The sequence below is a fragment of the Triticum urartu genome, chromosome 5A (assembly GCF_056163025.1).
Source record: "Triticum urartu cultivar PI428250 chromosome 5A, HENAU_Tu73, whole genome shotgun sequence".
In the NCBI taxonomy this organism is placed as follows: domain Eukaryota; kingdom Viridiplantae; phylum Streptophyta; class Magnoliopsida; order Poales; family Poaceae; genus Triticum; species Triticum urartu.
This window is the reverse complement of record NC_141877.1, coordinates 474,473,619-474,617,797: the sequence shown is the minus strand read 5'-3', so window position 1 is coordinate 474,617,797 and position 144,179 is coordinate 474,473,619. Positions and strand designations below refer to the sequence as shown.

Genomic DNA, 144,179 nt, shown 5'->3' with positions numbered 1-144,179 from the left:
GGATAGATAAAGGCCTCATCGCCTCAAAACATCCAGGATACCCACTCTACGTGGTTAACGTGCCGCGGGGATTGTCGTACGTCGACACATTCCCCGTGGAGAAGTTCTTCCTTCGATTCGATTACATCTTCGACATGTTTCACTTGAAGAAGCTCGATTTTGTGTTTGCCCGCCTTTATGCTTTGCACATGAACTACCTCATCGGGGTTGAGAAGATACCTTATATGTGTGTCGCTGACCCGTACTTCATGCATGAGGCCTTCTTGGGAGTCTGCGCAAAGCACTGTGAATACGCGAGGGAATACATCATCAATTTCATGCTCGCCAATAAGGACAAGGAGGCGATTCTCGTGCCTTATCATCCCATCTAAGTCATCCGCGCAGATATCCTTCCTTTGATTTCAATCATTCATTTGCATGGTGGAGGCTAATTAATTTCAGGTGTACTTATTTTGCGCAGCAGCGGGCGCGCCGTCCTCATCATCCTCTACCCCCGATAGTCCCACGCTCTTTACTTGGACTCGTCGAAGAACATTAACAAAAAGGATTACACCCACATCAAGTCTGTTCTCGACAGTGCTATATTTTACTATGGCGCACGGGGTGGAGAGGTCAAGGACAAGAAGAAAAAGGACGACAGGCCCGTCTTCGGCCATAAGACCGACTTCTGCTGCATCCAACAATTGAGTGATTCTCTTAATGATGGATTCTATGTCCTACACCAGATGCTGGAGTACAGACGGGGTCACCAGAACCTTCGCATGTCAGCTACATCCGGCGATACCCATATTCTGCAATGGGCAAAGAACTTAGGAGATATTGAGGATCATCGACTTCGAGCTGAGTTCTATCACATCCAGCGCGAACTTGCCCAAATCATCATGAAGGAGATCATCAAAAAAATATGGATGTTCTACGAAGAAGGACAAATGTCGTGGGAAGACATCCGAACACGCGTAGCCGCTCAGCGTCTCGACCTGAAGCCTTTCACTAAGCTCGGGGACTATCTCCCTGACTTGGATGGATGGCACGACATGGAGTGATTGTCGATATATGACAATGTGTCTGTTTAGTCCATACTATCTGGATGACGAAACTTTGAATTATGCACGACGAAGATTTCTTTGTGTTGTAATTAAACCGTCCTCCTCGACTAGCGAAGATCACTCTAGTTAGGGCATTTTGGGTACGTTCAACTTTGTTATTTATGCTTATCATATGTTGCTTCTATTTTTGCCTAGTCTTTCTCTTTCTGTTGCTCAACTATATATGTTGCATATCATCGACTCATGTGACGATGCAGGTGTATAGATCATTGATGGCGAAGAAGTGTTATGCCAGGAGTATACGACGAGTGGCCGGAATGGTAGGCCCATGTGTACCGGTTTCTGGTTTCCGAGCGACAACCAGTAGTTAGTTTAGGTTCACTGTGTTATTAGATGGGTGAGCCATGTTCATTGTGTCCCTAAGAAAGGAGGTATAACTGTTGTTCCTAATGATAAGAATGAACTTTTTCCACAAAGAACTGTTACAGGTTATAGAATGGTAATTGATTTTAGAAAATTAAACAAAGCAACTAGGAAAGATCATTACCCTCTGCATTTTATTGATCAACTGCTCGAAAGATTATCTAAGCACAGACATTTTTGCTTCCTTGATGGATACTCTGGTTTTTCACAAATACCTGTTTCTCAGTCTGATCAAGAAAATACTACTTTTACTTGTCCCTTTGGAACTTATGCTTATAGACGTATGCCTTTCGGTTTATGTAATGCACCTGCTACCTTTCAAAGATGTATGACTGCTATATTCTCTCGCTTATGTGAAAAGATTGTTGAGGTTTTCATGGATGACTTCTCTGTTCATGGGAAGTCTTTTGATGATTGTTTAAGAAATCTTGATCAAGTTTTGCAGAGATGTGAACAAAAAAATCTTGTGTTGAATTGGGTGAAGTGCCACTTTATGGTTAATGAAGGCATTGTCTTGGGGCATAAAATTTCTGAAAGAGGTATTGAAGTGGACAAGGAAAAGGTTGATGCAATTGAGAAAATGCCATGTCCTAAAGATAAAAAAGGTATTCGTAGTTGAGGGAGACCTGGATTATGGGGTCCTTGGGTGTCCTAGATATGTGACATGGGCCGGACTGATGGGCCGTGAAGATACAAGGTAGCAGGCCTTCCCCCGTGTCCGGATAGGACTCTCCTGTGCATTGATGGCAGGATTGGTGTCCGGATGTATGCTTTCCTTTCTCTGTAAACCAACCTTGTACAACCCTAGGCCCCTCCGGTGTCTATATAAACCGGAAGGTTTAGTCCGTAGAGGCTGTCGGAATTCATATAGGCTAGACATCTATGGTTTAACCACTATGATCTCGAGGTAGATCAACTCTTGTAACCCCTATACTCATCAAGATCAATCAAGCAGGAAGTAGGGTATTACCTCCATTAAGAGGGCCCGAACCTGGGTAAACATCGTGTCCCCTTTGTCTCCTGTTACCTTTGATCCTCACATGCACAGTTCAGGACCCCTACCCGAGATCGGACGGTTTTGACACCGACATTGGTGCTTTCATTGAGAGTTCCACTGTGTCGTCAGCAGAAGGTTCGATGGCTCATTCGATCATCAACAACGATGCTGTTTCTGGGGAAACCTTCCTCCCTGGTCAACTTTTTGTGTTCGGCGGCTTTGCTCTGCGTGCCAATTCGATTGGTTACCTCGAACAGATCAATAGCTACGCCCTGGTCATCAAATCAGATTTGAGAGCCTGAATTACGTCACTGATGTCCAAGGAGACTTGATCTTCGATGGGTTCACGGCCTCGACCATTGTTCCTCTGCTTCAAGAGGGAAACTCATCGGACTCATCATCTGGCACCGTGCGAGGACCAACTATCATCCCTGCCTTGGCCTTAGATCCAGGGCAGACTACTTCGTCCGAAGATGGGCATCTAAAACCACCGGACCCTCTCCTACTATGGAACTTTTCTTCGGAGACCTGGAGGCAGCTATGTCCTCGGCGAGCCTGGAGTCAAACAGGACTCTCCCTATTATCGGATTGCCGAACCCGCCTCAGGATGAAACTTTGAACTCTCGAGGCCCACATCTGGTGAGCATAGCCTGGAATCTGCCGTGCCTGGCCCTGCAGGTCCTTGGTCCCCTGTCCGGCCTTCGCTCTTAAACGAGGCCTTGGCCTTAATGCGATCCCTCTCCATTACGGAAGCGTCACCTCCGAACCATGCCCAGCCCAAACTAGGGGTTGAGTGCGGGGAATTTTACGTCCCACCCACCACCAACTTAATAGCCACTATCGAGGATCTGACCGACATGCTAGATTAGCCTCCGAAGACATCGACGGTATGGACAACGATGTCGGAAACAAACAAAGCCAGGTCCCACCATTTATCGGGCGCTTCCAGAATTTTTAATATTTCCGTTCTTACCACTTCTTTCATCTTCGGGTTTAACCGACATTGGTGATCAACAACAGATTTAGCATCAGGTTCCATATTAATTTTTTGCTGACATAGAGTGGGACTAATGCCCTTTAAATCATCAAGAGTATATCCAATAGCAGCTCGGTGCTTCCTTTGAACTTTTAATAATCTTTCTTCTTCATGTTCTGAAAGGTTAGCACTAATAATAATAGGATATATCTTCTTTTCATCAAGATAAGCATATTTCAAAGTGTCTGGCAATTGTTTTAATTCAAACACAAGATCACCTTTAGGTGGAGGAGGACCTCCTAGAGTTTCAATAGGCAAATTGTTTTTAAGCGGAGGACGTTGTTCAAAGAAAATCTTATCTATTTCATTTCTTTCATGCATATGAAAATCATTTTCATGGTCTAGAAAATATTGTTCTAAGAGATCAGTAGGTGGCACCACTAGGGAAAACCATATACACAGAAATTTAGCAGTAGCGCGTGGCAAAAACGGGCACTAGTGCTAAGTAGTAGTAGCGCGCGTGCGAAAACTGCGCTACAGATACAATAGTAGTAGTAGCGCGTGCACATGAAAAAGCGCTACGACTAATATTCCCATTGCCAAAACGATAGGCTACGCATAGCCGTAGCGGTCTTGAGAGAAGCACGCTACCGCTAGGACATAAGTAGCAGCGTGTTTCGCGCGGAGAGCGCTACTGCTAATAGAAATAAAATTTAATGAAAAACAAATGGAAAAGTAAATGAAAAAGAAAGAAATATAAAAAGGAGAAAGGAAAAAATTAAATATAGAGCAAAATAAATGAAAAGGCGAAAAAAGGAGAAAGGCGTAGCAGTAGCGTTTGTTCGTAAGAGGCGCTATAGCTAACGTAGCTGCAGCGCGTTTACTAGACCCCCGTTGTAGAAACAGAAAAGGAAATAAGAAATATGAAGGGAATTACATAGCTATAGCAGTAGCGCGTTTTGTGAAAACCGCTATAGCTAACTTAGCTATAGCGCGTTTCGCGAAAAGCGCTACCGCTAAGTTTGACTTAACCAAAAAAACGTTTCGCCCCGGCCACCACTTCTCCCTCAAATCCCTCGACCCACCCCGCCGCCGTCTGCCCGATTCGCCGTCGCCCCACTTTGCCGCCATCTCCTGCCGACGTCGACGCCCCCGGAGCCACCAGAGCCGTGCGTCGTCGATGCCACCAGAGCCGCCCCCAACGCCACCGGAGCTGCGCGGCCACATCAACGCCACCGGAGCCGTAGTCGACGCCACCGGATCCTCCCTCGCCACAATTGCCTCCCTCGCCATCACCGGAGACGCCCCTGCCTCCCTCGCCACCACCAGAGCCATCCTTTGTAAGCCCCCACCCCTCCTCTCTCTCTCTCTCTAAATTAGTTAGGTTAATTTAGTTAGGAAAAGAATTTAGTTAGGTTAATTTAGTTAGGAAAAGAATTTAGATAGGGCTTTGACAGAGACGCCCCTGCCTCCCTCGCCGTAGGAAAAAATTGTACTCCCTCCATTCCCGAATATAGGGTGTATAGTTTTTGGCACGGAAATTAAAGAATGCACGTGGAGGAAAAATTTCACAAGTTTTGGGCAAGATTTCACCTGACTAGTTGACATGAGAAAATAGAGGAGCTTGCTTGATATAAGGAACTGTAATCGAATCCCTACAAAAAATTATCCAAACGAGTGATGCAACGCAATACATCTTATATTTTGGTTTTTTTACTCAAAAAACTATACACCTTATATCAAGGAACGGAGGGAGTATATGCTTAACTAGGGCAGTAGGGTTAGGGTTGTAGTGTTTAATTACAAATGTTAGGAAAGTATGGTTTAACTAGATGTTAACTAGGGTGGTAGGATTTAGTTTAGAGAAAAAAATCAATATAAAAATATAAATTTCTATTAGTGTTGCCAGTCTAGTAGGTTCTTAATTTTTAGTGAATTTTTATTAGGACAAAAATTTAGGACATAATTTGAGTTCTAGGTTCATAATTTGAGTTCTAGGGTTCATCCATCTATATTTGGTTTTTGAATTGAGTTTCAGAGAGCATGAGATTTGTGTAGATTTTCTTGAAGTGTCAAACACTAGGAGATGCAAATTTGAAGTGGTCATGTTACATGAAAAATCCTCAGCTGTGTTTGCTCATTGATCATAATCGACATTGAAGTGGTTCGATTGTGCCCAAGTGGCCTTTTGTTGTTTCCAGGGAATGAAGCCGAGTGGCCTATGTTTTGCCAGAATGTTGATTCATTTCCGTTCCGGCAAAATTCAGGTTCTCGATTTGTCCACTTTTTAGCAAAGGTCATGGCAAAATTTTCCATGAATTTCGGCATGACTTGTGCTACAAACTAGGACATATCGAGTGCCCGGGATTTGCCGCACCGGGAAGGAGTCAACATTCCTGCAAAACAATAGGTCTTTTTTATGTCATTATTCATTTTATTAGGTCTAGAATTAATTGACTAGATTTAATCGTAGGAAACATGGCTAGCAACGATGAAGGACATGGTTCTGGTGATTGCGACGAAGTCTACCGGGCGGCAGACGAATTTTTTAGCCTTGCCGACACGCAAACCGATGCTGAGACTGAGACCGGCGCTGAGACTCAGACCGGCATCGAGACTGGCGCTGCCTCGGGGAGCGGAGCCAGTGTAGAACCGAAAGCAAAGAGGCAATGGCCTCCTAACAAACTCAGGACTACTAGACTAGTGGTCTCGGAGGTGGACGACGGCAATTTTGAGCCAAAGGCGCCCGAGGAAGCGCGTCGATGCTATGACAATCAAATAGGCTGCATCGTACGGACAACTGCCACCATCAACGATGAGAAACTACAGAAGATAGAAAATATGAGGAGCTCCCTCCTAAAGAAGTTTCACCAGATATTCTTGTTCCCGGGCCGGAATGAGAAGGATTATGAAGATCCAGATGAGGACCCGGCAATGAAGAAGATAAACAAACACGCCATGACCAAGTTTAGCGACGCGTTGGCCACCTGGAAAAATCGAGTGAAAGCCAAGATCATCGACAAGAAGGAACCCTACTCCGAGATTGTAAAGGATAATCCGACAATCACGGAAGAGCAGTTTCAAATATTCAAGGAGGCTTGTGAGGCCGAAGCTGCCAAAAAAAGTCTCCGTACATGAAGGGGCTTCAAGAGAGGAACATTGGGAGCCACCACCTCGGAAGCCATGATTACGGCAGAAAGAGGTCCAAATGGGCCAAGGAGGACGCGGAAGCCACAAGTCTGGGCATCCCAGACCCCTTGGTGGATTTCACCGTCCCGCGGGAGCGTGACGTCCTCAGGGCCCAGCACCATTGGGACCCAGTGAAGAAGGTTTACGAGAGAAAACTGGTCATTACGGAGTTCATGAGACTGCTGGTAATTTTAGTTTCTGATCAATTTGACTGCACACGTTAGTCATATTTGTAAATGATCCTTGTGCCTTTTGCAGAGAGAGTAGCACCAGATTGCGGCCGAAAGCGACTCGCCGTCCGAGGCATTGGCGAGGCCCAAGTGGGACACTCCATTCAACCGGGCGTTAAACATATTGAAACGACAACCGGTGGATACTCGACCGTCGTATGGATGCGTGCACGGTGTCGGAGATGGCGCCACGTGGAAGAAGTACTACCATGAGACCACGAGGAGAGAAAGGAAAGACGGAGGTTAACTAAAGAAAACATCGACAAGAAGGTTGAGATTGCGGTTGAGAAGAAATCATCTCAGACAGTCGCAACAGCGGTAGCTGCCGCAAAACAGGTGGTTGCAAATTTGTCTACTTCCTTGGTGACGAGCGTTTTCACTTGGACAAGGCAAAATCTAGAAAAAATGCAGAGGACTTTCCCCTTGCTGACTTCTTGGGGAGCAGCTCGACTAGCGTTGCACCAGCACTTGCTCCCGCACCGGCTCCCGCACCGGACGTGCTCGGTGATGCTTCGTCTTTGGCTGAGCTCGACGCCCTCACGGTATCTGTCACACCGGCCCCCCTCAATATAAATGTATAATCTCCCATTTTCGTTGCCTTTCGGATGTCTCACGTCGCAGACTTTTCTTTGCAGGCCGACGAAACCCCGTGCACCATATTGTACACCATCGGCGACCAGAAGGTGGACGTGGGGAAGGCGACAATAATGGAGCCGAAGGAACCATTGTTCCACAGCCGGCCGATCCCCCCGAACATCTTCAAGGTTTCCGTGGCCAGTGTCAAACCGAGCCACGAGAATTTGCCCCCTCCAATACTAGTGGGGGATGACAACAAGACACCACGGCGGCTTGGTGATTGTTGCAATGGGTGGGTCCTGTTGTGGCCAAAGAGTCTGCTTCGTCTGGAGGCGGCCGGGAGCACACCCACGAGCATGCAGCCTCAGCAAGGTATGAACATCAACACCCCACCTACCCAATTAGCGTCGGGTGTCAGGTTGGGTGATAGCGGACGGGGTAAGGAGGAGGCTCCATTAGTCGCTGATGACGTTGCCATGGATGAGGATGAGGATGACGATGGTGCTGAATAGTATGTCTATACTGGCGCCTCCTCAGGGTTTGAGCATCATGAGTTGGTGCCTGAATTGCCATCTCAACGTATTATGGACGACCTTCCGGCAGTAAAGAAGTATATGAAGAGAGCGAGGAAAGGCAAAAAAGCTGATTCTATGATCCAGCCGCCTCAACAGCCTCGGCTTCAGGACCGTATAGATATCCCCGATGCGGATAAATGGCATATCCCCGGTCAACCAATCCTACCTGCAACAGCGCTACGGGTCAGATTCGGCGATCTAAGGAGACTTCATGACGATGTGCTGCGGGTAGAGAAAGGCGTCATCGCCTCAAAAGATCCAGGATACCCACTCTACGTGGTTAACGTTCCGCAGCAAATGTCGTACGTCGACAGCTTCCCCGCGGATAAGTTCTTCCTCTGATTCGATTACATATTTGACATGTTTCATGTGAAGAAGCTGGATTTTACGTTTGTCCGCCTTTATGCCTTGCACATGAACTACATCATCCGGGTTGAGCAGATATCTCATATCTGTGTCGCTGACCCGTACTACATGCACGAGGGCTTCTTGGGAGTCTACGCAAAGCACTGTGAATACGCGAGGGATTACATCGTCAATTTCATGCTCGCCAATAAGGACAAGGAGGCGATTCTCGTGCCTTATCATCCCGTGTAAGTCATCCGCGCTGCTATCCTTCCTTCGATTTCAATCATTCATTTGCATGGTGGAGGCTAATTAATTTGAGGTGTACTTATTTTGCGTAGCGGCGGGCGCGCCGTCCTCATCATCCTCTACCCCCGATTCTCCCACGCTCTTTACTTGGACTCGTCGAAGAACATTCACAAAAAGGATTACACCCACATCAAGGATGTTCTCAACAGTGCTATGTTTTACTACCAAGCATGGGGTGGAGAGGTCAGGGACAAGAAGAGAAGGGGCGGCAGGGCCGCCTTCGGCCATAAGACCGACTTCTGCTGCATCCAGCAACCGAACGATTCTCTTAATTATGGATTCTATGTCCTACACCACATGCTGGAGTACAGACGGGATCACCAGAACCTTCGCATGTCACCTAGATCCGGCAATGCCCATATTCTGCAATGGGCAAAGGACATAGGAGATATCGAGGATCATCGACTTCGAGCTGAGTTCTATAACATCCAGCGCGAACTTGCCCAAATCATCATGAAGGAGGTCGTCGGAAAAACAGGGATGTTCTACGGAGAAGGACAAATGTCGTGGGAAGACGTCCGAACATGGATAGCCTCTCAGCGTCTCGACATGAAGCCTTTCACTAAGCTCGAGGACTATCTCCCTGACTTGGATGGATGGAACGACATGTTGGAGTGATTGTCGACATATGACAATGTGTCCGTTTAGTCCATACTTTCTGTATGACAAAACTTTGAGTTATGCACGGTGAAAATTTATTTGTGATGTAATGAAACCGTCCTCCTCCTCGACTAGTGAAAATCACTCTAGTTAGGGCATTTTGGGGTACGATGAACTTTGTTATTTATGCTTATGATATGTTGTTTCTATTTTTGCCAAGTCTGTCTCTTTCTGTTGCTCAACTATATATGTTGCATATCATCAACTCATGTGACGATGCAGGTGCATAGATCATAGATGGCGAAGAAGTGCTACGCCAGGAGTATATATACGACAAGTGGCCGGAGTGTCAGGCCCAGGTGTACCGGTTTCCGGTTTCCGAGCGACAGGCAGTAGTTAGTTTAGGTTCACGCTAATGCGAGAGAGGGATACGAACTCATGTACTCAAAGTGATAGCTCTTCTCGCGTATATCATTGTTTAGATGGATGATGATGTATTTGCAAGTAATCGAGACTTGTATCGCTATTTTTGAGATGATGACGAGAGACCACTTTGTGTTGGATGATGATTATGATGATGACATGATTTGATGAGACTAATTGTATGTATATGCTATGATTACATTTGTATGTGTATGATACGCTAAAGATTATTGTATAAAGCCTATTCAAATACAAAACAAATACAAAACAAATATGCAGGGAAAAAAACTAATAAAACTAGTAGTAGCGAGGGGGGGATTTAGCAGTAGCGCCGCCTTACCAGTAGCGCTTCCCAGTAAACAGCGCTGCAGATAATATCAGCAGTGCCCTTTTCTAAAGAGTGCTATAGCTATTCATGTATAGCAGTAGCGTGGGACAACAGGCGCTACTGCTATATGTTAGCTGTAGCGCCTTATTAGTAGCGCCGGTCCCCGCGCTACTGAGAGGCCCAAAACCCACGCTGCTGCTAGGATTTTCCCTAGTAGTGTGGTATAGCAATAGAAGCAAGACCAATTAATTCATCCTTACTAGGCAATTCTTTTTCATGAAGCTTTCTACTGAACTTGGAAAAATTAAACTCATGAGACTCATCACCAAAACTAACACCGACAGTTTGTTTCCCACAATCTATCTTAGCATTAACGGTGTTCAAGAAAGGTCTACCAAAGATAATGGGACAAAAATCATCTTGTAGGGAACCAAGAACAAGAATATCAGTAGGCTATTTTATTTTCCCACACAAGACTTCAACATCTCTAACAATCCCAATTGGTGATATAGTGTCTCTATTAGCAAGTATAATGGTAACACCTATGTCTTCTATCTCTGCGGGTGTTATGTCATTCATAATTTATTGATATAAGGTGTAACGAATAGCACTCACACTAGCACCTATGTCACATAAACCATGATAACAATGATCTCCTATTTTAACTGAGATTATGGGCATGCCAACAATAGGTCTATGTTTATCCTTTTTATCAGGTTTGGCAATTCTAGCAGCTTCTTCACAAAAGTAAATAACATGCCCATCCATATCTTCTTCCAAGAGATCTTTAACCATAGCAATACTAGGTTCTACTTTGATTTGTTAATCAGGTTTAGGTGTTCTAATATAGCTTTTGTTAACCACAGTTGAAACTTTAGCATGTTCCTTTATCCTAATAGGGAAAGGTGGTTTCTCAATATAAGAAGTAGGAACAACTGGATCAACATTGTAAAGTATAGTTTCTTCTTTAACTGGTACCGGTTCTTTGATTTCTTATTTAATAGGTGGGTGATATTTAAACCACTTCTCTTTAGGGAGGTCAACATGAGTAGAAAATGATTCACAAAATGAGGCTACTATCTCAGAGTCAAGTCCATATTTAGTGCTAAACTTTTGAAAAGCATCGGTATCCATAAAATATTTAACACAATCATACTTAAGTTTGATACCTAAATCTTTACCTTTGTCGAGTTCCCAATCTTTAGAGTTGCGTTTAATTCTTTCCAAAGGATCCCACCGGAATTCAATAGTCTTCTTCCTAAAAGAACCAGCACAAGAAGTATCAAGCATGGTTTGATCATTACGAGAAAGCCGAACATAAAAGTTCTGGATAATAATTCCTCTTGAGAGATCATGATTGGGGCATGAATATAATATTGACTTAAGCCTACCCCAAGCTAGAGCAATACTTCCTCCTTCACGAGGCCAAAAATTATATATATATATATATTTATAATTCCGATCACGATGAACTAGATGCATAGGATAATTTTTTTGATGGAACTCCAATTTCAAATGATTACAATTCCAAGATCCAATATCATCGCATAGCCTATACCTTGCCAATGCTTTTCCCTTCAAAGATAAAGGGAAAACCTTCTTCATAACTTCATCTTCGGGTAAACCTGCAAGCTTGAACAATCCACAAATTTGTTCTACATATATCAAGTGCATATCAAGATGTTCGGTTCCATCTCCTGCATAAGGATTAGCTAGCAGTTGTTCTATCATACCCGAAGGAATTTCATATTCAATATTTTCAGTAGGTGCAGTAGGTTGAGGGTAGCTAATTATGGTTCTGGTCGAGATGAAGATACCCTAAACAAACCCCTCAAAGGATTGTTTTTCATAGTAACAAGTGACAATAAATTTCAGCACACTATATAAATGTTTCCTTACCAAATTCCACTTACCAAAGGCGCTTCACTCCCCGGCAACGGCGCCAGAAAATAGCCTTGATGACCCACAAGTATAGGGGATCAATTGTAGCTCTTTTTGATAAGTAAGAGTGTCGAACCCAACGAGGAGCAGAAGGAAATGACAAGTAATTTTCAGCAAGGTAATGTCTACAAGTGCTGAAATTGTAAGTAACAGAGTAGTTTGATAGCAAGGTAATTTGTAACAAGCAAGTAATGATAATAGTAGCAAAAGTGCAGCAAGGTAGCCCAATCCTTTTGAGGCAAAGGACATGCCAAAACGGTCTCTGATAATAAGCAAAGCGTTCTTGAGCGTACACGGGATTTTCATCTAGTCACTTTCATCATGTTGGCTTAATTCGCGTTTGGTACTTTGATAATTTGATATGTGGGTGGACTAGTGCTTAGGTGTTGTTCTTACTTAAACAAACCTCCTACTTATGATTAACCCTCCCGCAAGCATCCTCAACTACGATAAAAGTATTAAGAATAAATTCTAACCATAGCATTAAACTTTTGGATCCAATCGGTCCCGTACGGAATAGCGCATAAAGTGGGGTTTAAGCTTCTGTCACTCTCGCAACCCATCATCTAATTGCTACTCCAAAATGCATTCCCCTAGGCCCAAATATGGTAAAGTGTCATGTAGTCGACGTTCACATGACACCACTAAGGGAATCACAACATACATACTATCAAAATATCGAACACATATCAAGTTCACATGATTACTTGCAACATTATTTCTCCCGTGACCTCATGAACAAAAGTAAGTACTCACAAATGATAATCATTCTCAAGATCAGAGGGGTATTAAATAGCATATTGGATCTGAACATATAATCTTCCACCAAATAAACCATATAGGAATCAACTACAAGATGTAATCAACACTACTAGTCACCCACAAGCACCAATCTATAGTTCCGGTAACAAGATTGAACACAAGAGATGAACTAGGGTTTGAGAGGAGATGGTGTTGCTGAAGATGTTGATGGATATATATTGCCCTCCCCAAGATGGGAGATTTGTTGGTGATGATGATGACGATGATTTCCCCCTCCGGGAGGGAAGTTCCCCCGGCGGAATCGCTCCGCAGGAGAGCAAAAGTGCTCCTGCCCAAGTTCCACTTCGAGATGGCGGTGCTCCATCCCAAAAGTCCTCTCCTTATTTTTTTCTAGGTCAAAATGACTTATATACCAGAAGATGGGCACCGGAGGTGGGCCTGGGTGAGCACAACCCACCAGGGTGCGCCTGGGCTCCCTAGCACGCCCAGGTGGGTTGTGCCCACCTGGTGGGCCCCCTCTGGTAGTTATTTGCTCCAATATTCCTAAAATAATCCATAAAAAATCTCCGTGAAGTTTCAGCTTGTTTGGATTTGTGTAGAATAGGTGGCCTGACGTACCTTTTCCAGGTCCAGATTTCCAGCTGCCGAAATTCTCCCTCTTTGTGTATACCTTGCATATTATGGGAGAAAAGGCATTAGAATTACTCCAAAAATCATTATTATGGATAAACATATTATAAATAACAGTAAGAAAACATGATGCAAAATGGACGTATCAGAACATAAGAGGAAATTGTTTGCGGGGTACGAAACCACCTCAAAGCTATACTTTCTGATCAATCTATCCTAGAGTTCGTACTTGCTACCTCTTGAGCTTGCATTGGTTTTTCCTTTGAAGAGGAAAGGGTGATGCAGCAAAGTAGAGTAAGTATTTCCCTCAGTTTTTGATAACCAAGGTATCAAACTAGTAGGAGACAAGGCAAGAAGCCACCGAGTACCTGCAGAAACAAACACCAACTTACACCCAACGCAACAAAGGGGTTGTCAATCCGTTCACGGTTATTTGCAAAGTGAGATCTGATATAGATGGATAAACGGTAAAGTAATATTTTTGGTTTATGGAATGGAAAGTAAAAGATTGCAAAGGAAGTAAATAGGAAACTAGAATTATAGATCGGAAACTTATATGATGGAAAATAGACCCGGGGTCATAGGTTTCACTAGAGGCTTCTCTCAAGATAGAAAATAATACGAGGGTGAACAAATTACTGCCGAGCAATTGATAGAAAAGCGGAAAGTTATGATGATATTTAAGGAAATGATCATGAATATAGGCATCACGTCCGTGTCAAGTAGACCGAAACGATTCTGCATCTACTACTATTACTCCACATATCGACCGACTCCTTCCTGCATCTTAGGTATTAAGTTCATAAGAACAGAGTAACGCATTAAGTAAGATGACATGATGTAGCGGATTTAACTCAAGCAATATGATGAAAACCCCATCTTGTTATCCTCGATGGCAACAATACAATACGTGTCGGTTTCCCTTCTGTCACTAGGATCGAGCACCGCAATATTGAACCCAAAGCTAAGAACTTCTCTCATTGCAAGAAAAACCAATCTAGTTGGGCAAACCAAATTGATAGTTCGAAAAGAATTGCAAAGATATTAAATCATGCATATAAGAATTCAGAGGAGATTCAAATAATATTCATAGATAAGCTGATCATAAATCCACAATTCATCGTATCTCGGCAAACACAATGCAAAAGAGTATTACATCGAATAGATCTCCAAGAACATCGAGGAGAACTTTGTATTCAGAATCAAAGAGAGAGAAGAAGCCATCTTGCTACTAGCTATGGACCCGTAGGTCTGTGGTAAACTACTCATGCTTCATTGGAGAGGCAATGGTGTTGATGTAGAAGCCCTCCATGATCGAATACGCCTCCGGCAGGATGCCGAAAAAGGCCCCTAGATGGGATCTCACGGATGCAGAAGGTTGCGGCGGTGGAAAAGTGGTTTCGTGGCTCCTCTGGAAGTTTTTGGGATATTTGAGAATATATATATATAGGAGGAAGATCTAGGTCAGGGGGGTCACCGAGGGGCCCACAAGGTCGAGGGCGCACCCTACCCCCGTGGGCGCGCACTCCACCCTTGTGGCCGCCTCGTGGCTCTTCTAACTTGCACTCCAAGTCTCCTGGGTGTCTTCTGGTCCAAGAAAAATCATCGCAAAAGTTTCATTCCGTTTGGACTCTGTTTGGTATTCCTTTTCCGCGAAACTCTAAAACAAGGGAAAAAACAGAAACTGGCACTAGGCTCTAGATTAATAAGTTAGTCCAAAAAATCATATAAAGTAGCATCTTAATGCATATAAAACGTCCAAAATAGATAATATAATAGCATGGAACAATCGAAAATTATAGATACGTTGGAGACGTATCGGGCATCCCCAAGCTTAATTCCTGCTCATCCTTAAGTAGGTAAATAATAAAAAAACAATTTTTTTGATGTGGAATGCTACCTAACATATTTATCCATGTAATTATCTTTATTGTGGCATGAATGTTCAGATCCGTATGATTCAAAACAAAAGTTTAATATTGACATAAAAACAATAATACTTCAAGCATATACTATCAAAATAATTATGTCTTCTCAAAATAACATGGCCAAAGAAAGCTTATCCCTACAAAATCATATAGTCTGGCTATGCTCCATCTTCATCACACAAAATATTCAAATCATGCACAACACCGATGACAATCCAAGCAATTGTTTCATACTTTTGATGTTCTCAAACGTTTTCAACTTTCACGCAATACATGAGCGTGAGCCATGGACATAACACTATAGGTGGAATAGATGGTGGTTGTGGAGAAGACAAAAGAAGGAGATGGTCTCGCATCAACTAGGCGTATCAACGGGCTATGGAGATGCCCATCGATAGATATCAATTTGAGTGAGTAGGGATTGTCATGCAATAGATGCACTAGAGATATAAGTTTATGAAAGCTCAAAACGAAAACTAAGTGGGTGTGAATCCAACTTGCTTGCTCATGAAGACCAAGGGCATTTTGAGGAAGCCCATTGTTGGAATATACAAGCCAAGTTATATAATGAAAAATTCCCACTAGTATATGAAAATGACAATATAGGAGACTCTCTATCATGAAGATCATGGTGCTACTTTGAAGCACAAGTGTGGCAAAAAGGATAGTGACATTGTCCCTTCTCTCTTTTTCTCTCATTTTTTTCTTTTTTCTTTTTTCTCTTTTTTGGTCCTTCTCTTTATTTGGCCTATCTCTATTTTTTTATTTCCTCACATGGGACAATGCTCTAATAATGAAGATCATCACACTTCTATTTACTTACAACTCAAAAATTACAACTCGATACTAGAACAAAAATATGACTCTATATGAATGCCTCCGGTGGTGTACCAGCATGTGCAATGAATCAAGAGCGACATGTATAAAAATATATAATGAACGATGACTTTGCCACAAATACGATGTCAACTACATGATCATGCATAGCAATATGACAATGATGATGCATGTCATAATAAACGGAATGGTGGAAAGTTGCATGGCAATATATGTCGGAATGGCTATGGAAATGCCATAATAGGTAGGTATGGTGGCTGTTTTGAGGAAGGTTTATGGTGGGTTTATGGTACCGGTGAAAGTTGCCCAGCACAAGAGAGGCTAGCAATGGTGGAAAGGTGAGAGTGCGTATAATCCATGGACTCAACATTAGTCATAAAGAACTCACATACTTATTGCAAAAATCTATTAGTTATCGAAACAAAGTACTACACGCATGCTCCTAGGGGGATAGATTGGTAGGAAAAGACCATGGCTCGTCCCTGGCCGCCACTCATAAGGAAGACAATCAACAAATAAATCATGGTTCGACTTCATCACATAACGGTTCACCATACGTGCATGCTACGGGAATCACAAACTTTAACACAAGTATTTCTCAAATTCACAACTACTCACTAGCATGAATCTAATATTACCATCCTCATATCTCAAAACAATCATCAAGTATCAAACTTCTCATAGTATTCAATGCACTTTATATGAAAGTTTTTATTATACCCCTCTTGGATGCCCATCATATTAGGACTAAATTCATAACCAAAGCAAACTACCATGCTGTTCTAAAGACTCTCAAAATAATATAAGTGAAGCATGAGAGTTCATCTATTTCTTCAAAATAAAACCATCGCCGTGCTCTAAAAGGATATAAGTGAAGTACTAGAGCAAATGACAAAGTACTCTGAAAGATATAAGTGAAGATCAATGAGTAGTCGAATAATTATGAAACTATGTGAAGACTCTCTAACATTTAAGAATTTCAGATCTTGGTATTTTATTCAAACAGCAAGCAAAACAAAAGACAATCAAAACATATCTCATGCTCCAACTTCGTTAAATAACGGTTCACCATACGTGCATGCTACGGGACTCACAAACCTTAACAGAAGTATTTCTCAAATTCACAACTACTCACTAGCATGACTCTAATATCACCATCTTCATATCTCAAAACAATCATAAGGAATCAAACTTCTCATAGTATTCAATGCACTTTATATGAAAGTTTTTATTATGTCCCTCTTGGATGCCTATCATATTAGGGCTAATTTTATAACCAAAGCAATTACCATGCTATCTTAAAGACTCTCAAAATAATATAAGTGAGGTACGAGAGTTCATCAATTTCTATAAAATAAAACCACTGCCGTGCTCTAAAAGGATATAAGCGAAGCACTAGAGCAAAATTGCCTAGCTCAAAAGATATAAGTGAAGCACATATAGTATTCTAATAAATCACGATTCATGCGTGTCTCTCCCAAAAGGTGTCTACAGCAAGGATGATTGTGGAAAAATAGAAAGCAAAGTCTCAAAATCATACAAGACGCTCCAAGAAAAACACATATCATGTGGTGAATAAAAATATAGCCTCAAGTAAAGTTACCGATAGACAAAGACGAAAGAGGGGATGCCTTCCCAGGGCATCCCCAAGCTTAGGCTCTTGGTTGTCCTTGAATATTACCTTGGGGTGCCTTGGGCATCCCCAATATTAGGCTCTTGCCACTCCTTATTACATAGTGCATCAAATCCTTACCCAAAACTTGAAAACTTCACAACACAAAACTTCAACGGAAAATCTCGTAAGCTCCGTTAGTGTAAGAAAATAAATCACCACTTTTGGTACTGTTGTGAACTCATTCTTTATTTATATTGCTGTAATATATACTGTATTCCAACTTTTCCATGGTTCATACCCCCGGATACTAGCCATAGATTCATCAAAATAAGCAAACAACATGCGAAAAACAAAATTTGTCAAAAACAGAACTGTCTGTAGAAATGTGGATATTTCGAATACTTATGTAACTCCAAAAGTCCTGATAAATTAGGAAGTCCTATAAAATTTGTTTATTAATCCTCTGCAAAAATAATCAGTATTTTATCGCACTTGTGTTAAAAATGAAAACTAATCTTCTGGGCGCAAAAAGTTTCTGTTTTTCAGCAGGATCAAATCAACAATCACCGTAAGCTATCCCAAAGGTCTTACTTGGCACAAACACTAATTAAAACATAAAACCACATCTAACCAGAGGCTTGATGAATTATTTATTGCAAAACAGAACCTAAAAATCAAAAAAAATTGGGTTACCTCCAAACAAGCGCTATTGTTTAACGCCCTTACCTAGGCATAAATCATGAATAGCTCTAGATATTGTCATCTTTGGTATGCAATCCATAAGTGGCTCTCATAATAGATTCATACAGAAATTTAATTTTCTTTCTAGGTAAGTGCTCCATGCCTTTCCTTAACGGAAATTCAAATCCAGTGTTTCCTTCTTTCATATCAATAACTGCACCAATCGTTCTAAGGAAAGGTCTACCAAGAATAATCGGACATGTAGGATTGCAATCTATATCAAGAACAATGAAATATACGGGCACATAATTCCTATTTGCAACAATAAGAACATCGTTAATCCTTCCCATAGGTTCCTTAATAGTGGAATCCGCAAGATGCAAATTTAAGGAACAATCATCAAATTCATGGAAACCTAACACATCTCATAAAGCTTTTGGACTCGTAGAAACACTAGCACCCAAATCACACAAAGCATAGAATTCATAATCTTTAATATTAATCTTAATAGTAGGTTCCCACTCATCATAAAGTTTTCTAGGTATAGAAACTTCCAATTCAAGCTTTTCTTCAAAAGATTGCATCATAGCATCAACGATATGTTTAGTAAAAGCTTTGTTTTGATTATAAGCATGAGGAGAATTCAACATGGATTGCAACAAGGAAATACAATCAATTAAATAACAATTATCATAATTAAAGTCCTTGAAATCCAAAGGAGTGGGTTCATTGCTACCTAAAGTTTTGACCTCTCCAATCCCCCTTTTATCAAATTTTGCATCTTGATCTAAAGACTCTGAATCATTGGAACGCCTTTTAACTAAAGTTTACTCATCTCCAGTCTCATCTTTATCAAGATTCACATTGGAAAACAAAGATTCAATAGGAGTCACATCAATTACTTTAAGATCTTCATCATTATTTTCACGGAAACTAGAAGAACACGCTTTTATAAACCAATCCTTTTAGCACGCATCTTAGCGGTTCTTTCTTTGCACTCATCAATGGAAACTCTCATGGCTTTGGGACTCATTGATATCATACTTAGGTGGAATAGATCTAAGTTTCAAGGAATCAACATCAATAGAAATTCTATCTACGTGCCTAGCCAAATCATCAATCTTAAGCAATTTTCTTCAATCAAAGCACTGAAATTCCTTTGTGAACTCATAAATTCTTCAACACTATTCTCAAAATCACAGGACATCTTATTATAATTTCCATAAGAATTTTTGTAGTAATTACCATAATTATTAGAGGAATTACTAGGAAATGTCGTAGGATTAAAATTACATCTATACACGTTATCTACAATACCTAAATAGTTGATCCCCACTAAACTAATTCTCTTGACAAGCAGCCTAGCCACGTCGTCATCACACTTGCCACATCAGCACTCAGTTCCAAACAACGGCGAGTTTTTTTTATGGTAATCACATACTAATTACTCCATGCTCCACACGTCCCACCCGCAAAGCTGAATGTTTCTGCGACCCTATCTCTCCCCAAGTAACTCCCCTAGTCCCCCATTGATTGATTGACATGGATCCTTCTATATATGGCAGAACATCTCCATCATCGCCCCTATTAACGCCCCCACCAACTAATTTTCCATGCCTCCTTTCGTCTTCTATGGCAGATTATCTTTGTCTTCTATAGCAGATTATCTTCGTCTTCAACACCGAACAAATGCAAACTGGAGATGCGGACCTTCAGTGTGCGCCATGGAGAGGATGGTCATCAACTCATCACAGGTACTTGGCGTCATGGCTCTACAAAAGCTCGAACCTCAATAACCTTCATAGGATGGCCATTGCCATATTCATCTTCAGCTATGTCAAGTCCTTTTCTTAAGCATATTCGTGGCACCGCGTGGAACACCGTGAACTTGAATGGCGACGTGCTACGAAACCTGTCATTTTGTCAATGGTCGATCCACCACTTAGGCCGGAAGCTAGGATGTTGGGGGCCTAATTGTACTCGATCTACCCCCATGGACTAGGGCACATCATTCACCATCCATCGACATGCATTTTGGTGTTGTTCCGGAGTACCGTTCCTTCGATGGCACCAGTGACTTAGCCCCTAAGCCGGTAACTAATCCCTTACCTTAATACCTAATTATATCTCTCAAATTTACCTCGCGGGGATGTTAATTTTGTTGGGGAACGTAGCAGAATTTTAAAATTTTCTACGCATCAGCAAGATCAATCTATGGAGTCATCTAGAAACAAGGGATAGAGGAGTGCATCTACATACCCTTGTAGATCGCGCGCGGAAGCGTTCAAGAGAACGGGGTTGATGGAGTCGTACTCGTCGTGATCCAAATCACCGATGACCTAGCGTCGAACGTACGGCACCTCCGCGTTCAACACACGTATGGTTGGGAAGACGTCTCCTCCAACTTGATCCAGCAAGGGGGAATGAGAGGTTGATGAAGATCCAGCAGCACGACGGCATGGTGGTGGAAACAACGGTGATCTCGGCAGGGCTTCCGCCAAGCTCAGGGAGAGGGAGGAGTGTTACGGGAGGGAGAGGGAGGCGCCAGGGGCTAGGGTGCGGCTGCCCTCCCTCCCCCCCCACTATATATAGGACCCCTAAGGGGGTGCCGGCCCTAGGAGATTGAATCTCCAAGGGGGGTGGCAGCCAAGGGGGGTGGAGTGCCCCCCAAGCCATGTGGGGCGCCCCCACCCCTAGGGTTTCCAACCCTAGGCGCAGGGGAGGCCCATGGGGGGGCGCACCAGCCCACTAGGGACTGGTCCCCCTCCCACTTTAGCCCATGGGGCCCTCCGGGATAGGTGGCCCCACCCGGTGGACCCCCAGGACCCTTCCGGTGGTCCCGGTACAATACCGATAATCCCTGAAACCTTCCCAATGGCCGAAACTTGACTTCCTATATATAAATCTTCACCTCCGGACCATTCCGGAACTCCTCGTGACATCCAGGATCTCATCTGGGACTCCGAACAACTTTAGGATTACCGTATACTAATATCTCAACAACCCTAGCATCACGGAACCTTAAGTGTGTAGACCCTACGGGTTCGGGAGACACGCAGACATGACCGAGACGATTCTTCGGTCAATAACCAATAGCGGGATCTGGATACCCATGTTGGCTCCCACATTCTCCTCGATAATCTCATCGGATGAACCACGATGTCGAGGATTCGATCAATCCTGTATACAATTCCCTTTGTCAATCGGTACGTTACTTGCCCGAGACTCGATCGTCGGTATCCCAATACCTCGTTCAATCTCGTTACCAGCAAGTCACTTTACTCATACCGTAATGCATGATCCCATGATCAACCACTTGGTCACATTGAGCTCATTATGATTATGCATTACCGAGTGGGCCTAGAGATACCTCTCCGTCATACGGAGTGACAAATCCCAGTCTCGATTCGTGCCAACCCAACAGACACTTTCGGAGATACCTGTAGCATACCTTTATAGTCACCCAGTTATGTTGTGACGTTTGGCACACCCAAAGCACTCCTATGGTATCCGGGAGTTGCACAATCTCATGGTCTAAGGAAATGATACTTGACATTCGGAAAATCTATAGCAAACGAACTACACGATCTTTGAGCTATGCTTAGGATTGGGTCTTGTCCATCACATCATTCTCCTAATGATGTGATCTCGTTATCAATGACATCCAATGTCCATAGTCAGGAAACCATGACTATCTTTTGATCAACGAGCTAGTCAACTAGAGGCTCACTAGGGACGTGTTGTGGTCTATGTATTCACACATGTATTACGATTTCCGGATAACACAATTATAGCATGAACAATAGACAATTATCATGAACAAAGAAATATAATAATAACCATTTTATTGTTGCCTCTAGGGCATATTTCCAACAGTCTCCCACTTGCACTGGAGTCAATAGTCTAATTACATTGTGATGAATCAAACACCCATGCAGTTCTGGTGTTGATCATGTTTTGCTCTTGGGAGAGGTTTAGTCAACGGATCTGCCACATGCAGGTCCATATGTACTTTACAAATATCTATGTCTCCATTTTGAACACTTTCACGAATGGAGTTGAAGCAACGCTTGATATGCCTGGTCTTCCTGTGAAACCTGGGCTCCTTGGCAAGGGCAATAGCTCCAGTGTTGTCACGGAAGCGAGTCATCGGGCCCGACGCATTGTGTATGACTCCTAGGTCGGTAATGAACTCCTTCACCCAGATTGCCTCTTGTGTTGCCTCCGAGGCTGCCATGTACTCCGCTTCACATGTAGATCCCGCCACAACGCTTTGCTTGCAACTGCACCAGCTTACTGCCCCACCATTCAAAATATACAAGTATTCGGTTTGTGACTTAGAGTCATCCAGATTTGTGTCGAAGCTAGCATCGACGTAACCCTTTACGACGAGCTCTTCGTCACCTCCATAAACGAGAAACATATCCTTAGTCCTCTTCAGGTACTTCAGGATATTCTTGACCGCTGTCCAGTGTTCCATGCAGGGATTACTTTGGTACCTTCCTACCAAACTTACGGCAAGGTTTACATCAGGTCTGGTACACAACATAGCATACATGATAGACCCTATGGCCGAGGCATAGGGGACGACACTCATCTTTTCTCTATCTTCTGCCGTGGTCAGGCATTGAGCCGTGCTCAATCACGTACCTTGCAATACAGGCAAGAACCCCTTCTTTGACTGATCCATTTTGAACTTCTTCAATATCTTGTCAAGGTACGTACTCTGTGAAAGACCAATGAGGCATCTCGATCTATCTCTATAGATCTTGATGCCTAATATATAAGCAGCTTCTCCAAGATCCTTCATTGAAAAACACTTGTTCAAGTAGGCCTTTATGCTTTCCAAGAATTCTATATCATTTCCCATCAACAGTATGTCATCCACATATAATATGAGAAATGCTACAGAGCTCCCACTCACTTTCTTGTAAATGCAGGCTTCTCCATAAGTCTGCGTAAACCCAAACGCTTTGATCATCTCATCAAAACGAATGTTCCAACTCCGAGATGCTTGCATCAGCCCATAAATCGAGCGTTGGAGCTTGCACACCTTGTCAGCATTCTTAGGATCGACAAAACCTTCCGGCTGAATCATATACAATTCTTCCTTAAGGAAACCATTAAGGAATGCCGTTTTGACGTCCATTTGCCATATCTCATAATCATAGAATGCGGCAATTGCTAACATGATTCGGACGGACTTCAGCTTCGCTACGGGTGAGAAAGTCTCATCGTAGTCAACCCCTTGAACTTGTCGATAACCCTTAGAGACAAGCCGAGGTTTATAGAAGGTTACATTACCATCCGCGTCTGTCTTCTTCTTAAAGATCCATTTATTTTCTATGGCTCGCCGATCATCGGGCAAGTCAGTCAAAGTCCATACTTTGTTTTCATACATGGATCCTATCTCGGATTTCATGGCTTCCAGCCATTTGTCGGAATCTGGGCCCGCCATCGCTTCTCCATAGTTCGAAGGTTCACCGTTGTCTAACAACATGATTTCCAAGACAGGGTTGCCGTACCACTCTGGTGCGGAATGTTTCCTTGTGGACCTACGAAGTTCAGTAGCAACTTGATCTGAAGTTTCATGATCATCATCATTAACTTCCTCTCTAGTCGGTGCAGGCACCTCAGGAACATTTTCTTGAGCTGCGCCACTTACCGGTTCAATAGGTAATACTTCATCGAGTTCTACTTTCCTCCCACTTATTTCTTTCGAGAGAAACTCTTTCTCTAGAAAGGATCCATTCTTGACAACAAAGATCTTGCCTTCGGATCTGAGGTAGAAGGTATACCCAATAGTTTCTTTAGGGTATCCTATGAAGACACATTTTTCCGACTTGGGTTCGAGCTTTTCAGGTTGAAGTTTCTTGACATAAGCATTGCACCCCCAAACTTTTAGAAACGACAGCTTAGGTTTCTTCCCAAACCATAATTCATACGGTGTCGTCTCAACGGATTTCGACGAAGCCCTATTTAAAGTGAATGCGGCAGTCTCTAAAGCATAGCCCCAAAATGACAGTGGTAAATCCGTAAGAGACATCATAGATCGCACCATATCCAATAGAGTGCGATTACGACGTTCGGACACACCATTACGCTGAGGTGTTCCAGGCGGCGTGAGTTGTGAAACTATTCCACATTTCCTTAATTGTGTGCCAAATTCGTGACTCAAGTATTCTCCCCCACGATCTGATCACAAAAACTTGATTTTCCTGTCACGTTGATTCTCAACCTCACTCTGAAATTCCTTGATCTTTTCAAAGGTCTCAGACTTGTGTTTCATTAAGTAGACATACCCATATCTACTCAAGTCATCAGTGAGGGTGAGAACATAACGATAGCCACCGTGAGCCTCAACACTCATTGGACCGCACACATCAGTATGTATGATTTCCAATAAGTTGGTTGCTCGCTCCATTGTTCCTGAGAACGGAGTCTTGGTCATTTTACCCATGAGGCATGGTTCGCACGTGTCAAATGATTCATAATCAAGAGACTCCAAAAGTCCATCTGCATGGAGCTTCTTCATGCGTTTGACACCTATGTGACCAAGGCGGCAGTGCCACAAGTATGTGGGACTATCATTATCAACCTTACATCTTTTGGTATTCACACTATGAATATGTGTAACATTACGCTCAAGATTCATTAAGAATAAACCATTCATCAGCGGAGCATGACCATAAAACATATCTCTCATATAAATAGAACAACCATTATTCTCGGATTTAAATGAGTAGCCATCTCGAATTAAACGAGATCCTGATACAATGTTCATGCTCAAAGCTGGCACTAAATAACAATTATTGAGGTTTAGAACTAATCCCGTAGGTAAATGTAGAGGCAGCATGCCGACGGCGATCACATCGACCTTGGAACCATTCCTGACGCGCATCGTCACCTCGTCCTTCGCCAGTCTCCGCTTATTCTGCAGCTCCTGCTTTGAGTTACAAATGTGAGAAACTGCACCGGTATCGAATACCCAGGAGCTACTACGAGTACTATTAAGGTACACATCAATTACATGTATATCACATATATCTTTAGTGTTGCCAGCCTTCTTGTCCGCTAAGTATTAGGGGCAGTTCCGCTTCCAGTGACCACTTCTCTTGCAATAAAAACACTCAGTCTCAGGCTTGGGTCCATTCTTTGACTTCTTCCTGGCAGCTTGCTTACCGGGCGCGGCAACTCCCTTGCCGTCCTTCTGGAAGTTCTTATGACCCTTGCCTTTCTTGAACTTAGTGGTTTTATTCACCATCAACACTTGATGTTCCTTTTTGATTTCCACCTCTGCTGATTTCAGCATTGAATATACCTCAGGAATGGTCTTTTCCATCCCCTGCATATTGAAGTTCATCACAAAGCTCTTGTAGCTCAGTGGAAGCGACTGAAGGATTCTTTCAATGACCGCGTCATCTGGGAGATTAACTCCCAGCTGAGTCAAGCGGTTATGCACTAGTTCGGCGAAGAGATGGTGATACAAGTGGTATATGGATAGTAGATAATAGTTTTTGTAATCTGAAATAATAAAAACAGCAAGGTAGTAAGTGATAAAAGTGAGCGTAAACGGTATTGCAATGCGTTGAAACAAGGCCTAGGGTTCATACTTTCGCTAGTGTAAGTTCCCTCAACAATACTAACATAATTGGATCACATAACTATCCCTCAACATGCAACAAAGAGTCACTCAAAAGTCACTAATAGCGGAGAACAAATGAAGAGATTATGGTAGGGTACGAAACCACCTCAAAGTTATTCTTTCCAATCAATCCGTTGGGCTATTCCTATAAGTGTCACAAACAGCCCTAGAGTTCGTACTAGAATAACACCTTAAGATACAAATCAACCAAAACCCTAATGTCACCTAGATACTCCAATGTCACCTCAAGTATCCGTGGGTATGATTATACGATATGCATCACACAATCTCAGATTCATCTATTCAACGAACACATAGAACCTCAAAGAGTGCCCCAAAGTTCTACCGGAGAATCACGACGAAAACGTGTGCCAACCCCTATGCATAGGTTCCCAATGTCACGAAACCCACAAGTTGGTCTCCTTAACATACATCAAGTGGCACGTGGTATCCCATTGTCACCACAGATATCCACGGCAAGACATGCATCAAGTGTTCTCAAGTCTTTAAAGACTCAATCTGATAAGATTACTTCAAAGGGGAAACTCGATTCATTACAAGAGAGAAGAAGGGGGAGAAAACATCATAGGATCCAAATATAATAGCAAATCTTGCGATACATCAAGATCGTATCATCTCAAGAACACGAGAGAGAGAGAGAGAGATCAAACACATAGCTACTGGTACATACCCTCAGCCCCGAGGGAGAACTACTCCCTCCTCGTCATGGAGAGCACCGGGATGATGAAGATGGGAACCGGTGAGGGTTCCCCCCTCCGGCAGGGTGCCGAAATAGGGTCTAGATTGGTTTACGGTGGCTATGGAGGCTTCTGGCGGTGGAACTCCCGATCTATCTTGCGTTCTGGAAGTTTTAGGTCACGTAGGTATATATGGGTGCAGGAGGTACGTCAGGGGAGCCACGGGGGCCCCACGAGGCAGGGTGGCATGCCCTAGGGGGGCGCTCCCCCCACCCTCGTAGGCAGCTCCCGTATCTTCTGACATGGGGTCCAAGTCCATCAGGTGTGTTTCCTTCCAAAAATAACTTCTCTAGTTGATTTCGTTCCGTTTCGACTTCGTCTGATATTCCTTTTCTTCAAAACACTGAAATAGGCATAAAACAGCAAATCTGGGCTGGGCCTCCGGTTAATAGGTTAGTCCCAAAACTAATATAGAAGTGGATAATAAAGCCCAATATTGCCCAAAACAGTAGATAATATAGCATGGAGCAATCAAAAATTATAGATACGTTGGAGACGTATCACGGTATACTTTCATTGTCAACATAACAACCAAGAGATGGCGATATCTTCCATGCTACACACATTATAGGCGGTTCCCAAACAGAATGGTAAAGTTTATACTCCCCCTCCACCAACAACCATCAATCCATGGCTTTCTCGAAACAACGAGTGCCTCCAACTAACAAGAGTCCCAGGGGGAGTTTTGTTTGCAATTATTTTGATTTGATTTGCATAAAGCATGGGACTGGTCATCCCAGTGACCAACCACTTTCTCGTGAGTGAGGAGCGGAGTCCACTCCTCTTGAGAATAACCCGCCTAACATGGAAGATACAGACAGCCCTAGTTAATACATGAGCTATTCGAGCATATGATGACCCACAAGTATAGGGGATCTACCGTAGTCCTTTCGATAAGTAAGAGTGTCGAACCCAACGAGGAGCAGAATGAAATGATAAGCGGTTTCAAGCAAGGTGTTCTCTGCAAGTACAGAAATAAGTGGTAACAGATAGTTTTGTGATAGGATAATTTGTAACGAGCAACAAGTAACAAAAGTAAATAAAGTGCAGCAAGGTGGCCCAATCCTTTTTGTAGCAAAGGACAAGCCTGGACAAACTCTTATATATAGAAAAAGCGCTCCCGAGGACACATGGGAATATCATCAAGCTAGTTTTCATCACGCTCATATGATTCGCGTTCGGTACTTTGATAATTTGGTATGTGGGTGGACCGGTGCTTGGGTACTGTCCTTACTTGGACAAGCATCCCACTTATGATTAACCTCTATTGCAAGCATCCGCAACTACAACAAAAGTATTAAGGTAAACCTAACCATAGCATGAAACATATGGATCCAAATCAGCCCCTTACGAAGCAACGCATAAACTAGGGTTTAAGCTTCTGTCACTCTAGCAACCCATCATCTACTTATTACTTCCCAATGCCTTCCTCTAGGCCCAAATAATGGTGAAGTGTCATGTAGTCGACGTTCACATAACACCACTAGAGGAGAGACAACATACATCTCATCAAAATATCGAACGAATACCAAATTCACATGACTACTAATAGCAAGACTTCTCCCATGTCCTCAGGAACACACGTAACTACTCACAAAGCATAAACATGTTCATAATCAGAGGGGTATTAATATGCATATAGGATCTGAACATATGATCTTCCACCAAATAAACCAACTAGCATCAACTACAAGGAGTAATTAACACTACTAGCAACCTACTAGCACCAATCCCGGACTTGGAGACAAGAACTGGATACAAGAGATGAACTAGGGTTTTGAGAGGAGGTGGTGCCGATGAAGATGTTGATGGAGATTGCCCTCTCCCGATGAGGGAGCGTTGGTGATGACGATGGCGATTATTTCCCCCTCCGGGAGGGAAGTTTCCCCGGCAGAAAAGCTCCGCCAGAGCCCTAGATTGGTTCTGCCAAGGTTCCGCCTCGTGGCGGCAGAGTTTCATTCGAGAAGATGGCTTGTTATTTTCTTCCCATCGAAAGACTTCATATAGCAGAAGATGGCCACCGGAGGGCCACCAAGGGGCCCACGAGGTAGGGGGCGCGCCCAGGGGGGTAGGGCGCGGCCCCCACCCTCGTGGGCAGGGTGTGGCCCCCCTGGTGAATCTCTTCCGCTGAGTATTTTTTATATATTCTGAAAACGTCTTCCGTGAAGTTTCAGGACTTTTGGAGCTGTGCAGAATAGGTCTCTAATATTTTCTCCTTTTCCAGCCCAACATCCCAGCTGCCGGCATTCTCCCTCTTTATGTAAACCTTGTAAAATAAGAGAGAATGGGCATAAGTATTGTGACATAATGTGTAATAACAGCCCATAATGCAATAAATACCGATATAAAAGCATGATGCAAAATGGACGTATCAGCATACAAAACAGGATATTTATTTGAAGGTTTAGAGTTTGGCACATACAAATTTACTTGGAACGGCAGGTAGATACCGTATATAGGTAGGTATGGTGGACTCATATGGAACAACTTTGGGGTTTATGGGATTTGGATGCACAAGCAGTATTCCCGCTTAGTACAAGTGAAGGCTAGAAAAAGACTGGGAAGCGACCAGCTAGAGAGTGACAACAGTCATGAACATGCATTAAAATTAATCAACAACGAATGCAAGCATGAGTAGGATATAATGCACCATGAACATAAATATCGTAGAGTCTATGTTGATTTTGTTTCAACTACATGCGTGAACATGTGCCAAGTCAAGTCACTCGAATCGTTCAAAAGAGGATACCACCCTATCATACCACATCACAACCATTTTAGTAGCATGTTGGCACGCAAGGTAAACCATTATAAGCTCCTAGCTAATTAAGCATGGCACAAGAAACTATGATCTCTAGTTGTCATTGCAAACATGTTTATTCATAATAGGCTGAATCAGTAACGATGAACTAATCATATTTACAAAAACAAGAGAGGTCGAGTTTATACCAGCTTTTCTCATCTCAGTCAGTCCATCATATATCGTCATAATTTCCTTTCACTTGCACGACCGAACGATGTGGATAATAATAATAGTGCACATGCATTGGACTAAGCTGGAATCTGCAAGCATTCAATAAACAGGAGAAGACAAGGCAATATGGGCTCTTTTGTTAGATCAACAATAATGCATATAAGATCCACTTCAACAATTTAATTATGGTCTTCTCCTATTGACCCCCAAAGAAAAGAAATAAAACTATTTACACGGGAAAGCTCCCAACAAGCAAAAGAAGAACAGGAAATCTTTTTGGGTTTTCTTTTTAATTACTACTACAAGCATGGAAATTAAAACTAGCTAAAAGCTACAACTAATTTTTTTGGTTTTTCTTAAGGTTTATTAAGCACACAAGAAGAAAGCATAAAAAGCAAATAAACTAGCATGGATATTACAATGAAAAAGTATGAGCACAGACATCTAGCAATGAGTGTGTGAACATGAATGTAATGTCGGTGAGAAATACGTACTCCCCCAAGCTTAGGCTTTTGGCCTAAGTTGGTCTATGTCCACGGTTGGCCTGGCGGATATCCATAGTAATAGTTGGGATTGTACTGCAAAGAAGAAGACTCTGATTGCCACTGATTGGCAATCATCTCCGGATCCCACTGGTAATTAGACTGTCGTGGAGGATCAACTTGTGGTTCCGACTCTGGCTCTGTGGCTGATGTAGGGTTCCGGTAGGCGTGAATAGCCTCCAACGGAACAAGGTACTTGCCTGCAAATAAATCAAACAAGGAAGGAGCAGGCAGGGTAATAGTCTCAGGATGATGTTTATCAAAGAACAATTTGTATTTAAGCTCATTTCCCCTATTCTTAACAATAAAATCGTGTGCTACCATACTCTTATAATCTAAATAAACAGGAGGCAGCAATTTTTCTTCCTTCTCATAATGCCTAATAGGTATGTTAAAATGTGCAGCTAGGCGCGAGGCGAAGATGCCTCCAAAGACGGGGCCCTTAGTACGGTTAAGATTTAACCGCTTTGCAATAATAGCACCCATGCTGAATGTATCATCATGAAATAAGGCGTGGCATAAAATAACAATATCAGGGGCACTCAGCTTTCCACAGTTTCTGTGCCCACTTAAGCATCTACTAGCAAATATAGCAAAGTAACGTAGAACAGGAAATTGTATGCTAGTAGTTCGTGCATCGAAAACCTTCCTCGTTTCCCCTACAGTGATGGTATCAATAAACCCATCCAAATCGCCACGATGTGGTTCCTCTATGATGCCCTCGAAAGGGATCAAACAAACCCGACAAAAATCATGAAGTGACATCTCTTTATGCTCATCATATAAATAAAACTCCACCGTAGGTGGTGAGCTCCTAGCATGGAAATGAAAGTTTTGCACAAAGATATTGGTGAGTAAGAGATACTATTCATGCTGGTCATGGAGGAAGGCGGTGAGGCTTGCATTCTCAGCCAATTCATAGAAATCATCATAAATCCCGGCTGCTCTCAAGAAATCATCACAAGGCCATTCACACAGCCGAACCTCCGTGATGCGAGGCAGATTATATTTGGGCTTCTTTGCTTCTTCATTTTGCTTTTCCTTCGAGCTTCGGCTCGATGAGCCCCTTAAAAATCTCTTCATTATTTTCTGAAAAAATCTGAAATTTTGAGTAACTTCAAATAAAAGTGAACCAAACTCAACAAAGTTGATAGCAACTACTCCTACAAGTGTCTAGAGCCTATATCATGCATCAAAACTACTTGGAACCACATAAATTTGACATGCAAGCTCAAGAACAGGGTCACCTAAGCAGCAAAAATATGCAATGAATAAAGCACTAGAACAAAAACTAATTGGAGTAATGGAGGAGTCACATACCAAGGAACAATCCCCCAAAGCAGTTTTGTGAGAGGTGCTTTGAGCAAGGAGATCGAAAATTGCAGCAAAATGAGCTAGAACTCATGCTTGAGCTGGATAATGGTGTTTGTGGGAGGAAGAAGGAGTGTGTGGGTGCAGGAATAAGTGGAGGAGGGCCACCGTGGGCCCACGAGGCAGGGGCGCGCCAAGGGGGTAGGGCGCGCCCTCCACCCTCGTGGCCAGTTGGATGCCCCCCTGCTATGTTCTCAGTGCCAAATATTCTCAAATATTCTAGAAAAATCATATTTAAATTTCAGGGCATTTGGAGAACTTTTATTTTCGGGGTATTTTTATATTGCATGAATAATTCAGATAACAGACAGAAAATATTATTTTTATTTTATTTAATATAAATAACAGAAAGTAAAAGGAGAGTACAGAGAGTTGTGTTTTCTAACTTCATCCATCTCATGATCATCAAAAGGAATCCATTAACAAGGTTGATCAAGTCTTGTTAACAAACTCATTCCAAATAACATGGAACCGGAGAATTTATGAATAACACTAGGTTACCTCAACGAGGATATGCACATCCCCAACAATAAGAATATCATATTTCTTCTTGACAATAGGAAGAGGAAATTCAAAACCTCCAAAAATAATTGATGGAATTTTTCCAATAGAATTGATACTGTGGACTTGAGGTTGTTTCCTCGGAAAGTGTACCGTATGCTCATTACCATTAACATGAAAAGTGACATTGCCTTTGTTGCAATCAATAACAGCCCCTGCAGTATTCAAAAAGGGTCTTCCAAGAATAATAGACATACTATCGTCCTCGGGAATATCATGAATAACGAAGTCTGTTAAAATAGTAACGTTTGCAACCACAACAGGCACATCCTCACAAATACCGATAGGTATAGCAGTTGATTTATCAGCCATTTGCAAAGATATTTTAGTAGGTGTCAACTTATTCAAATCAAGTCTACGATATAAAGATAGAGGCATAACACTAACACCGGCTCCAAGATCACATAAAGCAGTTTTAACATAGTTTCTTTTAATGGAGCATGGTATAGTGGGTACTCCTGGATCTCCAAGTTTCTTTGGTATTCCACCCTTAAAAGTATAATTAGCAAGCATGGTGGAAATTTCAGCTTCCGTTATCTTTCTTTTATTAGTAACAATATCTTTCATATACTTAGCATAAGGATTCATTGTAAGCATATCAGTTAATCCCATACGCAAAAAGATAGGTCTAATCATTTCAGCAAAGCGCTCAAAATCCTCATCATCCTTTTTCTTGGATTGTTTGGGGTGAAAAGGCATGGGTTTCTGAACCCATGGTTCCCTTTCTTTACCATGTTTCCTAGCAACAAAGTCTTTCTTATCATAACGTTGATTCTTTGATTGTGGGTTATCAAGATCAACAGTAGGTTCAATTTCTATATCATTATCATTGCTAGGTTGAGCATCAACATGAACATTATCATTAACATTATCACTAGTTTTAGGTTCATTACCAGATTGTGTTTCAGCATCAGAAATAGAAATATCATTTGGATTCTCAGGTGTTTCAGTAATAGGTTCACTAGAAGCATGCAAAGTCCTATCATTTTTCTTCTTCTTCCTTTTAGAAGGACTAGGTGCATCTATATTATTTCTCTAAGAATCTTGCTCAATTCTCTTAAGGTGGCCTTCAGGATACAAAGGTTCCTGAGTCATTTTACCAGTTCTAGTAGCCACTCTAACAACAAAATCATTATTCTTACTATTCAATTCATTGAGAAAATCATTTTGAGCTTTAAGTACTTGTTCTACTTGAGTGGTAACCATAGAAGCATGTTTACTAATAAGTTTAAGTTCACCTTTGACATTAGCCATATAATCACCCAAGTGTTCAAGCATATCAGCACTGCGTTTTAATTCTCTACCAAAATAAGCATTGAAGTCTTCTTGCTTAACCATAAATTTATCAAACTCATCTAAGCATGGGCTAGCAAACTTAGTAAATGGGATTTCAGCTTTATCATATATATAGAGAGAATTTACCTTTACTACCTGTGTCGGGTTATCAAAACCATGTGTTTCTTCAATAGGTGATGGATTAAAACCATATATTTCTTCAATATGCGGTAAATTAAGACCATGTATTTCTTCAATAGGAGGTAAATTCTTCACATCTTCAGCTTTAATACCCTTTTCTTTCATGGATTTCTTTGCCTCTTGCATATCTTCAAGACTGAGAAATATAATACCTCTTTTCTTCGGAGTTGGTTTAGGAATAGGCTCAGAAGTTGGCTCAGGAACTGGCTCAGGAAGTGTCCAATTATTTTCATTTTTCAACATATTATTCAATAGAATTTCAGCTTCATCCGGTGTTCTTTCCCTGAAAACAGAACTAGCACAACTATCCAGGTAATCTCTAGAAGCATCGGTTAGTCCATTATAAAAGATATCAAGTATTTCATTTTTCTTAAGAGGATGATTAGGCAAAGCATTAAGTAATTGGAGAAGCCTCCCCCAAGCTTGTGGGAGACTCTATTCTTCAATTTTCAAAAAATTATATATATATATCCCTTAAGGCAGCTTGTTTCTTATGAGCAGGGAAATATTTAGCAGAGAAGTAATAAATCATATCCTGGGGACTACGCACACAACCAGGATCAAGAGAATTAAACCATATCTTAGCATCACCCTTTAATGAGAACGGAAATATTTTAAGGATATAAAAATAACGAGTTCTCTCATCATTAGTGAACAGGGTAGCTATATCATTTAATTTAGTAAGATGTGCCACAACAGTTTCAGATTCATAGCCATAAAAAGGATCAGATTCAACCAAAGTAATTATATCAGGATCAACAGAGAATTCATAATCCTTATCAGTAACACAGATAGGTGAAGTAGCAAAAGCAGGGTCAGGTTTCATTCTAGCATTAAGGGATTGTTGCTTCCATTTAGCTAATAACCTCTTTAGATCATATCTATCATTGCAAGCTAAAATAGCTCTAGTAGCTTCTTCATCCATAACATAACCCTCAGGAACAACAGGCAATTCATATTTATTAGGGGGGAGAGTCTTCATTATCACTTTCTTCAACATTATCAGTTTCAATAATTTCATTCTCTCTAGCCCTAGCAAGTTGTTCATCAAGAAATTCACCAAGTGGCACAGTAGTATCGAGCATAGAAGTAGTTTCATCATAAGTATCATGCATAGCAGAAGTGGCATCATCAATAATATGCGACATATCAGAATCAATAGCAGAAGCAGGTTTAGGTGTCACAAGCTTACTCAAAACAGAAGGTGAATCAAGTGCAGAGCTAGATGGCAGTTCCTTACCTCCCCTCGCAGTTGAGGGATAAATCTTGGTTTTTGGATCTCTCAAGTTCTTCATAATGATAAGCAGATATAAATCCCAAGTGACTCAAAGAATAGAGCTATGATCCCCGGCAATAGCGCCAGAAAATAGTCTTGATAACCCACAAGTATAGGGGATCGCAACAGTTTTCGAGGGTAGAGTATTCAACCCAAATTTATTGATTCGACACAAGGGGAGCCAAAGAATATTCTCAAGTATTAGCAGCTGAGTTATCAATTCAACCACACCTGGAAACTTAATATCTGCAGCAAAGTATTTAGTAGCAAAGTAATATGATAGTTGTGGTAACTGTAGCAAAAGGTAATGATAACAAAAGTAATGTTTTTCGTATTTTGTAGTGATTGTAACAATAGCAACGGAAAAGTAAATAAGCAGAGAACAATATATGGAAAGCTCGTAGGAAATGGATCGGTGATAGAGAATTATGCCGGATGTGGTTCATCATGTAACAGTCATAACCTAGGGTGACTCAAAACTAGCTCCAATTCATCAATGTACTGTAGGCATGTATTCCGAATATAGTCATACATGCTTATGGAAAAGAACTTGCATGACATCTTTTGTCCTACCCTCCCGTGGCAGCGGGGTCCTAGCGAAAACTAAGGGATATTAAGGCCTCCTTTTAATAGAATACCGGACCAAAGCATTAACACATAGTGAATACATGAAATCCTCAAACTACGATCATCACCGGGAGTGGTCCCGATTATTGTCACTTCAGGGTTGCCGGATCATAACACATAGTAGGTGACTATAGACTTGCAAGATAGGATCAAGAACTCTCATATATTGATGAAAACATAATAGGTTCAAATCTTAAATCATGGCACTCGGGCCCTAGTGACAAGCATTAAGCATAGCAAAGTCATAGCAACATCAATCTCAGAACATAGTGGATACTAGGGATCAAACCCTAACAAAACTAACTCGATTACATGATAAATCTCATCCAACCCATCACCGTCCAGCAAGCTTACAATGGAATTACTCACGCACGGCGGTGAGCATCCTGAAATTGATGATGGAGGATGGTTGATGATGACGATGGCGATGGATTCCCCTCTACGGAGCCCCGAACGGACTCCAGATAAGCCCTCCCGAGAGGTTTTAGGGCTCGGCGGCATCTCCGTATCGTAAAACGTGATGAATCTTTCTTCTGGGTTTTTTTCTCCCCAAAAGTGAATATATAGAGTTGGAGTTGAGGTCAGAGGAGCTCCAGGGGGCCCACGAGGTAGGAGGGCACGCCCAGGGGGGCAGGCGCGCTCCCCACCCTCGTGGCTAGGGTGTGGGCCCCCTGGTCTTGATCTTTTGCCAGGATTTTTTATTATTTCCAAAAATAGTCTCCGTGGAGTTTCAGGTCATTCCGAGAACTTTTGTTTCTGCACATAAATAACACCATGGCAATTCTACTGAAAATAACGTCAGTCCAGGTTAGTTCCATTCAAATCCTGCAAGTTAGAGTCCAAAACAAGGGAAAAGTGTTTGGAAAAGTAGATACGACGGAGACATATCAGGCATCACATCCATGTCAAGTAGACCGAAACGATTCTGCATCTACTACTATTACTCCACACATCGACCGACTCCTGCCTGCATCTAGAGTATTAAGTTCATAAGAACAGAGTAATGCATTAAGTAAGATCACATGATGTAGAGGAATTAACTCAAGCAATATGATGAAAACCCCATCTTGTTATCCTCGATGGCAACAATACAATATGTGTCAGTTCCCCTTCTGTCACTTGGATCGAGCACCGCAAGATTGAACCCAAAGCTAAGCACTTCTCTCATTGCAAGAAAAACCAATCTAGTTGGCTAAACCAAATCGATAGTTCGAAGAGACTTGCAAAGATATCAAATCATGCATATGATAATTCAGAGGAGATTCAAATAATATTCATAGATAAGCTGATCATAAATCCACAATTCATCGGATCTCGGCAAACACACCGCAAAAGAGTACTACATCGAAAAGATCTCCAAGAACATCGAGGAGAAATTTGTATTAGATTCAAAGAGAGAGAAGAAGCCATCTAGATACTAGAAATGGACCCGTAGGTCTGTGGTAAACTACTCACGCTTCATCGGAGAGGCAAGGTGTTGATGTAGAAGCCCTCCGTGATCTAGGTTAGGGGGTCACCAAGGGGCCCACAAGGTCGGGGTGCGCCCTCCACCCTTGTGGCCACCTCATGGCTCCTATGACTTGCATTCCAAGTCTCCTGGGTGTCTTCTGGTCCAAGAAAAATCATCAGGAAAGTTCCATTCCATTTGGACTCCGATTGGTATTCCTTTTCTGCGAAACTCTAAAATAAGGGGAAAACAGAAACTGGCACTGGGCTCTAGGTTAATAGGTTAGTCCCAAAAATCATATAAATAGCATATTAATGCATATAAAACATCCAAAATAGATAATATAATAGCATGGAACAATCAAAAATTATAGATACGTTGGAGACGTATCAGTACTAAAATAACACCAAGCTATTCTTTCTGATCGATCTAACCAAGATTTTGTATTAAAATAATGCCATATGATACAGATCAACCAACTCTAATGTCACCTAGATACTCCAATGTCACCGCGAGTATTTGTCAGTTGATTATACGATATGCATCAAACAATTTCATATTGATAATACTCAATCTAACACAAAGAACAGTGCCCCAAGATTTCTACTGGAGAAACAAAAACACGAGAATGTGCATCAACCCCTATGCATAGATTACCCCAATGTCACCTAGGGAATCCGCGAGTTGAGTGCCAAAACATATCTCAAGTGAATCAATATAATACCCCATGCATTGTCACCATGGGTATTCATATGCAAGACATATATCAAGTGCTCTCAAATCCATAAAAGTATTCGATTCGATAAAAACGAAATCTCAACGGGAAAACTCAATTCATCACAACAAGATAGAGAGGGGAAAACACCATATGATCTAACTATATTAAAAAAAGCCCGCGATACATCAAGATCGTGACATCTCTAGAACACGATACAGAGAGAGATTAAATACATAGCTACTAGTACAAACCCTCAACCCCGAGGGTGGACTACTCCCTCCTAATCATGGTGCCCGACGGGATGATGAAGATGGCCACCGGTTATGATTTCCCAGAGGGCCGAAACGGGGTCTATATTGGGGTTTCATGGCTAAATAGGCTTGCGGCGGCAGAACTTCCGATCTAGGATTACCCCGAGGGATTTTGGAATATTTGACAATTTATAGGGCGAAGAGGCAATGCGGGAGGCCACCAAGGTGGGCACAACCCACCAGGGCGTGCCTGGGGGCCCAGGTGCGCCCAGGTGGGTTGTGCCCCCCTCGGGGCACCCCTCTGGTACTTCTCTGGCCCATCATGGGTGTTCTGGTCCAAAAAAATCTCCAAAATTTTTCGCTGCGTTTGAACTCCGTTTGATATTGATTTTCTGCGATGTAAAAAACAAGCAAAAAACAACAACTAGCATTGGGCACTATGTCAATAGGTTAGTCCCAAAAAATGATATAAAGTTGGTATAAAATGATTGTAAAACATCCAAGAATGATAATATAAGAGCATGAATACTTCATAAATTTATATACATTGGAGACGTATGAGTGTGTCGCCGCCTAGCCTTCAATGAGCACTAACACTGGTAGCGGGAAAACGGTGGGAGAAGAGGTGGGAAACTGATGAGAGGAGTGGTGGGAAACGGTAGCCTGTTTAGAAAACTTAGTGGAGAAGGAAGCGTGAGCTAGCACGATGCATGCGCACAGTGCTTATCTGTATACTGCATGTGCTGCTGAAAGGGATGAGGATTGTCGTTTGATCTGGGAGCATCCAATGGTGCAGACGTACGATTTGTGGGGTTTGGGTTCTGGCCAATCAGAACACAAGGCTCAGATCGCACGCGCAACAGGGGGGAGGGGGGCCTCAGCCTCGGTTTGGTAGGCACATGGCTTTCGTGAGTGAACCGTGTGCTATTTGAAAACATTTCGTGAGAAGAATCTCTGTTTTTAAATCCCCATAAATCCAAAACTCACCCAAAAATCGTGAAACTTGGGATCGTGTCACGACACGGCACATATATGTCGAGGAATTGTTTCCGTCCATTTTGGCGCAAGTTTTATTACAAGCCTCTTACAAAACAAAGCTTCTCTCAAAGAAGTCTCATGGTTCCGATAGGGAAACGTGTCCCCTTTCTAGGCGAAATGATAATCACTCTCTCTTTTCGCCTTGTATTTTGTTCTACGAGCAACATGGAACGACATGATATCCATGCTAAAATTTAAACTTATTCAGGGTTCATTTGGCCTTTTTATACACTAATTGAGTTTCCTAGGCATTTAATGTCCATAATTCAAATCTGAACTTTAAATACACGCTCCATTTCACCAAAATGGCTAGAAAAAATTATACATGTGCCCTTGGGGTGCATGTTTAGGTCCCATGACAGGAATGGGAACGAATTACAACCGTACCGGCGTCCTGGCTCATCCTCAAACATTTGGAATCTCGGTTTTTAAATCCCTGTAAATCCTAAACTCACCAGAAAGTCATGAAAGTTGGCATTGTGTCACATCATGGCACATATATGTCGTGGTAAAAACATTGTCCAATTTGGGCCAAGCTTTATTACAAACCGGAGCTTCTCTCCAAGAAGCCTCATGGTTCCGATAGTGAAACATGTTCCCCATGTGGGAGAAACATAATCACTGCATCTTTTCACCTTGTATTTTCTTCTATAGGCAACATGGAACGACAGGATATCTGTGCTGAAATTTAAACTTATTCAGGGTTCGTTTGGCATTTTTATACACTAATTGAGTTTCCTAGGCATTTAATGTCCATAATTCAAATCTAAACTTCAAATACATGCTCCTGTTCACCAAAATGGCTAGAAAAATTATACATGTATCCTTGGGTGCATGTTTAGGTCTCATGCCAGGAATGGGAACGAATTACAACCGTACCGGCATCCTGGTTCGTCCTCAAACATTTGGAATCTCGGTTTTTAAATCCCCGTAAATCCTAAACTCACCAGAAAGTCATGAAGGTTGGCATGGTGTCACATCATGGCACATATATGTCGTGGTTAAAATATTGTACAATTTGGGCCAAGCTTTATTACAAACCTCTTACAAACTGGAGCTTCTCTCAAAGAAGCCTAGTGGTTCCGATAGGGAAATGTGTTCCCCTCGTGGCTAAATGTAATCACTGCCTCTTTTTGCATTGTATTTTCTTCTACGAGCAACATGGAATGACAGGATATCCATGCTGAAATTTAAACATATTCAGGGTTCGTTTGGCCTTTTTATACACTAATTGAGTTTCCTAGGCATTTAATGTCCATAATTCAAATCTAAACTACAAATACATGCTCGAGTTCACCAAAATGGCTAGAAAAATTATACATTGTCCTTCAGTGCATGTTTAGGTCCCATGCCAGGAATGGGAATGAATTACAACCGTACCGGCGTCCTGGTTTGTCCTCAAACATTTAGAATCTCGGTTTTTAAATCCCCATAAATCCAAAACTCACCAGAAAGTCATCAAAGGTGGCATGGTGTCACGTCATGTCACATATATGTCATGGTAAAAACATTGCCAATTTGGGCCAAGCCTTATTACAAACCTCTTACAAACCAGAGCCTGTGGCAATAACCCTCGTGGTTTCGATAGGGAAATGTGTCCCCTTGTGGGCGAAGCGATAGTCGCTCCCTCTTCTAACCTTGTATTTTCTTCTACACGCAACACGGAAAAACGGGAGATTCGTGCTGAACTTTGAAATTATTCAGGGTTCATTTGACCTTTTTATTCATCAATTGAGTTTTCTAGGCATTTAATGTCCATAATTCCAATCCGAACTACAAATACATGCTCTAGTGCACCAAAATGGCTAGAAAAAACATACATGTGTCCTTGGGGTGCATGTTTAGGTCCCATCTAATGAATGGGAATGAATTCAACCGTCTCGACATCCTGGCTAGGCCACAAACATTGTGAAACTCGGTTTTTAAATCTCTGTTAATCCAAAACTCACCAGGAAATCATGAAACTTGGCATGGTGTCACTACATGGTACATATAATTGTCCAATTTGGGCGAAGCTATATCACAAGCCTCTTACAAACCGAAGCTTCTAGCAGCCCTCGTGGTTCTAGTAAGGAAACATGCCCCTCTTGTGGGTGAAACGATAATCGCTGCCTCTTCTTGCCTTGAACTTTGTTTTCTACAGGCAACATAGAATAACAGGAGTGTCGTGCTGAAATTTGAAACTGTTCAGGGTTCGTTTGGCCATTATATATATTAATTAAGTTTTCTAGACATTTAATGTAGTCCGTAATTCAAATTTGAACTACAAGCACATGCTCTAGTGAAGCAAAATGGGTGGGAAAACATACATGTGTCATTGGGTGCATGTTTAGGTCTCATTTAAGTAATGGGAATGAATTACAAACTTCTCGTCGTCCTGAAACATTGAGAATCTCGGGTTTTAAATCCCAGTAAATCGAAAACTCACCCAAAAAACATGAAACTTGGCATGGTTTCATGACATGGCACATATATGCCGTCGTAAAAAAATCGTCCAGTTTGAGACAAGGCGCACACGTTAACAGCCAACGAAGTCCTTTTTGAAACAAATAGCTGACATGTTAATATCACAAACGGTTGTATTATATGAATCGTGTCAAAATTTAACCATAGTGGCCTGTGTGCAGCTGTTTGATTAGACGGGACGAGCACGAGAAGTCCGCCATGCAGACTCGATGGGACGCGTGCGAGCAGTCCGCCGCACAGGCTCGATGGGACATGTGCATCCTGTCCACCTCGCAGGCTTGACGGGACACGTGCGAGCAGCAAGGCCGCCCATGCTCACCGGGAAGCGAGCTCTTTGACCTCCATCCACCAGCCACCGCCTGCCTCACTCACAACTTCTCCATTAATGGGTTAATTAAAGCACTTGGACGGAGGGTGTTTGCTTGTGATTTCATGGCAGCATTTGCTTTGTTCGTGTTTTCAGCTCGTATTCCGGCCTAATTTAAATTGCCACACAGGGCAATGGATAATACGACGACAAATAAAATGGCAATGGGTAATATGATGAAAATTTTACAATGGCACAGATAATAATTGTCTTACATATTTCGGATAATTTAAAATGCCACATGCGGCAAAGCCCGGAAGACACGGGGGCAAGAGAAGAAGGAAATCGCAGACAACAATCTGGGTCGCTACTTGAAAGTGCGTTATATCGACTAGAGGGGGGTGAATAGGCGATTTCTACGAAAGTCTTAAAAACGTGGAAGTTTCGAAGACACACGATAGAATTAAACCTATTACCATGCAGCGGAAGGTAGACTACACTAGGTAAACCATAGTCATGTATTCAATGAAGTGAAAGCACAATGACTAATAGCAGCTAGGTAGTAAGGATCAGGTAGGAAGATATTAAGAAGCCAAACAGATCACACAGTCACTCAGTGAAGACAAAAGATAGTGCAAACATACAATGACTTCACAAGGAGTAACAGTAAGTAAAGAGAGAGGAAGGAAGAAACCAGTGACTCGTTGAAGACAATGATTTGTTGGACCAGTTCCAGTTGCTGTGACAACTGTACGTCTAGTTAGGGCGGCTAGGTATTTAAACCTGAGGACACACAGTCCCGGACACCCAGTCCGGAACACGTAGCTCAGGACACCCAGTCCTCACCGTATTCCCCTTGAGCTAAGGTCACACAGACCTTGCCCAATCACTCTGGTAAGTCTTCAAGGTAGACTCCCAAACCTTCACAGACTTTGTTCACCGGCAATCCACAATGTCTCTTGGATGCTCAGAACGTGACGCCTAACCGGCTGGAGGATGCACAGTCCTCAAGTGTAATAAGTCTTCAGATCACACAGACAAGAAGACTTAAGTGATGCCTAATTCTCTTTGGCTCTGGGTGGTTAGGGATTTATCCTCGCAAGGAATTCTCTCTCAAAGGCTTCGAGGTGGGTTGCTCTCAAACGACAAAAGCCGTACTCTGAATCTGAGCAGCCAACCGTTTATGGTTGTAGGGGGTGGGCTATTTATAGCCACTAGGCAACCCGACCTGATTTGTCCGAAATGACCCTGGATCACTATGGAACTGACATGTGTTCCAACGGTCAGATTTCAAACTCAAACGGCAACTTTACTTGGGCTACAAGCAAAGCTGACTTGTCCGACTCTGGACAAGATTCACTCTCATAGTCTTCACTCGAAGACATAGGTTTTGTTTAAGCATCACTTCAGTCACTCTGACTGGTTCTCTTGGACCCCACTTAACAGTACGGTGGTTCCTATGACTCAACAACGAAGAAAAAGAACTACGAAAGATCTAAGTCTTCGAGCTCCATAGTCTTCATGCGGTGTCTTCTCTTGTCATAGTCTTCAATGTGAATATCTTCATATACCACCTTTGACATCAATGTCTTCATACATTTTTAGGGGTCATCTCTGGTAGGAAAACCGAATCAATGAGGGACTTCTACCTGTGTTATCCTGCAATTCTCACAAACACATTAGTCCCTCAACTAGGTTTGTCGTCAATACTCCAAAACCAACTAGGGGTGGCACTAGATGCACTTACAATCTCCCCCTTTTTGGTGATTGATGACAAACTAGTTGAAGTTTTCAACGGGGAATATAATATGTGAAATTGTAAAGGATAAGGAATTGTCTTCATAAGTTGCAATGGCTCCCCCTGAAGATGTGCATATAAGTAATTTGCTTTTGGAATGCAAATGCACATGGCAGGTTGTGCTTGTGGAGATCCTCTTCAACTTATGATGACAATCCACTACGCATGTGAAGGTATGTGAAGATGATGACATGCGTAATGGAAAATGGACGTCTGCAAAATGATCTAAGTGCAGAATTTATCATCGCATCACAAGGTGGCAAATAAGTAGCAGACGACCATCGAGTTTAAGTGTTACAACTCAAAGAACCAAATGTATCAAAACGAGAGTTGTAAACACGAAGCAAAATATAAAGCACCCGCCCATATGGACCCGTTTGAAGACTATCAAACTCGTATGCTTCTCCCCCTTTTGTCAGTAAGGACCAAAAAGGGTCGAAGACATAGAGCATCTACTCGTTCCCATGAAGAGTAGGTGAAGCAGCAGGGTCGTCGGTGGTGTTCGGCGGTGCAGAAGAACTTGGAGCAGTGTCGAAGCGTGCTGAAGGAGGTGGCGGTGAAGTAGCATCGTCTTCATCCTCGATCACTCTAGCATTCACAATTGCAGCAGAGGAAGAGAACTCAGAGTCTTCAAGAGATGGAGTTCGTCGCAGCACTGCCCTTCGAGGAGGTGTGGAGTCAAACTTGAAGTGCTCAGAGAAGCCATCCTCTTGAAGATCATCTTCAGAACACAGCAGCGTCAGCCCTTTCCATGTGCGTCGAGAGGTTTCATGAGAAACAAAGGCATTCTTTGGTGGCAAGATTGTGAATGCGATTAACATCCACCAAGAGGCTTTGCATTTGACACTTCAGCCAGTCATGATGCTTATCATGTTTCTGATGAAGAGCCACCAGAAGCTCTCGGTCATTGAGAACACAAGTGCGCTTCTTGGGTCGTTGGGCAATGGTGCTATCAGTGGCTTCAGTGAGAGCAGGATGCGGTGCACGTGTAGTGCCAGCCAAAGGATACACACGAGTTACTGCTTCAACGCCTTCAACGTTCTGAGAAAAACTTTGATGCTCTGCATTCTGAAGACTTAGAGGTTCCTTGGCAGGCTCAGGATAGATGGCTTCAATAGACATATCCACATCAGGCAAAAAGATCCGATGATTGCGGGCAGATGGCTGATATGAGATAGCGGAGTGAAGTTTGATCAGTCACATTACCCATGGGGCGTAGAACTTCAAGCCAAACAGATCAGAGCCTGATGCAGCAAGTTGGCGAATGAAGAAGTCCTGCGCATTGAAGCATTTTCCATGAAGAATATAGAAGACCAAAGTCTTCATTGCACCTTCCAGCTTGGCATGTGGAGAATGTCCTTTGATTGGCCAAAGAGTTTGCCTTATGATGTGATAAATAGTCCTTGGCAGATACTCAAGGTCTTCAATGAAGAACTCCGTGGGATAAGAAGCATCTTGGGGCAATGGCTTCATCATACTGAGCATCTGACTCAAGTTAGGTTCAGGCTTCTGGAAGATGCTCTCAACAGCTTCACTATGAAGCTGACAGCCATGTTCGTAGAGATCGCCAGGAGTGGGCAAACCAGTGAGCTCAATGATGTCAAAGGCTTTGGCTTCGTGATGAACGTTTCCTGTCATCCACTCCAGGACCCAAGTCTTTGGATCTCTGTTATACCCGCGGATGTGAAGTGTGGCATAGAATTGGAGCAGCAACTCTTCATTCCAATGCTCTTGGTTAGTGACGAACGGCAGCAATCCAACCTCTTTGAAGCAATCCAGAGCTTCTTCCAGACAGGGCAGACCAGCTATTGCTTCAATGTCAAGACGCTTGTGTGGGAAGATGCGACCTTGATTGTAAAGAATGCAGGAGTAATAGTTTCGCTGCAGATAGCTCCAGAACCGATCAGATGATATTCTTTCCCTTGAGTAGGGGTTCCTGGAGCTATTGAAGAATGTGTTGTTTGCTCTGAAGCCATTGATATTGAAGGAGCCAGGTGCTGATGCAGGACCTGGGAACCTGGGCAATCTTGGGATTGGCTTCAGTACCTGAGGCCTGTGCTCAACATGATAGTCGAACTGGGGACCGGCAGCAGACGCAGGAACAGAAGCAGTGGGATCAGTGGCTTCGCTGACTTCTGGTGCTTTTGGTGGTGAGGGCTCCACATTAGCTTCAACCATGACAGCGTCAATGGCTTCAGTGGTGTTGGTGGTGGCAGCCTCAAGATTTTCAACCTCCACTTGACGAGCTGGAGGGTCGGTCACAACCACGTTCTCCTCGAGAACCGCTTCTTGGTGGGACAGGGGAGTAGCAGCTTGTGGGGCTTCTTCTTCATTGGCTGATGCAGCCGGAATGTCTTCAGCAGTTTTAGCTTCAGACGCAGAGACTGGAGGCCTTGGACCTTTGCGAAGCCTGCGCAACGCGGGCGACGCCTTTGGAGTTGGTGTTGGCTGGGCCTCAAAGTCTTCTTCCTCTTGTGGGCGATCAGCCCATAAAGCATCCTGAGCAATTGGCGTCAGTGGACGACCAATGCTGATGAGTTCGGTGTGCGTTAGCACTGGCGATGATACCTGTTGGTGCTCTAGCTGAGGAAGGACTGCATCATCTTCAACATGGTCATGGTGACCAATGTCTTCAGCAGCGATGGGATCAGCTGCTGGAAAGTCTTCAGCTTCATGAGCCTCTGTGAAAGCAGGCTCATGGACAGTCAGTTGATGTTCTTGTGGTTCAGCGTCAGGTTGAATCATGGAAATGGGTTCAACAATCAAGGGCTCTATGGGAGCAGCCCGTTCCTTCTTGGTCTTTCTTTTCTTCTTGGAGGGGGCAGTAGCAGAGGCTTCAGGATGTTTCCTCTTCCTTGCTTCAGCCTCAGCAGTGCTGGTCTTCTTCAGTTCTGAAGCAGTTGACCTGGCCTTTGGCTTCGAGCCAGGCATGCTAGTTGGGAAGACAATGGGAACTGCTTCCTGCCTTGGTGCATCGGGTTCAGCCATAGCGGGCTTCTTCTTCTTCTTGGCAGCCATCCTGGGGTCGATGCCAGGATGCCCAAGGGCCTTGCGCTTCTCAGCCTCATTGTAGGCTTGCACACACCTGTCAGCCAGGACCTTCATGCGCTCACGAGAACCCTGAGCTTCTGCATGTTTCTTGAGAAAGGCTTCCTTGAGCTCGTGCAGCATAATCTTGAAGTTCTTCACGTCTTGCACGCTGAGCATGGCCATATGCTTCTTGAACTGAGATTTCTCAAAGTCAATCTTCTGCTTCAGTTCAACAATGCGCTGGGCGATGGCTAACTCTGAAGCAATGGCGCCATGGAAGGCGACACTGAGGCCAATGGGTAGTTGCAGATCTTCGAAGCTGATGTTTGGCGTGTCAAACCACTCATCAATGAAGTTGTGGATGATTGTTACATCAAAGAGAGGCAGATCATTGAAGATTTCTGCTTCTTCTTTGCTCTTGATGAGTTGCTCAAGAGCGTCATCTGCAAGATCTTCATCACTTGACAGATCAATGGCATCATTGCGCAGAATGGCAGCAGCTGTTAGCCCTTGGCCGGTGTGTGGCAGAGGCATCTTGACCTTCTGGGGCTTGGAGATGCGTGACAAATCTTCAGACTACACACTGTCTTCAGGAGGTGCAGTTGCCAGTGGCTTCGCCCGTGAGATTTTTGGTGAAGAGGCAGGCTTTGAAGCTTTACGCTGCTTCAACTTCTTTGGCTTCGGTGCTGCAGGCGCTTCATCGGATTCAGCGTCAGCTGCAGGCTCATTCACGGCTGTCCCTTGAACCAAGATATGGGTGATGAGACCTTCAAGGTTGTAGAAATGACCGACGACATTGGGTTCTGCATCTCATGTGCCATCAGCCCTTGGAGCAGAAGGACCAGGGTTGAAGTCTAATCCCAAAGACTTCTTGTTCTGCTTCGCTGAGTTTTTGGCAAACTGGAAGTTGCGCTTGAACAGATTGTCGTCACGACACCATAGTAGTGACGATGGGTGTGCATCTGCAGGCTGTGGCCCACGGACCATGCAGGCATAGAAGCCTTGTTCAATGGCTTCATCCCTGGACCTGGGTTGAAGATTTTTGTATAGGATGTCTCCCCAAGGTCGCTTGATGGCATTTTTCTCAGCATATTCCTTGGTCACAAACCGGTATTTGAACCATTGTTCCGCCCAATATCTTCGAATCCATTGGATTCGGGTCTTGCGCTGATTGTAATCCTCTTCAGGATCTGTCTTGTAAAGCTCTGAGAGGTCATCAGGCAAATCTCTTGATGTTCCCCCATGACACTGTCTGCCACCCTTCCTTACTGATTTCTCTGCAGCCATGAACTTCAAACTGAATGGCTTCAACATGTTCAAAGGCTTCAAAGGTTTTCTCTTGCTAGACAAACAGGAACTGGCTTCGGGAGAATTTATATGATGCTGTAAGAATTCTGCAAATGAATGCAGACTATGAGAACCAAGGGATTCTCCCACGGACATGTACCTGTGACAGCATTAAGGTGCGAGGGAAGGGGAAGAGGTCATATGCATTCTCAGAAGATTTTGAAGATAAATCAATTTAGAAGACATTGACCTCATCGTGCGAAGACATTCACTCATAGATAAGGAGTTGGTTCCAGATTTGTACGAATCCAGAGATCAGTACAAGTGAGGAATCTAACTACTTTGTGAAGCATAAGTGAATATAGTAGGCATGTTATGAGATGCAGTATGAAAGAGATCCAACTTGTGTGAATAGAAACTGCTTGTGGTAGAAAGTGACAAAGCTGTAGGATCAAAGGGGCCGTAAAAAGGAAGTTTTATTTACCACACGAAGAACTGCTAGATGGAGTGGAAGAGGAGGCCGAGCAGTTCGATCTTCCATGCCCTAACTTGGTGACGGAGGACACCTACGGCGATGGCGGAGATGACGATGTCCGCGGTCGGCGTGAAGACGGCGTCGGAGAGGTTGCGGCAGCGAAGCGCTTCGTCGCCAGTGTCATCGAGGGCTAGCAGTGGTGCTAGGGTTCGTGCGAGAGTGGAAGAAGAGATAATGACCGTTGTGAAGTGTGTATTTATAGGTACAGGGGTGGCACTGCGTTATTACACAGGTGCCCCTGGCGATTCACATCTGAGGAACACGTGGCCATCATGCAGCATATTGGGGTTTGTTCCACGTCCCACGCATGCCTGGATTGTCGGGTGGTCATTCCCACTTCTCCGGGTTTCATGTGAAGGAATGAGCATTGAAAACAGACTTAATGCTTGTCATAGCAAGCATAGAGAGAAAGCATAGAGAGGTTAGGGTCCGATCACATTCACTTAGTTCAAAAGATTCAACAAGAAGACATAGCTATAAGTGAATGTTGTAGAGGACAGAACACTAGTATATATATATAGTCAACATAATGAAGGTAATCATGAAGACATGTTGAGATTGAAGCCAAACCAAATGTGAAGACATAGCAAATGTAACGCCATGAGTGAAACACTTCAAACAGAACATTTGGTGGTGGCGTTACCCACCGTATAGGAAGTATTAGACCCAGACACGGCACACAATTATCGTGGCGCTCCGAAGTCAAATTCCACATTAATGTATTCACACTTAGAATGCATGTCTTCATTGATTGAAGATATACTTTACTTCGTGTGTTGCACATCTAAGTCATCAATATGCATAAGTGTTAGGATGTGTGCCTGATCACAAGACATTTGAGGATTCCAGGATATTTAGCTCACACCGTAACTTGCAAAATCTCTTCTCATCCAAGGGCTTGGTGAAGATATCTGCCAATTGCTCTTCAGTGTTGATGTGTATGATATCAATATCTTCCTTCACAACATGATCTCTGAGAAAGTGATGACGAATTTCAATGTGCTTTGTCTTCGAGTGCTGAACTGGGTTGTTGGCAATCTTGATGGTGCTTTCGTTGTCGCAGTAGAGTGGCACTTGCTTTAGATGAATGTCATAGTCCTTGAGTGTTTGCTTCATCCACAGAAGCTGAGCGCAGCAAGATCCAGCAGCAATGTATTCAGATTCAGCAGTGGAGAGAGATACACAATTCTGCTTCTTTGAAGACCAACATACAAGTGATCGTCCCAGAAAATGACATGTGCCTGATGTAGACTTGCGATCCACCTTGTCACCAGCATAATCAGCATCCGAGAATCCAACCAGATCAAACTCTGAGCCCTTTGGATACCATAATCCTAGAGTTGGGGTGTGAGCCAAATATCGAAGAATTCGCTTCACAGCTAAGTGATGCGACTCCTTTGGTGCCGCTTGAAATCAAGCACACATGCAAACACTAAGCATAATATCTGGCCTAGATGCACATAGATAAAGCAAAGAACCAATCATGGAGCGGTATACCTTTTGATCGAACTCTTTACCATTGTCGTCAGGACCCAGATGATGCTTGGCTGGCATTGGCGTCGTGAAGCCTTTGCAGTCCTGCATACCGAACTTCTTCAGGCAATCTTTGAGATACTTCTCTTGAGATATGAAGATGCCGTTGCATTGCTGTCGTATTTGAAGATCGAGAAAGAACTTCATCTCTCCCATCATGGACATCTGATATTGCTCTTGCATCATATATCCAAACTCTTCACTGTACTTCTGATTGGTGCAGCCGAAGATAATGTCATCCACATATATTTTGCACACAAACAGTTCACCATCATATGTCTTCGTGAAGAGAGTGGGGTCGAGGGAACCAGGTATGAAGCCTTTGCTCTTCAGGAAGTATTTGAGTGTGTCATACCAGGCCCGAGGGGCTTGTTTGAGGCCATACAGTGCCTTGTTGAGCTTGTATACCATGTCAGGATGTTTTGGATCTTCAAAGCCAGGTGGTTGTGCAACATACACTTCTTCTTCAATCTTGCCATTGAGAAAGGCACTCTTCACATCCATTTGATATAGAAGTATGTTATGATGATTTGCATAGGCCAGCAGTATGCGTATGGCTTCAAGTCTAGCCACAGGAGCAAATGTTTCATCGAAGTCAATGCCTTCCACTTGAGTATATCCTTGAGCAACGAGACGAGCTTTGTTTCTGACAAATTGACCATGCTCATATTGCTTGTTGTGGTATATCCATTTGGTGCCTATTATGTTGTGCTTCCGAGGATCAGGACGCTTAACCAGTTCACATACATTATTCAGCTCAAACTGTTGAAGCTCTTCTTGCATAGCTTGAATCCATTCAGGTTCCATGAAGGCTTCTTCCACTTTCTTGGGTTCTATTATTGAGACGAATGCAAAGTGCCCATAGAAATTTGCCAGCTGAGTTGCCCTTGATCGAGTGAGCGGACCGGGTGCATTGATGCTGTCAATTATTCTCTCAATCTGCACTTCATTGGCAACATGAGGATGTACAGGGCGAATATTTTGCTCTTGCTGATCATTGTCGTTGTTAGAGGGATTGTCTTCAGGCTGAGCATTGTCTTCAGGTTGGTCCGGTGTGGAGATGATAAGTTCCTCTTCAGGTTGAGCTTCAGAAGGTATGATTTCTCCAGTTCCCATTAGCTTGATTGATTCGCTGGATGGAACTCCATCTAGCACATTTGGGAGGTGCTCTCTTTGTGAACCGTTAGTGTCATCAAACCGCACATCCACTGTTTCAACCACTTTATAATGAAAGAGATTGAAGACTCTGTAGGAGTGCGAATCCTTTCCATATCCAAGCATAAAACCCTCATGTGCTTTTGGTGCAAATTTTGAAGTGTGATGTGGATCCTTGATCCAGCACTTGGCACCAAACACTCTGAAGTAACTGACATTTGGCTTCTTGCCAGTAAGGAGCTCATAAGATGTCTTGTTCAGAAGCTTGTGAAGATAAACACGATTGATTGTATGGCATGCAGTATCAATGGCTTCAGGCCAGAATTTTCTTGGAGTCTTGTATTCATCTAGCATCGTTCTGGCCATCTCAATGAGTGTTCTGTTCTTGCGTTCGACGACGCCATTCTGCTGTGGCATGTATGGGGCTGAGAATTCATGTGTGATGCCCAAGGTATCAAGATATGTATCAAGGCCAGTGTTCTTGAATTTAGTGCCATTGTCACTTCTGATGTGCTTTATCTTGGCGCCATAGTTATTCATTGCTCGATTGGCGAAGCGTCTGAAGACATCCTGCACTTCAGTCTTGTAGAGGATTATGTGCACCCAAGTATATCTAGAATAATCATCAACAATGACAAAGCCATAGAGACAAGCAGTAGTAGTAAGAGTTGAGTAATGAGTGGGACCGAAAAGATCCATGTGGAGCAGTTCGAAGGGTTGAGTAGTTGTCATGATTGTCTTTGAGGGATGTTTGGCCCTCGTCATCTTCCCTGCTTCACAGGCACCGCATAAGTGATCTTTCTTGAACTTGACTCCCTCGATGCCTATGACATGCTTCTTCTTTGCAAGGGTGTGGAGGTTCCTCATGCCAGCATGCTCAAGCCTCCGATGCCAGAGCCAGCATTCTGAAGCTTTTGCTAGAAGACATACGGCAAGCTGTGGTCCTGCGGAGAAATCTACCACGTACAAATCATCTTTCCGATACCCTTCAAACACTAGAGACTTGTCAGATTCCATTAGAACAAGGCAACGATATTTTCCAAATATTACGATCATGTTCAAATCGCAAAGCATTGAGACAGACATTAAGTTGAAGCCAAGGGATTCAACAAGCATGACTTTATCCATGTGTTGATCCTTTGAGATTGCAACTCTACCTAGACCCAATACCTTACTTTTACCAGTGTCAGCAAATGTGATGTGGCTCTTGTCGGATGGACGTAAGGTTGAGTCCATAAGAAGTCTTCTTTTGCCAGTCATGTGGTTGGTACACCCACTATCAATAATCCATTCTGAAGACGCTGGTGTCATACCCTACAGTGCAGTTAGGGGGATAGGCTTCATGAAGAGAATTGTGAAGCAAAATTTGACGAACCAGTGGGTTATGAAAGCTTAGATCCAGATTAGGACTGATAGGGAGAGTAGCAAGTGATTCAGGAACGAAGTACATAGTAAGACCATTCGGGCATTTGATCTTGCGCCCTACAAGATGTTTAAGGTCCCCAACAATAGCGTCAGAAGATTTTGGTTTTCTGCTGGAGACCTTTCCCTGCAAAAGAGAGTTAAGCCTTCTTAGCCACCCACATCTTCAAGGGTGGCTTAGAAGCGATAAGTCTAAGTGCAGCGTCTGAGAACTCTGGCTTTGGAGCCCTAGCAAAAAGTCTTGCAGGCGGACAATAATACTCATAAGAATAAGCAGAATAGTTTTTGGCCTTATGAACATGGCGGTTCGATGAACCGCGCTCATATTCATAGGCCTGAGTATGGTTTCCCTGCATAACATTTGCGTTAGTGCGACTCAGGTGAGTCCTCTGTCTGTATGAAGCCTTTGGACCATATGAAGCCTGTGGTCTGGGGTTTGTCTTCTTCAACTGTGGTGTCATGATGACATTCACAGGAAGATTTTCCAAACACTTTTTCGACACCCAGATCTTCTTCATAGGCGGCCCATTCCTGCAGTTAGTACCAATATACCTGGCAAACACTTCACCATTTTGATTCTTAAATAGTTTATAGTTTGCATCAAAGGATTCATCAATTACAATGGGGTTAGCACAAGTGAAGCCAGATAAATTGGATGGATCTGCTGAAGGTTCCTTTGCAGCAACCCATGTGGTGTTGGGATACTGCTCAGGTTTCCAGTAAGAGCCATCAGCATTCATTTTCCTTATGAACCCAACACCCTCTTTCCTCGGGTTTCGGTTCAGAATCTGCCTTTTGAGGACATCACATAGTGTCTGATGCCCTTTAAGACTTTTGTACATCCCTGTTTCAAGCAATGTCTTCAACCTAGCATTCTCATCAGCAATAGCAGTGGTATCCTCAGCAGAGGGGTTAGTTACCACATCAACAGTTGAAGATATTGCAACAGTAGCAGCAGTAGAACATTCAGCAACAGAAGTAGCATTATCACGCTCAATGCATTTAAGACATGGTGGTTCAAATCCTTCCTGAGCGGAACTGATCTGTTCGGCGCGAAGTGACTCGTTTTCTTTTTGAAGATCTTCATGAGCCGCTCTCAATTTCCCAAGATCTTGCTTCCTTTGAAGATAATCGTAGGAAAGCTTTTCATGAGTTGTTGAGAGCGTTTCATGACGACTTTCAAGTTCCTCATACTTAACATGAAGATTTTTTATGTCTTCAATTAAGGACTCAGATCGAGTCATTTCAGCGCCTAACAGATCATCGCTTTTGTCTAACAGTTTTTGAATATGTTTCATAGTTTTTTGTTGTTCAGTTGCAATTTTAGCAAGTGTTTTGTAGCTGGGTATTGAACCACAATCTGAGTCATCTTCACTAAATGTTTGGCAGTGAGTAGTGTGTGTGTTTACCTTGGCACCGCATGCCATGAAGCAGTAGGTAGGAGCGGAGTAGTCCTTGTCATTTGCATCGGTGTCGGTGATGAATTCATTGTCTTCAGTGTTGAAGATGGACTTGGCAACGTACGCTGTAGCCAAACTTGCAACGCCAGAATCGGACTCCTCCTCAGACTCCACCTCCGCCTCCTCAGAAGCGGACTCCTCCTCTGAATCCATTTCCTTGCCAACAAACGCACGTGCCTTGCCAGATGAGCTCTTCTTGTGTGATGAAGACTTTGAGGAAGACTTGGAAGAAGACTTTGAGTATTTCTTCTTCTTCTTGTCGTCAGAGTCATATTCCTTGCTCTTCTTCTTCTTTCTATTCTCATTGTCCCACTGCGGACACTCAGAGATGAAGTGGCCTGTTTTCTTGCACTTGTGGCATGTTTTCTTCTTGTAGTCATGAGCAGAAGCTTCATCATTCCTTGAGCTTGATCGTGAAGACTTTCTGAAGCCTTTCTTCTTGGTGAATTTTTGGAACTTCTTCACAAGCATAGCAAGTTCCTTTCCAATGTCTTCAGGATCATCAGAACTGCTGTCAGATTCTTCTTCAGATGAGGAGACAGCTTTTGCCTTCAAGGCACGAGTTCTCCCATAGTTAGGACCATAGATATCTCTTTTCTCAGAAAGCTGAAACTCATGTGTGTTGATCCTCTCAAGTATGTCGGACGGATCGAGTGTCTTGAAATTAGGTCGTTCTTGAATCATCAGGGCTAGGGTGTCAAACGAACTGTCAAGTGATCTCAGTAGCGTCTTGACGACTTCATGCTTGGTGATCTTAGTAGCGCCGAGGGCTTGAAGCTCATTTGTGATGTCAGTGAGTCGATCAAATGTGAGCTGGACATTCTCATTGTCATTTCGCTTGAAGCGGTTGAAGAGGTTGCGAAGGACACTGATTCTCTGATCTCTCTGGGTTGAGACGCCTTCGTTGACCTTGGAGAGCCAGTCCCAGACCAGCTTAGATGTTTCCAAAGCACTCACACGGCCATACTGTCCTTTGGTCAGATGACCACAGATGATATTCTTGGCAGTAGAGTCCAGTTGAACGAACTTCTTGACATCAGCAGCAGTGACACCTTCTCCAGCCTTGGGAACGCCATTCTTGACGACATACCATAGGTCGACGTCAATGGCTTCAAGATGCATGCGCATCTTATTCTTCCAGTAGGGATATTCAGTTGCATCGAAGACGGGGCACGCAGCCGAGACTTTAATTATCCCTGCAGTTGACATAGCTAAAACTCCAGATGGTTAAACCGAATCACACAGAACAAGGGAGCACCTCGCTCTGATACCAATTGAAAGTGCGTTATATCGACTAGAGGGGGGTGAATAGGCGATTTTTACGAAAGTCTTCAAAATGTGGAAGTTTCGAAGACACACGATAGAATTAAACCTATTACCATGCAGCGGAAGGTAGACTACACTAGGTAAACCATAGTCATGTATTCAATGAAGTGAAAGCACAATGACTAATAGCAGCTAGGTAGTAAGGATCAGGTAGGAAGATATTAAGAAGCCAAACAGATCACACAGTCACTCAGTGAAGACAAAAGATAGCGCAAACATACAATGACTTCACAAGGAGTAATAGTAAGTAAAGAGAAAGGAAGGAAGAAACCAGTGACTCGTTGAAGACAATGATTTGTTGGACCAGTTCCAGTTGCTGTGACAACTGTATGTCTGGTTAGGGCGGCTAGGTATTTAAACCTGAGGACACACAGTCCCGGACACCCAGTCCTGAACACGCAGCTTAGGACACCCAGTCCTCATCGTATTCCTCTTGAGCTAAGGTCACACAGACCTTGCCCAATCACTCTGGTAAGTCTTCAAGGTAGACTCCAAACCTTCACAGACTTCGTTCACCGGCAATCCACAATGTCTCTTGGATGCTCAGAACGCGACGCCTAACCGGCTCGAGGATGCACAGTCCTCAAGTGTAATAAGTCTTCAGATCACACAGACAAGAAGACTTAAGTGATGCCTAATTCTCTTTGGCTCTGGGTTGTTAGGGCTTTATCCTCGCAAGGAATTCTCTCTCAAAGGATTCGAGGTGGGTTGCTCTCAAACGACAAAAGCCGTACTCTGAATCTGAGCAGCCAACTGTTTATGGTTGTAGGGGGTGGGCTATTTATAGCCACTAGGCAACCCGACCTGATTTGTCTGAAATGACCCTGGGTCACTAAGGAACTGACACGTGTTCCAACGGTTAGATTTCAAACTCACACGGCAACTTTACTTGGGCTACAAGCAAAGATGACTTGTCCGACTCTGGACAAGATTCGCTCTCATAGTCTTCACTCGAAGACATAGGTTTTGTTTAAGCATCACTTCAGTCATTCTGACCGGTTCTCTTGGACCCCACTTAACAGTACGGTGGTTCCTATGACTCAACAACGAAGAAAAAGAACTACGAAAGATCTAAGTCTTTGAGCTCCATAGTCTTCATGCGGTGTCTTCTCTTGTCATAGTCTTCAATGTGAATATCTTCATATACCACCTTTGACATCAATGTCTTCATACATTTTTAGGGGTCATCTCTGGTAGGAAAACCGAATCAATGAGGGACTTCTACCTGTGTTATCCTGCAATTCTCACAAACACATTAGTCCCTCAACTAGGTTTGTCGTCAATACTCCAAAACCAACTAGGGGTGGCACTAGATGCACTTACACTACTGTCTCTACTCGTCGATGGATAACCGGGCGACGACATCCTCCAGCTCCTTCATCAATTCCTCACGACTTTGCTTGAAAGCAACGATGGATTCCTCCACCCCTGCCCGCGCTCAATCTGGAGCTTCCTCAAGTCACCCATCTATTCCTCGACGACCGTTGTCAGCGTCATCCCCAAGGCACTACTCTACTCATGCAGCATCTTCAAGACGGCGGCCTCCTCCTCTTTCTCAGCGAGCGCCTTGAGGAGCTTCGCATTGTCACCCATGAGTTGCTCGACAAGGCCGGTCGCCTTGTCAACTGAGGCATCACTGATCTTGAGGAGCTTCATCAAGCTGTCGACTAGGTCCTGCTGCTTAATGAGGCCAGTGAGAATGTCGTCGTCGCCGGCCAAGGACTTCAGCAATGCCAGCTCGTCACGATCGCCGACGTGACTAGTGCGCTTGTGAGAGCCCTCCCGTGCCCGTGAGAGATCGTTCAAGGGCTCCGCGGTGCGCCTAGACATCTCTGATGCGGCTGCGCTTCGTGGCGGGGCCTCTCTAGTGCTTCCGCGGCCTTGATCTTTGTTGTGTGGTTATATGTCCACCTGAAACTCTTCCTACTGGTCATGGTGGAACGAATTGATAGGAAAGACCAGTTTTGTGGGTGATGAGGACAGGAACTGTGAAGTAATTTTCGAGTGTGTAGTTTTTATAGCCCGGTGCTAATTGTGAACACATATTAGTTTCATAGGTGTGAACACATATTAGTTTGATAGGTGTGAACAGATTTGCAATTACTTATTGCGTCTTAATCTACAATTGACGAGAAACAAGGTCAAAATTTATTGATGGTTCGGATCTCAAAAAAATATATTTATTGATGGTTCTGGGCCACGTGTTATTTATCACACATGTGTTAACATCAGGAAACGTATGTGCAACTTACTAATCGTCGCACATGAGTACTCTCAGACGCATCGTGTGCGAAACTCCTAGCCACCGCAAGCAACTAGTTTGCATTTTTCAAAGTTTTTTGTACGAACAGAATCACATAGGAACTTACTATAGTAACCATTTGTGTTATAATTTCTCATTGCAAACAGTTCATCCGAGTGGGCTGTTTGCTGCGTATCACACACATCTTGTTTACACAAATCGTTTGTGTCGGTGGGAAATGACACCTATGGGGTCACTGGGATCCCTTCTACGGTTGGCGGGTGCGGAGTTGTGCAAAGAGCGGGTCTGGCGGTCAGCACACAAATCGTTTACCCAGGTTCGGGCCGCGGAGACGCGTAAAACCCTAGTCCTGCTTTGATGTATATTTAGGTGTTCTTGTGTTCTTGAACTAGCTGCGGTGGCTCTCTAGTCCAAAAGATCCGAATCCCTCTCCAGTACGCCTCGGGCCTCCTTTTATAGACAAAAGGGGGTTGCCACAGTGGCACACTGGAGGTGGAAAGGTGTACAGGGGCTGAGTCTATCCCCTGGCATCGTCGGACAAACGCATTTAATGCACTGCCAACGTGCCCCTCTTGCTTTATTGGGGACGGCAAAGAAGCTCGTCCCAGCTGTCGTCGCCTCGCCTGGCCCCGACGCGTGTCCAAGCTGACGAGGCATTGTAGCGCCACGTGGGCTGGCTACTGGGCTGGCGCGGTGGTGGAGCCTTCACGAAGATCTGCATGCCACCACATAGGTGCTTGTTGAGTTGGTGTAGAGGCCACGTGCTGCCACGCAGATGCCTGCTCAACTGGTCGAGCTGGTAGCTGTGTGGGAGCGGCGATGGAGTCTTGTCGGACGCGGGCCTGGCTGCGGCCCCGCAGATGTCCTCGGCAAGGGTCTTGCCGAGGGCCCGGCAAGGGTCTTGCTGCGGCACCGCAGTCGTCCCCGGCAAGGATCTTGCCGGGGGTCTCGCGGATCTCCTTGGCAAGGATCTCCCCAAGGATCGCCGTCTTCTGGTTCTCATCTGATCTTGTGTATCTATGACCTCTACAAAGATCTGCATGCCACCACATAGGTGCCTCCCGAGCCTTGGTTCCAATATGGCATGGGAACCCCTTGGGCTCAAGGGTGGCGCGCTCTGTTGGCGTCAGGCAAGTTGCCCCGGCAAGGATCTTGCCGAGGCTGCAGAAGACACCCCGGCAAGAGTCTTTCCGGGGGAGTCCACCTCGCCCTCTTGCCCTCTTTGCGTCTCTGGTCTTGGCATTGCTCTGGTCATCTTGTGCTCCGGTATCCCTCCTCTGCCCTACTTAGTGTGGCCGTGGGCGCGGCTCTGACTGCCCGTGCACAAGTAGAGGGGTGCAAAAGGAGAGCCCCTACTTTTGTACACCGACAGTTTGTGTTCTATTGTCTCATCGCAAATGCCACATATCACACACATCTTGTTAAGTTGAACCATTTCTGTTCTCTTCCCTAATCGAAAACATTTTGTCTGAGTGAACCGTATGCCGTATATCACGCACACTGTCGGTGTACAAAAAGAGGGGTACACTTTTTTGTACCCCTATAACTGTGCATGGGCAGTCTGAGCCACGGGCGCCACCACACCAAGCAAGGCAAGGGAGGTGAGCCAGGGTAAGACCGAATCTCAAGAGAATTACGACGCCAAGGCCAAGACCACGAAGAGCAAAGGGGACGAAGTGGGCTCCCCCGGCAAGATCCTTGCCGGGAGACAGTTCTAGCAGCCCCGGCAAGACCCTTGCCGCGGCGACTCGTCCCGCGCCTACGGAGCGAATCACCCTTGAGTCCACTGCCCCCAAAGGGCAAGGATTTGGGAGACATCCCCGTGGCAGCATCCAGATCTTCGTGAAGACATTCAAGATCAGATACGCACTAAGGAGGCGACAACCCTTGGCGGGATCCCAGCCGAAGAGGACCACAAGGCCCCCGGCAAGCGCCTTGCCGGGGATGACAGCAGGCGCCTCAGCAAGACCCTTGCCGGGGCCCCGGCAAGGCCCTTGCCAAGGACACCCGCAGGGCCACCATCAGGCCCATGCCGACTAAACCTCTACCGCCGTTCGCATGCAGCTGCCAACCCAACCAGCTGGGCAGGCACCTGCGTGGCGGCATGCAGATCTTCGTGAAGACCCACCACTGCGCCACCTCAGCTGCCTGCCTGCCTACGTGGCATCGCAGGCGTCGCTGGCCAGGGCGCTTGTCGACACAAGAAGGAGCAGCGACGACAGACGAAGCAGATCTCTCCCCCGTCCCCGATAAAGCAAGGACACCTGAGCAAGACGCATTAAATGCGCCTTGTCATGTAATGCGAGGGATAACCTCGCATCACTGTACCCTTTCCACCTCCTGTGTGCCACTGTGGCAACCCCTTTTCCTATAAAAGGAGGCCCGAGGCGACCAGGAGAGGGATTCAGCTTTTTGGAGCTCCTAACGCCCCATAGCTAGCTCAAGAACACAAATATACAATCCACCAAAGCAGGAGTAGTGTTTTACGCATCCTCGCGGCCCGAACCTGGATAAACGAACCGTGTGCTACCTGCTTGATCCGCTCTTCTCACGACCCCGCGCCCCGCCAACCGTAGTAGGGATCCTTGTGATCCCATAGGTGTCGTTCCGCCCCGACATCTCTGGCGCGCCAGGTAGGGGGCACAGTTGTGAGAATCGGCTCTAGCAATCAGCCCATCACTCCTTCATCTTCGTGGCTCTTGGAGAAGGAAGGAGACCGGAAGATTAGCACTCGAGCGACTACAAACAGAAGCTAAGTTGCACTGAACCCGTATTTGTTATATCCTTCTTATATGAGGTTATTCCCCCCGGAGATGTCACGCCTTTGTATGAGAAACCTACACGCCAGGGGGCTCTCCCACGATCGGCAACACCCTTGCCCTGTTTCGAGTCCGCTCAACAGCTCAAGCGGCTGCGTCGAGAATGGCAGAGTAGCCTTTCGCGACCAACAACGCTCTCGGTTCTGACTCGAGTCAAGCTCGACAGTTCGAGCAGCCGCGTTCGGAACGGAAAGGTGTCTTGTCCGGAAGCACGCGTACCCAGCAGGCCCATGGGGATCCATCCCCAAAATGCCGCTAGGGGCTTCCGCGCCGGCGAGCCTACCCAATCGGCGTAGGGCGCGCATACAAATAGGAATTGAACGGGGAAATAACATGCATGAAATTAAAAGTACTGCAAAGTTATATTACATCACATCATTGCTGCGGTTCTAACTAAAGATGAAATTTGTCTTGGTCGTGAACCTGCAGCGGCGGTGAAGAACGGGATGCCTAATCCCGGCACTGGCCTTCCACCCTCTTGATTTCGTCGATGATGCTGATGATGGGCTTGATGCGCTCCTTGAGCACTGTGAGTTCAACACCCTCCGGCAAGCTATCCATCGCGGCACCGAAGTCGAGGTCGGGATTCTAGTACGCCATCTTGGTGAGGACCTTGGTCATGACCCCCCGGCAAAGTCGCCGGGCTTCCCCGGCCAACGTGGCAGCTCGGTTGGAGTGAAGATAAGCCAAAGCTCCGAGGACGCCCTCGAAGAACAGGGTCAGCTTGGTGCTAACGGTCCCGCTGCGCTCAGGGGCGTACCTCGCGTTTGGCATCCCCATGGTGGCCAACTGCGAGGTGACCCTGCTAGCGACCTCCTCCAGACGGCTAATCCATCTGTTCTCGCCCACCACATAATCCTGGTGGGAGGCGGCCTCGTTCGCCCGTAGCTGCTTCTCCTCCTCCAAGCTCCTGGTCAAGGTCTCCTCCCGAGCCCTGCTCTCCGACAACATCTTCTCGAGATCCTCCAGCTTCAGCTTGAGATCTCTGACGGAGTTTTGCGCTTCGGAGAGCTCCCCAGCCCTGCTGATGACCGCTCCTTGCGCCTCCACCAAGGCGCTATTGAGCGTGCTCTTCTCGTTGGACAGCTTGAGGGCCTTCTCCTTCAGCTCGTCCTGCGCCACCTCCAACTCCCTTACTTTGCCGGCATGGGCCAGAGCCTGGGCATTGAGTGCCTCCTTGTGCCTCTGCTCCAGCTCGCGAGTCCACCGCGCGACAAGGGCCTCGAGCTCCTCATCCTTGCCACGGAGCGCTGCGGCAAGCTTCGCCTCACGCGTGGTGAGGTCCTCTTCCTGGGAATCCAGTGCGGCTTGATGCTGGTTCCGAATGGCCTCGGCCGCGGCAGCCAAGTTCGACGCCTGTTCCTGGGCCTTCTCGATGACAGCCATCTTCATGGTGAGCTCGACATTGCGCTTGGCCAATTCCTCCTGGAAGGCCCTCTGCTCCTCGCGAGTCTGGTGGAACCAGGTCTACGTCTCAGCAACGCGCGCCTTGAAATCCACCTCCGCCTGGTCCACCGTTGCCGTCCTGGACTTAACCTTGTCTAGACGAACACGGTAGAGCGCCTGGAGTTTTCGGAAGTTGGCCCCCATAGCGCGGAAGAGCTGCTCTTCTGGAGAACCATCACCGCCAACGCCCGGCTCATCGACAACCTCAAGCCCGGTGGCGGCAAGCACCTCGCCGAAAAAGACTTCCCCTTCGGCGGGCGCCCGGGAACTTGACGCCCCTGGGAGGTGGACGAAAAGATCGTCGCCCACCTTCAGATACCTGCCGGGGCCCGAGGTTGAGGAGGAGGGAGGCTGATCATCAACCGCCTCTTCCTCGGCGGTGGCCTTGTCGGCTTCCCCGGCAGGCCCACCGTTGGCGCCCTCGGCAGGAGCCTCGCCGGTCGCCTTGGCGGCCCCCGCCGCGGTGTCCTCGGCAGCGTCCTTGGAGGCCTCCTCAGCAATGTTCCCAGCAATGGTATCCACGTCCTCCATACCTATTGAAAGAGGGCTGGGTAGTAGTGGGAGCATGGAAGCCAAGAAAAAGGATAAGGGAAAAACATAGACGGAGGACATGCGACTCACTAGTGCCAGGCTGTGAAGCAGAAGTCCCCTCCCCACCGGCATCCGGCGCCGTGGCAGAGTCACCAGCGCCCAAGTTCCCCTCTTCCTCCATGGGTGTGGGCTCCGTGCTTGATGCCCTTGCCGGGGACGCCCCTCGCGGCGGCGTAGTCGATGGGGGTGGTGTGTTGGGGGTAGCCCTCTATGGCTCCTCCTGCTGCCGCTCCCCTCCTGCAAACCCGGCAAGGTCAACACCATAGCATCAAACGCCTACCACATGTCGAGTAAGAGGAGGGTGACAAACTTACGCTGGGGGCTGTGCCGGGGGCTGCTGTCTGGGCTACTCAACACCACCAGTGGCGTCGTTGAAGCCCCAGCCAGGGGCTGACTGCTCGCCGAGGCCTTCACCCTCTGGGCCAACGTCTCTGCATCCCTGCAAAAGCAAAAATGGATCAAGATAAGTGATTTGATTCCGGGGAATGTAAATGGCGGTAAGGGACGGAGTACTTACTCGTCATCTATCTCCTCTTCCTCCGCCACTTTCCTCTTCCTCTTCGAGCTGAGAGGCCCGAGATCAAAAGTGACCTCCGCGTCAACATCCGAGTCGACATCTGCCAGAGGAGGCGAAGACGGTGGGGTTTGTGCGCGCCCAGATGAGGAAGGGGCTGTCGTCTTCTTCTTCTCAGCGGCCTTCGTCAGCCTCTTGGCTGCCGTGGCCCTCGTGTGGCGCCTAGACCCCTCCAGGGCCAATTGAGGCCGCGTAGCCCTGCCGGGCCGAACCGGCTCGCCGGAGTCAGCCCGCCACAGGACTTGCCCTCTTCCCCTGGTTGGCATCGAGCCCGCCGCCACGTCCTCCTCCGATGACGACTCGTCGGCCGCGTCTTCGACAAGCGGAGCTCCAGTGTCGGCGCTGCTGACCTTCCCGGAGGCCGCCGCCCACCGGGTGAGCTCCTCTTCCTCCGCAGCCGTTGCGGCTTTGTCCTCCACACCCCCTGCGCTGCCGGCCTCTATGGCAAGTTGTGCCTCCCTCGCCCTAGTGGCGATGTAGTCCAGCTCTGCCTGGGTGGTGTCCATGATGAGCCACCGCTCGGTGTCAGCATTGACGTACACCTCGATCAGGGTGTCAAAGAATTGCTGCACATCCGCGTCCCTCGGCTCCTTCCAACTCGGGACAGGGCCATGCGCGTTGCAGTCCGGCATCATGGCGATGATCTCGGACCGGCGCGAATTGTTGCACAACGGGACCACCACCGCTGGCAGCTTGAAAAACGGCCCCTTGAGGGCCTTGCCAACCTTTGCGGCAGCCCTTGCGGCCTTGCCGGTCCGCTCGACCTCGCCATCGCGACCCACATCAAGCTGGAAAAGCCGCTGGCAGAAGTGGGCATGCGCCATCACTGTGAAGTTGTCATCGAGGCCGGGGCGGAGTCGCATAATGTCAGCCGGTTTCGTAAAGAGCCAAGCTGGTCTCCCCTTGTTGTGCAACGGGGCAATCCGGCGATGAATGAAGTCCGCCCCGATCATCTCGAGGGAGAGTCCATCCCGGGTGAGCCGGAGAATCCTGGTGGTGGCGATAGTGAGCCTCCCATGGGCGGTGTCGACATCACTCCAATCGCTGCCACGGACCGGCGGCACTCGGCGGACCTTGCAGAATTCCAGCGGGTTGTCATCCTCAATCCAGCACCACCGGCCATGCCATTCCTCCCACCTCTCCTTCACGGCACCCTCCGGGTACGCCCCCTTGGATCTTGCGATCCAGGTGACGCAACCAGAGACGGCACCTCCCGGCTGGATCCGAGGGAAGAAGTAATGGCGGAAGAGCGCCGTGTTGGGCTGCACCCCGGCAAAGCCTTCGCAAAGATGCGCGAAGAAAGCCATGCACGCCACCGCATTCGGAGTAAAATCCAAAAGGCGAAAGCCGAAGGTGTGCATAACGTCGCAGAAGAAATCGGAGAAAGGGGGGCATAACCCGCAAGAAAGATAATCGACGAAAAAGGGATACCGATTTGGAGCAGGGTCGGCGCAAGCAGCAGGAATGACGCGCGTCGCCGGGTGCCCCGAATTCTATCCCCCCGTCTTCGCTCCCCATAGGGGCCTGAAGGAGGCCCGGAGCTCTTGAACATCAACCATCGAGGGGAAGAAGAAGGCGGACTTCATCCGGTCTCCTGACAGCGCGCTCTCCGGCGGCTCCACAATCCCAGCGCCCTTAGCCATCCCCTTGCCCTTGACAGATTTGGGCGCCATGGCGACCAAGAAGTTTAGAGGGCTGAGGAAGGGGGATGGCGAAGCAACGACGGCGGGCGACGGTGGAATCTTAGGAAGGAAGGAAGAGGGGAAACGGCGGCTCTGAGATTGGAAAAGGCACGAGGAAAGAGGAGAAAGTGAGCAGCGCGCCCGCGGTTATTCCTTTTTTATGGGAAAACATGGGCCGCCTCCTTTCACATTAACTGCGACGTGACGCATGCCTGTGGGAACCAACCCCACGCATGCCGCCCACGTCACACACGCCTCCCCACGCCGCGCCACACGCGGGAATCGTGGGAAGCGCCGCGCGCGAAGGATCTTACTGCGGTAAAAACCGCCCCGCCTGCCCGCGCACCGTTTTTGGGCCTAGCCCAACAACATGTTGCGCTTATGTGTGGCCCAGGCCCGGGGGCTCCTGTCGGTGTATAAAAAGAGGGGTACACTTTTTTGTACCCCAATAACTGTGCATGGGCAGTCTGAGCCACGGGCGCCACCACACCAAGCAAGGCAAGGGAGGTGAGCCAGGGTAAGACCGAAGCTCAAGAGAATTACGACACCAAGGCCAAGACCACGAAGAGCAAAGGGAACGAAGCGGGCTCCCCCGGCAAGATCCTTGCTGGGAGACAGTTCTAGCAGCCCCGGCAAGACCCTTGCTGCGGCAACTCGTCCCGCGCCTACAGAGCGAATCACCCTTGAGTCCACTACCCCCAAAGGGCAAGGATTCGGGAGACATCCCCGTGGCAGCATCCAGATCTTCGTGAAGACATTCAAGATCAGATATGCACTAAGGAGGCGACAACCCTTGGCGGGATCCCAGCCGAAGAGGACCACAAGGCCCCCGGGAAGCGCATTGCCGGGGATGCCAGCAGGCGCCTCGGCAAGACCCTAGCCGGGGCCCCGGCAAGGCCCTTGCCAAGGACACCCGCATGGCCACCATTAGGCCCACGCCGACTAAACCTCTACCGCCGTTCGCATGCAGCTGCCGACCCAACCAGCTGGGCAGGCACCTGCGTGGTGGCATGCAGATCTTCGTGAAGACCCACCACTGCGCCACCTCAGCTGCCTGCCTGCCTACGTGGCATCGCAGGCGTCGCTGGCCAGGGCGCGTGTCGACACAAGAAGGAGCGGCGACGACGGACGAAGAAGATCTCTCCCCCGTCCCCGATAAAGCAAGGACATCTGAGCAAGACGCATTAAATGCGCCCTGTCATGTAATGCGAGGGATAACCTCGCATCACTGTACCCTTTCCACCTCCTGTGTGCCACTGTGGAAACCCCTTTTCCTATAAAAGGAGGTCCGAGGCGACCAGGAGAGGGATTCGGCTTGGAGCTCCTCACGCCCCATAGCTAGCTCAAGAACACAAATATACAATCCACCAAAGCAGGAGTAGGGTTTTACACATCCTCGCGGCCCGAACCTGGATAAACGAACCGTGTGCTACCTGCTTGATCCGCTCTTCTCACGACCCCGCGCCCCGCCAACCGTAGTAGGGATCCTTGTGATCCCATAGGTGTCGTTCCGCCCCGACACACACCTTGATCTAGCTGACCGTTTTTGTTGCATTCCCTAATAGCACACAGTTCATCAGAGCGAACTGTATGCTGTATATCGCACACACATTGATATGGATGCCTGTTTCTGTTGTTCTGCCTCATCGCAAACAGTTCTGTTGGATCAACCATATGCCCAACATTGCACACGTAACTAAAATCTGAACCGTGTGTGATGTCTCCACCATCGCAAATGTTTTGCATCTTTTTTGGCGGGTTTTTTACATCCCCGTTTGCGATTAATGCATCGCACATAGTTTCGTCAAAGGGTCTCTAATCGTAGTGTCGCATTAGCAGCATCCTACAGTAGGGGGTTGCTACTGCTGCTCCAAGAACTTTTTGGTGATTGTTCGCTGCACTCACTCATTTTCCCTACCCAACCCCAAACCTCTCAAGCGATTGGGTAGTTCCAAAACAAGTGCTAGGCCAACTCCAGGTTGCGGACACATAACTGACATAAGCAGCTGTTTGGTCAACCTCATTGCTGCAGCTGGTCGTTGGTCCAAAGACGATTCTGCAGTAGCATCCAGATGAAAAAATTTCTCTTCCCTAGCGCCCAAGACCTCCAGATGATGCTATCAAAATCAGATAGCTGCTGGCCCTGGAATTGCTTGCATAGGCTGAGCTCGTCGTATACTCTCCTTCAGCTTCGTGGTTCCAGCATATTGTGTCCCTTGTGCCTGATCTGAAATCTATGGCCGCCACACCTAATAGACGGTGCAATCTGATGAAGTCGTGGAGCAGTGGTTGGATGTCACCATGTCTCTAGTCCTGCAGCCAAGTATCGTCCCAAATGTGTCCCTCACTATCCTGTTCTTTCGCCTGGAGTGTTTGTAGAGAGCAGGGTATGCATGGGCTAAGGTGCTCCCTACGATCCAAGACGAGTGCCAGAACAGTGTTGTTGATCCATCACCAATGACTGTTGTTACAGCTGCAAACAGGACCTTATCGTTGTCGCTGAAGGGGGTTGGGTGCCAACCCATGGCCGCTCAGGGTCCTTCCAAGTGATCAGAGCCAATGTAGTCTAAGGGCACGGCTAAACCGCTCCAGGTCTAGGATGCCAAGACCCCTGCGCAAAGTGGGCATGCAGGCAGTTGGCTAGTTGACCTTGTAGCTTCCACCAGTGATCTCCTCGTCCCGCTTCCAAAAAAATCTCCGCCTATAATTATCAATCTCCTTCCGCAGCTTCTTGGGCACCCGAAGAATAGAAAGTGTGAAGGTTGGCATGGCGCTCAGAACACATCTGACAATCACTATCCTTCTAGCTATGGGCAACATCCTCCCTTCCTAACTTGCTAGCCTAGCTTTAATCCTATCAAGGATGAATTGAAAATTCGCCAGCCTCAACCTCGAGAGTGTGATTGGAAAGCCTAGGTATGTAGTTGGAAACTAAGCTATCATGCCACCAAAATTATGTAGTATGGTTGTGAGGCCTAGTCCAACACAGCTACTTGCAGCGTTGAAGACTTTGATGGGTTTATTTGTAGGCATGTGCACTTTCCAAAAACATGGAGGATGTCCAGTAGTGCATTGATCTCCTGCCGCACTAGGTTTGCGAAGATGACCCCGTCGTCGGCATAGAGATTAACTCTAAGCTCAAGTTCCCTCCCAGGTAGTGGGTGATGAGTTGGCGCTGGGCAACCACCGCTAGGATGTGGTGTAATGGGTCGATCGCCAAGATGAACAAGAAAGGTGAGAGGGTATTGATGTCTACTATGCAACATTTCTTCTTGTAGACTATGTTGTGCCTCCAAGCGTAGAGATCTATAGGACAGTAGCAAATTTCCCTCAAGTAGATGACCTAAGATTTATCAATCCTTGGGAGGCGTAGGATGAAGATGGCCTCTCTCAAACAACCCTGCAACCAAATACAAGAAATCTTTTGTGTCCCCAGCGCACCCAATACAATGGTAAATTGTATAGGTGCACTAATCCTGAAAAGCGATGGTGATACAAGTGTAGTATGGATAGTAGGTATAGGTTTTTGGAATTTGAACAAATAAAACCAGCAAGGTAACATGTAACAAAAGTGAGCACAAACGGTATTGCAATGCTTGGAAACAAGGCCTAGGGTTCATACTTTCACTAGTGCAATCTCTCAATAGTGCAAACATAACTGAATCATATAAAAATCCCTCACATGCGACAAAAAATCACTCCAAAGTTTCTATCGGAGAACGTAGGACAAAACATGTATCAACCTATGTGCCTAGACCACCCCAATGTCACCACGGGAAAAACCTCAAGTTGATTACCAAAACATATATCAAGTGACTCAATATAATACCCCGTTGTCACCACACGTATCCATATGCAAGACATACATCAAGTATTCTTAAATCCAAAATATTCAATCCAACATAACAAAACCTCAAAGAGAAAGACTCAATTCATCACAATAAAGGTAAGGAGGGAAAAACACCATATGATCCAACTATATTAGCAAAGCTCGCGGTACATCAAGATCATGCCAAATCAAGAACACGATAGAGAGAGAAAGAGATCAAACAAATAGCTACTGGTACATACCCTCAGCCACGAGGGTGAACTACCCCATCCTCGTCATGGAGACCATTGGGATGATGATGATAGCCTCTGGTGATGATTCCCCCCTCTAGTAGAGTTGCTAGAGAAGGCCTCAAGATGAGATTGCTTCGGTACAGAGGCTTGCAGTGGCAGTGTGGAAGTTCTACATTTCTTTATGGCATTTTTGGTATTTATAGGAATTTTTGGCGTTGGTTTCACGTCAGGGGGGGTCCACGAGGAAGCGACAAGCTCAGTGGGCGCGCCCCCAGCCTTTTCGTGCCCTCGTGGCTCTTATGGCCCTTCCTAAAAGCTTTGGGGCTCTTTTTCTGTCCATAAAAAATCACAGTAAATTTTCAGCCCATTCGGAGAACTTACATTTCTGCAAAAAACAACAACACCATGGTAGTTCTGCTGAAAACGGCGTCAGTCCGGGTTAGTTCCATTCAAATCATAGCAAAACCATATTAAAGTGTTGTAAACATGGCATAAATACTTCTTTAAATTATAGATATGTTGGAGACGTATCAGCATCCCTAAGCTTAAGTCATGCTCGTCCTCGAGTAGGTAAATGATAAAAGAAATAATTTATGAAGTGTGAATGCTAGCATAGTGCATAAGTTTGATCAATAATAATTTCAGTCACTTTTTCTAGCATCATTATATATCATAATCAGTAGCTCAACTCATAAAAATTCTCATGATCAAGCAGCAATCGATTCACATGTTATGGTTTAAACAATACATTCTCTTGAAACTTCACAAGTTATGTTCTTAGATACCAAATAATTTAAATGCATCTTATTTTTCAACAAAGTCTAAGTAATATCTCCACATATTCAATTATTATATAGTCCTCTATGATTTCTACACTACAAGAAATATGTCAACTTGTGACCTTCTCTTAGTGACCCCAGCTGAATTGGTCGTAAATCCATGGCCATTTTGCTTGGAAGGGCTCAAACCCTGAAATTGCCTTACAGCAAATGGTCCTAAAGCAGACAAGAGTGGTCGATGACCTTATTTCTACCTGATTACGACCAATATAAATGGTCATGAGGTTGTGAACATCGATGCATTGGTACTTATTGCTATGACTAGGCGCCACCTCATCAGTTTTGCCTATGTGTCATGTCCATGTGTCAATTTTTGCCCTAGGTTGTGAAGCAACCTATATTTCTGTTATTCTCAAAATTCCCAAAAAATTCTCATAAATTCTTTGGATCATGTCTGCATCAAATATGTCAAAACCTTCCTCGCCTAGTTAAAATAAAATTCAACAATATTCATTTTCCTATTTTGTTCAGAACAGCACCTTGTGAAGGAAGTGCTATTTGTGTATTCTTGATTGCCCTAAAAACATTTAGGCACTCTTTCCTATCCAAATCATTGCCTCATGACAAAATTCAGCTCTATTTGCCTAGTAAATGTTCCTCGGCAAATTTCCAAAGTTTTTGTTCAGCTAGAAGCTTTGTGAAGGAAGTATTATCTATGCATATCCAAATGGCATAAACTTTATACAGTGCCTTCATATGCCCAAATTATCACCCTCCTCCAAATTCTAGCTCAATCAAATCATCTATATGAGCCCAGCTTCAATTTTTATTTTCTGTCCAGATTGGCACATTGCAAAGCAAGTGCTATCTATACCACTCCTATTGCCCTCAAACATTTTGGTCAATCTTTCATATCCAAATCATTGCCACATACGAATATTCAGCTCTATTTTCCTAGTAAATCTTCCTCGGCAAATTTCCAAAGTTTCTGTTTAGCTAGAAGCTTTGTGAAGGAACTACTAGATAGGAATATCCTAATGAGTTGAATTTTTGCCACATATTCTATATGCCAAAGTCATAGCTCTACACAAAATTTTAGCTCTATCTAGCAATCCATGTGAGCTCACCATCAAATCTTTTTTTCTGGTAATATGTTTAGTTTGTGAAGCAACTACATTTTATATTGCTTTATAATTGCTGCCAATTTATGAGGACATTACACTGACCAAATAAATTCCCTACACCAAGTTTCAGCACAATCCAATCATCTATGTAATCCCAGCTTCAATTTCTATTTTATGTCCAGATTGGCACATTGCAAAGCAAGTGCTATCTAGACAACTCTTATTTTCCTCAAACTGTTTGTGCTATCTTACATATCCAAATATTTGCCACATTCCAATATTCAGCTCCATTTGCCTATTAAATCTTCTTCAGCAAATTTGCAAAGTTTCTATCTAGAGAGAAGCTTTGTGAAGGAAGTACAAGCTAGGATTATCCAAATGGTATAATTTTTTTACAATGCTTTCCTATGCCAAAATGACCATACTCCACAAAATTTCAGCTCAATCCATTTATTCATTTGAGCCCAGGTTCAACATCCATATTTCTGCCCGATGTGGTACTTTGCAAAGCAAGTGCCATCTACGCTCCTCCATTTGAGCTGAAAATTTATCCCTAGTAGATGATCATCCACAGCCAGAATTCAGACCCATTGGCCATGTGCATTTCCCGTACCGCTGATCAAACACTTGGCTGCTAATTCATATTTGAGAATAGTCCGGTCTCCTCGTGAGAGTCTTCTGTTGTCATTTTCTTCCTAGCACTTACCTGGGGAGTGCCCAACCCACTAGGCATGTCTAGGCTACCCAGAACGCATGGCAACGCCACGGTCACGCGGTGACCACGCGGCGGGCGGGCGAGTTTACGCGCTTTAGAGTTGGGGCCTTGGGCCACCGTCCAAACCTCAATGTATCACCACCAAACCATGAATTTCTGCTTAAATAGATACTTGTGTGCCTATAAATGATTTTTGGAAAAAATAAATAGCAAACTATGAGGCAGCTGTAGTTCAACTTTGACCCGTTTCCAACTGAATCGGCGGAAATTTGTCTTTTTCACGAGAGGTGGATAAAAGCTTTTGACACCCAACCATTTTGTTAATTGTGCATTAAATATGGCCTAGTATTCTATAAAAATGAATTGGTATAATTTTGTAACAAATATATGATAGGTCCTTCACAAAAAAACTCATTTTGGGCACTCGAAAAATGGAAAATGATTTTTTTGTCAAAAGAAAATGAAAACTTCCTTATCCAACATTGTTTTTGATTCCAAGATGCACCCTTGTGCATAAATTGAGGTCATTTGAACAAACTATGCCATGAATGCTACCATAACATTGATCATTTGGCTTAAAAGCCATTGATCTTCATACCTGATAGCTCGTTTCTGAGAACTCTTTCTTTAAAATAATTACCATATTACAAGTTTATTATTTTTAATGGTAACTTGGCCACATATAATGACACAATGCGAATATTTTCCATTTTTTCCATTTTTTGTGAACTTTTTATGCCCGTCTCAAAATGCGATCAAAACGACGGGCATGACCATTCCTAGCTAGTGAATATTGGAATTTTTTTGGTGTTTCTATGATTAAACAGATACTTATGCACCTAGAAATGATTTTTAGAAAAAATAAAGAGCAAACTATGAGGCAGCTGCAGTTCAAATTTGATCCGCTTCCTACTAAATCGGCAGAAATTTGTCTTTTTCATGAGAGGTGGATAAAAGTTTTTGACACCCAACCATTTGGTCAATTGTGCATTAAATATGGCCTAGTATTTTAGAAAATTGATTTGGTCATTTGGCTTGAAAGCCATGAATCTTCACACATGATAGCTCATTTTTAGAACACTTTTTCAAAAGAATTGCCGTATTACAAGTTTATTATTTTTCATGGTAACTTGGTCACATGTAATGACACAATGCGAAGGTTTTCCAATTTTTAGTTTTTTTTGAATTTTTTATGCCTGTTTCAAAATGCGGTCAAAACGACGGGAATGACCGTTCCTAGCTAGTGGTCGAATCTTAGAAAATTTTTGGTGTTTCTCTGATTAAATAGATACTTATGTACCTAGAAATGATTTTTGGAAAAAATAAAGATAAAACTATGAGCAACTGCAATTCGAATCTGACCCACTTCCAGCTGAATCGGTGGAAATTTGTCTTTTTCACGAGAGGTGGACCAAAACTTTTGACACCCAACCATTTGGTCAATTGTGCACTAAATATGGCCTAATATTTTATAAAAAATGGTGTGGTCCAATTTTGCAACAAATATATGGTAGGTCCTTCACAAAAAACTCATTTTGGGCATTCAAAAATGAAAAATGGTTTTTCGTCAAAAGAAAATGAAAACTTTCTTAGGCAACATTGTTTGCCATTCCAAAATGTACCCTTGTGCACAATATGTGATCATTTGAAACAAATAATTGGTAGGTTCTTCAAAAGAAAACCATTTCGGGAACTCGAAAAATAGAAAATGGCTTTTTTGTGCAATGAAAATGAAAACTCCCTAGATCAACACCATTTGTCATTCCAAGATACACACATGTGCACAATATTCATTCATTTTGACAAATTATTAGTGGTTAATATGTTGAATGTTTGCCCTAAGTAAGAGGGTAAAAAACTATAATGCTTTGTTTGGATTTTGATATTCAGGGCCATGGAATTAAATTGGCCCCAATATCAAATCTCTATGACTTTGATATTGACATTGAGCCCGAATTCTGTTGCTTGGATGTGCACAAAATTAACACTTCAAATTTGCATGAGAGGCTCAATTCTGAAGCTTGTTTGGATGGTCATTCTCTACATTGGAATTATTGGTTTGTCATAGGCTGAATATTGTACTTTGATGTAATGTTTAAAACTAAATTAAATGCAATAGCAACACTTACACAAGTACAACAATAATTGGGCATCAATTACCAACAAACTCTCTCTCCCTCACACCCTCTCCCTCCCTCTCCCTCTCTCTCTCTACAAATGGTCTCGTGTGCTCTTCTATGTTTGAAAAACAACAATACAAACTTACAAAAGGTAAAACACAATCTCAGATTACTAGAACATACGGGTGAGGATTAGGGAATTAGGTTTCTGTGTAGGATTAGGGAGGGGCTGGGGGCTGGTGGCTAGAGGAAGAAGTAGCCATGGGCAAAGATCCTGTCGTGCCTTCTGCCATGGGAGGAGGGCGTGCGGTGGTGGGTCAAGCAAACGACGGCCAGAGGAACTAGGGCACGACGAGGTGAGCGAGCAGGGAGATGGGAACGTGGGGTAGGTGAGGCGGACGCGCCTGAAGGTAGGCGTATGCATGGGAGAAGGGGATACGCCAGAGAGACGGGAGAAGGAAGACGACAGAGAGGGATGACCTGCGCCGCCGGGTGCACCGCGTCGCTCCTGTGTTTCACTTCCTCTCCGGCGCTCGTGTTCTTTTCCCTCGAGCATGGGCAAACCGGTAAGTGAGCGTTCAATCCCGAATATCAGCCAAAGTCAAGGTCGTGGCCTCCGAATTCGAGAATAGGTACGCGGGCCGCGAGAGTGGGCTAGCCAATATCTCAGGCCAATTCAACAACTCGATTCCCTGACCATCCAAACAACAACATTCGGGCTGGCCAATGCCAATATCAATTTCTAGGCCTCAATATCAACATCTGAAAATGGTTTAAGAGAAACAAAATTCTGATTGGTGGAATCCGTTGTGGCATGGATTGATGACATGGCAAACATCCGTCCGTCCATCCAACCTATCGGATTTCGGGTTCCGGCAAAACCCTAGAGGTTCGAACACTGGGGTGCGCACAAAGATCTCTCCCCCTCTCTAGCTCGCACACTCTACGATCTCACGGCCTAGCTCGACGAACCCAAAGAACATGAGACACAAGATTTATACTGGTTCGGGCCACCGTTGTGGTGTAATACCCTACTCCAGTGTGGTGTGGTGGATTGCCTCTTGGGCTGAGGATGAACAGTTACAAGGGAAGAACAGCCTCACGAGGAGAGGTGTTCTTGTGCTTGGTGAACTTGAGTGGTTGTGTGCTATGGATTCGACCTAGGTCTCTCTTCCCTCCTATGGCGATGGCTAGTCCTATTTATAGAGGCCCTGGTACTCTTCCCATATATTGAGCGGGAAGGGATCCCACAATGGCCAAATTCGAAGGGAGACAACTAGTACAAGCTATCCTGACAAAAGTGGTCTTCGCCTTCCAAGGGCTCTGGTGGTGACGCCGTCTTGGCCTCCACAGTGACCTCCATCCTGCCGTCCTGCTAGTCTTGGTCTTGTTGCACCGATATGAAACCTTTGCCTGATGCCTCGGGACTCCTTGTCTGCGCATGCCCCTTTAGCACCAACGAGGAAACGAGGACACTGCGCATGCTGGCGCCTGCCTGGTCCCAGTCATCATGGCTTGCATCACAGGAACCTCGCGAGGTGCCCCTCACCTTGATCTCTCCACCCCTCGCGAGCCAGCCCAGTGAGCCCTCTCCTGAGGAGGTCTTGCGTCGTCCGCCTCGCGAGGCTTGGCCCCTCCTGAGGGTCTTGAATGTTTGCTGGTGAAGATGGGTCGTACGGGGCCCCTGGTGGAGCCACGTTGTGGGCCACAGGCAAGCAAGTCTAGGGACCCCCGTTCCTAGAACGTGGACAGTAGCCCCCGGGCCCAAGGCACGCTCGGGCTTGTCTTCGAGGCGAAGCCAAAGGGCAAGCGGAGCGCCGCGGGCCCCATCAGCCTGTGGCCACGGTTGGCGCGTGGCGACTGATTGGACGTGGGCGTCTCCGCTTCCCGACGCTGCCTCGGCAACTGCCCGACTTGACGGGTCCTTGCTGCATGCAGAAAAAGGTCATTATTACCTTAGATCATGGAGGCCGGCGGTTGGTCTCCCCCTGGCTATAAATGGGAAGTGGGGGACGGAGCCCCCGTCACCCGTCTCTCCCTTGCTTCTCCCGCTTCTTCTTCTTCCTTGTTTCACAGCTCGCTGGTGCGGTCCTGGCACCGATACGGAGGTTCTCGGTCGCGGAGAAGGGCAAGACTCGCCTCAACGAGCCCGAGCTACTCCCGCTAAAGAAGAGGAGGTCCCATCGTCGCGAGATGGTCGTGAGGCCGGTAGTGTCACGGCCGTGGTACGAGAGGCCACCTCCTGGGTACCCGTTTCCCTTGTACGCTCACGCCGAGGGTTCCGGAGGGAGGAGCGATGAGCGCCGCCGCCCGCGCCAGGGCCGCGGTCGCCGTGCCGTGGAGACGCACGCCGTTGCCCCAGGGGTCCATGCCGCGGACTCCTCGCGCAAGTTCGTGCTATGGGCGGCGATGCCTACGAGCACTTGGATTCGCCTCCCGCAATCCTTCACTGCCGAGATGCCGCCAAGGGGCCCTCTCGAGCTTTGGCTGCAGCACGCCGACTGTGGCGCCCCGGCGACTAGAGCGGAAGTTGAAGTCGTCGCCTCTGGGAGGATCTACATGACTCGAGGCTGGGGCGAGGTCGCCCGAGCCTGCCACGCGTATGGCGCCCTCACCATCCACTTCGAGTATGATGGCGCCTCCATGCTGTTCTTCAAGGTCTTCGACAAGGAAGGCCGCCGCTTGGAGTGCTGCCCTGAAGGGGGTCGCCAGGATGATGCAGCGGCTGGTGTCGGGCCTGCCGCTGGCCTCGCCCGTAGCTCCTCTAGCGATAGCGGTGATCCTGGTGGTCCAGGGATTCTCCCGAGCTCGTCGAGTCTCGGGAGATGAGCGACGACAGCTACGTGCCCCCAAGCTCTCGCCGGGCCCGGAGCAAGGCCGCCGTGTCCGGGCCACCACCGTCGCTGATCCGGATGGGGTTGGCGCCGGACTTCCATGGCCCACTGTTGATGATGGTGTCTGCGACAACCGGCGCATGTAGATAGAGCTCCTAGGAATTCCCTTCCTTTTGTTCCCTGCGAGGAATCGAAACGGACCCTGTGGGGGTGTGTAAAGCGTCTGTAATGTCTTTTGTCAATATTATCCTTATTGTGAAAATTTGCGAGTGCACGTCCTGTTGAGGCTCGGTCCCCCCTTTCCAATCCCGCGGCATCTTGGTGCTCTACGCTGACAGGTCCAGGTCCCCAGGCAGGCTGCAGCCGTCGCTGGTATGCCAGGTCGCGATGCCGTGCTCAAGGCGAGGAGGTGAGCGGCCCGAGGTCCAGTAAGAGCTCCTGAGGCGCGATGCTCAAGAGGTCCCCTTTAGCAAGCAAGCAGCTATTTGAGGATGGGAAAGGGAGGCGGCGTTGCCGCAGCAGGGCAGCGAAAAGGCGAGAATCTTATGCCGCAGCGCTGGGTCGGTCCAGGTATGAGACTTATCTTGGCGTTCCGGAGCCGGTTTCTCATGTCGCGCCAGGCCTAGGCGTCGGCCGCTACCGAGTAGCTAGGTTAGGCCCGTGCGGGCCTTCCCCTCTTCTCCATACTCTTCCTGGTGCTCTACATCCTCAGGTCCTGGCCATCGAGCGAGCTCAGCCACCGCTGGTGTGCCAAGTCATGATGTCGTGGTCAAGGCCAGGGGGTGAGGGCTGGAGAGCCAGTAAGAGCTCCTGAGTCACGATTCTTAGGAGCCCCCCTTTTAACACGCAAGAGGATTGCATGGGAGAAGAGAGAGAGAGTCCATGGTACCACCCAATGTAGTCCTCGGGAAGTTATTGTAGGTTAGCGCGAGGAGGGGCGCAAATCGCCACGGTGATTGCTGGTCCGTCGCTGGCACGTGGGAGGGGACTCCCTACTGCGGAGATCCCCCGGGGCGTGTACAGCCCTGCCCTGACACGTGGCTTGCACGGCAGGGCTAGACGTGGTGTATCTAGGCACTCGTGAGCCAGCGCAGGACTCATGAGGCCCTACTTCATGGCGGGTTGCGACTAGTCTTGACTCTTGATGGCTGTGGCGTTCCCGCGAGATGGTTAGACAACCCGCGCCGAAGGGATTTCCTAAGGCTATCGCACGAGAAGGCCAAGCACCAACGACCCTAGGAGGTGACGTGAGCGGGGTCGGCCCGCCAGACAGAGCTCGGACGTTGGATTTATCGATGCTGCAAGGACGGGCCCGAGAACAGACACCATGCCTAGCCTTCTAATGCGAAGGATCCTGAAGAAAGACCATCGGCGCGTGTCTCCCATGGTGGGTGACAATCGAGCAGGTGATATCCATAGATAGATTACGCATTAAAAGCAACTAGCTTAGGTAAATGCAAGAACGATACATGCCACTGGGTTGGACCCGAGCAGCCTGGGGTTAATGCAGCCCGAGGGGCGCTCCCAGCAGAGTGAACTGAAGATGGAAGCGGATACGTGTCGCATGGACAGACCCACGCGGCTTGGCGATGATGCAGCCCAGGGGCGCTCCCAGCTGAATGAACTTGGAAAAATGTCACCTAGTTTGGTTGCCGAAGGAGTGTTGGAGTAGCTGAAGACACATAGCGAAGAAGTCGCTTCTCACGAGCCGCCGAGGCCCTGAGCCTCGGGAGGCTCTGGAGGATCAGGTGGCCTCCGGAGGACCGTCTCCATCTCCGCCAAGACCACGTGGTGCCTGGCCTTCTGACCCGCCAGGATGCTCCGTAGGTTGCCTTGGAAGGCGGCAACCATGCTCGGAAGGCCGAACGGCATGCGAATGTAGTTGTGAGGCAGGCCCTCACACCGGCCAACACGTGAAGGCCAGAAGCGCTCCTGAGATGCGGCCATGTTGAGCCCTGGGATGTCGATGCAGACGCGCAGCTCACCACCCTCGCCTGGGTGGGGAGCAACACCAGGTGGGCGGCAGTCTCTGCGTATTGCTCTTGCTTCCTAAAGCTCCTGAGATGCCTTGGTGATGAACTCCTGAGCGCCGGGCGCTCCTCGCCCGGTGTCCTCCTGAGGGAAACGTGCCACGAAGCACGCCTCCACGTGGTGCCCGAGCGCCTCCCTCGTGATGTTGGCCAGGTCTGAGGCCCTCCAGAAGAGAGCCCCCGAGCCCTTCTTGAGGAGGGCACCGGGCGCGCCTCCCTATGCGAGGGAGGGAGGCGCCCCAGGCGCCGGTGCGGATCCTGAAGTGGTGCTGCTGGAGGTGCCACTCCCTTGAGGCCCAGTACGGAGTAGCTGCTTCTTCTTCTTGGGGTTGGCCTCAGGAGGGTACTACACACCCGCTCTGTCAGGGTCTTTGATTGATGCAGCTTGGAAGGCGCACTCAAGGGAGCACACCGCGTCTCTTTCTTTACAAGGGACCGTGATGATTCCACCGCTTCCCAGCATCTTGAGGATGTTGTAGCCATGGTGGGTGACTGTCATGAATTTGGCCAGTGCTGGGTACCCGAGGATGGCATTGTACGGCAGGCGGATGTGGGCGACATCGAAGTCGATGAGCTCGGTGTGGTAGTTGTCACGCTGACTGAAGGTGACAGGGAGGCGAACTTGCCCTATCTAGGTGGTCGAGCCGTCTGTCACTCCTGAGAAAGGCTTGGTGGGCTGGAGCTGATCGTATGGCACTTGAAGGCTGTCGAACGTCTTGACGGACAGGACACTGAGTCCTGCGCCGCTGTCGATGAGGGTCTTGGTGACTTGGACATTGCTGATGACGGGCGAACAGAGCATCAGGAGGACGCTAGCGGTTGCCGCGCACTTGAGCTGGTCCGCCGAGCTAAAGGTGATGGCATACTTGGACCACCTGAGCGGGCGCGTAGCCTCGAGCTTGGGGAGGGCTGCATTCACTTCGCGGGAAAACTGCTTGAAGATGCGCTAGGAGGCTGGGGCCTGAGCGCCGCCCAAGATGCAGGCGATGGCGCACGGTTCCTGGAAGCCCCCAGCCCCTTCGTCCTGTTGATGGTCGTCGTTCCTTCTTGGTGGCGGCAGCGGAGGGAGACCAGGGTTGCCCTAAGGGCGATCCTCACGAGGCTGGTCCCTCTAGGCGCCCTCACGAGGCCGATTGTGCCAACGATCCTCGCGAGGCCGGTCGCGCCACTCTTGGTGGGGCCCACGGTCATCCCAACGTCCTCCACCTCGTCTACCTCCTCGGCCGTAGCCCCGGTCATTGCGCTCGGGGCGTCGACCGAAGCGTCCGTCTCGAATGGCCCTGAGCTCTTGACAATCGTTGGTGTTGTGCGTGCGCATGTTGTGGAAGGCGCAGAACGTACGGCTACCCTTGGACGACTCGGGAAGATCTCTACCGCGCTTATCCGGTTTTGCTGCGAGCACGGCCACCCCTTTGCGCTTCACGTCCTTGACCTTGGCCTTCTTCTCCTCTGGATCCGCAGCATGGAGCTCGAGGAGGGACAGACGCCCCTCCTCAGCCCTTGCACACTTGGTTGCTATGTTGAACAGCTCCAAGGTCGTGCATAGCTCCTCATGGATGGCGAGCTCCTCCTTCATCTTGACGTCACGGACACCGTCAGAAAACGCTGAGATGATGCCCTCGTCCATCACCTTGGGGATCTTGATACGTGTGTTGTTGAAGCGTTGGATGTACTTCTGCAAGGTTTCTCCCGGTTGTTGCTTGACGCGGCGCAAGTCACCCGCGACCGGGGGGCGGTCGCGAGTGCCCTGGAAGTCGGCGATGAAGCGGCTGCGCATCTCATCCCAGGAGGAAATCGAGCCTGGGGGCAGATTCAGGAGCCATGAGAGGGCGCCGTCCTTGAGAGCCATGGGAAACCAGTTCGCCATGACCTTTTCGTCGCCGTTGGCCGCCTCGATGCTCACCTCGTAGAGCTGCAGAAACTCCATAGTGTCGGGGGTGCCGTCGTAGCAAGGAGGCAGATCCGGCTTGAACTTGCCCGGCCAGACGACGCTACACAACTCAGGAGTGAAGGCACTACAGCCCGCCGTGGCCACAGGGGCCCATCGTGGAGGTGCAGCTTGACCTTGGCGTCCCTGTGCCACCACGGCAAGTGGCACATGGCCCTACCGCAGCAAGGATCCTGACGTGGCGGTGCTGGAAGCAGTGGAGCATCTTCTTGCGGACGGGGAACCTCCTGGCAACTTCTTTCTTCGTGCGCGGGCACGTGGCACGGCGGATCATGCCGCTGGGCCGCACATCTTGGAGCGAGGACGTCGTCTTGACGTGGGGGAGGCTGAGGCGCCCCATGAGCTGCACGCCTCGGCGCGAGGGCGCCATCTTGGTGCTGAGGGGGCGGAGGTACTCCGTGAGCCACATCGCCCGCAGCCGGGGGCGGGCGAGGAAGAGAGAGGGATGGTGCAGGAGAGCCCCTAGTCGCGCTGACAAGCTCGACGATGTGGTCCAACTAGTCCTCGTAGAGGTCGTCGACCGGGCGGTAGCGCAGGAGATCGCGTGCCATGAGCAGCATGGCCTGTGCGTCCGTGGGGGCGCGGCGAGCGTGAAACGATGAGACGGCCGGAGTCAGTGACGGGGTGGCGGTGCGACCGTCTCGCCGCATAGAGGGGTGCAGTGAAGAGGCTTGCTGCTCGTTTGCCACCGTGCCAGTGACGGTGTTGGCGGCGGGTGACGGAGAACGACGGGGAGGTCAGCCGACAATGGCCGTCTAAGAGACACGGGTGGCGTGAGCGGCCCGGCACTCAGCGCGGGCCCGGCGAGCGTCGGCCATGAGCTTGGCGGAGTGGTGAAACGTGGATCGACGAAGAGGAAGCTTCGGCGCACCCCTAACTGGCGCACCAAATGTCGGATTTTGAGTTCCGGCAAAACCCTTGAGGTTCAAACACTGGGGTGCGCACAAAGATCTCTCCCCCTCTCTAGCTCGCACACTCTACGGTCTCACGGCCTAGCTCGACGAACCCAAAGAACATGAGACACAAGATTTATACTGGTTCGGGCCACCGTTGTGGTGTAATACCCTACTCCAGTGTGGTGTGGTGGATTGCCTCTTGGGCTGAGGATGAACAGTTACAAGGGAAGAACAGTGTCGTGAGGAGAGGTGTTCTTGTGCTTGGTGAACTTGAGTGGTTGGGTGCTATGGATTCGACCTAGGTCTCTCTTCCCTCCTATTGTGGTGGCTAGTCCTATTTATAGAGGCCCTGGTCCTCTTCCCAAATATTGAGCGGGAAGGGATCCCACAACGGCCAAATTCGAAGGGAGACAACCAGTACAAGCTATCCTGACAAAAGTGGTCTTCGCCTGCCAAGGGCTTTGGTGGTGACGCCGTCTTGGGCTCCACGGTGACCTCCGTCCTGTCGTGCTGGTGGTGATCTTGTTGCCCCGATATGGAAACCTTTGCCTGATGCCTCGGGACTCCTTATTTGCGCTTGCCCCTTTAGCACCAAAGAGAAAACGAGGACACTGCGGGTGCTGGCGCCCGCCTGGTCCCAGTCGTCATGGCTTGCGTCACAGGAACCTCGCGAGGTGCCCCTCGCCTTGATCTCTTCGCCCCTCGCGAGCCAGCCTGGTGAGGCCGCTCCTGAGGAGGTCTTGCATCGTCCGCCTCGCGAGGCTTGGCCCCTCACGAGGGTCTTCAATGTTTGTTGGTGAAGATGGGTCGTACGGGGCCGCTGGTGGAGCCATGCCATGGGCCGCAGGCAGGCAAGTCTAGGGACCCCCGTGCCCAGAACACCGACACAACCCACTCCAGCCCCCCTCTCTCATGTGCGCGTGAACCCTAGCTGACTCAGACCCCTCCCCGCCTCCGCTCCACTCCCCGATACAGATCCCTCCCCCGACGTCCCGTCCTCCCCTTCCTTCCACCGCTACCCCGTCCTCCCCTTCCTTCCCCCGCCGCTCCGTCCTCCCCTTTCTTTCGCCGCACACCTCTCCCCTCGCCCCTGCCACCCACATCTCCCCTTTCCTCCATGGCTGCAGATCCACTCAAGCTCCTCTCTCCCACCCCCGATTCATCTCCAGTCCCACCGCCGACACCCAACCCCACCCCCACCGGCGACCGTCTCCCCCAACCCCATCACCACCGCGACCTCCCTCCCTCCCTCAGGTCTGTCCGACCCATGGGCGGATGAGGCCCGAAACCCTAGCCCTTCACCCACCCACCAATGGATGGATGGGGACGGGGAGACGACGGTGCGGTGGCGGAGACGTCCATGGCGAACGCGAGCCGACAGCCGGCCATCTCCGGCAAGCCCGACCACAGCGATCGCGGAACTCTGACCATGGTGGGTGCGTAAGGCATGAATCCGTTCTCTTGTCTGTTTCTTCTTCTCCTCACTTCTGATTCCTGTGTTTGTTTGTTTGTTTTGTGTGCAGGTTGCTCCGGTGCTGCTGTTGCTCCCTCCTCTTCTCTGCGTCCTCCTCCTAGTTGCTGCTCCCTCCTCTGCTCTGCCTCCTCCTCCTAGCTGCTGCTCCCTCCTCTGCTCTGCCTACGTCCTCCAGGGTATGCGCCAATGACCGATCCCCTCTCGCGCTCGCGCGTCATCTGTTTATTGTTACGCTCGGAGTTCGATTGATCGGAACTGTTTGGTGATGGTCTGTGCGGGACCAGAATTTTGGGTAGTAGATCCTGGCGGGTCAATCGAACTTGTTGGTTTTTGTCTCTAGTTTAGATCGAATGCAGTATAAGATTGAAATTTGACAGAGTCGTGGCTCTCCTAAATTATATCTGTCCCATATACGAGTTCGGGTGAGAGATGCTTCACGAGTTCGGGTGATATGAGGTTGAGAGAGAGGTGGGAGAGGCTTGGGCTGGGATGAGTGAGAGATTGCTATTTCATCTGCTGGAGATAGATTGAGAGAGAGGGGTGCTGATTAGTGTAGTCTGTGATTGAGAGAATTCTTGCTGCTGCTATTTGTGCTTACTGATTGATTATAGAGTGATTGAGATGTTGCTATTTGTACTTGTTGATGTTATTGTTGCCATCCGATGCATATTGTTGTGATCCATAGCTTACTGCCTTGCCTGCAGGTGTCGTGCTGGCAACCGGGGTTGGAGCGCTCAGATCGAAGGTGGCCGAGCGCTGGTACTTGCTCTACAAGATGGACAAGCAGGGGGCCAACCTCACGTTCATCTACTGGTGGGAGGACAAGGTCTCAGCCATGTTGCTTTCTTCTGGCTCTGAATGGTCGGATGGTCAATGTAATAGTCCAGTCTGTAGTGTAAGGTTTTGGATTGGAAACTCAGTGTGAAGTTTGGTTCTTAGGCTTGCTTTTGCTGCCATTTTTTATTGATGAATGCATTACCTTTTTCTGATTGATCCAAAATGTCATCTTATCTCTAGCACAGTGGGAGTTAAAATGTTTGTTCAGACAATAGAGTTTATGCTATGATAATCACTGTACTGTTTGTAGTATGGAATTTGCATTCTGTAATGGGACTGAAGTTTACCTCTTTGGCTTGCTTTTGTTGTGCCCTAGAGATGAATACAGCGGCCCTAGAATAATAACAGCCTCTTTATTAGCAGGGGCAACGCTAGAAGGATATGATGTGGTTGTATCAGTTTCAGCATGATGATTCTCATCAACTTGCACCTGATCATAGTCCAGTAAATGCATGACAATGTTTTGTTTGCAGTTTGTTAGTGTGCATAGCGTGTTCTGCACAATCTGAAAGTAATTTTAATCCAGCAGTAGGTGTTCTGCAGTTGGTTATTCATGGTAGTAAATTCAGTAGACAACTAGCTAAGCTCATGGCCTCATGGGTTGAGCTGGAATGGGCATCATGGGGCATTAGTCAATTGTGCAACCTGAGAATTTTTACTGTTAATGTTGCATTGGCATTTACTAATTCAATTTGTTTTCTTTCTTTTGGCTGAATAAACTCTTTGCAGATAACTTTTGTGGGGGACCGGACGGTGGTGGAGATGTACAAGTTCCTCAAGAAGCACGCTGCCATCCCTTTCAACTCTGCTGCAGCTGCGGCCGGCTGTGCTTCTGCCTCGGCTACAAACTGCCTAGGTGAGCTTTATCCCTCTGTGGCGCCTCTGGTGGCGTTGGACTTGTGATTGTGGTGTTGATTGTGTTTGGGCAAGTTGGGGCACGAACCAAACAACCCCGTTGTGCTCTGACTAGTGGCATGATTTACGCACTATGGAAATTTTAGGTTTAGGGAAATATGTACTGTTGCTCAAATCTACTATTTGATCTGCCTGCACATCTCCTGCTTCGGCGTAGAATTGATGGGTTCTTCCTGGATTCTGGAAACCTACAAAAAATTGAATTTTCTAGGGGCGATCTCAGCCTACTCGCCACAATTTTTGCCTGTCCGATTGGCTCCGGCATTAAAAACTGGGCCGAGATTTTAGTTTGCTGTCATCATTGAGTCTTAGATCCCCATGCCCATTTATATGCTCTCTATGGTGAATTACTTCTATGTTGTGTGTCAAAACTTGAAGTAGATTTGAAGTCTGCATAGATTTGAAGTAGATCAGGTCATTTTTTTTGAACTATGCATAGATTTGTAACAATGAGCATAGCTGGTTATAGGTTGCTGTGATGATGATTAAATATTAAGTGATCATGCATGTCAGTATACCAGATACCATTGTTTTCACTGTTTTATCAACATGCCTTTGCTGAATCTTCGATTTATATGTGTAAACTATACATTGTCAGCTACTGAGTAGTTTTTAGTTATTGAACGAACTCATACTGGTTAGTGTTGGCCATATGCAAGTAAACTAGATACCCACAAGACTTAACTATTTCCCAAAGCTATAGTGATACATTATGTACTACATTGCTAATGCTTATCCGAGTTTGTTGTTTTTATGTTCATGGTAACTAAATGTTGACATATTAGCTAATTGTGTAGCTAAACATGACCCATGTACAATGGATACAACATGCGCATCCTCCTCAATCCCTAGCTAGTGCACGATTGCCGAAGTGCAGTTCATGGAGCATTTGGACCTCTTAATGTAATAGCTGGTATGCTTGATGCGTGTATGTCCATCTCTTTACTGTTTTACTAGAACCATAAATCCTGATGCATGATGATCATGGTCTGGTTTGTTAGATCTATTCTACTGGTGCTCAAAATTTGACATGTCTGGATTCTGAAACTCGTTCTTACATTTCTTTTCATTCTATGATCAATTTAGAGAGTTGCACATGTCAGTATATTATATACCAAAAAATCCTAGCTAGTGAGAACATTTTAGTCACTCCATGAACGCATACTGGTTAGTGTTAGTCATACTATTTATGTACATGGCATTTGCTGTCAATTCTTGATTATAGGTTATTGGATCCCTCATTGGCTACTGTTTGATGTTCTGTACCTACTCTTATTCTTATATGTTCATTCTTATTTTTTGCACAGGTGAAGTGCGAATCCATGTCCGAAGCTGTGAAGCATATCAGCAAAGAGTAGCATATTATGTGTTGTGATTGTAGGCAGTAGTAGGCATATCTTGGTTGTAATATACTGCAACGATTGTAATAGATTAATGTAGTATTGTTTTGGATCAATTTCATTTGCTCTCTGGTTTGTTTGAAAAATGATTGTGTATGTGATTTGAATACTCGTGAAATGGAAACCTGACAAGTGGGTTCAAGTTATAATGGTTGTTTGACAAATTTCGAAATTTCTAATGTGTGGGACCAATTTTGAGCTAAGCATGACAAGTGAGACCTGCTGCAAAATAAAATGGCTGAAAAAAAGAAAATCAGTAGACTATAAAAGGCTGCATTCTAGAATATAAAATGCCAAATTGTTGGGCCAGGCCCATGTAGCTAGCAAAAATCAACAGAAAAAATATATATTAAAAAGCCTGAATTAATGGGCTCAGCCCATATAGACACCCAATTGGACCGGGCTGATTCTTATCCACGTCAGCTTGCCACACTGGATCCTACGTGGCCCGAGTAGGCTGACAGTGACCAAAAATTTGGTCATGGAACCAACGACCTTTTACATATCACAAAGAAGGTCGTTAATTTCACTTTACGACCACCAGCTTTTGACCATCTATTTTCGGTCACAAAAAGGTCGCAAATGAAAAACAATGACCTTTCAGCGACCAATAATGATGGTCGCAAGTTGACATATTTCTTGTAGTGCTAGTACTCAAATCATATTTTTAGAACAAATAGTATGCATCAAACACGGAGAAAGATATGGCTTAATGTTTCGCCTCCCAACTTATTTATCATAGAGATAATTGTCAACAATAATAATTCATGATCAAATATATTTGAATGGATATATATGTCTATATTTTTCCCCACCACATGATGCTTGCCAACTAAAGAATAGGTTGAAATAATAAATTGACTCAACAAAATAAAATTAACAGAAAAAGAAAAAGATAAGCCGTTCGCATAGGGAAGCATGGATTTGAAGAGGTGCGAAAGCTCGTTGCTTAAAATAGTGATGAATACATTTTGAATGGTGTGCTTTTCCTGTTAACGTCACGACTAAGCATTTCAATATCTTTCATGCTAAACACATTATTGATGGTTCCCATCCGGAAATGAAAAGCTTGCTCCCCCTCATCCATACAAACACAAGTCATGGCTAGACGAATTTACGTGTGACCTCCAGGCAATCAAGTTTTCAGTGGGAGTTTATGTTATTATATCTTTCTTTATTTTCTTATTTAAGGGATTGGCCATCCAAATTACCAGCCTTCCTCATGCAAGGACAAGTGAATAAACACCCATTATGAGAATAACCCACTTAGCATGGATGATATTGACAGCCTCGTCGCTCCATGAGTGGTACGAGCACACAAAACAAATGATTATTTGAAGATTTTAGAGATGGCACATGCAAATTTACTTGGAACGATAAGGTAATACCGCATGTAGGTAGATATGATGGACACTCATGGAAGAAACATGGCTCAAGGATTTTGGATGCACAAGTAGTATTCCCGCTTAGTACATAAATTTTGGCGAGCAAAAGATTCTAAACAAGCACCACATGTTGGAGGATCAATAACAATATAACTTGTAAATATACCCAACCATAACTCATTACATTATATTTGCATCTTTAACTAATTTGCCAGAGAAGGCCTTATATGAGATCCCTTCGGTATAGAGGCTTGCGGCAACGACGTGGAAGTTCTAGGTTCCTTTTTGGTGTATTTGGTATTTATAAGAATTTTTGGCGTTGGTTTCACGTATGGGGGTCCACGAGGAAGCGACAAGCTCAGGGGATGCGCCCTATGGGGTGCGCCCCCCAGGCTTGTCGTGCCCTTGTGGCTCTTATGGCCCTTCCTGGAAGCTTTGGGGCTCTTTTTCTGGCCATCAAAAAATCACAGTAAATTTTCAGCCCATTCAGTTTCTGCACAAAAACAACACCACGGTAGTTCTGCTGAAAACAGCGTCTTCGGGTTAGTTACATTCAAATCATATCAAAACCATATAAAATTGTTGTAAAATGGCATAAATACTTCATAAATTGTAAATACGTTGGAGATGTATCAGGGATCACCCTACTAGAGGCCTCGACGGTGATGAATTTTTTGACGTGGGCTGCCATTTAGAAGGAAAGACGAGGAGGAAGTGGAGAGTAACAGAGCTATCCAGTCTCTAACCCAACTATTGCAAGAGTTATAGTATGTACTCCCAGGACACATTGTCGAAAGCTTTGGCAATGTCAAGTTTCAGAAGTAGAGTCGGAGTTTTGCTTCTATGGAGTGCTTTGACGCAGTTTTGGACGTAAGGGAAGCTATTGTGAATGCATTGTCCATCGAAAATCCGATTGCGCTGGTGATATTAAGGTGTGTATCATCGTGACCAGCTTCATCGAGAGGACCTTGGAGAACAGCTTGGCAATGGAGTGAATCAGACTAATTGGCCTAAAATCTCTAATGGCTAACGCCCAACTATAGCAGTGTTAAGAGCTGCAAAATTTCCATCCGCCAAGTGGTAGAATCGGTGGAAAGTCACATACATTGACTGGGGTGTTTTCTCTAGGGTGAATGAAGATGATACAATTGATACTTTCATGACCATGCAAAAGTATAGGCTAGAAACATAGTCTTCTTTAGCTTCTCGGGGTATGTACTATGTAATTTCTTCTATGCAAAACCAAGACTTAATTGAGTATTTTAGTATGATTGTAAGACCATATTGATCTATTTTTATTTGGTATTGGTAATTACTTAGAACGTTCGCATGTCATGTTTGTTGTCAAAAAATTGAGGACCACCCTGGTTTCAAATCCTAGATCCGCCACCACCCCGTTGTGCTACTCTATAGTAGGGAATGACACATCAGGCTGGTGACTATTGGATGGCACTCTCAGGTCTCGCTCTAGCATGGGAGGTTTCTCCAAGTTCATAGTCTTAAGTGATGCTCCGCTTCTAGCGAGATTGAGGGCGGGGTGACCAGCATAGGGGAAGACTGGCGATGCGGCGCTGGAGCACATCAGGAGGATGACGAGGTGACTCGGGGGTTGGGGCCGAGGCTGGCAGGTGATACAGCTGGTCTAGACGACGACATAATACTACTAGAGAATGCTAAGCGACGTTCACTGATTTTCCATCAGGATGGCCACCTCACCATGGAGCGTAACAATCATGCCCCGCCTCCGGTCCTCAAGCACTTTGGTAAAGTCCTTCCTAGGTGGGGTAGATGTAGTTGTGTCTACGCCCATCGTCCACAATGTTGCGGTGATTACAATGCAATTTCAAGAGGTCAGTCTGCAGATGATGATTGACTTGCTCCACGAATGGGGGATGGAGGGCAGGGGATGGAAATTCCAATAGATCTCAGCGTCGTAATTTGTTTTTTTGCTTCTAAGGAGAGTTTGTAGATGATATCAACTTGCACCAGCTTTATCCTGCCACTGAACCAACTTATGATTTCTGTTAAGGAAGCAATATATGTTGGCAAGACCTTTGGCTCCCTGGTCGATTTGTGGGTTCTATTGGATGAAGCGTTGTCTGTTATGCACAATTCTCCCTCTCTAATGGCCTTTGCTGAATGGATGGGAAAGCCAATTGATGTTGTTAAAGTTTCTCTGTCTCGTGTTGGACCGGTGCATATGCAGATTTTGTGCTTTGATCCATCTCGTGTCTGTGGTTTCATGAAGATTTTCCCGGGCAGTTCGGCCTATCGTATCTTCGTTCAGGTGGAGGGGTAGCCTGTGGTTAAAAACCCTATCCCCCACCTCCACCCCTCCGCCATCTCGAGATGACAACAACAATAACGACACCATAAATAGAGACAATTCTGGTCCTCCTTTCACCCAGCAAGAGTGGGACACCCTTGGGGCAAACCTACAGGAACTTTACCTCAATCGAGCGCTTAGTGGTGGGGCCGGGGTGCTGCCAAGTATCGTACTGAGTTGCTGACGGATCCGAGGGTGGAGGACAATTCGATGAAGGAGGCTCACCCTAGCCCGTTTTTTGCGGTGTGCTTCAACCTCCGGACCCATTCAACGGCTCCTTTCTCTCTGGTATCGAAGACTGTCCTAAGCAACCTGCAAATGATGCTGAGATTTTTGGTCCTGTCTCGAAGAGCAAGTTAGCAGTTAGAAAGTTCTCCTCCCGCAACCATAGATTTCTGGCCCTGAGCAATTCATATGTTAGAAAGTTCTCGAGGAGCAAGTCCGTTGTCAAAAATGCTATAACTTCCTAACTTTCTGAAGTAATACCAAAAGAATTGGTTAGCAGGTAAGACATAGATTACCTAAAAATAGTTCCCCATGAACTCAAAAAAGATTCCCCAAAAATGAATCCATGTGTATACACAATATCAACATTTAATTTTTATTACAACTTAGTGCTAATGAACTACAAGAATGATATAACTTCCTAACATTATATCTATATCTATACCTACTAATAAAGTAAGGTGCATTTCTTTGATCTTTTCATCCATTCACCATTGGTTTTTTCCTATCCTAGGTGGTACTAAATTTTTGTGCGTTCGTCTGCCTTTTTTAGACAAACTCATGAAGTTTTATTGAACCGTCACAATGTTTACATGGACGGAAGAAAGGTCACCAGGGTGGCCTAACCAAACATGATGGACAAGCGCCAGTTGTAAAGCGTGCTTCGCTAGACTATGAGCCTCGAAGTTCGAGCTCCTAAATTCATGAATGAAATTACAACTAATAAAAGTGCTAGAATACTCTATGATTTCATGTATGATTGCACCATAACTTGCTCCAGTCTTCTGCTTGATATCCTCGATCACCACTTCGCATCTGAAGCCACATGGATGGAGTTTAAATTCAGGTCCTCTACTAGTACCATCGATTCTCGACCAGCAAGTGGTTCTAATGTAGTAGGTCGGGTATACCCCTAACAACAATTGTCGACGCATATAGGAACATGCCATTTTTGTCTCTGCATATCACAGCGGCTGAGCCAACTCTTGATGTACCCAACACTACTGCATCAATGTTTACCTTTGCCCATTCTCCCGGTAGCCGAAGCCAATGTGTTGGTCTTTCTGCTCTTGCATGCACCCTCGCTTCAACCAGTTTCTTCGGAATTTGGAGATCGTTCAGCTGCGACTGAATGAACATATGGTTGACAAGGGACTCTGGAAAATATCATTGTAAACAACCTTTCTCCTTGCACTCCATATCGCCCAAAGGTTGATCACCATGTGTACAAATAAATCATGTGGCAGTACTTTTTTCAACGTGAATACCCAGTCCCTTGCATTGTAGTTGTCGTGCTGAATCATTTGATCAACAAGGTCTTCATCTGAAAGAGACCATGTGCTTCGGGCCATGTAACAATTGATAAGAGCATGCCTCCACTAGTCCCTGGCACCACACAACATGCACATAGGTGATGTTGCCATATTACTGTGCTTGAGGAGGTCTACCGTTGGGATAGAGCTCCGGGCTAGAAGCCACAGAAACAATTTCACCTTCGACGGTACCTCAGTTTTCCATAATGCAATACATGCATTGCCCTCTTGGTCAGCTCCGGACGGTCCATCGTTCTCCTCGATTCAGTTCTCTCTTGTGATCTTGGTTTGCATGATCATTCTGTATGCTGACTTGACAGAAAAAGTTCCCCGCTTCTCTCCACTCCATGCCCAAAAATCAGTAACATTCCTTGTGCACAGTGGTATTGACAAAATGGCTTCAGCGCCAGTGGGTAAAAATATCGATCACACAAACTGTTCATCCCATGTTGCTGTTACTGAGTTGATTAGTATCGATACACGCATCAACCTATTGGTAATCAGCGAAGAGGTAAGCTTCATCATGTCCGGCCTAGGTAGCCGGTTATGATTTTGTGCGTCCGTCTGCTAGAAAAGAAAAAATTTCTTCGTAATTTTGTATGGGGGGCTGCGCGCGTTCTGCCCCAACAAAGAATGCCCACTTATTTATCTGCGCACACAGCTGGAAAACTGTATTTGCCGCCTGACACGGCAAATACTGAGCTTCGCAAAGGGCGCCCAAGACTGGGCTGGGCCATTTTTGTTTTTTACTGTGTTCTATTTCTACCTTTTCTCTTTCTTTTCCTTTCTTTCTCTCTCCTGTTTATTTTTTATTTTTTCTACTTTCATGTTTATTTTTAATTTTCCGTTTTTTCATTATTTAAAATTTTTTTCAAAAATGTTCATAATTTTATTTTTTGTTCAATTTTTTGAAAAATGTTTAGAATTCTAAAATTGTGTTCAGGATTTGAAAAATTTTCAGGACTTTAAATTTTTGTTCTCATTCTAAAATTTATTTAAAACCCCAAAAAATGTTTGTATTTTCCAAAAAATCGAGCTTTTCACAAGTACATGCATTTAAAAAATGTTCAAAATTCCAATATATTCATGTCTTGCAAATTCAAAATAATGTTCGCGTTTAAAATGCACATTTTGTAAAATTGCTCTGAATGTTCAAACCATGTTTCTGCTTTAAGAAATTGTCTACAAATTCAAAAACAAAAATCATGTTTTTAATAAAAGGTTCATATTTTTAAGAAATGTTTTTTAATTTCAAAAATGATCCCATTTCAATTCTTTCATGTTAAAATGTATGGAATTTTAAAAAATTGCTCATAATATTTAAAAAAAATCATGTTTTCAAGAATATTTGGCAATTCATAGAAAGTTCAAAAAAATGAAAAAAAATTGTTTCGAATATGATGCTGCAGTATGTTCTTAAATATCGGCGCTGGCCATTTGTTAGCATTACGCGTTGGTTCCAGTGGCTAGCAGCACGTGGTAGGTCCTTTGAGGTCGTGAGTTTGATTATTTAACGCGTCATTGTTTTGGATTTTTACTTGCGCCTTAGGAGCCTTCCAGTGGGCTGGCCTAGACGCGAACCATTGTGCGTTGCACACGCTATTTGATGGAACTAGTGTCATATAGTTGCTCCCACGCAGCTGGCCCCGGAAAAAGTAAAAATATATGTATAGAGTTTGTTCCGTCCATTCCGCATGTAGGTCACAAATTTTTTTGTTTGACCCCGGGTGGGCCGAATTGGCCCTACCACACATTTCTTTTTCCGTCGGATCATATTGTGCCGATGGACAAAACCAACTCAACTAGCTTGCAATTACGATAGGAGTAATCCCACCTTGGAGCTTTATACTAAATCACACCGGTTTTTATATATCCCTAGGTTGTATGGAAATAAGATGATTGACTGAAAGTAAGGATGTTGTCTCGAGAATCATGAGCAAAACAAGGGACTCCATAAATTATTGCCGGTGGTAGTATGCATGTGCTGATAAAAGAGAATATGTTGGTTGGCTATAATTGAAAGAAATTGTGGGCACATGCCAATAAAAAGTGAATATGATGGTATAAGGGAGGGATTGACGATCCAATTGTATCCAAAGGGAGTAAATTGACGATCCAATTTGTATTTCCATCCAAAGGGAGTATATATATAGTTAGAGTCATCATGACATATATTTCCATCCAAAGGAAGTATAGTTAGATTCATCATGACATAGTATACATGTTTCGCTAGTTAATTGACGATCCAATTTATATTTCCATCCAAAGGGAGTAAATACAGTACTAGGTGAGTATAGTTAGATTCATCATGACATATATTTTACTTATCTTGTATTGTAGATGTTGATACAATTTTCTACAAAACTGATCAATCATAGAAAAGTTTCATTAAGAAAAACGCCTTATATTACTCTTTGACGGAGGGAGCGTGCATTATTTCTAAAAAAATACTGTATGGTACGCGCATCATTTAAATGTTGTGTAACCATTATTTTTGTTTAACTCCATAATGCCGCATCACAGCTTTTATACCCGACTATAATCATTACTCAACTACAACAATACAGATACAGCCAAATAAAGACTGGTGCATTTAAAGTACAAAGTCTAATCAGCCGGCAGTTAGTAACTCAATGGAACAGAAAACAAATATGCAAATACCACTTATACTTGCGAGTGTAGAATTACATGGTGCGAGGAAAAAGAAATTACAATGCCAAGAACATGCACCTGGCTTAAAAGATCACTTATTCCTGTCCTAAATTTCAAGAGTATTGCACCGGCTGCAAGGCTTCACAACTTCTAACTCCACACTACAGGGAACTTTCCCCAAAATGTATCTTTCCACGGCCAAGAGCGCTTTGCGGGCTTCCTTCCTCATATGCTTGCTCATCGGGAGGCATCTACCATTTTCACTATCAGAGCACGAAATTTCAGGGTTCGAAGAGGTGTTCAGTGTAAGGTACTCAAGCGACTTCGCATTCTCAAGCATATGGCATGTTAACTCAACCATGCTCTTTGCTGAACAAAAGCCAATGATAAACACATCCTTTATGTTCCTATGCACGTGTCCTGGCATCTGCCTTAGATCATGCGAAGATTCTGCTAAAACCGATTCTTGCCTCACGCGATCCGCATCTACCTGCATTGCATAGATGTTAATGTCAATCATAACGGTTAAAAGACGAAGCATATACTCAAACTAATGCATGGATCCACCAGGCATATAAAAATAAATGTATACTGCTATTTTAAGGTTGAGTGTAGAATATTTATTAAAAATAGATGTTAGTAAAACATTACATAGTTTTACTAGGGGTGTATGTACAGTTTTACTACAATTTGTAGACTTACGGATAAAATGAAAGTCTCCAAGGAAGGACACGCATCGAGAAAAGAAACCAGAGACAAATAATCATAGTCTGGGTTAAAAGCCCCAATACATAGGCATTGGAGGTGGAGGAATTTGCCAGGCACCACCAGTGTATCCCTCTGCATAATAAAATGCTTCAAATTAATTGTTATAACGAAATGCAAGTTGCTACTGATTGTTGTGTAATTCTAGTGTCTAAAAATGCAAACTATAAGAATATACCGCACAATACGAAGATATTTGGAGATCTTCAAGATGTGGCACCATGCGCAGAAGATCGGCCCAAGGATAAGGAACAACATCTTGACGACCTAATAAAGCATCAATGTATAGGTTCTGCAATGAATCACCAAGTGATAGCGGTATTAGGGTACCACCATAATGAAAAATGTATAGATTAGGGGCTTTGCTCTTTATCACTTCCAGATTTCCACAATCCATGACAACCAGGTGGTTAAGCTGCTGCAACAGGCTAGGTATCTCCAAGAAAGATAATTCATTGCAGGACCTGAGTACCAGTTTCTCCAAAGCAATTGAACTGGAAAAAAGGCACCTTAACTCATCTTCTGTAATACTCACACGAAACAATTCGAGTCTAGTCAGGCTTCTTAAGTGGCCAAGTCCTGTTGTGGGGCGGAGGGCACAATTGTAGAGATGAAGCTGCTGGATCGACTTGCCACTCCCATCTAAAAGTGAGAATGGAAAGTTGTACACATTTGTATGGGATTTTTTTCGACAAAAAGCCGCCTCAGATATCTTTCGACAAATAGTTGCATGAGATTTTTTTCGACAAAGAGCTACATAAGTTGATAAAAGCTTCAGGTCAAGTTCTTCAATCCCTGGTTTGACAGCAATGTGAAGCCATCGATCGAGATCGCAAGAGTTGTTGAAAAAGGGGAAACCACATATTTCAAGCTTGAGTGCCTTAACGCCAATGCCTGAGTGGTTTTTGAGAATGTGGTCGGTTTTCCTTGCAAGATCCATCACTATTTCACATCGACATGACAATCCATCCACCCCGTCATGCAAACCCAGTGTTTTCCTAGTTAAGCTGAGATTGGGAAAATGTCTCCAGTAACTTTTAAATGTATGAGACACGCAGGCAACACGTGCAGCATCTCGCAGAGGAAGCAGAGAATATATATGATGCCATATATCCTGCATGAACATGCATTGGAGAAAAAATCATCTTAAGAATTGTATATAGGCGAATAGTTGCTTCAGTTTTGAATAGGAAAAAAAGGACCAGATGAAGTAACACTAAAAAAATCTGATCTGAACATTCAAATGTGCAAAGACCATGTAAAAGTATTCAACAACTTTAGCAGCTACAGCAAATTAAAAGTACATGACACGAACACAGATTGCGCAGCTAGAATTGATCCACCAATTTGCGCAGCTAGAACAGACACAACGATATTTTACTTGCAATACAAGTAGTATGTTGCAAATTATCAGCATTTAATGACGAACCTCTGGAAGGGGTGGTCCTGAATATCTCGATTTTTTAACACTCCCAGAATTGTCATCATGTAGGCAGGGTGAGACCTTTCTTTTGGCTACGGATGAAGTCACCAATCCATCTGCAATACACGATGCATCATTTTTAGAATAAGGGAGATGCCAATGGAAGAGAACAAGTATACCGTTTTATCTTGGGAAAACAGCCGACACAATAGAGTGCTCCCGCGCAAAAACAAAAGAAAAACATATACAGATCGACCGCAAACATGCTCTCTTGGTAAGAGATTGAACAGATTACAGATTATCGCAAAAAAGAAGAAAAAAACAACTTGGTTGCATATAGATGCCATCAGGACATGCACACAAGACATGGCAGAGTCGAATAGGCCGAGCTAGGGAGCTGAGTGGCGGGCAACTTACTACGCCTTTGAGTTGGCCGGCGACGCCAATCCGGCTGCATAGACATGAGCCGATTGAGTGCCAGCAACCCCATGGTGTGACGACGAACCGATTCTTTCTCTTCCCTCCCTCCCTCTCTCTCTCTCTTCCGATCGGCTGCTCTATTTATTTTCAAGGGGCAGCCTAACGAAACACGACACGGGAGGAAGCCGGACTCTGAGGCCTTGTTTGGACGTGAGGGTGGATATTTCAAGGGAAAAGATGACCAGGGTGGAATATTCTTGGTCAAATTAAAATCCCGGGGAAAATTCAGATGACCCTTTGGGCAGATGCACGCACGAGAATGAAAAGAGAGTAACGCTCACTCTCTGACCCCCGCGTCGCCCGCATCTGGCGACACGGGGGAAACCTCGACCGCCGGCGGAAGCCCCGCCCTCCACCACCTCCGCTGCTTCGCCGCTGCCGGAGGGCCGGCCGGGGAACCCGCGCCGCGCCTGGGGATGGCGGCGGCGGGGCGGTTTTTGGTCTCCCTGGCGCCGGAGGCCCCTTCCCCGCCGCCCCAGATCCGATCTGGCGCACGGCGGCCTTCCCTCCTCCAACAACTGCCCTCTCCCTTGCCTGTCCGGCGCGGCGGCGCGGCATGCCCTTGGTGCTCCTCCCCGCCCACCCTTGCCTCCTCCATCGGCGCAGCCCTTCTTCTTCGCGCTGCTGTTCATGGGGGGCGTGCGCAAGGCCCTTGGGTGGAGGTGGCCGGGCTAGCCGAGGCTTGGCCCTGCCCCGTGCAGGCCACTCTCCGTCACTGACGGCGTCTCCTCCGAGCTGCGGCGCCGACATCTGCAGGTGTGAGGTCACGGGTGTCTTCATTGGCAGCGGTAGAAGCTTCGCGGTGGATTCTTGTCGGCTTCGCTCCGGTCCCGACGGTCACGGACCTGCGTTCTCCGGTGTCCATGGCATGCCGGCGTCCTACCGGCGCGATTTTGGCCCCGGTGCTTGGGTTGCTGCGTCCTTTTCAGCTTCTCTGGCTCGCCGGTGTTCTGGCTACTCCGTCCTCGGCAGCTCGGAAGTGCGCTCCCCTTCCGGTTCCTGGCTTGCCGACGGCGCCGGTCGTCACCCCTACCCATCCGCGTCGGCTCTCTACCTTGCTGCCTTCCTGACCCCATCCTCCTACACGCCATGTCGGCTCCAAAGCTCGTGTTTTTTCGGCGGCAGATGCAGCCCCACCCCTTCCCCCGTAATGAGGTGGCGATTGATCGGCGGGCGGGCTTCCTCATCTTCAGTTCGTCATCTGGTGGCTATGGGATTGCACGGACACAGGCTTGGCGAAATCCATACTCGGCTTGCCGATGCTGGCAGCGGCGACACTCGTGGGTGTCGTTTTCCTTGTTGGAGGCGCTGTCATGGCCTCTCAACGTGCCCCTCTTCGAGCTTCGGGGGAAACTCTAGGTCCGATTTGTCGGATCGGATGGCGACGGCCTCACAATGCCGTTTCCCTTCTTGAAGGCGTCATCTTGTTTGCTCGCGGTGTCCCCGGTGTTGGCTCTGAAGATGTTCGATGTTGTGCTCATCCGATCTGCCTCTCAAGTTTTAGGCTTGGTGGGTTTTGTTGTGTCTTTTCCCTGTTCGGGCTGAGCATCCCTCTCCCTGCTCTCGGTTCGTTGTACCCTCTATTGTACTCATTTTCTCTTCTTCTATCAATGAAAAGATACGCAAGCTTTGCGTATTCATGAAAAAAAATCCTTTGGGCAGATGGGAAAAGTACTGCTTCCCGCTTGGCTACTGGACGCAGCCTTCTGTAGTTCTGTTGCGCTGGAGCACCCGGATCCAGCTGCGCCCATGCAGCTCTACACGCATCAGGGCATCTCCAGCCGCGCCCCCAGGAAGGCCTCCCCAGGCGTTTTTCTTGCGCCGGCGCCGAAAAATCGGCCCAGTCGCGCCCCCAGGAGCCCGATTTTCGCCGGCCTGGGCCGAAAACAGCGCCGGCGGACCCAGGCCGAACCCGGCGCGCCGGGGGCGCCAGGCGAACTTTTTTGGCGCGAAAAAGCTGCGGGCCCGCCGCGTCAGCGACACGGCTCTCTTCTCGCCCCTTCGTCGTCCTCATCGCCTCGTTTTCCGCAGCGAATCAATGCCAAAGCTGCCGCGCCGGTCAGCCTGCGCCATTGATGCCTCACGGGCGGCGCAGTGAAGGCCGGACGACATGCGTCCCTTGCCCGCCACGCGTACACACGGCGGCCACGCGTACAGGCGGCGTCTCGGCCTATATAAGACGCGTACCAGCGTGCTCGGCGACCACACTCTCTCGCCGTCGTCGTTCCTCCCTCTCTTCTCTCTCGCCGTCGTTTCTCCCTCTCCTCTCTCTCACCGTCTCCAGCCATGGCCGAGCGCTTCCCTGGTGACGGCGCGGCGGCGAACGGCTTCGGCCGCCGCCATCTCCACGAAGACGAGGCTCGCCTCCTTTACGAGGCCGGGTACCCGGTCCCGCCGGACATGCGGGTGCCTGGCGCGTGGAGGATCAGCGCCGGCGGCGTGCCGGTGCCACCACCACCCACCGGGGCGGCGCGGCGTGCGGAGATCGCACGCATCCGCGCGTCCCTGCCGCGGGCAGCGAGGGAGGGGCCACGGTACGTCCCCGCCAACCCGGGGAGGGATGCAGCAGGGACGACGGAGGCGCAGGCGGGCGCGGCGACGACGATGACGACGGCGGCGACTACACGCGGTTCTACCGCCTCCTCGGCATGTAAACCGCGTGGGCGGGCGGCGAGGCGGGCGGCGAGGGGGACGGCGGGGGTAGCCCGCCGAAGTTTTTTTTCTTTTTTTGTAAAATATGTTTAAGTTTGAACGAACTCGCCGATGTTTGCGTTAAATTTCAGTCGTGTTTGCGCCGTATTTGAATTTAAAAAAAAACATGGGCGCCGCGACTGGGGGGCATCACGCCCCCAGTGCGCGGTTTAGCGCCAGCGCGCCCCCAGGGGGCGATTTTTAGGCGTCCTGGGGGGGCCGAATAGCTGGAGATGCCCTCAGATCGCTGGCAGCCTTGCTTGTGGCGCGACCTAGTAGGCAGGCTGCGCAGAGCTCCATGGTCGCCCGTCTAATCAGCTATGACTAGTGGAGGATCTGACGCTACGGTTGCGGCGGCCGCCGCCGGTGAGCACGACGGAGGCGGAGCCGTGAGTGCGAGACACAGGCGGAGATCAAGGAAGAAAGTAGGTTCCACAGCCTTGGAGCAGCACGTGGTCAGGGGAGGGAGGCGACGGGAGCGAGCGAGGCGTGGGCGAGAGAGCTAGGTGCCGCGAGCGAGCGAGACAGGGAATTGTCTCCCGATGCCGCGAGGCGTGGATCCTATCCCGGGGATATGGCGAGGATCGGGCCGAGAAAACCTCCGAACTTCGAGGGTCCAAATGTCCACACAGCTAGCCCGGGCCAGATTTTCCGCAAGGGCTTTGCACCCGGGGAGGCCTCATTTGGTTGCAAGGTAAAAGAAAATCAGGGTAGTAAGCCCCGTGGGGGAGTTTTAGGAGTACAGAGGGATCCTCTCCCACCACGGGGCAGATTCAGCCCTATCCCCGTGCTAGTTTGGCAACACCCAATACAGGAGGCGAGGACCGGGGAAGGCACTTTGACTGACCATCACTGAAGGTGGTGGAGCCGTGGAGGTGCTACTCTCGATAGCTAGGAAAGGAAATCGAGAGGCGGTGCGCCGTCGTATTGAGGGTTTTCTCCCCGACCCCCCGAGGCGTGGATTATTCCCTCGTGGAAATGGGTCAGATCAGGGACGAAAACCCGTGGTCAGGGAGCAGCCAAATGGGTCGTGGGCTTACCCGGGCCTAATGTGCCCCGCGGGTCGTGCGCCCTGGTTTTCGACGGGGATCCTCACGGGATTCCGGACAACCAAACGAGGCCGGAAGGGGCCAGGATCCCAGGGGGATCCCTGGGTTACCAAATTAGGCCCAGGCTCCTCTACCGTGCACGGTAGGGAAAATATTCTACGGGATGCCCCTGTTCACAACTACATAGGAGACGGCCGGGAAAATATGCAGTGCTAGGGTCCCTCCCGTGATACCTCATGGTGCGATTGGATCTGCGTGTAGGGATAGGCGTAGAAACAATTTGGTTTTTAATGACAAAAAATATGTCAGCACTCAGCAGCCCTGACATGATGGGCCCACCACCCAGCACATGTGACAAAAAAATGGGCAAAAACGACAAATATGACCTGCGGTCGAAATCAATTAACAAACTTTGTTGGTGAAAAAATTTCGCCCCACTGACCCTTTCATGTAACGCCCGACAGCCAGGCGCCACACTAAACTGTGCAGTGCCTGACTGACATGCGCTACACATTTGGCCAGCGTCGCACCCCAGACTGACTGAAAATTGCTAAGTCAGCATGCAACGCCTAGACGCTAGGCATTGCACTAGTGGCCGCTTCATCTTGTAGTTGCAAATGGTGAAGCCACTAGTGCAACGCCTACACATTAGGCGTTAACTCTCAGGCGTTACACACTGACTTAGCAACTTTAGTCTGGCAGCGTCGCATTCCAGACTGTCAGTTAGGCGTTGCACATTATAGTGTGGCGTCCGGCTGTCGGGCTCTATACGAAGGGGTCAGTGGAGCGGAAAAATTTCGCCAACAGTTCAGTTTGTGAATTGATTTCGACCATAAGTCAGAACAGTGATTTTTGCCCAAAAATATGTTTGCACCTACATGCACCTCGGGATTCACATCGGTCAGCCGTGAAGCGAACTCTTCATTATGTTCGCCTCACAACATCTTCGGCCTGCTCCCTCTGCTGTTCTTTCAGCCTTTTTCAGATGCAGACTAAGCAGGAAATCCTGATGATCCGCGATCCAAGAGGGGGGGGGGGAGGGGGTATGCGGTCTCTTTCGGCCCCAACCTGATCGCCTGGAGTGCTCTCAAGCAAGTAGCAAATGCAACTGTAGAACTTATTTCGGTATAGTCTTTGCTTCGTGAGTTACGAGTACCTCAACGACAACCATCGGTTCTTTGATGTGATAACATTGGTGCTACACACCTTTCGTCCAATCTAGTATTTCAGATCAAGTTTATCTTTTCTAAAAATCAGCTTGCGGACATCATCACCAAGCCGTTGCCATTACCCTTGTTTAAAAATTGTCGGCGCAATCTCAACTTGCGGAAGACGGTTGAAATTGAGGGAGGGTATTAGACTTGTATGTAGCTTCATATATGACTTGTAGTTGTACATGTAATCTCTTTATAAATATATAAACACCAACGCCACTAAATTTTGTTTAATAAAATAAATGTGTGCATCATGTGATGAGATTCCTACTTCGAACAAAAAAATATTTTCCTTTTTGTTTGACCATGATACCTCACAGCTTTTGTACCCAACTATAATCACTAGTCAACTAGTGCAATAGGTACAGCCCACTTAAAATACAAGCCTAATCGATCAGAACAAGAACAAAAGAAATGATGCAAATACCACTTATTCTGGCCGTGTAGAATCACGCGCGCACGCACACACAAGGTGCAAGAAAGAGAAATTACAATGGCAAAACATGCACCTGGGTTAAAAGACGGGAAGAGCACCTTATTCCTGGCCTAAATTTTAAAGAGTATTGCACCGGCTGCAAGGCTTCACAACTTCTAACTCTACGGTAGATGGAACTTTCCCCAAAATGTGTCTTTCCACGGCCAAGAGTGCTTTGCGGGCTTCCATCCTCATATACTTGTTCATTCGAAGGCATATACCATTTTCACTTTTAGAACACAAAATTTCATCATCCCCAGAGATGCTCAGTGTAAGGTACTCAAGCGACTTCACATTCTCAAGTATATGGCATGTTAGCTCAACCATGCTGTTTGCATAACAGAAGCCAATGATATGCACATCCTTTATGTTCCTATGCATGTGGCCTGGCATCTGGATTAGATTATGAGAAGAATTTCCTAAAACTGATTCTTTCCTCACGCGATCTGGCTCTACCTACATTGGATAGATGGCAATGTCAATAACAGTGAAAAGACAAAACATATACTTGTATTAATGCTATATAACTTAGTAAAACTGCACATAGTTTTGCTAGGGGTGTATGTACAACTTCTACTACACTCTGTAGACTTACGGACAATACAAAAGTCTCCAAGGAAGGACACGCATCGAGTAAAGAAACCAGAGACAAATAGTCATAGTCTGGGGTAAAAAACCCAATACATAGTCGTTGGAGGTGGAGAAATTTGCCAGGTACCACCAGTGTATCCATCTGCATAAAAAATGATTTAGATTAATTATCCCAGTAAAGTACAGGTTACTGCTTGTTGCGTAGTTCTGGTGTCTAATAATCCAAACTATAAGAATATACCGGATAATATGAAGATATTTCAAGAGCTTCAAGATTTGGCACCACGTGCAGAAGATCGGCACAAGCATGATGAACAACGTCCTGATCTGAAGCATCAATGTATAGGTTTTGCAATGAATCACCAAGAGATAGTCGTACTAGGGTACCACGATATCCAAAACTGTACAGATGAGGGGCTTTGCTCTTTATCACTTCCAGATTTGTACACTCCTCGACAACCAGGTGGCTAAGCCGCTGCAACAGGCTAGGTATCTCCAGGAAAAATAATTCATCGCAGGACCTGAGTGTCAGTTTCTCCAAAGCAATTGAACTGGAAAAAAGGCACCTTAACTCATTTTCTGTAATACGCACAAAAAAAAAATTTAGACTAGTCAGGCTTCTTAAGCGGCCAAGTGCAACCGTGGGACGGAGGGCACAGTTGTTGAGATAAAGCTGCTGGATCGACTTGCCACTCCCATCTAAAAGTGAGCATGGAAAGTTGTACACAGTTACATGTGATTTTTGAGATATCTTTCGACAAAGAGCCGCATGAGATTTTTCTCGACAAAGAGATGCACGAGATTCAATAAGCCGGAGGTTAAGTTCCTCAATCCCTGGTTTGACAGCAATATGAAGCCAACGATCGAGATCACAGGAGGTGTTGAAAAAGGGGAAATCACATATTTCAAGCTTGAGTGCCTTAACGCCAATGCCTGAGTGGTTTTTTAGAATATGGTCGGTTTTCCTTGCAAGATCCATCGCTACTTCACATGGACATGACAATCCATCCACCCCGTTATCCAAACCCAGTGTTTCCCTAGTTAAGCTGAGATTGGGAAAACAACTCCAAGAACTTCTAAATGAATGAGACATGCAGGCAACACGTGCAGCATCTCGCAGAGGAAGCAGAGAATGTATATGATGCCAAATGTCCTGCATGAACAAGCATTGGTGAAAAGATCAACTTAGGGATTGTAAAGGCGAACAGTTGCTTCAATTTTGGAAAGGAAAAATAGGATCGTATGTAATAACACTAACAATAAGGTAGTTATATCTGAGCATTCAAATGTGCACAAGACCATGTAAACGAATCCAACAGCTTTAGCAGCTACGGTGAAAAACACGAACATATGCACCGCAGTGGACTACGAAGCCAACAAAAGCACAGAGGTAGCACAATCACACGGGAAGAAGTTGAAGCAACTAGTACGGGGATAGCTATAGCTAGGAAAGTAGGAAGTCTAGTCCTTATGAAGAGATAATTTTATTTAGCTAGTATTGATCCACCAATTTGCGCAGCTAGAACCGTCACAGTGATATTTTACTTGCAATATAAGTAAGTTGCTAATTATCAGCATTCTTATGGCGAACCTCTAGAAGGGGTGGTCCTGAATATCTCGATTTTTTATCAAGTCGAGAATTTTCATCATGTATGCAGGGTGAGTCCTTCCTTTTAGCCAGGGATGAAGTCACCAGTCCATCTGCGATACACGATGCATTGGTTAGACACAATAAAATTACAGGTATATTGCTCTTTTATTCTTCGGGGAAAAGAAACTGTAAACGGCAGATACAATAAATTTTGTACAGATCGACCGCCGCCCAGCCCTCTTGGTAAGACATTGAACAGATTACAGATTATTAATGGCAAACAAAGAAAAATAGAGCTTGGTTATAGGCTGTTGATGCTAAAAGAAACGTGCTGAACTAGATGTCATCAGGACATGAAGACACAACACATGGCAGAGATGAATAAACAGAGCGGCCGAGCTAGGGAGGTGAGAGTCGGGCGGCTTACTGCGGCCTTGAGTTGGCCGGCGACGCCGATCGCGCTGCATAGACATGAGCCGATTGAGTGCCGGCAGCCCCATGGTACGGTGCGACGACGCCAGGCTCGAGAGCACAGATCAGGCGGAGCGATTCTCTTTCTTTCTCTCTCTCCAGGTCGGCTGCTCTATCTATTATTTTCAGTTTTGAGGCAGCAGGGAGAGCTTTATCTGAATTCGGATCCAAGAAAGAAGGCGAGGCGGAAGGGGGATCGATCGCGTCGGCACCGGCCGCGGAGGGGCAGCCTAACGAAACAAGACACCGGGGGAAGCCCGACTGACGGGACGGGACTCCACCACCGCACACACACCGTATATTCTTTGAAAAACTCTGTAAATCAACCGGCTGATCCCTTCCTCCTGTAAACCACCTCCTCCTCTCGACACGTGCTTATCAATGAAAAGTTAGCGAATCGGAATATTTTTTTTTGAGCATCTGTACAAACACAAGCGCTCATATACACGCGCATACACTCATCCCTATGAACGCACACACGCACACCCTATCCCTATGAGCACCTCCGAGAGACTGAGCCGGCATATCCACTGTCCACCTAACCAACTCAACCACAGGTTGATTCGCAGCCAATCGGAATATGACACATGCTTTAGTAGGGGCTTTGGAGGGGTACACATTTGTGTGCAACTAGCTATTAACGCTGAGAATTCTAATTCACTTTGACATTGGCTGCATGGGCATGCATGGCCGGCACTTCCTATTGGTTTCCATGCATGGTTCGCATCCAGAGGTTGATTTGTTTACGGATTTGCTATTTTTCAGCTGACTGATTTTCAATTTGCTTTCATTCAAATTGTTGGCCGCTCGCTGAGATTCACGCTCGGTCCTGTTGGCTTTGTGCTGGTTTTCGGGCTTGTTTTTTTTCATCGGGCGCGGTTTTCTGCTTCAGCCCGTTTGCAGCGCGCCATAGTCTTCAGCCTGTGCGTCTGAGTTTTTTGTAGGAGCTTGCAGCGTGCCATAGTCCTCCATGCCGTGGTCTTGTGTTTTTTGTTGCGGATGTAGGCCAAATCCCGCCCGGTTTGAATTTCATAGGCCATTTCCCTGGGCAGTGTTCTACTGTTGATGTGGATGTACGCGTAGACGTAAGTTCTCTGCTGTTGATGTGTAGGTAGGCGTATAGGCGTTAGTTTTCAGGGGTGGATCCCGTGGCTTGACTTCTGAAGATCGAGTTCTGGTTGTTCTGTATTGGGTTGTAGTTGTAGTTGTAGCCCCTAATTTTACTCATGTTTTTGTTCCACGCCGTTGTTTTATCCCGCTGGTTACTGAATTTTTCTGTTTGGACGTTCCCTTCTCTGTACCTACCTGAATTTTATGCTTGTTTTTTCAGTGTTCCCCCATAATAGGAGTGTATGTTACGCTGAGATTTACCTAGTATTGTATGCAGTTTTGCTGTGCGATTTTTAACCCAATTAGCTGCCCCTATAGCTTCATTGTACCTCGTCCTGTGTAGCTTCACTGCAACCTCATGCTTTTCAGTGTTTTTGCCATAGTTTCAGTGTTCATTGCATGAGGATTCTTTTTTCTTGTTGATTGTTTGGTCCAGTAGCATTGGACTAGCTCTGAATTTACAGCTGGCATTGGTGTGTTAGTAGCATTGGTCCAGTAGCATTGGATTAGCTCTGAATTTACTCTGTATTTGTAACTCTGATCTACAATGTAGTTCAACTAGTTCAACTTTTGTTTCTTTAGTCTATATTGTGTCTCTGAATTTCACTGCAATGCCCCCAGTTGTGTTATGATGTATCTCTCAAATTACTCTGTAATGTGTGTCTTTATTTCACTGTAATCCACCAAGTTATTATTACGCAAATTATCTTTGAAGTACACTGTAATGCGCTAGAATTACAGTCTAATGTATCTCTAATATTTTCTGAATTTCACTGTACTGTTATCTGAATCTCTAAATTACAGTCTAATGCGCCAATTGTGTTATGTTAATTTGCGTCAGTATTTATAGTGTAAATCCCACAGTTTTTGGGTGTAAATTGTATCAGCATTTGCACTGTAATTCATGCCCTTTTTTGATTACTCTGTAATTTGCATCAGTATTATAGTGTAATCTCCTCAGTTTTTGACTGTAATTCTACATCCAGCCTTATTTGGTGTGTAATGCCCCTCCAGTGTAATTTGGACCAGTATTACAGTGTAGTTTCCCATATTCTTTCAGTGTAATTTGCCTGGATTTTATAGTGTAAGTTGGATCAGTATTATAGTGTAAGTAATGTATGTATTTTGTTTCAGTTCTTCAATGTAATTGCCCTGATTACAGTGAGCAGTTGAGTTCATGTAATTTTCTATTTTGATTCACTGTAATATCAATTCTGGGTTAATGTAATTTAAATTATAACATATGCAAATAGTTACAGTGATAGCACACAGAAACTTACACTACGGTATTATATTTTTTACTATAATTTAAACGTAAGTCTTGCATTTTCAGTTCCTTTAAGTGGTGTTCAACTGTTTAATAGTTTCGGTGTAGCACTTTCTGACTTTCCTAATTTCTATTTTCTATTCTTTTATTTTATCATGTAATCTGTTTATAGGCTTAATTTTAAGAAATTGGTAGACTCCGCAAGGTTTAGGAACAGGGTGGCCCTGTCGAATCATTTTTTGACACTGCAGATTCGTTTGACAAACCGTTCATGCCTAAGGACTTTGCTGATAATGAATAATTGATGCAGCATTGGTATTACTTTTTGTCCTTTATTTTGCTCTTTTTGCTTTACATGAACCATATAGTACCAGATTACTTACTCCTAACTATACCCTTTTTATGCTCGGGACCTATCTAAGACTGATGGAAATATTAACAAAGCTCTGTTTCACATCTACATGAATCATGTGTGTGAATTTTAATGTTGCTTATCACTCTTGTTTGATTTCTCTCTTCTCTCTGGTTAATTGAATGTTTTTTTCTCCCTTTGTATGTTTTTAACAGAGTAAGATGCTTAAAGAGAAAGATTTCATCTGTCGGAGAACGTATTGTGGTAAGCTACCCTCTCAATCCCCCTCCCCCCTGATTATTGTATCTAGTAGATATTCTGGCAGGTTTTCACTACTGTTGTCAATGCTTGCGCCCTAGGTACAGGGATGTTGTTCAGAGATATGGAATGGAGTGCCTCCTTAAGTTTGCTAAAACAGAGGTCCCTCTTACAGTATTCGGCTTGTCAAATCGATTGCTACTGATTTCGAACTTCTTTGTAACTAAATTTCCTTGTTCAATTTCTTTGGCCTGCTCCATATCTGAATCCAGTGATGTTGTATGTGCCAGTTAGAAGGATAACAATAAAGAGTACATTTAGAGTATGTAACCGCTACAATGTTTTCAGTTCTCTACCTCTTGGTGTTTGTTCTTTGCTTTACCTTATATATTACCTTTGAATGTAGGAGTTGTGTGAATGAATGTGGGCCTACATTCAGAAATGCATTTTCTTCACTTTCTAGTGATAACCTTAGCTATGTATCATCCGTTGCTCCGTATACGTGCACATTTTGGAAAGGAAACATAGGACAATTTACGGTAACATAGGACAATGTATCATCCGTTAGGTAACATCATTTTTCTAGATAGGTTTCGGGGTTTGTCCATCTAGCACTCTCTTACTGTGAGCAATTTACGGTCAGAGTGTTTCAACTGTAAAGACTGCATATCTTACTACTGTAATTCAATTGCAGATTTACAGTGTAAACTCCACTGTAAAACTGTAAATATACTGGTGTAATTCAATTGATTTACACATGTTTCTACTGCAATTTACACTGTAAATCTTTCACTATTTACACTGTAATTTTGGGTAAACTTCAGTGTAGAAAATCTATTGTAATTACACTGTAACTCTATTCTAAATTACACTGTAAATCTTCACAGTAAACACTGTATTTGCACTGTAATTTTGGTGTAAATCTACTGTAAATGACATTGTAAAGATATCTACTGTAATTACACTGTAACTCTACTCTAAATTACACTGTAATCTTCACAGTAAATATTGTATTTGCAGTGTAATTTTGGTGTAAGTCTACTGTAAATTACACTGTAAAGAAATTTACCTTAATAGCACTGTAACTCTTCTCTAAATTCTGTAGTTCATTGTCAGATTTACACTGCCATTGTGTTGTAATTACACTGTATGGAAACACTATTTAAACTGTAGATTCTACTGTTTTTAACACTGTGACTGTACTACAAGTTGATGGAGAAGTGACGCCTTTTCACGCCGGTACCTATGTTTTTTTCGTCTGGGTGTTGTATACAGTATCAGTGAACTTTTGGGACCTATTTTTTCAAGTGTTCTCATGTGTCGTGTTTGTCAGGTGTTTTTTTGGGCGTATTGAGTCTGTCCTAGCTTTTCGGTCTTTTTTGGTATCGGGTCAGGGAAAACAATTGAATGAGAGATCCGTTAGCGTACGTACAACCGCAACAATTTGATTGGCTCGAAAATTTGACTGAAATCGAATTGATTTTCAGTCGACTGTTAAATAGACAGTCCCGTTGTTTACGTCCTTCTTCCCGTTCTTTGCCTGGTTGTCATGTTTCTCTCCTGTCGGCTGGTTTGTTTATTCCTCTTCCAATGTGTTTTGTCCTTTTGCGTTTGTTCTCACTTGCATGTGGCTATTTTTTTTAAATAATACAATTTTTTTTATTAATTTGCACAAATATTACGCTTAAAAAAAGAATTTTAGAAATAATACACCGTCAGCCCGCTGCGGACCGATTGGGCCTAGTCAGCCCACAGCAGGCCGACTGGGTGCACTCAGCCAGTAGCAGGCCGATAGCTGGCCAGCCTGCGACGTGTCGCGCGCGGATTGGGTAGGCCACATCACGAGGGGGGAGAGAGGGAGCTGTCGGCGCGGCGGTCACGGGGAGAGCCCCTGTCAGCTTACCGCGGGCCGATCGGCCAGCTGCGGGCCGACAGGGTGTGGACCCACCTCGCACGGCAAGGCCGGCTCCCTGCGTCTTCTTCCTCCTCCCACGCGAGCGTTCTTCTTCTGTTCTTTCCTTCTCCTCTCCGTACACCAAAATGCCCCCAATTTCTACACCTAAATGAACCATTTATTTGTGGATTTGGCACCGTGAATGGATTCTACTCAGTTAGGGCAACCAAAAGAGACCTCGATCTACTGATGGGGTAGCTCATGGCGGTCGTGGTGAGCATTTAGGTGGAGTTTTTTTCCAGCTCATTGGTGGAGCTTGTTGCGGCGGTGGAGGTGGAGGTGGTGGTGGAGAAGTTGGGGCAGTGTGGTGGAGGCGGTGGAGGTGAAGCTCCGGCAGTTTGGTGGAGTTTCCCGCTCCGATTCCGGTGATTGAAGGCCGTCGTTCGTCGTTCGCACGCACGCTTCAAGGGTATATTTCAACCAACATTTTATTTTTCGTAGGTGCTCCGGTAGTATTTGTTAATATGTTTCGATGTGAATAAATTAGGTGTGTGATTATTGTTAGTTGCTCCGGTAGTATACGTAAATATATTTAGATGTTAACTAATTAGTTGTGTAAAAATTTGTAGTTGCTCCGGTAGTATTAGTTGCTCCGTTAATATTCTGTAATATATAGCTAGCTAATATATAGACATGTCTAATATTTGTTAGTGGGGGTATATTAAGTTGTTGCTTAATACTTGTATTTCGTTGTTGAAAAAAAATAGGTGAGCCGAGATGTCCGATGAAGTGAGCTTCAGATTTTGCTATGGTCCTGGTACTGTCCAAACAACTGAGATGGGAGCAGATCCGAGTGAATTTACTCACATAGATGTGCCAATGAGCGCACCTCAAACATGGTCTGTCAGTCAGTTGAAAGAATGGATTGCGGCAAGTTTAGGTCTTGATACTGAAACACACACCGTCGGTGTTCATGCATTGTGGACACTGTCAAGTTCAATAATTTACTTTTATTTGAGGCCGATAGAGCGAGACTCCGAATGGGTGCGGTGGTTACAAGGTTGTGAACGAAGGGGATGCAATCCTGTTGCTTTAGTGCTTCCCGTCGTGAAGGAGGTCACTGCACATGAAGGCGAGGGTGGCTACGATCCTGGTCATAGCAGTGTAGGGAGGCAGTTATCTATGTCAAATGCTAGAGATGATGGTTACGAACAAGGACAGAGCAGTCAGGTAGAAGGAGGAAATGCTTATGGTTATGAACCATGGGCAGAGTAGTCAGGTAGAAGGAGGAAATGCCGATGGTGATTACAATGGCGAGGTGGACACCGATGAGGTAGATGGGCACATGCAGGACCAGATGGAAGAAGAAGACACCGATGTTGAAAGGGGTCATGCCGATGATTCTGACGAGTCAAATGAAGAAGAAAATGCAGAGGTCCCGAATCCTGCATCGTGGAATCATGACTTCTCATCTGCAATGACCGTGAATGATGGACATGATTCAGCCTGGCAATATCACCAGAACAATATTGTGACGGGTGCTATGTATCCGAACAAGCTAGCCCTGAAAGATGCAATAATTAACTGGGCAATGTCCACGCAAAGGGTTTTCACAGCTCAGGTGTCCAGTCAGAAATTCCTGACAATGGTATGCAAGAACGCAGATTGTCCCGCCAGAGTGCACGGCTTTCTCCCTAAGTATGGCACAAGTTGGGTGATAAGTGACTTAGTTAATCACAGTTGTCTTATTCCCTGCATCCCTCAGGATCATGCCAACCTTTCATCGACGCTTATTGCTCGGTTGTTTTACGATGAGATAGTGCAGGGCAAAGCTATGGAAGTGAAGGCAGTCCAGACAAAAGTCTTCGCCAGGTTCAAGTACATAATTTCTTATGGCAAGGCTTGGAGGGCTAAGCATGCGGCGCTTGAGAGGAGATTTGGTTCTTATTTTGATGCATATGACTCTGTTGTCCAGCTCCTCCAAACCCTGCAGCAGCGGAATCCAGGCACCTATATCGATATCCAAGACATGTTCATGCTAGAGTTCCCAACTGTGAGGGTGCTGCATCGTCTCTTCTTCTCTTTCGGTGTATGCATCGAAGCTTTCAGGCATTGCCGACCGGTGATATGTGTTGACGGTACTTTTCTCACAGGCAAGTACAAGGGTCAGATCCTGACAGTCAAGACGGCCAAAATCAAGTCGTCCCACTCGCATTTGCTTTTGTGGAGAGTGAGAACATTGAAAGTTGGACATGGTTCTTCAGGCAGTTGAAAATATCAGTTGTGAAGGAGAAGCCCAATGTGTGCATCCTTCATATCCGGCATGCAAGTATACTCAGTGCGATAAGGACACTGACAAACTCAGGCCCTGAGGAACAAGTTCCATGGCAGGACTTGCAGAGCCGTTGGTGCATGCGCCATTTGGGGGCTAATTTCTTCTCGCAGTTTAGAAATAAGAACCTGGTGAATCTGTTCAAAAAACTCTGCAAGCAGAACCAGTTATGGAAGTACAATTTGATACGCGACATACTTAATGTGTGCACGCGGAGACACGTGAGGGACAGGAAAGCTGCAAGAGATGCAGCGGTGAGGGCACATGTTGAAGCAGTAGCTGCACAGTTGGCAATAGGAACATCGGCCATGGAGGAGGAGCCTGTTGGGCTATGTGACCTGCCAGGCTTTGACCCACCTGGTACTAGGAGAAGGCTTGGGAGGTCGATTAAAACCTTCGAGCAGTGGATAGAGCATGAGCCTCTGGAGAGGTGGTCTTTGCTACATGACACACATGGAGCAAGGTACGGTGTCATGACAACGAACCTCGTGGAAACTTACAACTTTGTCCTCAGAGGAAACCGAGCATTGCCACTTACAGCCATCGTTGAGGGTATTTTCTATGACACCGTCAAGTATATCGGAGATAGACGTCAAAAAGCAGAGCAGCATATCTTCAACAACCCGAATACACAATACTGTGAAAGAGTCACGAAGTACATGGACAACAAGATGCAAAAAGCTAGGTCACACACTGTAGTCGCCATCGGTAATCAAGAAAGAAGGTTTGATGTCCGCTTAGCCAACAACAAATTCGGATGTGCAAATGAGTTGAGGACGCATGATGTGAAAATTGGTAATCAAGCCTGGCCAACGTGTGAGTGCACATGCAACAAACCGAAATTGCTTCACCTACCTTGCTCACATGTACTTGCTGCTTGCGGGCAGCTTGGAATGGACGCAATATCGTTTGTGTCTCCATTTTTTTCTGAAAGAGTCTGTCCTCAATACCTGGACAGGTGAGCTAATGGGTTTTTGATCAATGGGTAATTTCAACAGCGTCAACCCCGCTGAAAGATGTTACATTCCAAACCCAGAGCATATGCGTACAAGTAGAGGTAGACGGGCAGTGTCAGCGCATCTGGAATGATATGGATGAATCTGAAGCAGGAGGTCCAACTAGGCAATGCATTCTATGCAATGAATTTGGCCATAGGGACACTAATTGTCCCACTTTCGTCACTGGGCGTGGACGAGGCAACCGGGGAAGAAGAGGAGGTAGAGACAGTAGAGGAGTAAGGGCGAGAGGAAGAAGCTAAGCTAGTAGTAGTATGTTCTGAATTTGTATTAAGTGTGGCACTATGTTCTGAATTTGTATTAAGTGTGGCACTATGTTCTGAATTTGTATTAAGTGTGGTACTATGTTCTGAGTTTTTATTAAGTGGCGCACTATGTTCTGAATTTGTATTAAGTGTGGCACCATGTTCTGAATTTTTATAAAGTGTGACACTATGTTATGAATTTGTATTTAGTGTGGCGCTATGTTCTGAATTTTTATTAAGTGTGGCACTATGTTCTGATTTTTTATGTGCAGGAATGTCGGGAATGTGGTTGCTGAATGGGGACATTAATAGGGGTCATCGTGGTGCGATATGGTATGAGCGCAAGCTTGAGCCTCTGGTCACTCGCACTCCTAAGGAAAACTGGATGATACACCCAGGATGGCTTCAGCGGTACATGCTTTATTAATTTGCACACTGACATGCATATTAATGGGAGACACTAACTGAAATGTTCTCTGATGAAGGTTGAAATGGACCGGCCTTTTACCTTTCGCGCGTCTGGTTGAGTCTATCCCGGGTGAGAGACGCATCGCCATCGACGGGTCCTTGCTGAGCTGCTTAGTGGACCGTTGGAGGCCAGAGACCCACACGTTTCACTTCCGATGGAGAGAGATGGCTCCTACTCTGGAGGATGTGTCACTTTTGCTCGGACTACCGTTGGCAGGTCATGCCATAGGACCGTTGGACGCACCGGCTGGTTGGGAGCGAGCCCTTACACAACGTTTTTATGGTGTTTTTTCGGATGCTCCGGATCCGGTATGGGAGCATTACAGACCTAAGTATGAGTGGTTGCTCAATTTTCGGGTAATTTCCTCAACCTCTTATCTTCAAGTTATCATGCATATGGTTTTAAAGAAAATAACTACGGCTAACTAAAACTTTATCTTTGCTTAATGCAGATCCAAAACTTCCGTGCGCCGTTGACTGCGGAACAGATCACTCGGAGCCTGGAGGCCTACTTAATGTGGCTTTTCGGCAAGGTGATGTTCACAGAGAACCATGTTACCACTATTAGCGCGCTCTACATCCCTGTGGCACTCGAGATAGCGAGCGCTCAGATGGCGGATCAGATCAGACAGAGGAGTTGGGGTTCGGCGGTCTTAGCGGCTACATACCGAGGTATGTGCAATGGTTGCCAGCTTACATCGAGAAAGCCAGCCCGTGTTGGATGCCCTCTATTCCTACAACTATGGTCGTGGGAGAGGTTCTCTATAGGGCGACCAGATGTACGTGTTCGTGAGCCTATAGACGCCATGTTTGATGTTGACAGCATCGATATGCCTACTTTCGGTCTGTGTTGGACACGTCGCGAGATATGCACCGTGTTATAGTTTAATGCAACTTTTTTCTGCACAAGAGATAGTTCGATGCTAGCGGCTACTAACTTTTGTTTTCTGCATAGACACTTTGCTAGTGATCAGATCAGGAAGGCATACACAGTATTGAACGAGCAGTTCGATGCGTACACCGGGGTCATCTGGCAGCCCTACACGGAAGCAGCCATACAAGCGAGATACCCTGGTGGTCTGTCTGTGCTATGCACAAGGGACCGAGATTACTGAATGACAAAATCAAAGATCATCTTCGATGTCTTCATCGAGGAGATGGCACAACAGAGGGTTATGAGGCAATTTGGTCTTCTGCAGTTGGAGCTGCCTCCCCTATAGAGAACCCGGTGCCAGCACACATCCACAGGTATTAACCAGTTTTTCAATGTTGCATTATCTTTCATAGTACTCTATTCGAAGCTTTAGGTAATTGTTGAACACACACCACAATTTTAGGACGACAAGGAAGGGCATGATCTGGACAACTGCTGACTGGCTAGTTAGACTAGAGCCGTATGTTATAGAATGGGAGACAACAAACACACATCTATGGCACGAGAATCACAATTTTGATCTCAATGAATTCAATCTCTATTTACGACGCTACATGACCGGAACACGGTTACGCATCGTTGAACACTCCCACCCAGAGGAGATACCGGATCCTACTCCGTCGGATATGTACCCGAGCTATGACACTTCGGGCTCTAGGCAGTACGCGGTAAGATATATTTTCTTTAAGTAATGTTGTCACATACTTTGACGTGCAAGAGACATACATTATTAATCGTCATGGAAATTTACAGGCTACCTTGACACACGAAATCTATGAGGACGTGACCACCTTTGGACGATCACTGTCGTCTGGACCTCTTCTTCAGCACCGTCCAGTGCTACAGCCCTTCTTGGAACGAATTCAGAACAAGATACGGACTGTGTACGAGGCTATCACGTGCACCCCGAGAACCGACGTTGTTCAGCACCAGCACCAGCAGCCGCGTCACTCCATGCACCAACGTCAACCACGTCCACGTCTAGCACATCAGCCGACAACCAGGCCACCCCGTCCTAACCAACCTGACAGTTCAACGTGGCAGCAACCACAGCACTATGGTCCCATGTCGAGCTTCGTGTTTTCTCCACAGCCACAACAGCACGGTCCCTCGTCGAGCTTCGTGTTTTCTCCACAGCCACAGCAGCACGGCCCGTCGTCGAGCTTCGGGTTTGAGCCAGAGCAGCCGTCACAACCAGCAGGTAAGTGTCTTCATTTTTATTGTTTTCAATATTAATTGAGGCGACCTCATTCTTCATGACTAAACGTTCCATCGTGCAGGAGCCTACGGATATCATGCGTCTATGTCAGTATCACATGATATGTGGGGGAGTGATCAACATCCCGAGGAGAACATACATGCTCAGATGTCGCAGCACACCCAGTGGATGAACATGTATTCGACTCCTCCACCAGGCCCCACACAGGATACACAGCATGACCAGGGAGAGTCTGAAATTCCTCCTCGTAACATTAGGCCACCTAACAGGTTGGGATGGTCGCCGCTTCCAGATCCGCCTCCCCGCCAGGCCAGACGTCGTCACTGACGCTTCCATCTATCAGTAGAGACATGACCATCTACTTATGTATGAGACTTATGTCTATTCTATGTATGAGACTAATGACTATGTACTTATGTATGAGACATATGCCTACTCTATTTTAGTACTCTGTTATCTGAACTACAACATCATATTTAGATAGAACATAATGCTCGCACAACAAGACAGTATAAACAACTAGATAGAACTACATCTAAATTAACGGTACGTATGACTAAACTTATAACATACATCATAAAAACTACATGAAGTCATCATCGTCATCCTCCGTCGATGCAGAACTCTTGCCCTTCGAGGATGCAGAACTCTTACCCTTGGACGATGCAGAACTCTTGCCCTTCTAAGAATGCAGTACTCTTGCCCTTGGACGATGCAAAACTCTTGCTCTTTGACGATGCAGAACCCGGAAGCGGCGGCATGAAGATATCATCTTCGTCCTCGCTCTCCTCAGTCCATAAAAATGGATGCTTTTCTGCAGTCCTTCTAAAAGTTTCACTCTTCGGCTCCACTACCTTCTTCCACCTTGCATGCAACCTAAGAAGTTCTATACGTACCTCCTCATAGGTCCTTTCAGGCCACCCAGACATACGTAATTCGTGAGCCAACTCATTCATTATGGTGTCACTACCGGTGAGTTCGTCCCATGGAACTATCCTATTGTCCATCCTGAAATCGGTAGCTAGCCTTAGAAGAGTCCTGCTCATCTCAGGGTGAAAACTACGATCGAAAGGATAATGGGACATCTCAACTACACTACACTAGAATGCTTATCCTCCTCTGTCTGAAGGGGGTTTTATAGGTAGGGATGAGAAAATGGCGGGAAAGAACGACTGCGGTATGGCGGGAAACGATTGGCGGGAAACGGGTGACCGGAAAGAGTTGGCGCGAACATATGGCAGGATACGGGTGGCGGGAAAGAGTTGGCGCGAATATATGACGGGAAACAGGTGGCGGGAAAGAGTTGGCGCGAAACGATTGGCAGGAAACGGGTGGCGGGAAAGAGTTGGCGCGAACATATGGCGAGAAACGGGTGGCGGGAAAGAGTTGGCGGGAAACGGGTGGCGAGAAAGAGTTGGCGCGAACATATGGCGGAAAACGGGTGGCGGGAAAGAGTTGGCGCGGACATATGGCGGGAAAATATTGCGGGGAAAGGGTTGCACGAAATACGTCATAGTTTATAAAAATAATCCGGGGATCGTTCGGAACAAAAATGGTGGCATGCACCGGTCGGCCCACAGCAGGCCAATTAGTCCCTGTCGGCCCACTACTGGCCAGGCCAATCGGCCAGCAGCAAGCCGATAGGATCTCAGTCGGCCTGCTATGGGCCGACTAGGTCCACTCGGCCTGCTGCGGGCCCACGGTGTATTATTTTTGAAAATTATTTTTTGGATGTAATATTTGTACAAATTAATAAAAAATGTATTATTTTAAAAAAAAATTAGTCTTGCATGTGTGCGCTCTTGTGCTATGCCAGGAGGGCTTGCCGTCGCCGCAGACCCATGTCATCGTGGGCGATTTGCATGTTGCTGGTTGCTTCCAATTTGTGCTTCTCCTGCGGCACGTGCATTTTTGTGAAGTCGGCTGCCGTTCTGGCCAGGCTTTTCAGGCCTCGCACATAGTCGGTTGCCGCTTTTATACATTCTTCTAGTTGATTCTTCTTTACATGCGGTAGCTGCTTTCAAATTGTCTTCTGTTTCATGGTTGCCTGGTATAAATACGGGCCCTTGCATGCCTCCTCCTTCCATTCCGCTTCCAGTCAGTTGCGCCCCCTCTCGCAATTAGTGGCTGGATTCATTGATCTAGGAATGGGTACTCCTGCTGCTGTCCGGTCTGGTCGGGGTCGCCAGGGCGTCGTCCTGCACACCCATCCTTTTAGAACTCCCCTCCGGCAGAGCCTCGCCGGAAGGCCCCACCACGGAGCCCCGTCTCCCAACCTTGCCAAGGCTGCAGCTGGTGAGTGCAGGCCCATGATCGCCGCGACAGGCCCGTGCTCGGCTGCAAAAAGCTGGCCTGCAATGAGCCCTACAACGTCATCGCCGGCAGGGGAAGATTACTGACGTAGAACGGCCTGGACGTGGCGAGCGAGCTGTGGGCGTTCCGGTTGCCAGCGGTGGAGGTGGGCGTCACCGGTAGCAGCCTAGCAGGTCGAGCGTGAGTGGTGGCTGGCTATGGACGTTGACGCACGCGCGAAGACGGCCGTGCACCCGCATAGCATGCCTGCTACGTCGCCATTGTTGGGACGCCGGGCCGGACGAAGAGGGGTCCGCGTGAGGGAGCGCCTGCTACTGCTACGTCGCCGGTGACTGCAACAGCGTCGTCTCCGCCGATGTCGGGCTGCCTCTCTCCTCTCGACGTCCTGTCTGCGATGGTTGCCGAGACCGCGACGGTCCCTGGTGGCGCATGCAGGAGCGTCTCGAGTCCTTCTGCGGATGTTGCCCGGAGATGGAGGAGGCCATCATCGTCGTCCCCCGCTTCTACCATATTAGCGACCTCATTCCGCCTCCCCGCGACACTTCGTCACCGTGTACGATGGCGATGGTGGTGCCGAGGTCATTGTCGTACTAGGACATGCTACATGTTGTGGTCGCCGAGGAGCTGCGTACTGCAGTCTGCAGAGGACCGTGCCGGCGCATCCCACGACCTGAGCTCTCTAGACTCCAAGAAGGGTCTGCTTCTGCCGTGTCGACGCTGAGGTCGAGGCGTCAGCCTTCTTGACCTCGAGCTCGCCCAACCCGTCGGCGCCTAGAGCCCATCCAAGACTGCTTTTGCCGTGTCGACACCGAGGCCAAGGTATCGTTCTTGACCTCGAGCTCGCTCAACCCGTCGGCGCCTGGAGCCCATCCAATCCGGCTCTAGCTCGCGCTCGCCCTATCGACCTCATGCACGCCAGGCCGCCGATGCCCAGTTGAAAACGACGCAAGGAGGCGCTCCAGTCCCTGTCGCCCTGCCTTCATGTGAACTTCAGCATAGTGCTCGCATGGCGGCTGCCTCGCCCTCGCTCTCTTGGTCGTGCGTCCTATCGCCCCGTGCGCTGCGTTGCATGCTTCTGGTTTGCGCGGGCTGCCGCTGCATAGCATGCATGCACGGCTTGCGTGTTATCGTTGTATCGTGTCTCAATGTGTGATGCATGGCTTGCTGCAGTGCTGCATGGTGGGTGCGTGTATCCGTGTTTGCTTCTATTGATCTGGGCACACAGTTGAGGTTGTGGTGCTCTGTGTCCATATTTAATCCATCCTTACTAATTAATCTACCATGCTTTTTATTAATTCTACAGCAAGTTATACACCTATTGTTTTTAGTTGCAGTTCTACAGCCTTAAAATGATAATCTTGATTAGGTTGTTCTTATCGTTGTTTAGACATGTTTTTGGCTTTAATTTAAATAATTGCAAGCCCTATACAATAGATACGGTTGGCCAAGGTAGTTGGTGTATTCCATTAATTTGCATGGTTTTGATGCTGAAGATTTTTTTCAGTAGGCTTAAAGTGTTGTCCTCACGGATCTTATATGTGTATCCTTGTAGAATATACTGAACTGGTACCGCTCCATATACAATACTGAACATGTTACGCTCCATTTATCCCCTCATTTAAACTTTCTTCAACCTGCACAGGCTACAAATAAATACAAGGCAATCTTGTCAGTGCAGGGTGAGCCTTCTCTGGATGTTGTAACTTGTAAGTTCAGTGGATTTCAAGCTCCAGCAAAACCAGCATTTCTTTGATCTATCCCCCAACCAACACAGAGGACCAAGTAACATCACAAGACCGGTAAGCATTAGTGGTTTACTTATTTATTCCACTTATTTGCTCTTCCGAATGCTCTATTCTGCTCCAATATGTTACGAAGAAGTTGGTATAAGAACTTGAATTTCGTATGAGTTGTACCTAATAGACTCCAATCATGCACATGAAGTCATTGATCGAATGATCGTCTTACAAGCAGAACAAGTAATGCTCCGGAGCAAGGGTATCAAAACTATGCAAACAATTTTCCGAGGTGCTCGTGCCATGCATGTTGTCGATTTAACTTGGTCAGAAAACCCCTTCGCCCACTATATACCAGACACGATATTTTTACTGCCAAGTGACCAATCCGATTGGATATTTTCTGCTTTTGTCTGCCTTTGAAGCTATTTGCTTTCTTTTTTAGAAAATAAAAATTTGGAAAGTATTGTTTTCTAACTATGACAGAACTCTATTATAGGGTGAAGATGAGAAAATTTGTAAACAAGAAGTCCCTCTGGATCGCACGAGATGGATGGATTTTTATCACACATTACTGTAGATTTGCAATTTCAGGTTGTTAAGTCTTCTTCCCTTCAAAGGGTGCATGGCGTAAAGTTATTGCTGATCTAACCTGGAAGAATCCCATAGGCTATGTAACTGTCACGAGAGCTTGGTGCAATCTGATGTAAACCAGAGCTAGATTAGCAGTTCCAAAGAGGAATGGAACAGCGGAGTTGCATATGAAGGCAATCCTACCAAGTTTGCATCATAGTTTCCCAGGAAGGCATGAACTCATTTGCTGCTGTACTAACTGAACTATATGCTTATAGGCAATGAGATTTTGATCATGGAAGGAAGCGGCTGTTTTGATGAGAGTGTAATGCAGGAAATCGGTTCTTAGATCTGACTTCATTGTAATGTAGTACATTGTTATGATTTTTTGCTTATGCTGTACATATCTAGAATAGCGAACAACGAGATGGTCTACCTGCAAGAAGTCCAGTTCAGAAACTACATGCAAATGTTAAAAATTCATAATGTTTGTGAGATAGTAAAAAAGAGAAGGGAGAGAAGGAACAACCAAGATGCAAGCTTTGTGCTACCACTCAATCACATATGGTCTACAATCTTGGTTACTAATTGTTCAGATTGTTGTAATTTTTGTACCTAAAATGTCTTAACTATATTAACTGTGTTTGATTTTGAAATATTAACAGTTAAGTTCTTTAAACCCTATGAAACAATCACCTATACCCCATGATCTTACTACGCTACGCATAGCTGAGTTAATGTTACGTTCTGCATGCCACTCTTTGATGAGTCTTCATTTGTTGGTCAATGGTATCCTGGTCTACATGGTTACATTTTGTTGTTTCAAATAATAGCGCTTTCCTCATCAATGGGCTTTGTTTTAGGTAATATAAGACACCTGATCGATGTCCATGCGGGGAGTAGTTCTCAGACTTCCCATGGTCAGCAAAACAGCCAGGTCCCATTTCTTAGTTGATAGTTGGTTTCCAGTGGATCTGATCACCATTTCTTGGAGAAATTTCCTGAGAAGATGGTACATGCAGTGCTTTCTCTTGAACCTGTAGAAGCATTACTTGAAATGTATGGGGTCAATGATGAAGGGGTACACTCCGCTAATATGGTCAGGGAAATTCTGCCATTTATTGTCCAAGTTGAAACACCATCTTCAAAGCACCCCAGCATCCAACAACAATGCTCCTTCATAGGCAGATTGTTTGATTTTTTGGCGAACCTTTTGTATCATTTTGATTACATATTGGGAGGATTGTACATAAAAAGTTTGTTTTTTTGGCGAACCTTTTGTATCATTATGCTTATATATATTGGGGGAATTGTATATAGAGAGGAAGTGGCCACATCCAAGATCTTCTAATCTACAAGCAGAGGATTGATTTGAGGAAGTTGGGACGACATGCAGCAAAGAGCAAGGGGTGCAGGGAAACATCATCTCAATCCTCCAAGGTTCCTTAATTTCCAGCAAAACATGAATGAGTTGGTTTTGTTTGACTTTTCACGTACATGTGTGTTTCCTGTATTCTTGGTACCATGGTAGCTAAGTATTAAATTTTCAGGTTTTTCGTGTACTGTCATGTTTATGCATGAGGAGCTTCATTGTATATTACTTGGACTAGCTAATTTACTGGTTCCATGTGAGTCTTTCAGTAATATGTTCCTCTGCATGATACTGCAGTTCAGATTATTGTATACATTGTTCTTTCATAGTAGTGCTCTAAGTGAGAAGTGCCAAAATAGTCTACACAACATTTACCATTGGATAAGGTCGAATTAGTTGTTAAAAGTTTCATTCTGTTAGAGCGGAATTATCTTCTGAATGGTGTTCCTCCCAAAAGTGCTTCCGGCGAGAAGCACCAAAATAAGTATGCATGATACTTACCATTGACTAAGGTCAAAATAGTTGTTATATCTTTCTTTAAGTATGCATGATAATTACCATTGAATAAGGTCGAAATAGTTGTTATATATCTTTCTTTCTTTTGGATTTGAAGTTGAGATATCTTCTGAATCAATGTATGACACATCCACAATACATCACTATGTTGATATCTTGGTGCTTGAACTCCTTAACTTGTTTCGGGAAAACATAAATTCTTCCTGTACATATTTAAATGTTATCTGGCAAATGGACTATCGACAGTTGTTTTCATGAATTATTTATTACTCTATTGCTTGGACTACAGTCTACATAACCGCGACTGATCGACAGGCGCGGCATGTCGCCGCGCGGGCTCTGCTAGTCTTCTCTACACATTTATTCCTCTTCCTCTTTTCCGTTCTTCACGCCCGCCATGGAGAGACGCTCCCAACGATGACCACCATCCCTCACTGCCGTGAACCAAGGGAGGTTTTGACACATGCCCCACTGGCGTTGCAACGAAGCTTCCAATGGAAGAACCACTGAGCTTTTTACCGCTTATCGGTGCCGCCGGCGATGTGACGCGGCGCTCGACCACGGCCACCATGCTGCAATGCAACCTCGTCGGCGTGCTCACGCTGCGATGCAACTTTGCCGGTGCCGGAGCTGCAATGAAGCGCTCGCCGACGGCTCCCCATGCTCCTATGCAGCACTCTCGCGGTGGTTCCCGGTGTTTCATCGCAGTGCTCGCCTGTAGCTCCCAATGCTCCGATGCAGCACTCTCTTGGCGGTTCCTTGTGCTGCATTGCCGCGCTCGCCGGCGGCTCCCCGTGCTCCGATGAAGCGCTTCCCATGCTGCATTGGAGCTTCACCGGCGGCTCCTCATGCTCGACGTGGCGCTTCCGGTGCTGCATCGCGGCACTCGCCGGCGGCAATGAAGCATCAACGGACCAACGGAGCAATGCTGGTGCTGCAATGGAGGGTGCTGTAGCTTCTGCCGGAGCTACGTGTGCAGCGCGTTGACTCGGGGACGGTGCATCTGCAGCACACCTGATGGCAGGTTGGGGATGGACGCGATGCTGTGGTACTTCGCGTAGTCCTGTCATGAGGGGATCGAGCGGCTGAAATCACAATATACCTGCGCGAATCAAGGGCTGATCAGGCGGCTTAGGTTTAGCTGTTATCAGTCGACTGATCCGTAGCAGCCACCATATTCTTTTGCGAGGTGGACCCCATTATTCAGCGGACACGTCTACACAGCGGCCGGCTGCTCCCTAGCGTTTTGAAGCAGTTGGCCAGAAAACAAAAAAAATTGGTCCTTAATCTACAAAAAATGGTTTGTTCTTATTGTTCTTTTATTTCTAATGAAAAAAAAATCACCTGATCCTTTTCTTCACGGTGTACTAAATGCCCGAACAACTATCACCTAGAATGCATGCGTTTTGTTCTCTTGTACATTTAATTCGTGGTTTTAAAAATTTAAAACGGCATAACTTTCAATCCTCGCGTCAGAACTAAGATCCGTTTTCATCGTTGGAATCTTCGCGACGTGCTCTTTAAAATTAGATCCCACATGGCTATATTTTGATGAAATTTTTGTGTGTGCAACTTACTTCCCGTTTGATGCAACTATCTAGTAGTCACTGTGCAACTACTCCCTCCGTTCCAAATTACTCGTCGCAGAAATGAATGTATCTAAAACTAAAATACATCTAGATACATCCATACCTACGACAAGTAATTCGGAACGGAGGGAGTACATGACAGTCGATGTGCAACATTCTCCTTACTTATGAACGTGCAGTTTTCACACGTGCGAACATATGTGAACGCATTTTATTCGGGGTTTTGATTTTTCTAAAAGAACTCATAACTCTTGAGTCGAACATCGGAATTAAGATCTGCTTTCACCATTGGAACCCGCATGATGTGCTCTTTGAAACTAGATCCCGCATGAGTATATTTCAAAAAAATATTATGTGCAATTCAATCTCTATTAGGGGAAACTGCCTAGTAGTCCATGTGTAACTATCTAAGAGTCAATGTGCAACTTTGCCCCTACTCATGGACGTGTAGTTGTCAGTGATGGCACCTCCCCTAGCCTACCCCCTAACAATAAGATGTGCAAATTTTGTTGCGCATGTCAACTGCCTAGTAGTTGATGTGCAACTTTTCCTTGCCCGTGGATGTGTGGATTTCACTATTTGCTGCCTCAGTTAGCTATCTAACAGTGGATGTGCAACTTTGGATTCTTCCCCGATCAACTTCCTAACAGTGATGTGCAACTGTCCCTGTAACCCATGGATGTGTAGTTTTCCCTGCTGGCACCCCGTCCGAACCACCCCTACTAGTGAGATGTGCAACTTTAGTGCCCCATCTATATGGATCTTTTTAGTGCCCCCATGGATGTGTAGTTTTCGCCATCCAACTCTCCCTGCCAGTGAGATGTGCAACTTCGCCTGTTGCCCCAACCAACTGCCTAGCAAACTATGTGCAACTCCATATGTTGCTCCCGCCAACTAAAACTACACATTCACAAGTAGAAAGAGGAAGGTGTTGCACATCGACTACTAGGTAGTTGGGTGGAATAACAGACTAAGTTGCACATATTGCTGGCAGGGTGGGAGGAACAGGTTGTGCATGAAATATTACACATCCACAGTATTAGGGGGGTGCACATCGACTACTAGGTAGTTGGTTGGGGCAGTAGACTACTTGCACATCATACAAAGTTGGTTGTCATGGTTGTTAGGTTGCAACATCACAGGAAGTTGGATCATCCAGCTCTAAAAAACAATTTTAAAAAATTGCACTATGTAGTACTAAAGTTGCACCATGTAGTACTAAAGTTGCACCATGTAGTAACAAAGTTGCACCATATAGCATCAAAGTTGGCCTTGATAATATTTCATCAAAATATACCCATACATGATCTAGTTTGAAACATATTGCCGTAAGGATTTCAACGATGAAAACGGATCTGAATTCAGGCACACGCTTCAAAAGATATGGCTTTTTACAAATTTAAAAACCAGAAATAAATGCAGGTACATCTGTTTTCTGTATATCATAGTGTGGACGCATTTAATGCCATGGCATACATCCGCTAAAGGACAAAACTTTTACACGTGCATGCGCTGTGAGGGCGGCCGCTCGGTTCAGCCAACGAGCCCACGGATGATTAGTTATTTGCGTTGTTCAGCGAGTACGTCCCAGGGTGGGCTCCGCGGGGTGGATACATATATATACACGACTCGTGTGAGGATAGGGTAGGAAGGAACAAATGACTAAGTTGTGTTGTGTGACGCTCTAGACTCAATCGTACACTAATCATACACGCAAATGTGTACGATCAAGATCAAGGACTCACGGGAAGATATCACAACACAACTCTAGACACAAATTAAAATAATACAAGCTTTATGTTACAAGCCAGGGGCCTCAAGGGCTCGAATACATCAGCTCGAATACACAAGAGTCAGCGGAAGCAACAATATCTTAGTACAGACATAAGTTAAACAAGTCTGCCTAAAGAAGGCTAGCACAAAAGTAACATCGATCGAAAAGGCAAGGCCTCCTGCCTGGGAGCCTCCTAACTACTCCAAGTCATCAGCGGCCGTCACGTAGTAGTAGGCACCCTCAGGGTAGCAGTAGTCATCAGTGGTGTCGTCTGGCTCCTAGGATCCGTCATCTGGTCGCAACAATCGGGTATGGGGGAAAGGAGGTAGCAAAGCAGCCGTGAGTACTTATCCAAAGTACTCGCAAGACTTACATCAGATCTAAACTAAAATGCATCTGTATCAAAGGAATGGACTGTATCCATGGACTAAACTGCAGAATGCCAGAAGAGAAGGGGAAAGCCTAGCCTATCGAAGACTAGCATCTTCAAGCATCTTGCAGCCTTTAGAAGAGTACAGATCAACATAATGTAAAGTAGTAGTAGTGTTATCAACCTTGGCCAGAGATACTTTCTCGACTCCCTACGAGAAAGCAATCCCAGAGCCATACTATCCAGTTATCACCTCAAGTATCCAGTTCTAGTTGTATCAATCGGGATACAACTCCAAGTGTCCATTACCGTAGGACAGCCTATCGGTAGATGTTTTCTTCCCTGTAAGGGTGCACCAACTTACCCACCACGCTCGATTAACTCCGGCCGAACACACTTTCCTGGGTCATGCTTGGCCTCGGCCAAACAATACACCACAATCCGACCTAGGCTTAATAGAGAGGTCAAGCACGCCGGGCTAAACCTATGCCCCCAGGGGTCATGGGCCATCGCCCCGGGAACTCCTGCACGTTGCAAACGCGGCCGGTGAGCAGACCTAGCTACCTCCTTCAAAAAGGCAGGTGCTTACCAGTCCAACCCGGCGCGCGCCGCTCAGTCGCTGACGTCTATTAAGCTTCGGCTGATGCATACGACGCAGAACGCCCATACAATGCCCACGTGATGGTTAGTGCTATCAGGCCAGAGGCCCCTAGGATCAAATATCCAAACCGTTAGTGTGTTGGTAGTGCGGTCACGAGCAGAGACTCACAAAAGATGTGACCCTGTCGCCCCGTCTCGAGTACTTGCAATAAGGGCTAAGAATGCCCGGCCACGCCTTGTAAGTATCTCGCGGGAACCTTCCAGGTCAACCCGACTCCACATCACTCGCTATTAAGCTCGCGCTGGTACCCCTTAGGGCCGACTCGTCTTTAGTAACATGATTCAGTGTAAAGTCATAGTAACCATAGTAACTGTGCGTCTAACACCAAGTGGAAAACCCGAGGAATCACCTCTGGTGAATTCCACTCGATGTAATCATCAAGGTGAACTTAAGAGGATCCACCCTCAAGGTTCACACTTGAGGGGTTGCATGACAGAGCCGTATCGGAAGTGGTTAAGGAGGAAATCACCCTCGATGACCATGACCAGATAGCTACACTACAGAGATCTCATCAGGAGTGATGTATGAGGTTCCACCCTCGTCACTCGATGGTAACTCTGCAGAGTCGAGCAACAAAAGGGGAAAGTGATGTGCGGTGCCTGGTCTTCGATCCCGTTGATCGGGTCTTCGATGATGAATCAGGGGCAACAAGGACAAGGTCGGGGTCACTGATGGATCACTAACCAACCTATACTAAGCAGTTTAGAATAAGCAGGTAAGGTACGAAAGCAGGTAACAAAAACAGGCTATGCATCAGAGTAGGATCATATAGAAAGCAGTAGCAGTTCTAATGCAAGCATGAGAGGGAAAGCAATGGGCGATATCGGAATGCTCAAGGGGGGGGGGTTGCTTGCCTGGAAGCTCTGGTGAAAAAGAAGAAGTGTCATCGACGTAGTCGATCACAGGGGCGACGTCGGTCTCGGGGTCTACCAGAGAGAAGAGGGGGAAGAAACAATAAATATAAAGCAAACAGAGCATCACAAAGCATAACATGGCAATATGATGTGCTGGGTGTGACCTAACGTATGGCTACATGATATAGGTAAAGGGGGAATTCAACCAAGAATGTTTTCCCGGTTCCGGACCTGTGTCAGACAGATGACTGGAGGGGGAATGTTCCATGTTCAGATAGTTAGAGGCATCCGACAGGTATGTGGGTAGCGTATTCATGTTCGTCTCGTTTTCCTCAGCAATTTTCATGTAGAAAACATTTTCATCCGAGTTACGGTTTATTTTCTATGAATTTTAAAAGATTTAAACATTTTCTGGATTTATCTAAATTAATAGAAATGGACTTATGACATCAACATTGCATTGGGGATGACATCAGCAGTGAACAGACTGGTTGACTGGTCAAAATGACTAGTGGGGCCCGCTCGTCATAGATAGTGGGTTAAATAGAGTTACTAATCTAAACATAGTTAGTTAAACTACTGGGCCCACCTATCAGTGTCTAATTTTGTTAAATAATTTAGCTTAATTTCATTAATTAGGGGGTAGTGGGCCTCTTCTGTGAGTTGCACGGGCCGGTCCAGTCAGCAGAGTTGACTGAGTCAACTCAGTCAACAAGGCCCCATGGGCCCACGGTCAGTGGCTCAGGGGGTGAGCCCCAGGCGTCCTTGTCAGCCCACGCCGGCGCTGGTGACCGGAGTAACTCCGACGGGCCGTTTCGCGGCGGCGCATCACCGGTGAGGTTCAGAAACAACTGTCTGGCATCTATTTGATGCACGAGAGGCGCCGTTCAGACGCGATGAATGAGCCACGTCGAGTGGCGCCCGCGGCAGCAGCTGGGGAGGCCAGAAAGGGCACCGGCGACGAGCTGCAACGGCAGCGGCTTCTGGGAAACGACGGAAATGACGCTAGAGAGGGCGGTTGCACGAACTGGAGGGCGCTGTGGGTCCCTACGGCGTCGAGGAGCACAACCGAGAACCTGATCAAGCTCAATGTCGACCGAAACGATGGCGGCAAACGGCGCGGCGGAGACGTCCTACGGCCACAGTGGCTAGCTGGATTACGGGGACGGAAAGGAGCAGGGGAGAGGGCAGAGGACGTGCGGTGCTCACCGAGGAGCGCACGGGTGGCTCGTTGACAGCTTAGGAGCGCAGATGGCGAGGAATCATGGCGACAGCGTCGCGATGGCTGGAGAAGGGGATCAGGTCGCCGGCGTTGCTGTGCTGCTCCCCGACTTGATCCAACGACACCAGATGAAGGGGTCGATGATGCTGGGGCTCCCGAACAGATCGGCAGGGTCGGAAGGGCTCCGTGGCCGTGGGGTCGACGGAGATGTGGTGGCGGCCACACTCGGTTGTGCTCGGCAGAGAGAATGGAGGAGTGGGCGAGCTCCAGGGAGAGGGAGAGGGAGAGGGGGAAGTGGGCGCTAGGGTTAGGAGGGGGAGAGAGCCGGGGCATGCCTTATCCTTGCCAGGGAGTGGCGGAGGCCAGACACGGTGACGCCCTGGCCGATGGATGGCCACCACCTCCCCTGCTTCTATGTAGCGAGGAAGAAGACAACGAGGGGACGCAGGCTGGGCCGCCACTGTGCACTTGGCCCAGTGCACAGTGGGCTCTTTTTCCTTCTTTTTATTTTTAGCTTTCCTTTACTATTTGCCTTTTTATTGACATGTTTTGCATTTTCTTTTAGTACCAATTGAGTTTTTTTGAACAAAACTTGGCACATAATTCTAGCACGATATCTTGAGATGGAACAAAAAGTTTGGATTCAAAAGGAGTTGTCTAACCATTTTTAGAAATTGAAAAGGCCAATTCAATTGCTGCTAGAGCACTAAATTAATACCCAGAGGGATTTTGGGAATTCAAAAGAGGCTGGTTCCAACATGAAAATGGTTAGGGGAATTTATAGGACAAAGTGAACATTTTTGTTTTACTGCTTGAAGAAATAAATATTTGACTTGCATTTTAAATTTGAAATTGAGGTTGAAGTATTCTTAATTATTTTTCTTAGGGCATGATGATGATGACTTGGCATCATTAGTGTCGAGTTACTGTAGCACGATTCTCGGGGTGTTACAAGTCTCCTCTACTACAAGAAATCTCGTCCCGAGAATTAAGAGGGGGAATAAAGAGTAAGTTCAGGAGAACTAACCCTTATAGGGTTAATTATCTGGTGAACAATTCAAGGAGTGAGGCAGAAGTATCTCTCGAGTTGAAACTTAATAAAACACCGAGAGCAAAGTATGAAGGTACAATAGGAAGTTTCAAGCGAATGGACAAACGATTGATACCTGAACAGAGTGTGAGAAAGGTGGTTCAGAGCAACAAAATTAAGTATCGCGTTTGATACTAGAGTAGATCATATCTAGGAAGGTGGCTCGTGATTTACATACGAAGCCAAGCGTGAGTAATTACTTTGGAGACAAGGGTGTACATGAGAGTCGGTTTTTGATCTTGTGGAGTTGTGGGTTATGGCCTCACCACGTGGGATAAAAGTAGGAAGGGCACTCACATATTGTGTGGTCATGAAAGCAAGGCCTGTTAGGGAATAGCCTGTCAGTTATGTCAGCAACAATGTTACCAAGGGAGAGGGACGAAGAGAACCATTTTCCTGCTCGTTGAAACTAGGCGGACCTATAGGCAAAGTTCTCGTCCATCGGTGGTTATCGGAATGCCATCAACAAAAGCAACAGGGTCTTACTGACACGGTTGTACAGCAAGGTGTTTACATAAGCAGAAGAATATTACTGCTTAGATCATATAGATCACCAGAAAGGTTAAACAAAACAATGGAAAGGAAAAGGTGATCATCAGATTAAACAGAACAATGGAAAGGAAAATGTGTTTAAACACATATTTCGGGGGTATATCCTTCCCAAGGACAAGCAGAGCATGACATCCATGACAGGATATAAAGTAGAAAACCATTTAGGTAAGGGGAGAGGAATTTCATGTCGTTACCCATACAACTGTGTTTGGATAAAGAAAACTTAGCATTACACTTCCAATGCTCTTGTTGAGGTTTGAGTACCACAGTCATGCTTACAGATATCATTGGCATGGTCTTCAAGCAAAGGTCAGATTTTGGATACACAAAGGATCCATCAGAAACCACTTAGAAAATAAGACATACAATTTCAGCAAGGAAAAGATGAGGGTGTGGCCGACGGGCTCAGCAACAATCCATTGATATGTCAAAAAGGATGTATTCCCAGAATTATATGAACAAGTTTGTGTTGGGGAAGGCAAGGATGTTGTCGATGATAACACAAATCATTGAGGGGCAAGGATTGCATTTCTCATCATGAATTCGATTAATATCCTGGAAGAGCTCATGATGTTGATGATGATCACGACACATTTATCGAGAGATTTCATGAAGATGTAATCAATCGGCGATGACATCAAGTCAAGGAATGGTGAAGCGAAAGGTTACTAGAACCACGGATACGACACAAACTAGAAATCCATCTTGTTGTTCAAGGCGAAAAGATATGATGAGGAAGATCGATGTAAGATTACCTCACCGTCGAATTTTGTGCTCCGAGAAGAAGGACCAGGTAACATAGTTAAAATCATAATGAAAATGATATAGTCTAACAGGCTAGGAATGACTTGAAGGATTATTAAACTCATAAGCAACGGAAATTACTTAAGAGTTATAGAATCGGAGTGTGGAATCGATTCACTTATCGGTGTTCTCGAGTGACTAACAACTCAAAACCCAGGGAAATAAGAAATTGATGAGAAGCAATACCAGATGAAGACTCATAGGAAGCAACACGGTTATTTGTTATTCTCAAGATACCGGAGGGAGATGCTCGATGGAAGATCAAAATAGAGGTTGCGAAGATGCATTTATCTACAGAAGACAAGCGCTTTAACTTGTCCAAGAAATGAAATCAAATGGGAGCAATCATGGTCAAAACCACGGTTGCAAAGGATCAATTCATAGATACAAGATGAGCTTGTACCAAAGAAATAATTATATTTATGAGCAGCTTCCATGATAAGTTCTGCATCGGGTCCATGGGCATGAACACAAAGGTTGAAGGTCAACTCCCACTTCTTCAATGCATACCCTCTCATTTACTTCTCACTTTTGACGAAGTTGTAGTGTAGAAATTTTTATCCGGCGTAACACCAGTAGAGTATGACCCATAGAAATTTTTGGGTTACACAAATTAGGGAAAGCATTAGTTCAACCCATCAGGGCATCTTAGGAACATTTGCTAAAACTTCAGAGGTAATTAACTGAAGCTCGGAAGCAAAGCATGGTAGACAAAAGTAGGGGATACAATTTACCAAAGGCATTATGCATCAGGGAAGAATTCACAAGGTGATTAAATATGAAGGACACTGTCGGATGGTAGTCCAACAAAGGATCTGATGACCCATAACAAAGCTGTAGTGGGTATCGGTACCCAACCAGATGAAGAAAGAATGCAAGGAGATGGAGATTATAGAAACAACCGACTAATTCAAAGTTTGATTAACAAAGGAATTATGATTTCCAAAATGAAGGATCAGAAGCAGACGCTCTGATCAAATGATGGGTAAGTTGAATAGAATTAGAACGGCAATCAACCAAGGTTTGATTTGTCGAGAACCAGCTCATGTCCGGAGTGGAGTCTGAGCGAGAAGGATAAATAATTACCAGGGAAATAACTAATGAATGTGTGCACTCATGCACATGTTGAATCAATAGGATAAGAATGACAATCTCAAAGGAGTCTAATGAATATTGTTAGGTATATGGAATTACCCATAATGCAAGACGATAAGGAAGAACAGGAGCAATAGGTTACTGAGGATTATCGGAAGATCAAATAGTATTCCAAAGAATTTGTGAAACACATGAATAACCGGGGATGAACAGATCCCCGGCAAGTGTGGGGAATTATTCATACATGTATTCATGCGGAAAGGAGCTGCAAGGCAGCAGGCACAAAGGATTCTCGGAATATCCGAAGTATTTCAAGGTAACTTGTAATAACAAGAACAATTGGAAATGAAGGTATGGACAACAAGTATATGCAGCTATCCTTAGGGATTTATCGGTGATATGGAATTGCAACGCCGAAGGCACAAGGGTTTTGGGGAAACATCGGAGAGTATCTTTGAAATCTTCTGGTGCAGCAAACGATCATCTGGACTGAAGGGGCTCTCCATGAGAAGTGGTTATGAGAACCTAGTGTCAGTATTAGAAAAATATTTAACCCGAATAGACGAGAGATCAGAGTCCCAGAGTATAGACGAGGCACTGTTCAAGATATCTTTCAATATTCTCATAAATCGGCCGATTTATCGCTTATCGTTGTCTGGCCGATAAGATAAATCGGCCGATAAATCAGCCGATATGGCGATAAATCGGCCGATAAATCAGCCGATATGGCAATAAATTGGCCAATATGCCGATAAACTTGCCGATTTACCCCTTATCATGGGTCGACCGATAAGTTCTCGATAAGCGATATCCCCAACATTGAGACGAGGAATAAAAGATCATAATACCACCTGATGGCGACATGGGCCCGTAAGCCACACAGCCAAGTTAGTAAAACCGTTTTGGGTTTCGAGACTCAACTTTGGTTAAGGAGTTGGAAAGGGGGATACCTACAGGCAGTTGGCTCTGATACCAACTTGTGATGCCCCCGACTCAATCGCACACTAATCATACACACAAATGTGTATGATCAAGATCAAGGACTCACGGGAAGATATCACAACACAACTCTAGACACAAATTAAAATAATACAAGCTTTATGTTACAAGCCAGGGGCCTCGAGGGCTCGAATACATCAGCTCGAATACACAAGAGTCAGCGGAAGCAACAATATCTGAGTACAGACATAAGTTAAACAAGTCTGCCTTAAGAAGGCTAGCACAAAAGCAACATCGATCGAAAAGGGAAGGCCTCCTCCCTGGGAGCCTCCTAACTACTCCAAGTCGTCAGCGGCCGTCACGTAGTAGTAGGCACCCTCAGGGTAGCAGTAGTCATCAGTGGTGTCATCTGGCTCTTGGGATCCGTCATCTGATTGCAACAATCGGGTATGGGGGAAAGGAGGTAGCAAAGCAGCCGTGAGTACTCATCCAAAGTACTTGCAAGACTTACATCGGATCTAAATTAAAATGCATCTGTATCAAAGGAATGGACTGTATTTGTGGACTAAACTGCAGAATGCCAGAAGAGAAGGGGAAAGCCTAGCCTATCGAAGACAAGAATCTTCAAGCATCTTGCAGCATTTAGAAGAGTACAGATCAACATAATGTACAGTAGTAGTAGTGTTATCAACCTCGGCCAGAGATCCTTTCTCGATTCCCTACGAGAAAGCAATCCCAGAGCCATACTATCCAGTTATCACCTAAAGTATCCAGTTCTAGTTGTATCAATCGGGATACAACTCCAAGTGTCCGTTACCGTAGGATAGGCTATCGATAGATGTTTTTCCCTGCAGGGGTGCACCAACTTACCCACCATGCTCGATTAACTCCGGCCGGACACACTTTCCTGGGTCATGCCCGGCCTCGGCCAAACAATACGCCGTAATCTGACCTAGGCTTAATAGAAAGGTCAAGCATGACGGGCTAAACCTATGCCCCCAGGGGTCATGGACCATCGCCCTGGGAACTCCTGCACGTTGCGAACGTGGCCGGTGAGCAGACCTAGCTACCTCCTTCAAAAAGGCAGGTGCTTACCAGTCCAACCCGGCGCGCGCCGCTCAGTCGTTGACGTCTATTAAGCTTCGGCTGATGCATACGACGCAGAACACCCATACAATGCCCACGTGATGGTTAATGCTATCAGGCCAGCGGCCCCTAGGATCAAATATCCAAACCGTTAGTGTGTTGGTAGTGCGGTCACGAGCAAAGACTCACTAAAGATGTGACCCCGTCACCCCGTCTCGAGTACTTGTGGCAAGGGCTAAGAATGCCCGGCCACGCCTCGTAAGTATCTCGCGGGCACCTTCCAGGTCAACCCGACTCCACATCACTCGCTATTAAGCTCGCGCTGGTACCCTCAGGGCCGACCCGTCTTTAGTAACATGGTTCAGTGTAAAGTCATAGTAACCATAGTAACTGTGTGTCTAACACCAAGGGGAAAACCCGAGGAATCACCCCCGGTGAATTCCACTCGATGTAATCATCAAGGTGAACATAAGAGGATCCACCCTCGAGGTTCACACTTGAGGGGTTGCACGACAGAGCCGTATCGGAAGTGGTTAAGGAGGAAATCAGCCTCGATGACCATGACCGGATAGCTACACAAAAGAGATCTCATCAGGAGTGATGTATGAGGTTCCACCCTCGGCACTCGATGGTAACTCTGCAGAGTCGAGCAACAAAAGGGGAAACGGATGTGCGGTGCCTGGTCTTCGATCCCGTTGATCGGGTCTTCGATGATGAAGCAGGGGCAACAAGGACAAGGTGGGGGTCACTGATGGATCACTAACCAACCTATACTAAGCAGTATAGAATAAGCAGGTAAGGTATGAAAGAAGGTAACAAAAACATGCTATGCATCAGAGTAGGATCATACAAAATGCAGTAGCAGTTCTAACGCAATCATGAGAGGGAAAGAAATGGGCGATATCGGAATGCTCAAGTGGGGGGGGGGTTGCTTGCCTGGAAGCTCTGCTGAAAAACAAGAAGTGTCATCAACGTAGTCGATCACAGGGGCGGCATCGGTCTCGGGGTCTACTGGAGAGAAGAGGGGGAGGAAACAATAAATATAAAGCAAACAGAGCATCAGAAAGCATAACATGGCAATATGCTGTGCCGGGTGCGACCTAACGTATGGCTACACGATATAGGTAAAGGGGGAATTCAATCGGGAATGTTTTCTCGGTTCCGGACCTGTGTCAGACAGATGACCGAAGGGGGAATGTTCCATGTTCAGATAGTTAGAGCCATCTGACAGGTATGTGGGTAGCGTATTCGGGTTCGTCTCATTTTTCTGAGCAATTTTCATGTAGAAAACATTTTCATCTGAGTTACGGTTTATTTTCTATGAATTTTAAAAGATTTAAACATTTTCTGGATTTATCTAAATTAACAGAAATGGACTGATGAATCAGCATTGCATGGGGATGACATCAGTAGTCAACAGACTGGTTGACTGGTCAAAATGACTAGTGGGGCCCGCTCGTCATAGACAGTGGGTTAAATAGAGTCAAAAAACTAATCTAAACATAGTTAGTTAAACTAATGGGTCCACCTGTCAGTGTCTAATTATGTTAACTAATTTAGCTTAATTAATTTCGTTAATTAGGGGGCAGTGGGCCCCTTCTGTCAGTTGCACGGGCTGGTCTAGTCAGTAGAGTTGACTGAGTCAACTTAGTCAACAGGGCCCCATGGGCCCATGGTCAGTGGCTCAGGGGGAGGGCCCAAGGTGTCCTCGTCAGCCCACGCTGGCGCTGGTGACCAGAGTAACTCCGACGGGCCATTTCACGGTGGCGCATCACCGGCGAGGTTCGGAAACAGCCGTCCGACGTCTATTTGACGCGCGAGAGGCGCCGTTCAAACGCGGTGAACAAGCCACGTCGAGTGGCAACTGCTGTAGCAGCTGGGGAGGCCGGAAAGGCCACCGGTGACGAGCTGCAGCGGCGACGGCTTCTGGGCAACGGCGGAAATGACACTAGAGAGGGCGATTGCACGAACTGGAGGGTGATGCGGGTCCCTATGGCATCGAGGAGCACGACCGAGAACCTAATCGAGCTCAATGTCAACCGAAACAATGGCGACGAACGGCACGACGGAGACGTCCTACGGCCACGGTGGCTAGCTAGGTTACGGGGACAGAAAGGAGAGTAGAGGAGAGGGGGAGGACGTGTGGTGCTCACCGACGAGCGCACGGGGTGGCTCGTCGATAGCTTAGGAGCGGAGATGGTGAGGAATCGCTACGACGGCGTCGCGATGGCCGGAGAAGGGGATCAGGTCGCCGGTGTTGCTGTGCTGCTCCCTGACTTGATCCAACGACACCGGACGAAGGGGTCGACGACGCTGGGGCTCCCGGACAGATCAGCAGGGTCGGAAGGGCTCCGTGGTCACGGGGTCGACGGAGATGTGGCGGTGGCCACGCTTGGTTGTTCTCGGCAGAGAGAACGGAGGAGTGGGCGAGCTCCAGGGAGAGGGAGAGGGGGAAGTGGGCGCTAGGGTTAGGAGGGGGTGAGAGCCGGGCGTGCCTTATCCTTGCCGAGGAGCGGCGGGTGGCCGACACGGTGACGCCCTGGCCGGTGGATGGCCACCACCTCCCCTGCTTCTCTATAGCGAGGAAGAAGACAACGGGGGAAGGGAGGCTGGGCCGCCACTATGCACTTGGCCCAGCGCACAGTGGGCTCTTTTTCCTTCTTTTTATTTTTAGCTTTCCTTTACTATTTTTCTTTTTATTGACCTATTTTGCATTTTCTTTTAGTACCAATTGAGTTGTTTTGAACAAAACTTGGCACATAATTCTAGCACGATATCTTGAGATGGAACAAAAAGTTTGGATTCAGAAGGAGTTGTCTAACCATTTTTAGAAATTGAAAAGGCCAATTGAATTGCTGCTAGAGCACTAAATTAATACCCAGAGGGATTTTGGGAACTCAAAAGAGGCTGGTTCCAACATGAAATTGGTTATGGGAATTTATAGGACAAAGTGAACATTTTTGTTTTACTGCTTGAAGAAATAAATATTTGACTTGCATTTTAAATTTGAAATTGAGGTTGATGTATTCTTAATTATTTTTCTTAGGGCATGATGATGATGACTTGGCATCATTAGTGTGGAGTTACTGTAGCACAATTCTCGGGGTGTTACATGTTGTAATTTGAACTCAGTATGTGGGAGGTTGGGTGGAACAGCAAGCTTCCTTTCAATTTCATCCATGAATCTTCATCTCCAACCTTTTCGATTTCGTCCACGAATCTCCGTTTTCAAGCTTGGCTGTAGTTCGGGTAGAGGAAGAGTAGCTCGTACCTAACACCTAGTATCAGATATAGTTCGATATCCTGGATCTTCCCTCGCACCACCACCGCACGTGCTTTTGAGCTCGCCGGTGAGAAGCGGCCATGGAGGCACTATCGTCGGAGTCTAAGGCGTTGTATGATATATTTCGCGCCGACATCACCACCAACGTCGACTTCCGCTTCTATGCGAGCCAGGACTGTGTCCTCAAGTGCGTGTAGAAGATGCTCGACAACACACATCAGGGTGCGGATCTGAGTAGTTCCTTGCTCAATGTGGTGCGGATTAATGGGTCCTTGACGTCGAAGATTGATGTGGTGCGTGAGGATCTCGGTGTCGACATCGCACAACTGCGTCTCCCCGAGGACAAGGGTGCTCGCACGGAGCCGCAACGTTCCCCTAGCACCTTCTCCTCCCACGTGGATGATGCGTCGTCAGGTACCGCCGACCAGTTGCAAGCTAATGGTCGCGGTGACAAGGATCAACACCCGAGGCCGTCCAATTTCTACGTGCCTCCGCATTTTCCAGGTGTGCATAACCGATTATCGCTGCCTATTACTCTCGCTGTTCATCCCCAGTCCGAACCGGAGCTGTTGTTATCTGCACCTTGTGTTGAATTGCCCCGATTCGATGGTAGTCATCCTCGTTTGTGGCAATCACAATGTGAGATTAATTTTCTATGTGGGGTACCATGGCTCATCTTTGTATTAAGTATGCTTCCGCTCAGTTTGAGTGGGCAGCCGCTCGTTAGCTCGAATCTGTTCAACATCGTGCTCCTCGTGCAACCTGGAGTGATTTTTGTCAATTATTGCATACACGCTTTGGTTGGAATGAGCATCAGGCTTTGATCCGTACACTCTTCCATATTACTCAACTTACTTTGATTATTGATTATCTGGAGCACTTTTCTGAATTGTATGATCAATTGACTGCTTATGAGTCTTCTCTAGATCCACTGCACTATGTCACTCGTTTCCAAGAAGGTCTGAAACTTGATGTTCCTCGTTCCGTGGTGATGCAGAAAACTAAGGATTTGGACGCTACTTACGAGTTGGCCCTGCTCCATGTGGAATTGAGTGAGCTTTGTGAGCTCTGTTCTCCTTCTCTTGTGCAATCATTTCCTAAGAAGAGATTCTCTAACACTCCAGCTACTGTTGCTAAATCATCTGTTGCCGACAATTCCACTGTTCATGTTCCTACAAAACATGCTCCTCCGGATGATAAATGGGCAACACTTAGAGCATTTTGTAAATCCAAAGGATTATGTTTCATTTGTGGGGGGAAATGGTCTCGAGACCATCAGTATAAAAGTTCTGTCCAGTTGCATTTTGTGTAGGAACTCATAGATCATTTGGACTCTAGTTCCACTAACTCCAGTGTTGCAGATAGCTATGTTTCTTATGAGCATGTTATGTCAATTTCTGAGGCTTCTCTGGGCACTACTACTTCTCTTCATACTATTAAGTTAACTGTGTAGTTTCATGGCAAGCAATTACTGTTTCTGCTAGATTCTGGCAGTACAACTTTTTTCTTAGATACATCTCTGCAGTCTGAATTACAAGGTGTGGCTCTTGTTCCTCCTTATTCAATTATAGTGGCTGGTGGAACTCAGCTGACTTGTCAAGCACAATTGCATCATTATGCATGGGTTCTGCTAACACTGAGTTTCAAACTGATTTCAAGTTCTTGCCCTTGTTGGGATTTTATGATGGCATCTTAGGAGTTGATTGGTTAAGTATGCATAGTCCTATGCAGGTTGATTGGTCATAGAAATTGATGTCTTTCATGCATAAATGGGAGTTGGTAATATTGCAAGGATTGCTACCTCATGATGCAACTTTTGCTCTCATTTCTTTGTCTGCTCTTATTGCACAAGACAATGAACCTATTCCCCCAGAAGTATAGAAAGCTCTTGACCAATTTGAAGTGGTTTTTTCCGTTCCTGATGGATTACCTCCTAGAAGATATTGTGATCACCAGATTCCCTTAATTCCTGGTGCCATACCAGTCACTGTTAGACCTTATAGAGTAGCTCCACATCTTCAAACCGAGCTGGAAAATCAGGTTGCTGAGCTATCGGAGCAAGGTCTCATCAGGGCAGTACTAGTGCTTCTCTTCTCTAGTATTGCTAGTTAGGAAAAAAGGATGGCACTTGGAGAGTGGTCATTGATGACAGACATCTGAATAGTATCATTGTGAAGGGAAAATTTCCTATTCCTGTCATTGATAAGAAATTGGATGAGTTGGCAGGTGCTTATTGGTTTTCCAAATTGGATCTCAATGCAGGCTATCATCAAATAAGGTTATCTCCTAGGGAAGAGTTTAAAACTGCCTTTTCCACACACAATGGTCATTATGAGTTCCTTGTTACGTCCATGGGTTTAACTGGGGGCCCTAATACTTTTCAAGGAGCAACGAATTATATCTTATCTCCTGTGTTGAGAGTTTGTGCACTAGTTTCCTTTGATGATATCCTAGTTTACAATAAAACATTCCTGGATCATTTAAAACATCTTAAGGAAGTGTTGAAGTTGATGGCAGCTAGTGAATGGAAGGTCAAAATGAGTAAATATGCTTTTGCATAGAGAAAAAATTCTTATCTAGGTCATGTTATCAGTGAAGATGGTGTTGCTACAGATGACGGTAAAATTGACATTATTAAACAATGTCTTGTCCCTACTTGTGTGAAGGAAGTAAGGGGTTTCTTGGGTATTACTGGATATTACTAGATATTATAGGAAATTCATCGGACACTATGCTATCATTAGTAGAGCTTGGCTGATTTTCTTAAGAAAGGAGCCCTTTTCATCTGTACTCCTGCTACTGAAGAAGCTTTTCAGGTTTTAAAGCAGGCTCTGGTTCAAGCCCCAACTTTTGATCTTCCTGGCTTCTCCAAGCCCTTTGTTATTGAAATTGATGCGTGTGATATTTGTATTGGAACAGTCCTTATGCAAGAAAATCATCCCCTGGCTTTTATCAGCAAGGCATTGGGTCCTAGGACTGAAAGAATACTTAGAAATTTTTCTTGATGTAGAATAGTGGAGACTATATCTACTAGTCAAAGAGTTTATCATCAGAACAGAACGGAAGAGTTATAATTTGATTCACCCGAATAACTAGAGATTACACACTGTAGACAAAGGCATAGCCTAGTGGTGGGAAGGGGTTGATGCCTTCCCACCCACCCAGGTTCAAGGCATGGTACTTGCAATTTGGGTTTGTTGCACCAATTATACTGTATGGGGTTCCCTTATAGTCTTTATGTCAAAAAGACTAGAGATTACACACTGAGTGGCACCAGAAGGCCTTAACAAAGCTTATGGGATTATCCTACCAAATGGTGTACAAGAAAGGAGTAGATAATTCTGCAGCAGACTCTCTTTCTAGAAGACCTCATTCTTATACTGAAGTACTAGGTTTGGTTCATATTCAGTCAGATTGGTTGTCAGATATAGTTGAGGGGTATAATTCAATTTAGAAATGTTAGGAACTTTTGCAGCAATTATCTGTCAAAACAGATGCTCAACTTCATTATCATCTTAGCAATGGTGTCTCTCGATTGGCAATAATGCAGTGTTATGGCAGAATTTTTTTGTTGCCTTCCATGATAGTCCTGTTGGTGGACACTTTGGATTTCGTGTCACTTACAAGAGAATTCATTCTCTCTTTAGATGGCATGGTATGAAGCAATTTATCAGAGACAGAGTGGCTTCCTGTTTGATATGTCACCAGGCTAAACCTAAAAGAGTGTCCTATCCTAGGTTACTTGCTCCTCTCCCTGATCCTCCTAGAGCTTGGCATACAGTTACCATTGATTTATCTATGGTCTATGGACTTCTGGTCATTATGATTGCATTTTGGTGGTCATTGATAAGTTTACCAAGTATGGGCATTTTCTTCCTTTAAAGCATCCATTTATAGCAACTAAGGTGGCAAATGTTTTCCTAGACAACATTTATAAACTCCATAGTATGCCCATGTTTGTTGTTTCTGACAAGGATCCTATCTTTACTAGTTCATTCTAGCAAACATTCCTAGCAAGTTCTTAGTTGAAGATGAGCGATGCATATCATCCTCTAAGTTATGGTCAGACTGAACGAGTAAATCAGCAAATTGAATGTTATTTGTGGTGTTTTATTAGTGCACACCCAAAGAAATGGGCCCAGTGGTTATCCTTCTATGAATTATGGTATAATACCAATTGTTACTCCTCTCTTAACAAATCTCCCTTCGAGGTTTTATATGGTCACAACCCTTGTTACTTTGGTATCTCAGCATCAAACATAGTTGCCACTACTTATATTCAATAATGGCTCGATGAGCATGTAGTTGTGACTGAATCTGTCAGGCAACGTTTTCTTCAAGCTCAAAATCTCATGAAAGTCAAACAGATAAGTCCAGGAATGAGCGAAAAAATCGAGGAGCGTCCCCAACTTGAAGATCGGTTCAAGGGGATAATGTTGGAGTCATGGACTAGGGGATACTCACCACATCATCTCCCAGCCAGGTGGGTCAGGACGAGGACCCCCATGGTGGTTCACTAATGGGCCACTTCGGGTAGCCCATTGGTGGGAAACGTTGCATGGAAAACAACAAAATTTCTACGCACACGCAAGATCTATCTAGGAGATGCATTGAAACGAGTGGGGAGAGTGTGTCTACGTACCCTCGTAGACAGTAAGCGGAAGCGTTTTACAACGCAGTTGTGTTAGGGAACGTAGGATGCAATTTCAAAAAAAATCCTACACTCATGCAAGATCTATCTAGGAGATGCATAGCAACGAGAGGGGAAGAGTGTGTCCACGTACCCTCGTAGACCGAAAGTGGAAGCGTTTGACAATGCGGTTGATGTAGTCAAACTTCTTCTCGTTCCGACCGATCAAGTACCGAACGTACGACACCTCCTAGTTCTGCACACGTTCAGCTCAGGACGTCCCTCGAACTCTTGATCTAGCAAAGTGTCGAGGGAGAGTTTCTTCAACACGACGGCGTGGTGACGATGATGGTGAAGTGATCCGTGCAGGGCTTCGCCTAAGCACTACGACAATATGACCGAAGGCATAAACTGTGGAGGGGGCACCGCACACGGCTAGGAATCAATGTTGTGTGTTCTAGCGGTGCCCCCTGCCCACACATATATAGGTTGGAGGGGAGGAGAGGCAGCCAAGGGGCACCCAAGTAGTAGGAATCCCACTTGGGGCCCTAGTCCAATTCGGCCTCCCCTCTTTCCTTTTACCGGAAGGATGAAAAGGGAAGAGAGGGGGAGGAAGGAAAGGGGGGCGAACCCCCACCTCCTTCTCCTATTCGGCCTCCTTCCTTAGGGGGGGGGGTGCACCACCCCTTGTGGGCTGGTGTGCTTCCCTCCTATGGCCCATAAGACCTATTGTTCCCCCGGGGGGTGCCGGTAACCCCCCGGTACTCCGATATGTACCCGGTATGCCTCAAAACACTTCCGGTGTCCAAATACTATTATCCTATATATGAATCTTTACCCCTCGACCACTTCGAGACTCCTCGTCATGCCCGTGATCTCATCTGGGACTCCGAACAACTTTCGGTCACCAAATCACATAACTAATATAATACAAAATTGTCATTGAAACGTTAAGCGTGCGGACCCTATGGGTTTGAGAACTATGTAGACATGACCGAGACTCTTCTCTGGTCAATAACCAATAGCAGAACCTGGATGCTCATATTGGTTCCCACATATTTGTAACGCCCCAAGATCGGAGCTTCACATGCCTTCCACGTTTTCCGAGTTTCGTCGGGTGATTTGTTTTGTCTGTTGCATCCATCTTTGCATCATGTGCATTGCATCATGTCATCATGTCATAAATCTTTTGCATCTCAACTAAATAATTTGTGTGGATCTTCGATCCATTTAAATCAAGGGAAGAGTGACTTCTCTTTATAACTTTATCCTCCTAATATTTAGGGAGCTATTATAAATATTCCATTAATTTGGAATCATCGTAACACACATGCAAAATAATTCCCATGTCTATTCCTCTTCGAGTTTGACCTTCAAACCTTGCCAATATCTCTCATCTCTTTTATCGAGGCTCCTCCTAAAACCTCAACATTTTTGGACACTTCTATAACCAAGCCCTAGTTCAAACCCATTTGATTTAAATTCAAATGAGTCTGAATGACATCTTTCAATCATGTCTCCCCTAATTTTCGTGGACCGTGCACATTTTTACGAGTCTGTAAAAATTATCCACATGTCCAACTTTTTCCCCTAACATCTCTTTCTTTTTCTTTCTTATCTCTGTTTTTTTTCTTTTTCTCTCTTTTGTTCTTTAGAGTGAGAGAGATAGAGAGTCAGCCCAGCCGGCCTATAGGCCCATCCAACTCCGGCCCACCTTACTGCTCTAACCCTACCCGATCCCCAGCTCTCCCTCTCGCTTTCCCCTTGCGCCGCCAGGGAGGACCGATCCCGATCCCATCTCTCCCCATCGACCCTTCCCCTCGCACACAGGAGCCTTCGTCCTCCTCCTGCGCCGCCCTGCAATCAGAGAAGGAGGGAGAGTTCCACACGCATAGGGCAGCATCCTCGATCCTCCGATCTCCTCGCTGACCCCCCTCGTTCCCATGCTGCCGCCACATGTTGCTGCCAGGGAGAGGAGCTCCCTGCATCCATTTCCTTCACCGCCTCCATCGGGAGAACCCCCCTCGTCGGAGGCCACTACCGCGACCCTG

The 144,179-nt window shown here is 46.0% G+C and overlaps 3 protein-coding genes and 2 pseudogenes across 8 annotated transcripts; 3 read left to right on the top strand and 2 right to left on the bottom strand.

The window, feature by feature from the left end:
- The first annotated feature begins 82,226 nt into the window (after nt 1-82,226).
- Nucleotides 82,227-86,072, top strand: LOC125509892 (uncharacterized). Of its 6 annotated transcripts, none has more exons than XR_007284317.2 (6): nt 82,227-82,729; nt 82,821-82,947; nt 83,476-83,646; nt 84,338-84,464; nt 85,321-85,436; nt 85,831-86,072. XR_007284317.2 is itself a non-coding variant. In XM_048674917.2 (6 exons), exons 1-5 carry the CDS (start codon nt 82,610-82,612, stop codon nt 85,377-85,379), a joined length of 555 nt encoding a protein of 184 aa, XP_048530874.1. In that variant the 5' UTR covers nt 82,234-82,609; the 3' UTR covers nt 85,380-85,426; nt 85,831-86,072. The 6 variants fall into 6 exon arrangements, 4 of the variants coding, with proteins under 4 accessions (XP_087377408.1, XP_048530875.1, XP_048530874.1 ...); XR_007284315.2 differs by having other exon boundaries at nt 82,234-82,729; nt 83,476-83,597; XM_048674917.2 differs by having other exon boundaries at nt 82,234-82,729; nt 83,476-83,597; nt 85,321-85,426.
- A 7,835-nt stretch (nt 86,073-93,907) lies between these two features.
- On the bottom strand, nt 93,908-96,502 carry LOC147972053 (uncharacterized). Its single transcript, XM_087522919.1, has 5 exons — nt 96,430-96,502; nt 96,019-96,128; nt 94,768-95,703; nt 94,527-94,664; nt 93,908-94,314 (listed from the first exon to the last, which is right to left on the bottom strand). The coding sequence occupies exons 1-5, from the start codon at nt 96,500-96,502 to the stop codon at nt 93,931-93,933; spliced, it is 1,641 nt and encodes a 546-aa protein (XP_087379045.1). The 3' UTR covers nt 93,908-93,930.
- Nucleotides 96,503-101,760: 5,258 nt separating this feature from the next.
- LOC125556322 (uncharacterized) lies at nt 101,761-105,078 on the bottom strand. Its single transcript, XM_048719073.2, has 5 exons — nt 104,531-105,078; nt 104,104-104,213; nt 102,754-103,665; nt 102,517-102,654; nt 101,761-102,377 (listed from the first exon to the last, which is right to left on the bottom strand). The coding sequence occupies exons 1-5, from the start codon at nt 104,601-104,603 to the stop codon at nt 102,000-102,002; spliced, it is 1,611 nt and encodes a 536-aa protein (XP_048575030.2). The 5' UTR covers nt 104,604-105,078; the 3' UTR covers nt 101,761-101,999.
- Nucleotides 105,079-110,232: 5,154 nt separating this feature from the next.
- LOC147972052 (uncharacterized) lies at nt 110,233-113,045 on the top strand (annotated as a pseudogene).
- Nucleotides 113,046-113,406: 361 nt separating this feature from the next.
- Nucleotides 113,407-116,015, top strand: LOC147972051 (serine/threonine-protein phosphatase 7 long form homolog; annotated as a pseudogene).
- The last annotated feature ends 28,164 nt before the right edge of the window (nt 116,016-144,179 follow it).

Excerpts from the sequence above, each read along its gene's own strand:
- LOC125556322 (XM_048719073.2), bottom strand. The coding sequence starts at position 104,603 with ATGGGGCTGCCGGCACTCAATCGGCTCATGTCTATGCAGCGCGATCGG. Across the intron at positions 104,214-104,530 it reads CCGGCCAACTCAAGGCCGCA|ATGGACTGGTGACTTCATCC; the intron begins GTAAGCCGCCCG and ends CGTGTATCGCAG. Across the intron at positions 102,378-102,516 it reads TGGAGACTTTTGTATTGTCC|GTAGAGCCAGATCGCGTGAG; the intron begins GTAAGTCTACAG and ends TATCCAATGTAG.
- LOC125509892 (XM_048674916.2), top strand. The coding sequence starts at position 82,610 with ATGGATGGATGGGGACGGGGAGACGACGGTGCGGTGGCGGAGACGTCC. Across the intron at positions 83,598-84,337 it reads TCTACTGGTGGGAGGACAAG|ATAACTTTTGTGGGGGACCG; the intron begins GTCTCAGCCATG and ends AACTCTTTGCAG. Across the intron at positions 84,465-85,830 it reads CTCGGCTACAAACTGCCTAG|GTGAAGTGCGAATCCATGTC; the intron begins GTGAGCTTTATC and ends TTTTTTGCACAG.
- LOC147972053 (XM_087522919.1), bottom strand. The coding sequence starts at position 96,502 with ATGGGGTTGCTGGCACTCAATCGGCTCATGTCTATGCAGCCGGATTGG. Across the intron at positions 95,704-96,018 it reads CAGGACCACCCCTTCCAGAG|GATATATGGCATCATATATA; the intron begins GTTCGTCATTAA and ends ATGTTCATGCAG. Across the intron at positions 94,315-94,526 it reads TGGAGACTTTCATTTTATCC|GTAGATGCGGATCGCGTGAG; the intron begins GTAAGTCTACAA and ends TATGCAATGCAG.